The 144,179-nt window shown below is 47.9% G+C and overlaps 1 protein-coding gene across 4 annotated transcripts; it reads left to right on the top strand.

The window, feature by feature from the left end:
• The first annotated feature begins 26,824 nt into the window (after positions 1 to 26,824).
• Positions 26,825 to 136,736, top strand: MIGA2 (mitoguardin 2). 4 transcript variants are annotated; one of them, XM_085614018.1, is made up of 16 exons: positions 26,825 to 26,921; positions 29,844 to 30,088; positions 34,124 to 34,334; positions 39,718 to 39,824; positions 45,218 to 45,332; positions 49,475 to 49,608; positions 50,001 to 50,121; positions 51,379 to 51,476; positions 51,558 to 51,673; positions 63,018 to 63,090; positions 79,929 to 80,015; positions 80,805 to 80,903; positions 81,245 to 81,379; positions 102,300 to 102,353; positions 131,086 to 131,202; positions 131,939 to 136,736. In XM_085614018.1, the coding sequence occupies exons 2-16, from the start codon at positions 29,993 to 29,995 to the stop codon at positions 132,134 to 132,136; spliced, it is 1,761 nt and encodes a 586-aa protein (XP_085470144.1). In that variant the 5' UTR covers positions 26,825 to 26,921; positions 29,844 to 29,992; the 3' UTR covers positions 132,137 to 136,736. The 4 variants fall into 4 exon arrangements, with proteins under 4 accessions (XP_085470144.1, XP_085470142.1, XP_085470146.1 ...); XM_085614016.1 differs by having other exon boundaries at positions 51,376 to 51,476; XM_085614020.1 differs by having other exon boundaries at positions 26,835 to 26,906.
• Positions 136,737 to 144,179: the final 7,443 nt, after the last annotated feature.

Genomic DNA, 144,179 nt, shown 5'->3' with positions numbered 1-144,179 from the left:
ATCGTCAAGGGTGGCATTATCAGTCAGGATTTTTGATGTGTACAGTGTCTGGTAATATGAGTGAAAATGGACTGAGATTTCCTCAGTCGTGTGCAGAGAGTGCCTGTCATCGTCCGCCATGCCCTTCATTTTGTCCGAGTCCCTTTTTGGTCTCAGGATCCCCTCTAGCATGGCGCAGGTCTCTCCCATTCCCCGTGACAGCGTGCAGTGGCATACTTTCTCATATGTTTGATTTCTTCGTTAGCTGTGTCCTGAAATTCTGCCAATTTTTGCTTGAGTTCAGCAGTAGCCTGGGGCCTGAGAGTGCTCTTTCTATGCGACCAATTTCCCTTTCCAAGGTCGCTAGCCTGCTGCGGAGGGAGCGAAGGACTCCGGCGTGCAAGGAGATCACCACCCCTCTGATGTACACCTTAAGTTTCCCAAAGAAGCCAATGTTGGAACCGAGCCTAAATTATTCGTGGAAAACTCTTCTATTGCTGTCCTCAGGCCCACCTTGAAGACTTTGTCTAATAATGAATATGGCAAGAAACGCCAGGTGAATGCAGGGACCCTGGGTGACCTGTATTCCAATGTGAGTTGAACAGGAGAGTGGTCGCATTATGTCCTGGGGAGGTGGGTGCAGGCCGTTACCCTTGTGCTTAATCCCCCTGATATTAACCAATAATCTTTTTGAGTACGAGTGTCGTAGGCTGAGGAGTAATGCGTATAGCCCCTCTCCAAGGGTGATTTATGCCTCCAAATGTCTAATATGCCCCCTATACGCATTATGTCAATTATAGCTAATGCCGCTGGGCGCCTGGGCGGGCCCTGGGATTTGTCAACATCTGGGTTAAGGATGCAGTTAAAGTCCCCACCCCATACTTGTGAGATACCTTTCCATTGTACCAGCTTTGCTGCTGGCGAGTTATAACAAGCATTGGCATAGCCAATAGGTCTCGCCTTTGGGACCTTATAAGTGTTTAGCCATGCAACAGTTGCATAACTAAATACTTATAAGGTCCCAAAAGCGAGACCTATTGGCTATGCCAAGCGGCCGTGTGGCCGCAAAAGTGAAAGTGATCGCGATCAAACATCAAAGCGGCCCTGCCGCCGGAAAGTGAAAGTAATCGCGGTAAAGCGTGGCGCGCGTGCCCGTGCACATGCACTGTAGCTCTAGGCTGGCCTGGTAGCACTTTTTGGAGCCCTGTCAATAAGTCTCGCCAGACCAGCGCATGCGCTGGGTCAGGCGAGACCTAAAAATGGGAGTCGTCATGGTTCAGCCCATAAATACCGACCAAAATGAATTTAAGATCCCCTTTGCTACATATAGCTGCTGCGTACCTGCCCTGCGGGTCCCTAAAAAGACCGGCCATTTCCAACCCGGCCCTCTTATCTACCCATAAAAGCACCCCTCTAGCGTGTGAGGTGTAGTTGGCTGAGTAGCACTGGCCCTGCAGTTTACGCTGTACTTCCCCGCTATTTTCAGCCCTGAGGTATGTCTCCTGCAAAACTGCAATGGCTACGGAATGTCTTTTTAAGTACACCACCACCCTCCGCACTTTCCTATTATCATTCAGACCCCGAACGTTCCAGGTCATAAGATGCAGGGATTGTGTCTTCCCACCCTCAGGTGTCATTGAGTGTGTGTGTTAAATTTCAAACTCGGAACACTGTTCGTGTGAAATGCCTGACGCAATAATGTTGCATCTCGCCTTCCAATCTAACCACAACAATACACACAAATATAAACTTCCCACCCATGTCACGGGTACCCACAACTTCCATAGCTACAGACATCCCCTCCCCTCCTCCCTTCATCCCTTTATTACTAAAAAGTCCCCAGCAAACCATGCAACATAGTGTGATACACTTTGGGGCAGATGTTGCCATCTCTCCTTGGTCTCAATGCCACCAATACGTCATGATCACATGCTGTAGCGTATAATTATTACAGCTGCAGCTAGGTGCCAAGTTTTAGCCACTCTACTACCCCCAGTAAAATTCACTGAGCCAGTAACTTAACAGTCTAATGCGGAGAGATAGTTCATACTATAACATGTCCCCACACAGTAACAAAGTTCCCAACAATGCATTACATTTAACAGATATAAAGAGAATAGACTACTCATCCGAGCTGCGATATTGTTTAACAGTTCCGGCGGCCCTGAAGCCTCTTGTCGTGTGTGTTGCTCCCACCATCCCCAGCTCATGCGCCTTCCACAGAGCGGCATCACGATCCCTGTAGTTTAACAAACTCGCTATTACGGAAGCAGAGACGCACCAGGTATCGGGCCGGGGCTCCTGGGTGCATTGAGCTTGCTCCACAATAAAGATATCTGAGAAGGTATCTCTGCCCAGGAGAGTGATGAGCAACTTCTCCACTTGTTGTTCCATATTTCCTATGTTGGATGACTCTGCCACCTCCAAAATACGGATATTGTTTCGTCTTGACCTCGCTTCAAGGTCTTCTGCCTTGGATTGAAGTGCTCCCAGAATTTTGTCGCTCTCCTTGTCTGTCTCTGAGTCCGCCTTCACGATGTCCTCCACATCTGATATTCTTTGCTCCCCCGCGTTCAGTCTGTCACCATGTTTGGCGAGACGTTCGTACATCCTGTCCATACGAAACGACAGGGCATCGATTTTGCTATCGATTTTGGAAAGGCTTTATTGCATAGTATGCAATATTTGCTTCAAGTCAGTATCGGCTGACGCCTCCTGATCCTCAGATGTGGCTTTGTGATCAGTAGGGGTGGATTCTCATGATCTAGGGGTTTTGCAGAGTTCGAATTGCAATTTCGATTAGAGTTTGTTAGATTTGCCCATTTTGCCGTGGGTGAGTGCATTGCAATCAAGCTCTTTGGCCCTCTGCGTTCATGCGTTGCTGTGCTTCTACGGGCTGTGAGAGCTGGGGTGATGGGGCTTCAGTGTAACCCAGGGAGGCCACCACAGAGATAATACAGACTTGTGGTGCTCGACTCCGATGTATTTCACCTCTCAGGGACCGCAAGTCAGCCCACAGAGCCCACTGTGAGCGGTAATACTGTGCGCCTCTGGTCCAGACCAGTCCCAGCCTGCCGGGTTGCCACAGGGCAGGAGAGTCCTGGTACAGCCCAGGAAACCACCACTGTCGTGTGTAGGGCAGGTATTACTGTGTTGGCGATGTCGCACTAGGCCGTAGTCCGTGGGTGCCACCGGGACACCACAGACCAGTCTGTTCGCTGCGCTCGTGTGCTCCCGGCCTCGGCAATCTTGCGATTGGAGGCTCAGTCTCTTTCCATGGCAGACCGGCCGAGGCGAAGCAGCAGCGTCCCCCCCTCTCTCCTCACCTAGCTGGGTTAGTAACTTGTGGCAGCTCACTGTGTTGGATCCTAACGCCAGGTAAACCCAGTAGTTTCAATCACCCTTGGGCTCGACAGCATTCAGGCACGGTTTCGGGCCATCCACGGGTTGGCAGGGCACCTCCCCCAACCCATCTGTCGCCGGCCCACAGGGACGGCCTCACACCGCAGGATCCACTCGACACCACCCGCCGCTGGGGCAGGCCGCACCATGCCCCGCGCGTCTTGGTGTACGAGCAGGATTCCCACACGGCACTCTGCTGCCTTTATCTTGCCGGCGCGATTCCAGGCTTCGGACTGCACAGACGGAGCGCACGTTCCCAGCTAGCTTGGCCGACGCAGGGGCGTTCTTCTCTGCTTTGTGGTGGGTGTGGAGGACTCAGGCACATGCACGCAGCTTAGGCCGTCACTGGCGTATATCTCTGCCGGCAGGCTTCAATTTTGGAACCACCGGGCCCCCCAGGTAGCCCCCGCCAGCAGCGAGGTAGCGACCCCTCAGAAGAGGACAGCAGGTTGCATTTATGCCAGGATTACAATGGATATTTGGTGGCTAATGGCAGAGCTCCCTTAACTCGCTGCCATCTTGGAGTCAGGCAAGTTCCGCCCCCCGTGGGGATGAGAGTTAGTTGTGTGGAGGCAGACAAAGTCTGGGGATTGGTGAGCTCTAGGTGTGAGGTGACAATTCTGGGTGCGTGTTGTAAAAATGGATACAGGTTGCAGCATTTTTTGGCCTGTTGTTTCTTTTTCACTAATTCAGGGGTTTGTGTACCACCTTGTTGCCATTCTGGGGTCCCAAGCTATTGGCACAAATAACAGGTATGATGGGGGCGTGGCCAAGCACGATGGCTGACAGGAGCCGAACCTAGGGAGCTCCCGGCCGGCCGCAGCTGATCCTGCAGTATCCTGCTGACTTTATAAGTTATCTGGTGGCAAGCTGTTGTGCTCTACCCGTCTGGATGCCAGCACAGTGCAGCTGATGGCCGACATCACCGGAATTCTGACCCTGGAGGCTGCATATGTGAGGCAGATCTGGAGGGCCCTGTGCATGTACACCATAGCTGCCTGATCTCAGGGGCGGCTCTAGGCTCATGGTGGCCCTGTGCAGGGAGCGTAGGTAGGGGGCCCCGCCCGGAGGCCGCCAAATCCCTGCCAGGGGGCGCCACGAATATGTATTGTATCCGATTCCTCGTGGCGGCCCCTGGGGTTTGGCGGCCCTGTGCAGGTGCACAGCTTGCACATGCCTAAGGCCGCCCCTGCTGATCTGTATGCGGTGAGCCCGCAGGCCCGGATTGGGAGTGGGACTGCCTGTTGCTGCGGGGGCTGGGTAGTGAAGCTCCGATGCTGGCGAGCCTCTCTCCGCCCCGTTGGCGCAGACATGGTAGGGATAGACTGGCATGTGGAATCCTGCAGTCCCCTGCTGATCTGTGCGCAGGGGACCGATAGCGGCACGTCGTCTCTGCACTCCAGTCACGTGTGCAGGGGGGCCTTGGGGTGTGCGGCCTGGAAGAGGGACCGGGCTCTCAGCATGGGATCTGGCCTGAGTGTGCTGCATGAGGGGTGAGCTGCTGGGGCTGCTGGGCGCTGACAGGGGGCCCCTCGAAAGGCAAAGTCTTGCTGGACTTGGCTCAACTTCCATCCAGGGTTTCCTTATGAGCGCAGCTGGCTCCTCTGTTGGCTGGTGTGGCCGTAGGAGCACAAGAGACTAACGTTGGGTCTTCTGGGAGGGGGCTTCCGATGCGCGATGTACACCTAGCCTCCTGTTTGACATGGTGAGTCATGAGGAGAGTGCTATACGGCAGTGCTGGACCTCTAAACTTTGGTTTTTCTTCCCTATGGGCTGAGGGCAACCTCTTGGCCCCTAGTGTTCTTGGATGCGGGGACCTGGATGTGATACTCCTGGGATACAGGCAATAGAGTTCATCTGCCAGCGTATGGGCCCTCTCTGCATCTGGGGGTGACTGGATGGCCTTGGTCGGGGAGGGGTGAGTGTCCGGTCTGTTCCGATATTTGGAGGCAGCCTTGCATGCGGCCCTGGGTACTCTGTGCCTGTTCTTGACATTTATTGGATCTATTTCATATCTGCCCCCATGGATAGGAATAAGCAGGCTGGTGCCCCGCAGGCTAACACCACTCAACAATATGCAGCCCTGGGGTCGATGGTGCAGCGGAATTATTAAAAACTGAATTTTTAAAAATTTTTAGGCTCCTCGCCTTGCATTTTGATCCCGCTGCGCCGAAATATCTCTTCGGGGATGATTCATGCGCATTACAAAAAAAAAAAGAAGTAAATAAATAAAATAAAAAAATAAATAAAATATGCGCCATGCCTCTGGCTGGGCTGACAAGGCCCCTGATCGTCCTGCTGATTGGCCCTCGAAAGGGGAACTACTTGCAGACATTCCGGGCTCAAGTCAGGCATTGGAAAACAACATTAAGACAATGGCCCTGGAGATGAAACTGCTTCGTACAGACCTACGTAAGTACTCGAAGAAAGTCCGAGTTGCGGAGGGCTCGATTGAGGGCTTGCAGACAAAGGCTGCCACCCTGAGGAGACAACGTACAAAAGTCACCTCCCGGGCTGTGGTCCTGGTGGTGTGGGTGGAGGATGCAGAGGGGAGATCACGGCACAATAATGTCCGCTTACTAGGGTTCCTGGAGTACACTGAAGGTTCAGCGATGGAACATTTTGTGGAAATTTGGATTTGTTATACTCTCAAACCTTCTGGTCAGTCTTCCATGTTCATTATTGAGTGGGTGCACTGGAATTTAGTGCCTCCTTCCCGTCCGGGAGATCATTGCACAAATATTGAATTATAAGGAAAGGGATTGTATCCTCAGGGCATCCAGGGGCACCAACACTGCCAGGTTTGAAAACCACAGAATATCTGTCTTTCTGGACTACCCAAACAAGGTGCAGGGGGCTTGCAAAACCTTCCTGGGAGTAAACGCCAAGCTGCGCTTCATTGGTTTGCGCTACATGCTGTTGTATCCGACGAGGCTTGAAGTATTGGCAGGAGGTAAAGCACATTTCTTCAAAAGCCCTGACGATCTGTGTGATGCTGGTTGGAGGTCTGGGACAGGGTTCCCAGGGACCGCTCGGGCTACTGGTGGCTTGTGCCTCAGGGTGACCCCACCTGGGAGGGTCGCAGCTGGAGAGTTGGGGAGAGCTCGGCTCCCATAGGTGGGCGGTCCCCAGAGAGAAATGCTTCATCACGGGTGGAGATCCAGATGGATGGCACCATGGTGTTGGCCCAGCGCGAGCAGTGTCCAGATCCAGATGAGATTTCATCGCTGATTGAAGAGTTGTTGCTGCCAACTGAGACTGAAAAGTGATGTGGCATCCCATGATCTGTGAGCCTTTGTTTTTCTACTGTTTGAGATGCTTCACTGATTGCCCTTCGGGTGGAGACATGTAGGGGGGTGAGACTAATTCATGTTTATTGCTTTTTGGGAGGCTGCTATGAGGTCTATGCCAGTGTATCCCCGTCATCTCTTCATTCTGGTTCGTTACAGAGGTTGGAGGGGGGAAGCACGTTGGAGTGGCCTTCCTTCAGAGGTTGTGGTTCTGGATAGGCTGTTGTCGCTTAAAGCCTATGTGGATACTACATGTGAACCAGCGGGGCAGGTTATTCTTCGGATGAGAGCTCTAACCCCTCGAGGAGAGGCTCGTCATCAAATAGTGATTCCAGGAATGGAAGCTGGAATACCAAAAACTTGAGACACTACACACGTCCTATGTATCCACCTTACAATATGCCACCATACCAGGGACCCCACTTTGGCAGTATCCAATGTACCATCAGGGCCCCTTGCCTTTCTTCCAACATGGGAATGAACCCCCTTTTTTAGACAGAGGTTGGGGCAGAGGAAGGGGGCGCAGAAGAGGGCACCAAAAAAAAGTACAGTGGCAGAAACAACCGACACGCTCAGTAAAGACAAGGCGCCAGACAAGGGGGAAGAGAGATTGATTATCAACCTTTCCCAAAGGGCCCTTTCACCCATAGAAGAGAAAGTACTACAGAAGGGTTTGGGCTATGTTCCTACCCCTAAGGTTGAAAAATTTCGTGACATCTGTGAGATTCAAGGTTTGTTCCGTAAAATACGCCTTAAAGCCTTTTTCCACGATAGACCAATGCCACAAGAGGGTGACTCCAGGCTACATAAACCACCCACCTTTACACCTAACAGTGGTATGGTTCCGAACGAGGTCCTAAAATTTGAACAAGCAGTGTTGAAGGACCTCAATAGCATGACCACCTGTCAGGAATAGCCCGGATGGGAATCCAGTATCGCATGCCCGGGTGTTCGGCCCTTGCAAGTGGAGGCAAAAGGGTCTGGCATCCACAGGGTTAATAATTTCCTCACACCCTCTCCTCTACAGGATGACGCAGAGATTGCCTACAGGGAGGACCAATCAGAGCCGGTAGAGGCGTGGAAAAGGAACGTTTAGTGAGCGAGAATGAGCAAGGCGGAAGCAGACGAGGACGGAGACCATGCATCTGAAGACGCCAAAGAGGAAGAGCGGTAGGAACCCTGGAAGCCGAAAGAGTCAGGAGAGCTGTAAACGGGGTCCACGAGGATGGACGACGCCGCTGCCGAGGGAGAACCGGAGACGTGGGGCGAAGACTGGTGGATACCCCCGGGAGACGCTAGTTTGCCGCCGTAACTCAGAAGAGTTACAGCATTGGCGGTGAGTAGATAGAGATGGAGAGCTCGGGTGGGAGGAGTGGAACTGTTGTTGGAGCCGGGGCGGACGTCTGCTAGCTGCAGGACAGTTCCATTTCGTTCTTTTTGTTTATCTTTGCTTCCTTTTGAATTTTCTTGTTTTTATTTTCCTCTGTATTGGGCCTAGAATTCCCTCTTTACCTTAGAGTGACTGAGGCCGTAGGAGAGGGCAAATACGTTTACCCTGATGGTGACAAATAGAGCAGATCCTTCTCATATACTCCCTCGTATCATCTGAGAAAGCTAGAATTCTTTAACTTTCATTGCCTACAACCCCCCCTCTAAACACTTCACACCCCATCCCTCACGTACCACACCGTCGTTTTCTTCTGTAAAGCACTGTCTCCATTGGGGAAGGTGAAGGGTACCATAGAAGCAAGAGTGTCCGAGACTTAGAAACTTACCGCCACTTTATTTCTCTTCTTCCCTTTCGAGTATCCTGGGGAACCACCACCAAGAGGGAAGAATCAAAGATGCAGGAGGCGGAAGTTCCTTGCTTTCAGACAGTGAATCGACCTTCCCGTACTGTCGACAACTGTACATTGAACTTGAGACTCACACGGTGAATCAACCGTTTCACACTACCCGTCATCCTATACTGAGTTGAAAATATAACCTTCATCACCATTGATCAACCTATACGGTCTCCTAGCTTTCATTTCTGACCATCCCTCCGACATTTGGTGTCAGAAGTGGGATTACTGGAAATGGAGGCCGCTTTAAAGATAATGGCTGAAAATCAGGAAAAATTAGGTCAAGTCATGGAAAAGTTCCTCGCAGTGGCAGAAGAGGATCGTGAAAAACTCCACAGATCTCTCACAGAGCAGAGTCAGACCCAGGAGACTGTGATTACTAGACTGGCTGAAACCCTAACCCAACAGCGAGGACAGCCTGCCCTTCCCTCGGTCGTATTGCAGAAGTACGTTAGTGGGGAGGACCCAGATTTTTTCTTCGCTAACTTTGAGCGGATTGCCAGAGTGGCTGCATGGCCAGAGGATAAATGGGGCCAGTACTTGGGACCACTCCTCTCAGGGGACCTCCAAGCCGCCTATCAGGCCGCAAACCCCCTGGGAGTCACCCCATATGCTGATATCAAAAGAACTATCCTAGAATGTATGGGTCTAGATCAGGAGACCTATAGGATTCGTCTGCGCCAGATCCGAGAAGGGCTCCAAGAGACCCCTCGGGCGCTATATTACAGGGTACAGAACATGACGGACCGATGGTTGAAACCAGAACAGTCTACGAAAGAGGAAATCATGGAAAAAGTGTACCTCAAACAATATTTGACATCCCTCCACCCCCCTCTTCAACGGTGGGTTAGACAGCATACCGACCTAACCTTAGAGAAGGCTGTGGAGATAGTGAGTGCGCACAATCGAGCACAGGAAATTCAAAAAGAGAGGGAGGAAGTACATTGGCAATCCGGTGGTGGAACCCCCAACCCTTGTGCGCACAGACCGCCTCCTGTGAGGAAGCAAGAAACCGTGACTTTGTTGCCTGGGCTTCCACTACCTTCCTTTCGACAACCAGCTCCCCTAGGTCCTCAATGTTTCCACTGTGGTACACATGGACACATTGCACGTGTCTGTCCTCAAAAGAATGAACCTATGTTGGTCGGGCTGACTCGGTCTTTTGTTTGCAACCCGGTTTCCTTTGGGTCTCTAACCTACCATAAACCGGTAAAAGTGAACGGTGAACAAAGGGAAGCTCTCATAGACACGGGGTGCCTTCACAGCGTCATCCAGCCACAGATCATTCCAGGGGGGGGTTAGACCCGGAAAAGACACAGTGACCCTCCAGTGCGTGCATGGGGACCAGGAGCCTTACAACACCACCGAGGTATATATCCAACATGACCCTGAAATAAATCTCGTTCCTCTTAAGGTGGGGCTAATCCCTCAGTTGTCGTTACCTCTTGTATTAGGGACGGACTATCCCCACATGAATCAGCTGATTCTAGAAACAGTACCAGAGGTAAAAGAGTGGAGGCAAACCGCACCCTTTTCACGAGTGCCTGATCATGAACTATGCCCAGGGAAATCACGAAAAAGCAAGAAACAGAGAAGAACAGAGAAGCGACAATGGGCCCCAGTGTCTCTAACGCAAACCGCCTCAACCAAGGTGTGAGAACATGATCAAGGCTTTCGGGCGGCTCAAAGAGACGATCCCACATCGTGTGAAGCCTGGAATAGGTCATCAGAGCAAGAAGACCCAGATCTAGTAGGTCCACAATTTTTCCAAAACAAGGGTCTGTTGTATAGGAAGGGAGGGAAAGACTCGAATCCCCAGTTGTTGGTTCCGCAGACACACTGAGAGAAAGTTCTGTATCTGGCCCATAGCCACCTCTTAGGCGGCTATTTCAGGGGAGACAAAACTGAAAAATCAATCCTTGAAAACTTCTATTGGCCGGGGGTGTATCATCAGGTTCGTAAATATTGCAGAGAATGCACCATCTGTCAAAAAATAGCAGGGCTATGCCTATGAGAGTTCTTTTATGTCCCCTCTCGGAAATCATTGGTCCCCTCCTCCCCTCCCGTAGTGGGTGTAAATATGTCCTGGTTTTAGTTGACTATGCCACCCGATTCCCGGAAGCTGTAGCCTTAAGACAAGCAAACGCTACCAAGATAGCAAAAGCAATGATTAATATATTCTCCAGGGTCGGGTTCCCCAAAGAAATCATAACCGACCAAGGTACCCCCTTCGTGTCGAACCTAATGAAACAAGTCTGCCAGCAATTGAACATAAAACAGATTAGAACAGCCGCATATCATCCCCAGACAGACGGCCTTTGCAAAAGGTATATAATGCAACATTAAAAACCACCTTAAAAAAATTATTGGAGTTAGAGGCACGAAAATGGGAAGAAATGTTACCCCTAGCTCTTTTCGCTCTCTGTTGTAAACAGCAGAACACGGGATACTCTCCATTCGAATTATTGTACGGGAGACAGCCATGTACACTTCTAGATATGATGAAGGAGGACTGGGAGGAGGAACCCAAGGGGGCAAAACTCTACCTGACTAGGCACTGGGATTAAAAACCAGACTATATAAAATCAGAAACATAGTAAAAACTCATCTGGAACAAGCCCAAGAACAGCAGAAAAAGCAGTATGATAAAAAACACAAAGGAACGAAAGTTGAGTATAAATGATCTGGTTCTGTTATGAGACCAACATCAGAGCATAAAATGTTAGGACAGTGGCAGGGCCCATTCAGGGTTTTTGAACAAATAACCCCGGTGACATACTGATTGGAACTAGACCCCAAGGAGAAGAGAAACACCCAGATCTACCACATACATCTTTTCAAAAAATAAGAGGGCTCCAGACCAGACTTAATGGGTAAACCGGGAAATAATGATCCCCTGTTTGTACAGAGTATAGACCACAACCTACCCTTCCCCCAACAAAGAGAACTGAGAAACAGGTTGACTCACCTTCAAAAGGTGTTCTCCCTAACCCCAGGAAAAACAACCCTAATAAACCATGCCATCCACACCGAACCACGGAAGACGATACGATTGAGACCATACCGAATACCAGAGGCCAGAAGGGGGGCTATCGAGGCTGAGGTCCAACAAATGTTAAACATGGGCATTATTGAGCCTTCCAAAAGTGAATGGAATTCCCCAATAAGTCATCGTGCCTACACCCGATGGGTCCATTAGTTTTTGTATTGATTTTAGGGAAATTAATAAGATCTTTCGATTCGATGCTTATCCATTGCCACGAGTGGACGAGATGATCGAGAAGCTAAGAAAGGCAAAATATATCAGTACCCTAGACTTGTGTAAGGGGTACTGGCAGGTCCCCCTTTGAGAGTGTGATAAAGAAAAAACACCTTCTCCACCCCTGGAGGGTTGTTCCATTTTAAAATGTTGCCATTCGGCCTGCATGGGGCCCCTGCCACTTTTCAAAGCCTTATGAATTTAATCCTCAAACCCCATCAGGAATACGCCTCAGCGTATATAGATGACATCGTCATTTACAGTGATACCTGGGACCTTCACTTAACCCATCAAGAGAGAACCATACAGGCTCTAGAGAAAGGGGATCTCACCATAAACCCTGCCAAAAGTCATCTGGCCACCCGTTCAGTAAAGTACCTGGATTATCTGCTAGGGGAAGGGTTTATCCAGCCACAGGAAGAAAAAATAGCCGCAATATCCCAACTGCCATTCCCCACAACACAACGGGATCTCCAGGCCTTCTTGTGTATACTGGGATACTACAGGAGATTAATTCCTGACTTCTCCGAAGTAGCAGCCCCCTTGACCGATTTAAAAATAGATGTACATACAGAGAAAAACCTGAAGTATCCCTCCCCTAGTGTCCTTTGAGCTTTTGAATACCTAAAAAACCTCCTCATCACTAAGCCGGTCCTCTTAAGCCCCGATTACAACAGACCATTCATTTTACAAACTGACGCCTCGGAGAAAGGCCTCGGGCGGTTTTGTCACAGAAGGACTCAAAAGGCAAAGAGAAGCCCGTTATCTACATCAGCAGGAAGCTATTCCCCAGAGAAAGCAAATATGCGGTTATCGAAAAAGAAGCCCTTGCTATTAAATGGGCCATTGAATCACTGAAATACTATCTAGAGGGTAAAGAATTAATTCTATATACAGATCACGCTCCTCTGGAATGGCTTGCCAGAAACAAAGGACACAATGACCGCATCTTGCGATGGTTTCTGGCCCTCCAAACGTTTTACTTTACCACTCAACACAGAAAAGGCAAAGACCAAACTAATGCGGATTACCTCTCTAGGTATCCCCTTGAACGCTATCCTACCAGCAGGAAAGTTAGGGTAGGGGAATGTCAGGAAGAGCCCGGATGGGAACCCAGTATTGCATGCCCGGGTGCTCGGCCCTTGCCTGTGGAGGCAAAAAGGGTCCGGCATCCACAGGGTTAACAATTTCCTCACATCCTCTCTTCTACAGGATGACGCAGAGATCTCCTATGGGGAGGACCAATCAGAGCCGTAGAGGCGCGGAAAAGGAACTTCTTGCGAGAGAGAAAGAGGAAGGCGGAAGCAGACGAGGATGGAGACGGTGCATCCGAAGACACCAAAGAGGAAGAGCGGGAGGAACCCTGGATGCTGAAAGAGTCAGGAGAGCTGGAAAGGGGGTCCACGAGGACGGACGATGCCGCTGCCGAGGGAGAACCGGAGACGTGGAGCGAAGACTGGTGGATACTCCTGGGAGACGCAAGTTTGCCGCCATAGCTCAGGAGAGTTACGGCATTGGCGGTGAGTAGATCGAGACGGGGAGCTCGGGTGGGAGGAGTGGAACCATTGTTGGAGCCGAGACGGACGTCTGCCCGTTGTTGGAGCCGAGGCGGACGTCTGCTAGCTGCAGGACAGTCCTGTTTTGTTCTTTTTTTTTGTTATGTTTGCTTCCTTTTGAATTTTCTTGTTTATTATTTTCCTTTGTATTGGGCCTAGAATTCCCTCTTTACCTTAGAGTGAGCAAGGCCGTAGGAGAGAGCAAATACGTTTACCCTGATGGTGACAAATAAAGCAGATCCTTCTCATATCCTCCCTCGTATGATCTGAGAAAGCTAGATTTCTTTAACTTTCATTGCCTACAACCCCCCTAAACCCTTCACGCCCCATCCCTCACGTACCACACCGTTGTTTTCTTCTGTAAAGCACTGTCTCCACGTGGAAAGGTGAAGGGTACCATAGAAGCAAGAGTGTCCGAGACTTAGAAACTTACCACCACTTTATTTCTCTTCTTCCCTTTCGAGTATCCTGGGGAACCACCACCAAGAGGGAAGAACCAAAGACAAAGGAGGCGGAAGTTCCTTGCTTTCGGATAGCGAATCAACCTTCCCGTACTGTCGACAACTGTACATTGAACTTGAGACTCACACGGTGAATCAACCATTTCACACTACCCGTCATCCTATACTGAGTTGAAAATAAAACCTTCATCACCATTGATAAACCTATACAGCCTCTTAGCTTTCATTTCCGACCTTCCCTCCGACACCACCCCTGCTCCTTTCCACAACCTATCTTCAAGTAAAATATCAGCCATCAGGGCTCTAGCGGATGATGCCAGTATCACAATCAAACAGGCAGATAAGGGTGGGGCTGCTGTCATTATGTCCTCTGTGGACTACGATGTAGAATGCCGGCGGCAATTGAGCAACCGGAGACACTATACTCCCTTGAAAGAGGACCCTACTCCCCGACTCAGTACCATTATCTCCACCATGGTCATCTCAGCTGAGACTGAGGGCTGGATCACCAGAGAAGAGGCTGACTTTCTCATAACAAAAGACCCCAAGACCCCCTACTTTTACACCTTGCCTAAAATTCATAAGGGGGTCACCCCGATCCCTGGAAGGCCGATAGTCTCAGGGATCAGGTCGATCTTGGAACCATTATCCAGGTTATGTAAGCACTTCCTTCAACCTTTAGTGAGGGCCACTCCATCATTTTTCAAAAACACTACAGATGTCCTACGGTTACTTGAGGGGGTCCAACATCCAGAGGAGATTGACCTACTGGTAACACTGGATGTTGAGGCCCTCTACACTAACATCCCACAAAGAGCAATTCTGGAAGTGATAGAGGACGCACTAAGTCATGAGAACTGGGCTTCTCCTACTCAAATAACATTGATACTCGAGTGTGCCACTCTAGCGTTAACAGAAAAAGTTTTTGAATATAACACACAACTCTACCATCAGACGCAGGGCACCTCAATGGGCAGCACGTTTGTACCAAGCCTGGCATGTATGTACATGCCGGCATTTGAGGAAAGGGAGATTCACAATTCCAATAACCCATACCAGGCAAATATGCTTATGTGGAAGAGGTTTATTGACGATATATTGATCCTATGGAAAGGGGACGCACGAGATGCCATGAATTTTGTACATGGATCAATACATTGAACCCCTTTCTGAAATTCACAAGTAACATCTCAGAAACCGAGATACCCTTCCTTGATCTATTGATAACTCTAGAGAGAGGTCTCATCACTACCACACTCTATCGCAAACCAACTGATAAAAACAGCTTGTTGCTATTCAGTAGCCATCATCCCAGAGCCCTAAAACAAAATCTACTATTCGGACAGTTCCTCAGGATTAGAAGGAACTGTAGCTCGTTAGCAGACTACCTGAAGGAGTCCGACACATTAGCAAGAGACCTTCGACAGAGAGATGAAGCTAAACGCACTATCTCACCCTCGTGCAAAAGGTCTAAGAATAACAACCAGGCAAGTCTACTAGAAAGCAAACAAAAAGAACCTGACAATTCAATTACTTGTGTGACCTGCTTCATGTCTGGCACGCAGCGACACGACACCCTGGATGGGCCGATAAGCTTACGCGGCACACCCCACTGTGGGACACTGGTAGACTGGATACCCTGGGAAATAGTAAAGGGTTTCAGAAATGGGACTTGATAGGAATTTCCAGGCTAGGGGGCCTATGGAAGGGGGGCAAGGTAGTCACCCTTACTTACCTGCAGGAGCACTATGAAATGACCCCTGGGGAGTGGTTTCGATACTTGCAGGTGAAACACGCACTAGAAACATCACTTCCAGCGACAGATACACTCCCTGAATCATCCCCCTTAGAAGACCGACAGCTGACCGACTTTTTGCATAAAAAAGCAATTCCCCTCACATACCGGAAACCCATCAATAACCAGACAGACCCCCTGACACAACTACGAGTGACATGGCAGGCGGAGGTCGGAGACACGGATGACTCGGACTGGCAGGATGCCATAGCATCACCACGGGAGGTAGCGATCTCATACAACTAAAAATATTACATAGGGCCTACTATACAAGAGTGACTCTACCTAAGATTGGTAGGGCCTCGGACCAGTATTGCTTACGTAACTATGCAGAGGTGGGTACATTCTATCACACTTTCTGGGAGTGCCCGGGGATCACATCGTATTGGAAAGCAGTAATGGACATTATGACTGAAGTCAGTGGAATTATAGTTCCGCTCTCTCCCAAGTGCTGCCTTCTGAACATATGAGAGCCTACAGACCTCAACCATGTAGACAGACAATGGGCAATAACGGGGATGATGGTAGCAAAACAAAACATAGCTCGGTACTGGGGAGCAACGCAGGCCCCAACTGTGACAGGCTGGCGTAACGACATGGAAATTATCATGTTTGCTGAAAAAGCTACGTATGTCCATAGGGGGTGTCCCAGGAAATGGGGTAAAGTGTGGAGAAAATGGAATGTGTACAGAGGTTATATATGTACTCCTCCAATCATTGACCATGAATCAGATGATGAGATGTAGTAATTGCGAATGTGTAATCTGTCCATCACTGTACACTGTAATGCTCAATGAGAAGTTTTCAGCGTATCCTTATCTATATGTGGAATGTTTTGCAGACTTTGTGCTGAATACAATAAAATCTTATATAAAAAAAAATTACTTGTGTGACCACCTTTACCCCTGACTCTAACCAAATGAGAAGCATTATCAAGAAACATTGGGGGATTCTGAATGCAGGAACACTCTACCTCCCTGTACCAAGATTTGCCTTCAAACGCACAAGCAATTTGAAAGACACGCTCATACACACCAGACCGACAACGCAACAAACCAAGGTGCCAAGAACATTATGGGATTTACCACCCGTAGTGGGACACTACCCTTGTGGGTCATGTTCGGTTTGTCCTTTCACTAAAGTTACAAAAGAAATACCCTTTACCAATGGAGTTAAATGGAAACTCAATAAACATACCAATTGTAATACCGCCAACTGCATCTATGTACTGACTTGTCCGTGTGGACTCCTATACGTAGGGATGATCACGAGACCAGTGAAAGTCCGGATAACAGAACAAAGGAGAAATTTCAAATGTCTCAAAACAATACCAAAATGATTTCACATTTCAAGCACCAAAAACATTCACCTGACTCCTTTAGTTGGGTCGTGCTTGAAGCACACCCGGGTACGACCAAGAACACACTATTTCGCATTGAACAACGATGGGTACTGAGGTTATCCTCAGACAAAGAAGGATTGAATGAGGACATTCCATGGAGCCTATTGACGTTAACAACCTTTAACGATGCTACCCTCATTATCCCCCTCCTGTTAAGATCCATTGTTTTGGGTTAATGCAAGGTATGAATATGACATTGCTCACCAGACCTATCGGTGATATGTCGCCTACATTAACTCTCCGATATGAACAGCCTCAGTGGTGACAAGCTACTTTATGGAACCTCTTGCAATCGTTAATACAACGCCCTTCATACAGCGACTATACGCATTCAGTGGTGAGGCATACTACTAGATACAACCGGTTGCAATCATCATGACAATGTCCCAACACTGCCACTTTAGCATTCATGAAGTGTGCTACAAGGATTGATTAGAAGTACCAGTGTTTTGACCAGTGATGCCCGTATCCGTACACATATAAATAAAACTTCAGGCCAATACATAGCTATCTAGGTATTAGGCTTTACAAACACATCTTGGTTTACTTACAGGTACACCATCGATTACTCAGATCTACTCACATCATCGATTACTCAGATCTCGGATAGAATCGAGGTCCCATTTGGTTTACAAATCTTGTTTGGTATTCCCAGACTTGCGCAGTTAAGCTTGCACATAGAGTAACACATATGGCAGAGATTCTAACATGGCGCCCGTGGTAAATGCGGTTAGCGCTCCAACGTCTCTCCCTCACAGCCGAACCGGAAGTGCCCCCCTCACTCACTTCCGACCGGAGGTATAACAACTGAGGTCTGATGAGACCCGACACCACCCGGGCCGGCAGAGTGAGGGGTAGGACGACCGCCGAACAACGGAGTTTGTGACGTGAGTAATAGATAGTTGGTGGCACATCTGAGGTGTATAATCCTTGTTCGACACCTCCTGAATTAGGATTACTAAGCCAACGTATTTGTGGAGTACAGACCATTTGGCGGCTATATGATGAGCTCGTTTTACCTCCGACCCTGCCCGGGTTCACTAGATGGTTCTCAAGGGCTCACAACGATTGGTAAACACAGGGCAGCGGGATGAGAAGACTCGACCATTCAGTTCGGTTGATATGCACGTCTACAAGTTGTTACCTAGACTTGTAATTACCCAGAATAGTGAAAAGGTGGGATTCTCCCTGGGGGGGACCTGCGGTGTGTACCTCTGACCCACCTGACACCCAGGCATGGGTGCCCGGGGGGGGTCAGGTAGGCGCACTGCGGGGACACCTACCTGGTTTTTCCCGTTACAACACTCAGGGGACACACGGTTTCCAAATCCAGGCTGTGAGTTGTTGCGAGGGAATTTACGCCCACCTGGTCCCATGTTGTTATTTCAACCATTGAGTAATAACTGCCTACAGACGTCCTTGCCTGTATTCTTATGTTTTATTTTTCCATCCATTAGGACACTACACCTTATAGTGTCTGCACCTGCCGGTACACGTTGGTACACATTGTGGACCTAAATAGGGTGAGTTCAATAGCGTGCACGACGCACGATGATTTCTTGATTGCTACTGCTGCTATAGTTTTTTAACGCCTTGCGCATGGTCACAGGCACTTGAGTGTGAAGCATGCGTGTTACGCACCTTTGAATTGAAGTGTTGCACCATCAATGTTGTATTATAGACTATTGTAATATGACACACTCATTTTTATGAGTTTTTCTCCCTGCAGGCTATGTTGTAGATCTACAGGTACCACTTTTTAGGGTGCTGTATGGGTGGTCACTACTTCACTAATTCAGACCACCACCAAAAAGTGTAGATAGACCTTACTCCGGTTCTGAAGAATTGTCGTCTACTTGACTTAAGGCAAGAAACATGTTGGCCTAATTTCCAAGCACACAACTCTGTACCCTTAGAGCAGGCGTGCACGCTTCCTTATTTCTAATCAGGTTAGTGGCCCCATTTCATTAAAGTTGTTTTGAGTGGACCACTAATTCCTGTTTTAACCTTACACTTCTTGCACATTTATACATCTACACTCACTAAGTGCCCTCACACGCACTGCACCCAACAGCAAAAGGAAAAATTATCTCCGCCAAGAAGGACCCATCATGGGTGCCGATCGCGTATTGCAGCGCCGACCCAATAAGGAGCAGACCCAATGATGAAGCAAGACACCTAGCCGGCTGGGTGTGTCAGGGCCTTTTTCCGAAAGGAGGAAAGTTTTCTCCAGTCCCGAGTGAGCGCCCCTGTGTGTTCTCTCTACACATACAATTACCTGCTACACACTACAGGAACGGCATACCACTTTGTTTTGAACCAGCTGTGTGAGACATTGCTGTTTTCTGGTAACTATTGGGGTGGGCACAGTCATGGGGGTTGATTAAGACATTGCTTGTTTGTTGATGTTACCCTTCTTGTGCAAATAAGTCATTAGCATTTGGTTAGCATCTGGGGTTTGGTTGGGAGGTCTCTCAACTTTATTGGTAGGCACTGTTTGGGGAGGGTTGGGATAGGCTTCTCTTTACATAAACTGGGGGACTATGGCCACTAGAGCTGTAGAGTGGGAGGCACTCAAAGCCGTGATAAGGGGTGCATGCATGGATACGGTCTGCGGAGTCCAAGAAGCCTGATTGGGAAGCTCAAAGACCTGGAAGGGCGAATAGCTGGAAGGATCGCGGATGTTCTGCAGGAGCGTCTGGAGTCGTGAAGAAAGGCCCCAGTCGTCCCCCGCGTTCTTCCGACTCTATCAAACTCTAGAGTGCGGAGAACCCGCTGGGGAAAACAGGGAAACAAAACAAGGATAGTTGGGGGAACAGGTAGGTCTTGATGGATGATTCCGGCAGGAGGAACAGCAGGAGCGTGATGGATCTTGGCAGGAAGAATAAGAGGGCCTCCCAGCTGTAATACAAAGATGGTTATAGAAATATCTATGTATCGCTACCCTTGGTCTTTCTAATCTTCACTCCCCTGGCACCTACCAGGAGTATCGTCAGCTGCTTGCGTATTAGTCTGCGGGAATATGAAGGTATTACTCTAGGTAAGTAGTTCCTTTGCAGGCAGCTGCGGAGAACAGGTAGGCAGAGATCATGAACAAAGGAGGTATAATATGCCACTTAGTCATAGAAGAGGTTTCGGAAGAACATGTACCGTGCTTTTTGTGAAGGAGTATGGGAAACCTAACCCCCTGCTCAATGGTCCTCGCAGTAATCACCACCGGATCCCTGATATCTGTTCAGGAGGACGTAGGGGAGGGATATGAAGCCGAGGGATTTATACTTGGTGAAAGCAAAGGGAAGTAAACGATACTGAGGGCGTTGTAAGAACACAAAGGAGTGACTCCAATAATTCACAACCTCGGAGTCGCCTTAACAGCAGACAAAACACGACTACACACACGCCTGATAAGGCTTCAGTCTGAATTCACTAAGAAATGTAGCGCTGGTCCGAAGTCACCAAGACAGGTAGCGCTGGCGAGGGGGATTCACGAACCACCTATCAACTTCTAACTCCCAAGTAAGGAGCGACGAGAGACAGGAAACCCCCGCACAACTTATTACCCCGCAGACCTTACTTGAATGGTACAACAACCATAGGGAGCGAGCGCAACACTCGCAGTTGCTCCTGGATAGAGAACACCGCCAGCGCCACGCTACACCAGGACCAACAGCGTGACCAACACCGGAGCCGGGAATCGTCCGCGACTCGAAACAGGAAACCGGAAACACAACAACAGGAAGTCAGGCCAGAACTCTCGGGACAGAAATGGGGCTCAATGCAAGAACGCGAAGCGGCGTTTACACGCCCTTCGCCCTTTAAATACTCACTGCCGGTAGGGGCATGACCGCGGGGCATGACAACAGCAGACCTCCAACATAGGTATATACTCTCTGCTGAGGTGCGGGCGGTGACCCTGGAAGTACATAGGGCTCCACAATTGAGTTGGGGCTCATTGGCTAAGATCACCATGAGCTGCTACTGTCAGATGCTACATAGAGAGGGAGACAATTCAGGCCGGCTATTGCCCTGGATTATCAGGAGGGAAACTGCAATCTCGCCCATGTTGTGTATCTGTGATGCAAAGGAGTCCCTGCGGGCGAATCGTATGGATATTCTCTAGTCCCTGCAGGACCATTTTAAATTGGTGTATCAGGCCGGCCCGAGGGTCCCCAGTGGTGAAATGGAGGAGTTCTTGGCTTGGTTTAGGCTCCCACTCTTGCAAGATACCCAGAAAGAAGAATTGATGGGGGAGCTCACCGTGTAGGAACTGCGGGTAGCGTTGAAAGAGCTGAATACATCTAAGGCCCCCGGGATGATTAGTTCCTGTTTGAGTTTTATCAAATGTTCTCTAATCAATTGAAGGAGAAACTGCTTGAGGTTTTCAGGGAAGCAAAGACAATGAGTCTCCTCCCTCCAGCCATGCGTGAGGGGGTTGTGTTCCTGATGCTTAAGTCAGGGAGTGATGCTTTAGACCCCTCATCCCACAGGCCGCTCACCATACTTAACACAGATCTGAAAATCTTATGTAAGATACTAGCAAATAGGTTGAGGGGTGATAAGTGATCTGGTGCACGAGGACCAGTGTGGATTTATGCTGGCCCACAGTAGCACTTCAAATCTGCGATGCTTGACCCACGTGTTGCACAGCGCCTTGGATGAGGAGGGGGACACGGCCTTGGTGTCTCTCGACCTTGAAAAGGCGTTCAATACGGTGGAGTATCTGATGTTGGTCCTCCGTGGCATGGGGTTCGGCCCCAGCTTTTGTGCATGGATACACCTTTTGTACACGGTACCATCCAGGCACGTAAGGGTGGGCACTGAGCTCTCCGACCCGTGGGTGGTGGGTACAGGCACCCATCAGGGTTGGTCCCTTTCACCCCAGCTATTTCCGCCAGCAGTTGAGCCTCTTGCATTATTGTTGTGCGCTGAGATGGAGCCGTGGAGGATCAGGGTGAGAGGCCCGAACCATGTGGTTTCTTTGTATGCGGATGATGCCTTGGTGTATATTCATTCTCCAAATGAGTCGGTCCCACTCTATATCCGGTTGCTGGATTCCTTCAGTGCGGCTTCGGGCCTACGAGATAATGCCCGGAAGTCACTCTGCGCTGTTATTACTATGCCGCTCATCTGCAGCATGCAGCCCACTGGTTTACAATTACATATAATTGGGAAAGGTGAGTAGTGGACTCTGAATGGGGAGGTGACTCCTTACTGCAATTACTGATGCAGGGGGAGGCAGGATCAATCATTCGATCCTTTACCTTGTCAGCGTGATGGCTGAAATCTGGGAGAGGGCTGTACGCAAGATAATTTGCAGGGCCCCCTTCAGTAGGGAGCTAAGGCTGTGGGACTAGGCACTTGTTAAATCACAGCGCAAGAGATAGGAGATTGATTGAAGAACTTTATTAAGTACATCCAAATACAGAAAACCCATCCACAGAGCAGGCAGGGAACACTCCATCCGCCTACACAACCCGTCTTCAATGATCAACAATACTCAGCTTCAAGGAAAAGATAATTATTGTTCAATCATCTTGGTACTGCAGGACAACAACTCTTTGACAATTTACCTGTGGTTCCTGCACCCAGTGGTGATGAAACTTGGAATGTTTTTAAAGAAGCCTTAGCACGCATGGGGAAGCAATATCGTGATGAACCATCTGTTATGGTAGAAAGACATGTATTTTTCAAACGTAAACAATTACAAAATGAGTCAATTGAGGATTATTTAGCAATATTAATAGTTTTAGCTGCAAAATGCAAAGGGCACATTTGTGAGGGTTGTATAGGTCCTATTGAGGTTAATATAATGGCTGACTCAGGTTCACCCATTACTATTTTAGCAGAAAAAACTTTTGAAAAATTGTGGTCTAATACCAAATTATTTCCTACTGATGTCAATCTTAAAGCATTTGGTGAATATGACATAATTATGAAGGGTTATTTTTCTGACATCATAGATTTTAAGGGAAGAGAAATATTTACTAAGATATATGTTGCACTTAATGGACGTGATATACTAGGATGGCAAGATCAAGCTAGCTTAGGTATAATACTTAAACCTGGTCATGCTGAACCTGTAGTTCTAGGAGAATGACCTGTTCCATCGCTCAATGTGGTTGAATCACACGATTCCAAGCTACAAGAGTTACTCAGTAATTATGCTACTGTATTTAGTGATAAAGTAGGATCTGTTAAAGGGTTTGAACACACAATTAAACTCAAGAGCAACGCATGCCCTGTTGTTCAAAAAGTTATACCTGTACCTCTATCAGTTGGAGAAGATTTAAAGAAGTTATTGGATCAGATGTGTTGTCAAGACATAATCACTCCTGTTGAATCTTCAGAATGGGTTGCTGCTGCTGTAGTCGCACACAAAAGTTCTGGGGAGATCCGTCTATGTGCGGACTTAAGGGTTCTCAACTGTAATATTGTTGTAGATTGTCACCCACTTCCAAGAATTCATGATATGTTGACCAACTTAGGTGGAAGTGGATTTTTCACCACTATAGATCTACGCTCAGCATATCACCAGATCCCCTTATCGGCTGAGTCGCAGCCCTTGACCACTTTTGTTACTCCGTTTGGAGTTTACATGTATAAAAGGATGCCTTTTGGATTGGCGTCAGCAGCCAGTATCTTTCAAAGATTAATGGATCAAATGTTTGTCAATGAATTAGGAATCCAAGCATTTCAGGATCATATACTTATTCATTCAGAAACTATTGATCAACATTTTGTTCTACTTGAGAAAGTATTAAACAAAGTAACAGAAGCATGGCATGACAGTGAATGTTAAAAAATGTAAGTTTGTCACACAAGAAGTTGATTATCTTGGTCATAATATTTCTGGTTTTGGGATCAGACATAAATCCTCTTTACTTGACGCCATTAGAAATGCTCCTACTCCTCATGATAAAGATTCATTAAGGGCGTTCCTTGGATTAAGTGAGTACTACGCCAGATTTGTCCAAGGTTACTCGTTATTGGTACAACCGCTCAGAAATGTATTGAAAAAGAATGTTAAGTTTATCTGGTCTGAAGATTCTCAGACTGCTTTTAGTTCAATTAAAGATTTAGTCATAAATGCCCCTGCTATTAAACCTTTCACGTATGGAGTGGAAAGTATCATCACAGTTGATGCCAGTGCAAAAGGACTTGGTGCTGTGTTGAGCCAAATAGTTAAGGGACGAGAATCGACTATAGCTTTTGCGTCAAGAACTCTCACCGAAGCTGAGCAAAACTATTGCACAATCGAGAGAGAGGCTTTAGCATGCTCCTGGTCAGTGAACAATCTAAAATGTATATTTGGGGAACTAAATTCCAACTGTATACTGATCATAAGCCCCTTATTTACATGTTGGGTGATAGCTCTTCTAATAAGGCTTCATCTAGATTAATAAGACTTCTAGCAAGACTACAGGAATTTCACTTAGACATCAAATATTTATCAGGAGGAAAAAATGTACGGGCGGATTGCCTGTCACGTCATCCTTTGCAATGTAGTGATGATTTGATAAAAAAAAGAGGATGAGGAATGTGTATTTTCAGTTAAGGATGTTGTACAGGGTTCAAAAATTTCTAAAGAAGTTTGGTTTAGCTACAGTGAGAAGAATGAATGTTTGAAGAATGTGAGGGAGTTTTTAGTTAACGGTTGGCCCTCTGATAAGAATTTGTCTCTTGATGAAATAATTTTTGCTCAAGTAGCATCAGAATTGTCTATATCTAATGATATTTTACTTCAACAAGACAAGTTTGATCCTCCCAGTGATCTTAGGAGCACCATAATTTCCTTGGCTCATGAGGGACATTTAGGTATTACGGCTACAGTTAACAAAATTAAGCAAACGTACTGGTGGCCAGGAATTGATGGGCAGGTTAGGCTCCATGTAGAAGTATCCTCAGTGTCTTTGTTCTGATAAGCATTGGAAAACTTCAAATGCACCTTTATGTCCTGTACCATGGTCATGTGGTGCTTGGCAAAAAATTGGTTTGGATTTTGCAGGCCCATTTTCTGTTTTTGGAAAAGATAAGAAATTTCTTATTGTAGCGATTGACTATTTTTCGAAATGGGTTTACTTTGCATTTGTCAACAGTGCTGACAAATTCTGTTATTATGTTTTTACGACGTATATTTTGTATTAAAGGTACAACTAAGGACGTGGTCACCGATAACGGGTCACATTTCGTGTCACAGGTAGTAGAGACATTTTTTAAAAGTGTTGATGTGAAACACACTCTTGTTCCATTATATAGCCCAGTGTCTAATGGACTTGTTGAGCGTGCGAATCGTATGTTGAAAGAAAGTGTACAAACTGCTGTAGCTAGTGGTTTTAATGTGCCTATTTTTTTTAAATCAGAAGATTTGGAATTATAATACTTCTCCTCACAGCACCACTGGTGTTTCACATTATATTCTTCTGAGATGCAGAAAACCTATTTCAAAATTGAGGCCAGGTTGGTTGTTGGAAAAGGGCACACAATCTTCTATTAATTTGACTAAAGTGGGTGAAATGGTTAAAAAAAAACAAGACATTTACAAACATGATTATGACAAACGTATGCATGTTAAAACTAAAGTGTTTGTTCCTGGCGATTGGGTCCTTATCAAAAAACCTATTAAGGTTACGAAGGGACAGTCTAAGTTTTCTTCTCCTACTAAATTGTTGAAGGTTTCTCGCATGGCTGTTTTACTACAAGATAGAGGATGATGGAATAAAAATGCTCTTGTTAAAATCACAAAAAAACAAGCTGATATTATTTGTAAAGAAAGGAAATGTAATTCTACAGATAAAGTCAGCAATTCAGATAGAGATTGGTATGATGTTGGGGATTTAACAAAAGTTTCCACCAACTTTGATTTAGTACCGTGAGAAATTGCTGGTACTTTCCCTTTAGACCGAGGAGATAGTAATTCTGTTTCTTCCAGTTCAAATGTACAATTCACAAGTAGAGTAGAGTTGCCATGGGAGCGGATGGTGATGAGAAGTCCAGAAGCAGCAACAGGATTAGGACAACTCCAGTCCGATTGAGAGATTATGTCATTTGTTTAGAAGTTTATTGTTACCTGTAGAAATGTGTAATAAGTTTTCTTGTTTATTTTATAAAAAGGGGGATATGTGGTATGTAAGATACTTATAGTAAATTAAGCTTATGGCTTTAAGGAATCTTGTGTATGAAATCACTTGTATGTCTAGTAATGTATTCTAGAATGTGGAGTGTTTCTGGTATTACTTGTCAGGCTCCTGTTCTAGACAGTCGTGGGTCAATTTCCTAATCTTCTTGTGGATTTTACATACATTTTGGCTGTATCCTTTTTATTGCCACTCTACAAGTGCGCAGGACTGTTTGGCCGCCTGAGAGAAGGCTGTCCAAGCAGTCATGCACACGTCAGGAGTGTAAAGCACTCCTCTCCCTGCTCGGGCAGCCACTCACTTCAATCGGAAAAATAAAGCGATAGTGAGTGAGTGGTGTCCTCCATTAGGGCGCTGCCTACCTCCCTACCCTGCCTTTGCACACCCCAGGGTTCAGTGAGTGGTGTCATCCATCAGTGAGTGGAGTCCTCCATCAGGGCCCAGCCTACCTCCCTACCCTGCCTTGGGATGTTGAGACTTCTGCTGGACCGCGTCTGTCTCTTTAAAAGAAGGCCCGCCCTCTCTCCAACAACCCGTCAGTCAGGATGCCGTAACCATTCAGAGCTCCCCGTTACCCGGAAGCGCTCGCTGGACTTCGGCCCTGCGGTGCAACACCGGGTGCTGTCAGTATTATCATTGGTTGGAAAATGAATCTTGGAAATCACTATATTTTCCTATTGGCTGAAATCGGCGTCCGTCTTCTGCAGGTTCCTCCTCCTCCTACGGGCGGCGGAGGGTTTGGTTGCGCAGCGCGGAGGAGACGCTGCCCTTCGGGGGATGGAGGGTGAGGACAGCCAGGGTAGGTGAGGGGCGTGACGACGGGGAAGAGGGGCAGCCAGGGGAGCAGAGGGACAGCCTGGGGAGCAGGAGAGGTTATGAGGGGAGCAAGACAGCAGCCAGTAGGGCTGAGAGGCAGAGGAGGGGGTATGAGAGGGTATGAGGGGTTATGAGGGGAGCAAGACAGCAGCCACTAGGGCTGAGAGGCAGAGGAGGGGGTATGAGAGGGTATGAGGGGTTATGAGGGGAGCAAGACAGCAGCCACTAGGGCTGAGAGGCAGTGAAGAGGGGACAGGAGAGGGCATGAGATGAGCAGGAAGGCTGAGAGCCAGAAGAGGGGGCATGGAAGGGCATGAGGTGAGCAAGAGGGCTGAGAGGCAGAGAAGGAGGGGGCAGGAAAGGTTATGAGAGGGGAGCAGGAGGGTTGAGAGGGAGAAAAGAGGAGCCAGGGGAGGTTCATGAGGTGAGCAGGAAGGTTGAGGCAGAGAAGAGGGGGCAGGAGAGGGCATGAGGTGAGCAGGAGGGCTGAGAGGCAGAGGAGGGGGTATGAGAGGTTATGAGGGGAGCAGGAGGGCTGAGAGGCAGAAAAGAGGGCCAGGGGAGGTTCATGAGGTGAGCAGAAGGGATGAGGCAGAGAAGAGGGAGGATGGAGACGTTTTGGGGTGAGCAGGAGGGCTGAGAGGCAGTGAAGGAGGGGACAGGAGAGGGTATGAGGGGAGCAGGAGGGCTGAGAGGCAGAGAAGGAGGGGGCAGGAGATGGTATGAGGGGAGCAGGAGGGCTGAGTGGCAGAGAAGGAGGGGGCAGGAGATGGTATGAGGGGAGCAGGAGGGCTGAGAGGCAGAGAAGAGGGGGCAGGAGAGGTCATGAGAGGTGAGCAGAAGGGCTGAGGCACAGAAGAGGGGGCAGGAGAGGGCATGAGGTGAGCAGGAGGGCTGAGAGGCAGAGAAGAGGGGGCAGGATAGGTCATGAGGTGAGCAGGAGGGCTGAGAGGCAGAGAAGAGGGGGCAGGATAGGTCATGAGGTGAGCAGGAGGGCTTAGAGGCAGAGAAGAGGGGGCAGGAGAGGGCATGAGAGGTGAGCAGGAGGGCTGAGGCAGAGAAGAGGGGGCAGGAGAGGGTATGAGGTGAGCAGGAGGGCTGAGAGAAGGAGGGGCAGGAGAGGTTATGAGGTGAGCAGGAGGGCTGAGAGGCAGAGGAGGGGGGGCAGGAGAGGGTATGTGGTGAACAGGAGGGCTGAGAGGCAGTGAAGAAGGGAGGCAGAGAAGAGGAGGCAGGAGAGGTTATGAGGTGAGCAGGAGGGCTGAGAGGCAGAGAAGAGAGAGGGGGCAGGAGAGGTCATGAGGTGAGCAGGAGGGCTGAGGCAGAGAAGAGGGGACAGGAGAGGTTATGAGGTGAGCAGGAGGGCTGAGAGGCAGAGAAGAGGGGGCAGGAGAGGTCATGAGGTGAGCAGGAGGTTTGAGAGGCAGAGAAGAGGAGGCAGGAGAGGTTATGAGGTGAGCAGGAGGGCTAAGAGGCAGAGAAGAGAGAGGGGACAGGAGAGGTCATGAGGTGAGCAGGAGGGCTGAGGCAGAGAAGAGGGGACAGGAGAGGTTATAAGGTGGGCAGGAGGGCTGAGAGGCTCTGCTTTGTGGTAAATGTTGGGTTTGTAGGTAGGTGTGTGTTCGCTTGGCTTTTGGTATCCTGATGCTGTATTTATTTTTATGTGAGGTGCTTGCTGAATTTGTGGCCCTATGTAGTCAGAGCATGGTTTTGTGACTGCTGAGGGGAAGAAGGTTCTTTCTGTGTACTGTGACTGTAGGACGTTGTTGCTGCAGGTCTGGTGATTTGTGGATTTCGGCGTATAAGTTGCTACGTAGATGTCTTCCTGGGCTCGTGGCTGTGTGAATACACTTTGCTAGAGGTTGTGTCAGGGTTCTGACTTGGATTTGTATGCTTTTAAGCAGTGTGTGCCTGGACTTTTACTTGTGAGAGGATTGCAATGGTTTGTATCTATGTGCGAGATTACTGTATTGGGGTTTGTGAGTTTGTTGTTGTGTTTTGTAATTGTGTGTAGGATAGTTTCTATGATTTGTGCCTTTGTGTGAAGGGACGGTTTGTAGTTGTGAGCTCTATGGCTGTTTAAGAGCTGACTATTGGTTGTAGCAATCGAGGCTTTATGTCTGTTGGGTTTGTAACTTTGATTGATTGGTTTGCACTTGTCCATGATGAGACGTTGGGAGTCTGGGGGCTGTTTTGGATTTGGCTATGTACAAAGGGGCAGATTTATGACGGCTGGCGCATCCCTGCATATCAGCAGGGATGCGCCAGTTATTATGCGCCACAGCTGCGCCACCATGGATGCGCCGCATTTATAATGCGGCGCACCATGGGGCAAAAACGGCACAGATGCGTGACGCATCTGTGCCGAAAAGTGGCGCATTGCTGGAGTTGCGTCGCAAGCGCGACGCAGCTCCAGCAATGATCTGGGGGGCCCTATCTCTACAATGCTGCGTCAATCCTTACGCCTGCTTCAAGCAGGCGCAGGGTTTTGACGCAGCATGGGCCTAAAAGTGACTGAGTGAAATCTTGTAGATTTCACTCAGCCACTTTTAGGAGGCGTTCCTGCGCCGGAACGCCCCCACCTGCCCTGGAACGCCTACATGTGGCGCAGGGCTTTACAACGTGACGCATCTGGGAGATGCGTCACGTTTGTAAATATCCCGCACCATGGCGCAGGATTTGCGCCGCTGCTGCGTCACAAAAGTGACGCAACGGCGGCGTAAATGAGGCGCAAGTCAAACATAAATCTGCCCCAAAGTGTGTATGTAGAAGTCCTGCGGCTATATGCGACGTTACGTACTACTTTTACTGATGTCTTGTGGCTGTGCTATGGTCCTGTGTGGTGGTATTGAGTTTGCAGTAGACTGTTTTGAGACACTGTAAGAAGATAACTTTTCCCTTTCAGAGTCTGTGCTGGTGACTCTGTTTTCCTGAACCGTGCAATCTGGGATGAAGCTGTTCGTACCAGCAGTGTGCACAGGGCAGAGATATTGCAGTCTTTCACAGCCTTCTTGCTGACCAACCTGTGCACACCCAGTGTGCCCGACCCTCATCATGGCATTTAGGAGAACAGACGGTGTCTCTATAATCCAAGCACTTGCAATGACTGTGGCAGAAATCCCTGTCTTCCTGTACTCAACATTTGGACAGGTGAGAGAAATGTATAATGCTAATCTAAGCCTTCCTGCTCTCTCTGTTAAATTGCTTTTCTCTTTGCAGTGCTTAGGTAAGGCAACCTGGATTAACACATTACTGTTTGGGTGTTTGATGATGTCAGAGGCTTAAAGCTTGCTTCCTTTTCTAATTTCTCTGGTTCATGTTCAAGTAGATTGAATTTATCATGATTACCCTTAAACGTTAAGTTACTGATCTACTAGCCGCATGAATGACTCTAGAGTTTTCCCACATTTGGGCCATGTTTGAAGACATATGTCTGTGAAGCTTAGAACGTATTGATAACATGTTTTGTTGTGTTCTGCTTTCTTGGCCTATCTGTGTTGTCCTTCTTCGATTTGTAGCATGGATGCGATTTCAGATCCTTTATTTGACAGTGAGTTCACTCACAGTCTTGGCGAGGTTCTCATTCGTGTCATTCTTGCTACATGCTTTCTAATTATTTTCAACTTGTTTGATTATTCTCCTTGTGTTCTTAATTGTTTGCCTGTTCTTCATCGTTCTGCTCGCTCTGTCTGCCTGTTCTGTGTTTGACTGTTCTTTGGTCATGCACACTTTCTGAGTCTGCCTGCCCACCTGTGCCTTGTGTCTGCCTGCCCAAATTCACCTGCTGTGTCTGCCCGCACTCACTCTCTGTGCCTACATGGCTGTCTGCCTGCCCAGTCTCGCTCTGTGTCTGTATGGCCATGCTTGCTCTGTGTCTGTATGGCCATGCTCGCTCTGTGTCTGTATGGCCATGCTCGCTCTGTGTCTGTATGGCCATGCTCGCTCTGTGTCTGTATGGCCATGCTCGCTCTGTGTCTGTATGGCCATGCTCGCTCTGTATACCCATGCTCGCTCTGTGTCTGTATGGCCATGCTCGCTCTGTATACCCATGCTCGCTCTGTGTCTGTATGGCCATGCTCGCTCTGTGTCTGTATGGCCATGCTCGCTCTGTGTCTGTATGGCCATGCTCGCTCTGTGTCTATATGGCCATGCTCGCTCTGTGTCTGTATGGCCATGCTCGCTCTGTGTCTGTATGGCCATGCTCGCTTTGTATACCCATGCTCGCTCTGTATACCCATGCTCGCTCTGTATACCCATGCTCGCTCTGTATACCCATGCTCGCTCTGTATACCCATGCTCGCTCTGTATACCCATGCTCGCTCTGTATACCCATGCTCGCTCTGTATACCCATTCTCGCTCTGTCTGTATGTCCATGCTCGCTCTGTGTCTGTATGTCCATGCTCGCTCTGTGTCTGTATGTCCATGCTCGCTCTGTGTCTGTATGTCCATGCTCGCTCTGTGTCTGCCTGTCCATGCTCGCTCTGTGTCTGCCTGTCCATGCTCGCTCTGTGTCTGTATGCCCATGCTCGCTCTGTATACACATGCTCGCTCTGTGTCTGTATGTCCATGCTCGCTCTGTGTCTGCCTGCCCATGCTCGCTCTGTGTCTGCCTGTCCATGCTCGTTCTGTGTCTGTATGGCCATGCTCGTTCTGTGTCTGTATGGCCATGCTCGCTCTGTATGGCCATGCTCGCTCTGTCTGTATGGCCATGCTCGCTCTGTCTGTATGGCCATGCTCGCTCTGTCTGTATGGCCATGCTCGCTCTGTCTGTATGGCCATGCTCGCTCTGTGTCTGTATGGCCATGCTCGCTCTGTGTCTGTATGGCCATGCTCGCTCTGTGTCTGTATGGCCATGCTCGCTCTGTGTCTGTATGGCCATGCTCGCTCTGTGTCTGTATGGCCATGCTCGCTCTGTGTCTGTATGGCCATGCTCGCTCTGTGTCTGTATGGCCATGCTCGCTCTGTGTCTGTATGGCCATGCTCGCTCTGTGTCTGTATGGCCATGCTCGCTCTGTGTCTGTATGGCCATGCTCGCTCTGTGTCTGTATGGCCATGCTCGCTCTCTGTCTTGCTACTTGCACTTGCTGTATGTCTGCTTGTCTATGCTTGTTCTCTGTTTCTGCTTGCTAATGGACAGACAGAGCATGTTCTCTCACTGCTCATGTCCTCTCTGCGCCAGCCTCTGTCTTCATGTTCTTACTTTTGTACCCACTCCCTCCACTTCTCTGCCAACTCTCTCTACCTGTTCTAATGCTCTTCTGCTTTCACTCATTTGCTTGCTTATTTGATCACTTTCCTTGTCTGTCTCCGTACTTTCTATTTGTTTTCTCTGTCTTGTAGTTACTCACTCTTTATTTTCTCTTGTGTACTTCGTCCCCCAACCCGACATCACCCATGCTCCGTGCTGCTGTCTCCCTTGTGTTCTTGCCCCTGTGTTGCTGTCTTCCTTGAGTGATGCAGTATGTTGGGAACCCTTAAGAAGTGCCAGAAGGCTACCTAGCAGGGCTTTACCACCATCCAGATGCAAGAGTGTGAGGGCTTGAGCAGAAGTGCTGAAGAATAAACAGTTTCACTTTCTTTAAAATAGATACTTAACACCAGTCTGTCTGTTTTTTGGTACTGTGTTCCTTGTGGGTGAGGTTGGTGTCGAGAGTGGCCTTCAGTGAAAGTTTGAAGCAGTCCAGGTTCATATCATGAGCTAAGTTTGTCAAATAACAGAAATTATGGATTGGTTGGGCTTTGCTTTAGGTCTGTATGATGTGCAGGCAGGCTTGAGGCATTGAATGTCTGAAGCAGAGGAGACGTTTACGTTTAGTTGTGTACTGTAGAAAATGTTCCCTTCCTGCAGGATCACCCTGGATTTTTCTCCTTTTGCTGGACCCTATATTTTTGCTGGTTTCAGAATTTTATGCACTTTACACAGCTAACCAGTGATAAAGTGCTGGTGCTCCCCCATTCAACATGGCGAAATTGTTATCCCCCTGACTGTCATGTCTAACTTAACCTAGTTATGGTACAAAGGGTACACAGTTAAATGTCACAAGTGGACTGCAGCACCCATTGTGCAATCCATTACAGTGACAGTGCAAACATGTTTCTGGCCTACCATTGGTAGCCTAGATGTTGTCGTTTTTAAGCTGCAAATTCAACCTTTCCAAATAACCCCTTACACACACAAGTTGAAACCTTTATTTTAAATATTTATAAGTCACCCCTGCGTAGGCCCTATTGCCCATAAGGCAGAGAGCCTGGTATTTATAAGTAGGACATACAGGCATTTAATGCAGTGTCAAATCCTGCTTCATCAGGCTGCTAGTTTTAGATATAACACTTAGCGCACTCTCCCTTATTACAGGCAGATGTTAGCTGATACCTGGGCGGGGCCTTTCCTTTGTAAGGACCCATGCAGGCTCCAATCGTAATGTTTCATATTTTGACATTAGTGTCAAATTCTACTGGAGTGTCAAATCCTGTTTGATAGACCATCTGAGGTTTTGCATATAACACTTATGCACTTTGAAAGGTGAGAACAGAATGCCAAAACAATTCTTTTGTATGTACTGTCTGGTTGCTTGAAAACCTAGATTTTATTGCCAGACCTGTGCCTCTGGGTTTATTGAGGGTACAGTGGACACCTTGAAACTGTATTTTTGTTTTGAATGTGGGAGGAAACTAGGATTACCAAAGTACACCTCCCGCCCTCGGGTTAATTTAGTGACTTTGAGGGGTCACTCTGACAAGGATTGGGATTACTTCTTGAGGTGGGTAGTCGCCCACCCCAAAAATAATCCTATCAGTGAATCTTGATATTGTTATCTGTGAATAGAGCACTAAGCGACTCCATGTTAAGATTAAAATCGGAGGGGACGGCATGGTACCTTGGGATACTCTGTAGGAATAGGGATCATTTGGGACTTGGAGGTGCCCATGTTAACAAAGTGGTGTTGGTTGGAAAGATAGGATTCCTCTCTCTCAGACCTCTGCCTGTGCGTGCTCTCTCTTTGCTCATTTCATTAGGTCCCTGCCAACTTCCTTTTCCTGCTGTGCGTCTCACTCAGCCTGCTGAGGGTGTGGTTTGCTGCTGTTTTGGGCACCATACTTTTCTCTGTCTGTTTACTTTGCCCATCTCATAGCTTGTTTATGCTCTTCCCTTTTCTACTTGCTAATATGCCCTCTCTTTGCAGTCTGTCTTCTCCCAGCTGAGGATGTCGCCAGGCCTTCGGAAAGTGCTGTTTGCCACAGCTCTGGGCACTATGGCGCTTGCTCTGGCTGCACACCAGCTGAAGCGTAGACGGCGTAAGAGGAAGCAGATCACCCAGGAAACCGAGGGGGTGAAGCCACTGGCCATCCCAGCACCTGTGCTGCAGGCACAACGGGGCTCCTCAGTGAGAAAAGGTGAGGAGTCGTTCTTGAATGGAGGGATCAACACTTCGCCTCAGCAATTAGCCTTCAGGTGATGGGGGTGAGTGGGGCACTGGTGGATGGTCCTTATTATGAACACTATTGGGATGGATGAGCCCATGTGACGCCTGCCACAACCCCTTTCAGAGGGCCACTGGGCCAGCAGCAGTTACTGGGCTCAGCTGTAGGGGCTCCTGATGTCCGGGGGCCCGGCCAACTATGGATTCTGGCAACTGGGCCAAGTGCCCCTTCAGCCCTTGACTCTCAGGGTCAGCGCAGTCTGAGCACAGCAAGGCTCCTTCAGGGGAATGGGATGGACACAGGGAGGTGGCTCACAACTGAAAAGGCATGCAGTAGAAACAATAAATAATTGTCCAGCCAAATACTCACTTTTAGGATAAAAGGACTATTTTATTTCTGCCCCTAACACAAAGGGAAATTTGACATCCAGAAACAATTACACAGTCCCCCTGAGGTTGGGCCTCTAGTGTTTCATAGGCAGTTCCCTGTCTAACGCTCTCTCCTTGCTCTAGCGGTAGTGGGTATTCCCTATTGACTGTAGCCACCCACCAGGGTAAGCCCCACCAGTAGTCAGTCTCAAGAGTCCACTCCAACTGTCTTTTAAAGACAAAAGTGTTCCAGTGTGGAAGCATTATCTAGCAGGCAAGTTCGCCTGGGGCCAAATTGGCTTGAATTCAGTCTCACTTGCGCCTGCAGGATCGAAGTATCGGGAGTTCCTTTGGTTCAGGTGAGTTCACTGCATGCGCGACGATCCTTGAGGTTCTCACACATGATCACGCACCTGCGGTGACTGGAGGTTCCATGCAGCTCCTTCTTGCAGGCTAAGTCTTTAGTACATCCCACGGTCGGGGGAAGGTGGTGCAAAGTTCCTGATGCTGATTCCTCATCCAGGTGTAGGTGAGGAGAGGTTCCCATGACAGCCTCACTCCTCCGGCGACACTCCAGGTCAGATCATAATTCTTGCTAGTCCTGGTGACCCCTTCTGGCAAACAGGGTCACCATATCTGCACTGTGCAGGGGCACCAACCCGATCGGCACAGCAGATTCCTGCACGGCGGCCCCTCATGGCATATGAGGTCACTGATCCTTCACTGTACACTGGTGCCAGCCCAATCGGCACAGCATTAGTTACAGCTCACTTTCCGGTGGCCCCTCCTGGCATGTTGGATCACTGATGTCTTGCTGCACGCGGGCTCCAGCCCAGTCGGCACATTGATATCCACGGCTCACTTCATGGCCCTCTCGTGGCATACGGAGATTGTCCACTCTGTCCTGCACATGAGCAACAACCTGATTAGTGCAGCAGATGTTTTGTCGCACCTCACACAGGTAGTCCCCTTAACAGGATTCCCCACTGGACCTCGCTCCCTCCAATGCTCTCCTCTTCCTCACGGGGCACACTGGTCTTGGCAAACAGGCAGGCGTTGGTGCTCCAAGGCAGTTGGTCTTGGATTTCCTGGGCGATGTCCCCTTACGCAGCAGGAAGACTAGCAGGCCTTGGCCCCTAATCCTGGTCGAAGCCAGAAGTCTTGCTGAGCTTCTCCTCACACAGCCCGACTGGCTGCTTCTCAGTTGACAGTTTTTGGGCTCTAAAGCTCCCCTTCTTACTGTCCGTTTACAGACCCCAAATGTGATTTAGAGTCTGAGCCTTTGAAATTTATGTTCGGAGTTGGCTCCTTTTAAAGTGCCCACTCCTCTACCCTCTCTTCCTCTTGAAAGCAGTCTGTCACAGCAGGAGCGACTTCAAAACTGGCAGCCCCACAACACAGGTCTTTTTTTTATTATTTTCAAAGCAACCACACAATACAATTGCTCAACGCCCTCCATCCCCCATCGGAGAGTTTATACGAAACCGTGACATCAAGTGTACAAAAGAAAAGTCACCCATCCTGCGCAGAGCTCCTCCCCACCCCCTCCCTCCCCCACCCCCTGTCAGTGTTCCTCCCTCTGCCAGCCCTCGTCCTGATGCGCCCCACCCAGCTCCATGAATCGTGTATGAGTGCTCAAACCTTCCCTAGGCAACTAAGGCTTTCCCCCATGCCTAACCACACCTCATGCGACCTGTGCACCCCACTGCTCCCCCCCTACTCCCCGCTCACCGTTTCCTCCTGTCGATCAGACGTACTCCCGTCGCCCTCTGCTTCAGACATCAGACCCTGAAGTTCCACCACCAGCGCCTCCCATGCCCGGGCCGTCGCTAGTGCTTTGTCGTCGTCCCTCCTAAGAGCTAATTGCAACCGGAGGGTGCCCTCTGCGCCTGCCCATCGCGCGAACGCCGTCCTCCACCTCCTAAAGCTAGGCCCCACCCGTGACTTCCAATGCATGGTCAGTTCCCTCTTGGCCATGATCAACCCTAAGTCGTAGAACTTACTAGTAAGCTTCGTGCGGCGAGTGTGGGGAAACCAAAGCAACAGGCAGGCCCCCATCTCCGGAGCGATAGAGCGGTCCGTCACCCGATTCAGGCAGTCCATAACCTCTTCCCAGTAGTCACCCAATTGCGCGCAGGACCAAAACATATGGCGAAAATCAGCCCCATCCCCCCCCGCAAACCCCCACAACACAGGTCATGGGAGTGGCGAGAGTTCTCAAATGGATGTCAGCCACAGTGATGTGTGCATCAAAAGCCTAGCACAGGGACCCGTCTCCTTCCTGAGATGTGCCCAGGCCCTTCCTTGTGACCTTGGTCTGAATCAAAGATCACCCTTTGAGGTGTACAGGGGCAGCCCTGCTCTCCATTCTCCAGTGTGTCCTATCCAGCTTACAGAAATGCAGCAATAAACAAATCTGTCTGGAGGGGTTCTTCTACCCCCTCACAACTCATCGTTCAGGCCTGGGTTTCCCAAAATGGGACCCAATATAATACACAGTGTTGGTATTGCTCAAAAGGCTAATATATCCTATTCTCAGTTTGGCTTCAATGGCTCATGGTCTACTGTGTATAGTTGTGGGCACTAGGGTGAGTATATACCATGCTTAACCACAAAAACCCCAGATAAGACCTAGGGAAGGGAACTAGAGGCACGGGGCACTAGGACCAATCAATAATGTTTAATACAAAAAGAGCCGCTCCCAGTATGGTGACCTAAGTGCTACAATGTTATTTTGTGAGTAAAGGCATCTCTCAAAAAGTGAAAGACTGGTCTCACACACCACCTAGTGTCATTCTTTATCATTGACCTGTCCTCGCCCTCTAAAAACGTAGTTTGATAGAGGGCGGCATACACCTGAAGACAGGGATGCACTTCTAAAGCTAAGTGGGGGCCCTTACAAAAAAAGTGAAGTTAAAAGGCCATTACAGATGTCAAACTTATTTTAATGTAACTGGCATCTGTATGGTGTTTAAAATAAATGTTCGGTGTGTTGGAGATTCTATTGTCCACCCACTGTGATGTGAGTGGTCGACATGTTTCTGCCTGTTGGCCCAGAAGGATCCGTGACATTTATCAGGACCTATAATACACAATTGGGCTCCACCCTTACCTTACTATGATGGTAGGGGTCCACTAAGTGGGGTGATCAATATCCCACTCCACCGTTGTGCGGCTAAAAATATTCAAGCATGTATGGAAAGAAATCAAAATGAATAGTAGCAGCAAGGGCACAGGTATTGTCATCCAATCAGCCACATACACATGTAAAACATAGTGAGTGGCTATAAGTGCAACAAACTGTGTCATTCATCTGTGCACTTATTAAGTAGTGGGGAAGTAATCCCCAGTGCTTACCCTATCAAATGGGACCTACTAGCCCCATAGGAGGGTGAGGAAGGAAGACCCCTTTTGTCAAGCGCTGTATTTGAGGAGAAAAAAGAAGTGTCCAGGTAAGTACTCTGGGTAAAGCAGTGAGCCTTAAAATTAGTGTATAACATGGAAAATTCCAAGAATACACTGACATCATTGACATACATACTCATCCACTCCAATTCACACGTACTCTCCTGCCTCTGCACCTACATCCGAGTTCCTCGCCTCCTCGCTGGTAAATGAGGAGAGTAAATGCGTGCTATTTATAGTGTTCTGGGGACTTGTTTCTCTCTTGCAAGATCTTTGAGGAAAATTCTCCCCCTGCTACCAGTTCATGTGCGTCCCCTGATAGTCAGGAGTGTGATCCTGAGCAGATTGGACTACTGTAACTCATTGCTGTTGGAATCCCCTCGATTTTTGATCGGGGAAATTGCAGCGAGTTGAGAATATGGCAGCTAAGCTGGCTCTGATGCGCCCCCGTCATTCTTCCTCCACTCTGGCCCTTGCGGAGCTACATTGGCTCCCCATAACACAGAGGATTTATTTTAAGTCCCTCTGTGTTGTGTTCAAGGCACTGCATGGTATGGGTCCCCTACCTTTGCAGATTAAATTTCGCTGGTATATACCCTCTCGTTGCCTTCGATCCTCCACGGCCTGCCTGGTGGGAGTACCTCGAATTAGAAGAGCTAGGTTTGGGGGACAAGCTTTTAGTGTCGCAGCTGCGAGACTATGGAATGCTTTGCCCCTGGAGTTGCGCCAGATAAAAGACCTTCTGGTCTTTCGTAAACAACTTAAAACCTGGCTTTTTCCAAAAATTTAATATTTTTCCATCGGAGTCCTTTATTCTTTCCCCTGGGGCTGCGCCAGCTGAATGACCTTAGGGTCTCTCGTTTACTTTTAAAACTTGGCTCTCTCCTAAAATTTAATATCTCTATATTTGTCTCCAATTCCCTGCTTTTCCCTCATTTAGCGCCAGGATGCTCGTCGAGTTGCAGTGCGCTTTATAAGATTCTATTACATTACATTACATTCGCGCCTTAACACCGGTGCTAATCAGCCAGGTAATTGGGTCTGGTTAGCGGTGATCCGGTGTCAACACCAAACGCTATTAAAAGGCGCCATGCTTGCCTGATTGCTAAATGAGAGCGTGTCCAGGCCTTAAAAGGAGTTTCTGGTGTCAGAAGCGGTGTCTGCCTGACATCCGTGGCAGTGCGAAGAGCGGCGGCCGCCGCCGGTGCCCCAGGGGTAATGTGCGTAGCGCATGCGCACAAGTGCCGCCATGGCTCTGGATGCTAAGACTGGTTTATGTTGGGTATCTGTTTGGCTCCCAATGCTGGTAGTGTACTGCTTGTAGGTGAGGGGGCTAGGCCTGGTGTATACCGGGTGCTGTTTTTATTTCTCAAACCAGTTTTGCTCCAAAGGCTGGCATTGTACTCTGTATTCATCTGGGGACTGTGGCCGGATTCAAAATCTGGCATCTATCTAATGGTTGGTTTACTTGCAACGACTGCAATGTGCTGAATATTGGTTTGGGCACCAAGGGTTGTATATGCCAATCAGACAGATGAGGACTGTATCATCTGGATAATTAACTGTTTTTCAATTCCTTGAAGGTTATTCTAGCCGAAGGCAGCAGAGCCCGAGCAGCAATGACACACTGAGTGGCATTTCTTCCATCGATCCCAGCAAGCATTCCAGTTCTTCTCACAGTCTGGCTTCGGTAAGATAGGAAGTTGATTGACTTCAGAATTCCCCAACCACCTCTCCTGGATGAGAGGCAGGCATTGTTGGACAGCCTAGGATTGATGGGGGCAAGGGTTTGAGGGAGGTAAAAGTGAACAACCATGAGAGCCTCCAGAGGTATACTTTCCTATAATCCTAGAACTGACTATCAGGATTTAACTGTTTATCATGATTGCGTTTGAAACCCTGCAGGGCTGATCGTCCACAAACCAGCGCAGGACCAGAAGCTGCCTCATTTCCTGCAGTGTTATTAATGCATAGTCCAGGGTGAACATTTAGTTTATTTTTCTGCGCTACTGGCGCTGTGCCTTGTGAGTGAACACATGAACATGACATATAGCTATTAGTTCACTAATGGGCACAAGCTCATTCATGGGGTTGTGGGAGAACGGTGTGTGTGCCCTCGTCCAGGCGCTGGCAGCATGGATCAGGAAACCCTAACTTTAGGATCAGTCACTAACATGTCTGAGGCATGAGGCCCTCACCATCATTTTGTTAAACTTGTGGCACAAGTGCTGTTCCTGGTGTAATTCTCACCTACTATGGGCCGACTGCAGGTGTGGTCTGTTGTGGGAGTTTTCCCAGCATGCTTATTTAGGAAAATTAGCGTGCTGTTAAAATGTGATCATGTGATAGGCTACTCTAGGAGAATATTGATCATTTCCTGGCATTTGCATTTCCATTCATTTAAACCACCTACCAGCTGTGTACTAACAATTGTCTGTAGTGGCGAGTTGTCATACCTAGCCAGGTGGAACTCGAGGCAATGTAGGCCCATTTGATGCTGTGGCTGACTGTGGCCTTTAATTTAACATTACTTATGCCTGTCACCATGATATATTCTGTCAGATTTTATTAAACTTTTGCAAAAGTACCACACATCAAGAGTCTAGGTTCTGCTTGGATATATTTCTTTTTGTCAATGCCAGGGACCCTTCCTCATGTTCACCTCCATGCTTTACTCTCCAATTAAATCACTGTTACTCTACTGAACCCCCACTGCCTCTTCCCAGCTTCACATAAGAGATACTTAAATGTTTAATGTGTATATCTTTTATTCTAACCCTAAGGCCAGCCTCGAAGCCTCTCCTTCTCTGGAAACGCATGTAAACTCTCTTGATGCATTTTAGACTTTGAATCAATATTGTCAATTGCCTTTTCTCTCTGAATTCTGGGACTGTCTCATCTTTTCCCTGGTTTCTCGTATTCACCGATGGCAGTCTCGGACATGTTCTCTTCAGTGCTAGTACCCGTCTTTGTACTGTTTCCTTGCACAGTTTTCCACTGTCTCCTAGTGCATCTTTTTTAGCTTGTCTGTTCTAGATGATTTCATTTGTCCTGTTGGTTAGCAATTGTGTGATTTACTAATGTGGTGTTTCTTTTTAAAAGACATGTTCAATTGATTTATGAATGTCTTTTTGAATTATCAAAACTAAGCAGAATAAATGCTCAAAAACCTCAGAATTAGTGGTCTCAGGTTTATCGCAAATATTTAAAATAAACCTCCCTTGACAACTTTCTGTGATTTCAAAGTTTTTACTTTTCAAAGCAGCACAGATTGACCTCAAGTGCATTACTCCGATTTCTGGAGGTTAAAGACCATTATTTTTTGGAAAAATTTCTGGATGACATCCAGCCCTCGTTAGCAAAAAAACGATATCTCCAATTCAGACACGGATCTCTACCACTGCGGGCCCTGTCAAACAAATGGTTGGCCCCTTCCTCCAGGTGGAGTCTTTGTCCCGGTTGTGATTCTGTAGAAGAGACCGATATGCATGTTTTGCTCTTTTGTCCCTCTTACATCAGGGCACAAACTAAATGGTTTGTTCCCCTTTGTAAATCAAGAGGTCTCAGGGACTACAGGGAGGTCTACAGATTATTAAAATATGATACGACCCCTGTGTTTGCATTCGCCACTTCAAGATTCCTCCTTTCTATGTGGTATGCAAGAAATGCAATAATTAAGCTAAAAGATGTCCAGCCCTATGATGCTTTACACTGTGATTTATTGTATTCAAATTGATTTTTGATTATCTCATTGTTTTATCTTTTTAGTACATTTTATCTATTTTAATTAATGAATTGTGGTATAGTATGATTTATGAATCCCTACCAATGTGCAATAAGTATTGTATATATGTGCTTTTATGGTTTTTAACCGAAATAAAGCTTTATGAATTGAATTGAGATTGACCTCAAGTGCATTACTTAGAACACTTGTATTCATTTTGAAAACAGGTATTGTAAGAACTCTTGTATGTTGGTCTGGTAGAGAACCAATGGTTTGATAGGGAGGGTGCGGAAACCTAGAATTGGGAGAGCAATAGACAGCACACTGAAAGGTTTATGGGGTCTCGATACTGACCGCTTTTACTGTCTGTTTCAGCCAGCAGTGTGTCTCGTTCTTTCTCATTGTAGGAGAGTAGGATCTGCTTTCATAGTTACCCCCACTTTTTGCTGGTGTCATTATGTTTACTGACTAGTCTGACTGGGATCCTGCTGATCAGGACCCCAGTCTCTGGACATGGTGAGTACTTGGGTAAACCCCAGATTGGCTACTGGTGTACCCTTGTAAGTCCCTAGTAAATGGTACTTTGGTAGACCGGGCATAGGTACACCAGGGGTCTCCCATGGGCTAAAGCAGGTATTATGCCACCCATGAGAGATCACTCAAATTGTGTCAACAGGCCTGCCATTGCAGCCTGTGTGAGTTGGTGCTTGCACCTCTCACGACAGATATCTTTCCTTATACCTGAAGTTACTGAAGTTAAAAACCTATAAGTCACCCCTAATGAAGGCCTTCAATCCTGAAGGCAGGATGCTCCGTTCTAACTGCGAGGGTGCCCATGCATGAGCAGGACACCTCTACGACCCTCTGAGTCCATTCTCCAAGGTTGTAAGTACATCAGCCATTCTGATACATAGAGTGGCCATGCGTCATTACGCGATGGCTCTTTCTAAACTGCCTGTAACAAACACTGTTGTGCTTGCATACACTGTAAAGCTCCTCTGAGAGGCTCTCAGTGCTCCTGGTACCAGTCTTCTAGATCGGGGCAGCAAAACTACGGCTGCTACCGACCAGAGACACGATTCTGCCCTCCTGCTGCTGAGCCAAGTTCGAGCAGGGGAAGGCGGGACAAAAGGTTTCCTGTCACAGGGAGGTGTGACCACCTCCCAAATAGGAATTGGTGTATTGGGACAGGGTGGGGGCGCTTGCCCGCGCCACTAGACTGTTTTGAAGGGCATATTTGGATCTCTCCTTGCATACTCCAGATGAAACCAGTTCCGGGAACCGTTTGCACCCGCTATGGCCTGAAACTGGACAAAGGACAAGGGAGTATCCTCCCCACTGTCCAGCCCCTCCTCTCGGAGGGACCCCTGAATCGTCCCAACCATTTCCTTAGGGTACTCGAGGGCTTGCCTGTGGGTGGGTCCCTAGATTCGTCGTGGGACAAGATTTAGATCCGAAACCACTTCAACCGGCTGGGCACTTTGGACTTCGCTTTGGGAACCAAGACTGCAACTGGGAAGACTCCTGCTGCTCCTGGTCTTGTCGTCCTGCCAGCCTTCTGCAACGTCTGTGGCTATACAGGTTCTTCACAAGACCTTTGGACATTCAAGACACCCAAAGGAATCTTCCTTGGAGTGAAGGAGTCTCACCCCTGCATCTGTAGACACCACAAAGAAGCTGACCGGTCTGCTGTTCCTTAGCTCCTACGGACTCCAAAATGGTCAGCAACAAAGGTGGTGGTTCTGCAATTCCCTTGAGGCCTACACTGTTTTCATAGCAAGTTTTAAGCCAGTATCCCTCGTCTTAACTGCTGGAGCTGGACCCCTGTCCACTGCGTAGACTTGCCATTGCCAAGGCTTGTTGACTCTCTCCTCCAGATATCTTCTGGCTCCAAGAAGGTCCAGCCTTAAGCGTCTCCTGCAGCCAAGATCTTTGTCTGCACCTCATCCTCTACACCGTGGGCCTTCATCCTTTGGTGAGCTGCTCGAGGTCCTCTTGCGACTCCTGTACCTTTGGCCTGTTGGACCTCCTGAGGGTCTTCTTTGGCTCCAGTGTGCTCCCCTGCTTGCTCGGGGCCTGCTCTGAGTTACCTGCTCGTGGTGAGTCACTTGGACCTTGCTGGTCCCGACACTGCCTTTTTCTACAACTAAGTTGGTTGCCGTTGCCATGGCTTGTTGCTGCCCCTGCTGAAACACGGACCCCTTGGCTCGTGACATCTGGCATGCGACAGCTCATGTACGGCTCCTGGTCTTCTACAGCATGACCTGGTCCGCACAGCTGCAACTTCAAGGGCACTGTCATCTCTCCTGCATCTCCAACATCGGTGGGCATTTGTCTTCCGTGCCTCCTGGCCACTCCTGAGCGGCATAGACTCTGTCTCCTCTGCTTGCAGGTACCCCTCATCTTGAATCCAACTTTAGGTTCATCCGACTCTTTCACCTTCTTCGCCACCTACTAAGCCCGCCTCCTACACTCATGAACTTTAGGTGCTTTCATTGGATGACTGTTTTTGTCTATTTCAGTGTTCTGCTCTGGATTCTCTGCTTTCTTCCCCTTTCTCTGTTTGTCCCTCGTTTGGAGTGTAGTTCTCTCTCCATTATTTGTTATTTGATGTTTGATGTCAGGGGGCTGTTTTTTTCTTTGTGCAGTTGTGTGTAACATTTGTTTTTTTAACACTGTGGGAGCATGTTACCTTTTTTTCTACTGATTGCTCCAGATCCCATTTCATTCTTTATTCTCTATTCCTGTTGCTCTAGCTCCACCACTTCCTTCATCGTTTTTGAATATTTTTCTCCCCTTGCCTCAGTTCTCTTAAAGCCACTGGTAGTAGCTGCTCTTTGGCAATGCTGGGGGCTTTTAAAATCTACTGGTATCGTCCATGCCAGTAGTGGTGACCCACCATAATAAAATTATAGAAAACATTGCTTCATTACTTTACATCCTGCAAGGCAGTAGATGTCTAGAGCGCATAGAAAACATTGTATTCTACACTTGAAGAGGGGCACCACTTTATATAACCTGGCGATGCAACACAGCAGTGATCTTGAAAGAGAAAACGATGCTCTGTACTCTTAACATAGCTGGTCGGTCATTGGTAAAGCCAGTCATATCTCCAGCTGAGCATTGACAAAGTGAGACCAACTATTGACACTAATCATGTTTTAACTTTGAAGTCCACAGAGTGAGTGATTTGCTCAGAATTATACGTTTTTGGTTGCATGCCGTAACCAGGCCAGGTCCTCAGCTTCCAAATTTAAGCTCCTTATCCACATGACTGATTCTCCTCCCCTTTCAAGCCTTGTTCTTCACCTACAGCCTATCCTAATCCTAAAGTACTCTCTTCATTGTGTGTTGGACAGATCGTAGCTGTAAACACATCTGGCTTGATGACCACCTCTGCTGCCTCCTGGGAGACCCAAGTGTTGGATGATGGAGCTGCGGGGGATTGCAGCGCCGAGAGCCTGTATGTGCAAGGTATGAACTGCTTTTCCAATACAATACTCCTTGATAATGGCAATAAAGCTGCTGAATTGTATGCCGCTGTCTGAGAGTGAATTTGTGTCCTTGGCATATTCTCTTCACCACAGAAGAACTTGTGTTGGAGCATTGCACGCTGAATGACCTTTCATTGCTGGAGCTGAGCTAGAACCTAGGGAACCAACAACCTTGCTTTGTCGCATGTTTTGTCATCCTTCAGTGCGAGACGAGCACTCATATTTGTTACCCACAATGATAACTGGGTCGTGGATGTGGGTTCTACCAGACAACTTATGTTTCCCATCAAAAATCAAGTTATGGGTTCAGAATTGGGGCTGTGTCACTCAGATCTGGTAGGTGCCTTCCTTTGAACGCAGGACAGACGTATAGATTTGTTGTTCTGGGACCCCCAAGATGATGTGCGTAGACCCCACCGTAAAATGATACTTGAGCACCACCTGCAGTGTGGCTGGGTGCATAGTGAGGTTTGACTTTACACTGGGTGATAGGGCGGTGACTCCTCTTAAGACGAAACCTGATGACCCCACTGAGCATTCCTCTTGCAAACCGTTTCTTTATCCGTTTTTTTTCCGGTAATGTTTTGTCCTTGAACTGTCGATCTGTCCATCACTAATGCATCCCAGTTTATTTAGTTAGCAGCCATTGCTTATGTATTGGACCGCCCAGCTCATTCAGCCTCTCCGGCATTCAGATATAGAAATTTCTTTCCCTGTCTGTTTTATGTTAGTCTTCTACATACTACCTTAGTCCGTACACCTGCTCTGACTTTGTAGCATAACACATAGTGCTCTGCAGTCTTTAACCACAAGGACTCGTATTTTTACCGCTCATCTTTGTTTTTCAGTTCTGGGTGGGAATTGAATATTGATATAACTAAGATTAAATGCTTGTTTACATAGCTTTAATAACCATTCCATCATCGCTCGAGCATCGGGTTGTGTCTTTCTTTCGCAGATTGTTTCCTAAAGCAGTAAAGGTCACAAGCTATCCTGCGAGGTCTAGGGCCCATTGCAGCAGTGTGGTGGTGGAGTCTACCCTAAGCTGCTGCTTAGCCACCTAGGCTGATTCACTGTGCTTTTGTATTTACCATCGCTGTAGGAAGGTGGATATCTGACTATGGTTACCCCCAAATTTTTGCCTAGTGTCTAGCTGGTTTTTCGACTTAGTTGGCCTGAGATCCTGCTATTCAGGATCTCAGCCTGGCTGTTCTCTCTTTAAAATGGACTCCATGTACCCTAGGTACATACCCAATTGGTTGGATCACCCTGTCAGCCCCTGTACCAGTGTACACTAGGTACCCAGGGCATTGGTGTACCCAAGGCCTGCCAGGGGCTGAAGCATGTATTATGCCACCCCAGGCTTGGCCTAACAATTTGACACAACTGGCTGATCACTCAGCTGGGGTAAGTTGGTGTAATCACCTCTTACTTAGGTGTAGTATACCTATACCTAACCTTAAATGGGACACCTGGTAACCTATAAGTCACTCCTATGGCAGGCCTTAACAATCCTGAAGGCAGAGTGCTTGGTTCCATGTGAGATGGTGCTCTGGCATGAGCTGAGCCTGTCTGCAGTGGTCGGAACAACTTCCTTCTACTGTTTCCAGATATCGTCATACCATATACTCTTAAGTGCATTATGAACCTCGCGGTTAAATGCTATCTTTGGTTTGGCTTTATCAAAACATGTCGAGTAAGGTGTCATACGAATTGGAATACTAACCCCTCGCCAATTCTGGCGACGGGGTTAGCATTCCACCCTTCTAGAGGGACACGACATGTACAGTACCTGAAACCCGGGTAAAATCAGACATAGCCTCAGCTCCACAAAATGGATGCTGCCACCACAGACACAAGTCTGCCCTCCTGCTGCTGGGAGTCCTTCCAGCTTGGGAGGTGTGGACAAAGGGTTTCCTGCCAGGGGAGGTGCATGCACCACCCCAGACAGGATTTTGTGTATTGGTCAGGTAGGGCTTGAAAGAAACCAGACATGCCTGTGGCTCACAAGGAGCCTCGGTGCATATGCCAGTTCAAACCGGTCCTGGGGCACACCAGTCCCGGGCCTGGGGCGAGCTGGACAAAGGATTGGGGGTGTAACCACCCCCCTTCCTGGTCCCACCCATAGGGAGGGACCTAGCAGGTAGTCCGGCCCCTAGAATCCGCTTAAAGGTAGGAGCTGTGTCCTAAGACTTCAGACATCCTGGAATCAACTTGAAACTAAGAAGAAGACGGGAACTTCGACATTCTGCTGCACAGAAGACTGAAGGAAATCTCCCCTGTGGTCAGGGAGTGACCACCTTGCTAACGCAAGCACCATCCAGCGAATCAACGTCTGCTTTGCCGCCGCCTCCCGCCGGAGCCCGAGCCCAGAGACTGACAAGACCTGGACCTCCAGACCTCTCACCGCCCGATCCACAGTCCCTGAAAAGAGGAGACCCGTGGAGGCACCGAGACACGTGGAGCCAGCCATCTTGAAACGACCACGACAAGCTGACAAGTGCAACAACCGAGGCTCCCTCCAAGTTGTGCTTTGGGATCTGAGAAGCCCAACCCTCGAGCAGCATCTGCATCAAAGGTGAGCCCTCCAGCATCTCCACGATCTGCGTGGGGCCCTTCTGCATTTTGCCACTCGACGCGCCTAACCGGTTGCTGGCCCGCTGGCTAGTAGCCATCTTGGCGACGAACTTTACAAAATACACCGCTGGTCTGGTTGCTCCAGACTGGCCCTTGCTCCCCTCCAAAGGAGCAGTTCTTCTGACCTTGCTGGTCAGAACCATCAGCTTATTTCATCTCCTACAACAATTGCTTTTGCCAAGGCTTGTTTGCTTCGATCAAGTCGCCGACACCGCCGACAGCGAGAGCCTGCGTGGGACAGCTCGTGAACCGACTCCTGGACGTCGTCGACCTCCAGGGACCACGTGGCTGCAGAGACAAGCTACACCTTTCTTCCTGTTTGCACCCGACATTGCCTGGTACCCACCTGGTGCCACGCTGGTCACTGGCTAGTGACTGTGAACACTGTCCCCTCTGCTTACAGGTCTTCAACATCTCCGATCCACTCTTGGATCCACTGCATCTCTCCCGGACCGACCGCCTGCAGCATCTTTGTCTTCAAGCTCCACGGAACCGATAGAAGAAACCCGACGCACTTCGAGGCCTACGCACCCGCTTCCTGTGGGTGAGGTAAAGCTGGCACACCTGTGCCCAAGTGTAGTATTACATCTCTAGTGCCTGTGTTCCAAATCTTGAGTTCCTAGTCCATCCGGAAGATCCTTTTTGCAGTAACTTTGTACTTTTTACGCACCCATTGAAACCTACGGGAGCACGCGTGTGACTATTTGCTCTGCACACGCCACCCGTGGACCTCCTGGTCACTAACTGAAGTTAGCTCCTTGTAGGCCCAGCGATTCTAGAGGCCCTAGGCCTTTTCCCTTTTCTGTTCGTGGTACTTATACCACTATTTTAGTATATGGTTTGAGCGGCCACCAGGGCCTATCCATATAAAGTGCAACTTCTGTGTATTCTACTGTAATCTTGTTTGACGATTTGTGCTCCTGTGCTCATAAAGAGACTAGGGGTTACTTTGAGAAATAAATACATATATATTTTGAATATATATCTGTGTGGTGTCCTTTCATTGGTATAAAAGGGGGTTGCATTTGGTAAAACAGCTGGCTTAACACGCTTCACGAGTTTAGCCTCAAAGACTGCTTAGCCTACGCTACCACTAGGGCAGCTAGTCCGAAAAGGTTGACTTACAACCACACCATAAGGGTTGCTTGGCATGGTACAAGGTGATCACTTTAACTAGTGAGCATCATATACCAGGCCAACTTCTCACAATCGCCCTAAGGGATAGCATTGTATTTTCTGTGTGTTTGAGTTCCTCTCCTAGAGTCCAGTTTCATTTCATCAGAGCACCTCTCCCTTTAAATAAGTTTACCCTTTGCTAACATTGCCTTTGGAACACAGCAGCACCTGTATTGATAAACTTGGCAGAATGCAGGAATTGGCTTCTCGGTCTCGCTTGTTGATTTGCAGTATTGCATCCTGATGCCATTTTAGAGGCCGTGTATATGCTGATGTTTGACCATGTGTGTGCTGTTTGCCTTCCACCAGGGATGGAGCTGTTTGAGGAAGCATTGCATAAGTGGGAGCGGGCCTTGACCATTGGTCAGAGGTGTTCTTCCAGCACCCCCACACCTCAAGAGAGAGAGCAGCAAAACGAAGCCATCTCTGTGGATCTCCCGGAGGTGGGTACCGCAAAAAGATACAGGAAGGAAATGCTGTTGTTTTGGATACAAAATGCAAAGGACCGACCTGGAGAGTCAGGTTTTTGTGCACCTGTCATATTGGTCTCTCTGTGAATGAGAGTAAGGGGTTGTGGTGAAGAACAGGAGATGTGCTGTGAGGGGAAGGGCAAAAGAGCTCTATGGAACAATCCGAGCCGCAATTGAGCGGTTGGATTTTTAAGTTGTAAAAATATCTTCTTCAGACTGATGTGAGGGGCTATGACTATGGGTCGGCTATGTGGAACTTATAGTGGCAGTTCAGTAGTTTAAGGTTGTTTGGGGAAGGTGCATCAAAGACTGATGGGCAGTGATGCGCAGATCACACATCTTTACACTTTACTTTTGTTTCCCAGGATCAGGAATCACAGAGCAAGCGCTTTGCAGAGAGGTTGGAAGCACTTCTTCACCGAGCCTATAACATGCAGGAGGAGTTTGGCACGTCCATCCCGTCCGACATCATGTTGATGGAGTTTGGTAGGTCAATTCTGTTCTAGTCCATTGGTGAAAGAGGTACCAGTAAATACCTAGTCTTTATCCCTTTCTTGTTTGATTTTGTCCTACCCGAATGTCAGATGCTGCAGAGTGTTGAAGACACTTCTGTAATGCTTTGTGTCTCTGGGAGAAGGTTCACTGGCTTGGAGTCGGCAGCAGTAAGAAGCTTCACTAATGAGACCTAGCCTTTTGTGAAGATCTCTCTTACTGAAGGCAAGAGACCTATTGTAGTGCCTTTTTTGGGGGGAGGGGAAACTCAGGGTCTTTGCAGATCTCATATTTCAGATGAGTTTTCAGTATTTGTTCAAAAACAATCCTATAAAACCCACATCTTTTGCCTTCCTAATCCGGGGTATCTCCTGTGCTTCAGAGAATAAGAGGATCAGCACCATTGGTTCTGCTGGATGTCATCTTTGGTCTACATGATTATTTTTGTCCATTGAGTATGTGAGAAGCACCTTATACATGTTTCATTTAATATGAGTGTAACCGGATTCCCTTTTTCAGTGCATCTAGGATTCCTGTTGGAGGACTGACATTCGCTTTTTTGAATGTTTTTCAGTTTACACTGCTCTTCTCAGGACCAAGCCAGCCTTGATTTCAAGGAGCAGGCTCTGTGGTTGGGTTCCTAAGGAGTACTCAAACCTTTACCATTCATTGACCTTCAGCACCTCCGCTTTGAATACCTTATTGATATCCTAATGCCTTCTAGTTCTTTGGCAGCCCATATTTGGATGAGTAGCTGAAAAGCAGCTGTTTTCCCCGGTTGAAGCAGAGAGGTCTTAGTTCTTAAGCATAGTTTCCTGAGCTAAGGCTCACCACCTAAAGCCCACATCCAGATCCTCCATCCATTTTCATGCTGAGCTGCCCTTTGAGCCCAGCTTCTCCATAGATCTAAATGCACTTAGATGTAGCTATGAAAATTCAGCAAAGATCAAATCAAAGTAGCACTCATTTTCGTCTCAGCCTTCCTTATTGCATTGTTCACATTTCAGACTAATTAAAAATACCCAAAGAAAACTCCAGCCTGTTCAGAATATGCACGGCGCCACGAACCAGAAGATGATCTGTTTGGAGTTCAGTAGTCTGGAGCAGCAGCACTGTAGCCGTGGGGTCCTTTGAAGGATATGCTGACAGATGGGGCCTCACTGATCTGTGGTTTTTCCTTTTTCCTTTGTGGGGGGAGTATTGAGTTAAACCTGGAAATCTTGGTTTTAATCTGACAATTTCTTCCAGAAGGAGCCTTGATGTTCCCTGTAGCAGATGCAGAAGCGAGTCTCAGAATGGATGACGAGGACAGCTCCACATCAGAGGACTCTTTCTTCTCAGCTGCTGAGGTGTGTGGAATTAATTGAAGAAGCAAAGTATTTTACGATGTTTGGCCTCTGTCCTGACCCTTCTCTGAATTGCCTCCACAGCTGTTCGATTCCCTCCAGCTGAATGACATCCCCTTTCAGCCCTCCAAGCCAGCTGCTGCATACCAGGAAGCCTTGCAACTGGTGAAGGACGGAGCAGTTGCTTGCCGGACATTAAGGTGAGAGCCGCTGGCTCAGTGCAGAAGTATTGTCTTGTTTAGGTCACTAGCTCTAGGAATCATACTGGTGTATGGTGACTGCCTTACAGACTTCCAGCCACACTTAGTTGCGCACACGCATGTGCACACAATTGCAGAAACACCTGTTCCAGTCTCTAGAGATTGACACACCCATTCTGTTCTGATTGTGGCTGTGTGGCACCTAAAGATTTTTCACTGGCTTGCTGTTCTTGGAGTGGTATTTATTAATCCTTTTCCACTTGCATCAGTATTGGCATTCCATTCATCTGCTAAAGAGTATTGCATCAAGCGCATTCACATATTCACGAGTGTCTTAGTTTACAGGCTCCTCTCAGTATAAACATTCATGTCATCTGGTAAGTGCGTTAGGAACACCATCTTGTTTTGTTGTCACAGTTTCAAAACATTTGTGGTCATTACAGCAGTCTGTTCATCTCAATAGACACTTGAAAGCGAAGAATGTAGCTAAATTCATGAAAGTGAGATAATATTCCATATCAGCTCCTAACCAAACCTTCGCTTTCCCCAACGTCTTAAACAGGTAAGCGATAGCATCCTCAAAAAACAGTTACAAGCATAATGTGGATCCTCTGAGCCACTCGTGGGGACACACCAGGGTTGTACACATAGTCATGGGTTTCTTTTGCATAAGGGAAGCAAGTGTCCAAATTGGGGGGAAGAGAAGGAGGTTCCAATAGTGATGTAGAGCACCATCTTGGTTTAGAGGCGGTATGTCGCCATGCTGTGGGCGGAAATCAGTAAGTGTATCAAGGGGGTCTTGCACCGTCTTTCTCGGCCCTGGACACTTCCGTGTGAAGTTTGTCCCACTCTCCATCAATATGGTATTTATGTAATCCTCTTAGCATGGTGCTGTGCTTTCGCTGACAACAACTTTATGGACCGCTGTTAGCCATTGCCCAATAAGGGGATCCAAAATGAATTTCCAAGTCATTGTTATGGCCCGTTTCGTCAACATCAGTAGGAGGTCAGCAAACTTTGTAGCTACCCTACTATGTTTAGGACGGGAGGCTTAAACCTATGAGACTCCCATCAGGGGTTGAAAGTGTCCTGCGTTCCGTCACTCGTCTTAGCAGAGCCTGGATCTCATGCCAGAACTGGACGATTACTGGGCACTTCCACATCATATGAAAGAGCTAATAATCCCAAACACTTGCACATCTGTGTCAGAAGAGTTTTATCAGCCAAAAAAGAGCCAGGGGGAGGCCAGTGATAGTCAATAAAGAATCTAAAGGGATTAAAACCCCATTCTCAAAGAGATCCTCCAGTACCCCAGTGTGGTAATCCCGGCCCATTTCCAGCAGGTCACTGTTCTGTTACCACAAGCCAACACATTTGCCGACAACAAGCTGAGTGTTAAATTGGGGGTATACGAGGGTGTGTCTTTTGCCTGCTGCAGTGCCCTCTTATGGCAGTACTGTTCTGCTCTGCTGGAGCCACATAGTTGTTTTCTGTGGTCACTTTGGGCTGTAAGATCCAACTTACCAAGTGTGAGACCTTGGACTGTTGCTGCTGGATTCGAAGCTCACTTAGGTTCCTCTGTGCCAACCATTGTTAAAGTCATTGTTGCTGTGCTGCTAGATAATACAACTCGAAATCCAGGGGCCCTCGGCTTCCCTGAATTACCTGTCTCTTGAGGGTGACTAAGGTCACCCTGGGGAGGGTCATTATACATGAAATCTTATAAGAATCTGTCACGTCTTTGAAATGTTGCCTAGGGAAAATACATGGTAAATTAGCATATACTAAAGTGGGCATGGCAGCATTATCACAATAGAGAGGGCTGTCCGCCCAGCCACCATAAGGGGAAGAGAGCACCCTGGAGGTCACTTGAGTGTCATGAAGGTCACTTGAGAGCGGAGAGACCTCATGGCGTGTCCTGCATAGCCCTCATTGATGTCTACCATCTCGTGGTAGAACTGTATTCACCATTATTTGAAGGTGGATGTGTCCCATTTAAGGAGTCTAGCCAATGGATCAGCCTCAGTCGGAATTAATTGGTTTCCCCCAATTCACCCTCAGCCCAGATGGGCTGCCAAAAACTTTCAGTAATCTAATAACCTCAGTTATATTATGTTCGAGGCATATGAGCTTCAGATTGTACACTGTGCATAGATCGCCATCTGGTGTTGGGCTCGGATGCTTGCACCTTGTTGTTGTCTTGGAAGAGTCTTTTGTAGTCACTAGATAGGTGACTCCTCCCTTAGACGATAGTGCGCATGGGCATCGACTCCATCCTTAGATTGTTTTTTTCGCTATCGGGTTCGAATGGAACTTCTGCGCTCCGGTTCGGCACCGTATTCTCCAAACATGTTCGACGTGCAAACTAAAACTCGATGGTTAGGTTTTCGATCGCGTGGTCTTCGACACGCACCTCAACTACTCGATTCCAGACGTCGACGCGGGCCGCTGGGCCTATCCACGCCGATCGGGCCTACAGCTCATGGAAAGAACTCCATTCAAAAATGCCCCCAGTGTGGAGCTAAATTTCCACACAGTGACCACCACAAGTTCTGTAACCTGTCTCTCACCCGAGCACGACGAGAACAATTGCCAGGCCTGTTCCTCTTTTCGATCCAAAAAGACCACCCGTGATCGCCGGGCTCGACGACACATCATGGTGCAGCAAGCAGCTCCGGTACCGGTGGACATCTTCGATGAAGGCCCCGATATCACGGAGCGGAGGAGTATTCTGAGGACCTGGAAATCATGTCTAAAGCAGACAACCACATCACTTTTGGTCAACGAGTGAGTACAATTGCCCCTACCCCAACCCCACCCGAAAAAAAGAAGGCCCTGGTCAAGACTTTGCCTGCTGGCCCCAGTCGCGACTGAAAACAAGCTTCAGAAGCCCTGCCCCAGGGCCTGGCTCCGAAGATAAGTGACAAGCCTTCCGGTAGCTCGGGATCGAGCAAACCGCATCTCAGTGTTCTACAGGCACCATCCGCACCGAAGCCAGGCGTGCAGCCTACTCCCAAAAAGACATTAGCACCGAACACCTCGACGCCGAAAGAAAAAACATCGGATCCAAAACCAAAACATTCAGAACCGAAAAAGATTTCCGCCTCCACATCCAAGCCGAAGGACTCCAAAATTCCTCCCAAGGCCTTGGAGCAGAAATCCAAACCTCGCTCGGACCCGAAGAAATTGGCGCTGAAAGCGGTTACCGAAGAGGAAGAACTTTTTCGGCCGGATCCTATTGATCCAAAACAAAAAACTCTCCACATAGACCCCAAAACAGGACATGTGGCTGCTGTTCCACACAAGAAGAGGAAACTGGACACACCAGGCATTCCTGTAGTGCCTGTGAAGAGAAAAGACTGTGCCACTTCACCTATACAACCCTCTTCTCCTGTTCTTCCTCCTAAGCCTGTCTCTCCTCCACATTCTCCTATACTTCCACCAAACTCACCACCACCACAGGATGATGATGATTTAGGGGTTGGGGGAGGCAACAATGACCCTTTCACTGACCCTGATGACAACACAGACGTACCACAGGACGATTGGGACGATTATGATGACCCAATAAATCCTCCAGACCTCCCGGATCCCCAGGCATATCACACAAAGCCAGCTCCCCAGATGACAATATTGGCTTTGGTCAGCTTGTAAATAGAGATGCTCTCTGCCATGGTGTTCAGATGCATTCTGATCCTGCAGACAAGGATTTTCTTCTAGACACCTTTGAACAGTCACAAAAGACTGTACAAACCCTGCCAATGCTAAAGGGGGTCATCAAACATGCCCCTGACATATTCAAAGACCCTGTGAGAGCGAGGATACTCAATCCCAGGATTGGCTAAACATATAAACCCGCTCCCGATGATCCTACTTACATCAAGGGTCAACTACCTTTAGACTCACTAGTGGTAACTAATGCTAGAAAATGTGCCAACTCTCAGACCTCCGGTGATGTACCACCTCTGGATAAAGAGTCGGAGTTGTTAAATGCTTCCGGCAAGAGAGTTGCTGCCCAAGCAGCTAATCACTGGCAGATAGCCAACACACAGACATTACTTGCTAGGTATGATAGGGCTCACTATGACCAACTAGAAACCCTATTGCAACATTTACCTGATCAATACAAGACCAAGGCCAATGATTTAATTCAGGAGGGCAAATTAATAACCAGTGCATCAATCAAGTGTGCCCTTGACGCAACTGACACCGCCTCTAGATCCATTAACACTAGTCTATTACTCAGACGACATGCCTGGCTACGCATCTCTGGCTTCAAACAGGAGGTACAAACAACTATCCTCAATCAGCTGTTCAATCAAGAACAACTTTTTGGTCCGGCTGTAGACACCACTCTAGGAAAAAATGAAAAAGGCACAGAGACTGCTAAATCCATGGGGGCATTACAGTCTCCATCCACACGTGCTTCCTTTCGTCTCTCCTTCTATACAGGAGCATCCAAAAACATTGGAGCAGACACCGCCTCTTCTTCCTACAGGAACACCACGCAAACATCCCCCAAAAGGGGATATTTTAGAGGCGGATATAGGGGAAATAACAACAAAGGAAGAGGCCGAGGTAACAACAGCACTCGCACCTCCCCCACTAATAAGCAGTGACTACCCTCCAGACCATTCCACCCCGGTCGGAGGGAGACTATCACAGTTCCTACCTGTCTGGACTTCCATCACCAAAGACAAGTGGGTAAGACAAATTATCCAGTATGGTTATTGCCTGGAACTTGCAGCAACCCCACCCACCATACCTCCCAAACAGCGTCCAATGTCCACAGAGCATCTCACACTCTTAAAACAAGAGGTTCTCTCACTGCTTCAAAAGCAAGCAAGTAATAGAGCCAGTTCCCTTACAGCATCAACGAACAGGGGTTTTCTCGCTGTATTTCCTAATCCCCAAAAGGACGGCACCCTCAGGCCAATACTCGACCTCAGACCTCTCAATCTTTACATACAGTCAAATCATTTCCACATGATCTCTCTTCAACAAGTCCTTCCACTACTCCAACAAGGCGACTTACTTGCAACACTAGAATTCAAGGATGCCTACTTCCACATTCCCATACACACTGCTCACAGGAAATATCTAAGATTCATAGTGGACGGACAACACTATCAGTTCAAAGTCATTTCATTCGGGGTGACCACCGTACCCAGGGCGTTCACAAAGTGCCTTGCAGTAGTAGCAGCACATTTAAGAAGACAACAAATCCATGTCTTCCCATACCTCGACGACTGGCTGATAAAAGCCAAGTCATTCAACCAGTTTGTTCATCACACTCCTCAAACTATCCAGCTACTACACAACTTGGGATTCACAGTAAACTACACCAAGTCACATCTTCAGCCCTCCCACATACATCCGTATCTAGGGGCCACAATAGACACCTCAAGAGCTCTGGCCTATCCCAATCCAGCCAGGATAGCCAGTATGCAAGCCCTAATCACCAAATTTCAGCCACAGCACTCCCTCCCAGCAAGGGTATTCATGCAACTCATAGGAATGATAGCCTCTTGCATTTTTATCGTACCTCACGCAAGACTTCAGATGCGCCCCTAACAAGAATGCCTAGCACGTCAGTGGAACCAGGCTCAAGGACAACTTACAGATCTGGTGTTGGTGGACAGCCGCACACATCGCTGTCTGCAGTGGTGGAACACACAAAACCTTTCCAAAGGGCGGCCGTTCCTAGAGCCAGTTCCACAGATAGTGCTAACAGCAGAGGCATCGCTCACAGGATGGGGAGCCCATCTCCAAAACCACACAATTCAAGGCAAGTGGACCACTCAACAGAAAGTGCTCCATATCAATCACCTAGAATTACTGGCAATATTTGTAGCATTAAAATCATTCCAAGTACATCTTCACCACAAGACTGTCCTAGTCCGGACGGACAATATGACAGCCATGTATTACATACAAAAACAAAGAGGCACACGTTCTTTGCAGCTCTCTCAACTGGCGCAAAGCATATGGAGATGGGCCCTTCCACAAAACATATACCTTCTAGCAGAACACCTTCCAGAAGTTCACAATCAGATTACGGATCTGCTAAGTCGACAGACACCGCAGATACACGAATGGGAACTTCATCGCCAAGTTCTTCAACCATTTTTCCAAATGTGGGGTCAACCAGACATAGAGCTGTTTGCCACACACGCAAATGCAAAAGGCCCAACCTTTGCGGCCAGGTTTCCACACCCGTTGTCCAAGGGCAATGCGATATGGATGAACTGGTCAGGCAGATTTGTGTACGCTTTTCTGCCACTCCCGCTCATTCGCTAGTAGTACGCAAGCTCAGACAACAGTCTCTCAAGATGATCCTGATGGCTCCCACATGGGCACGGCAACCGTGGCTCACAACACTCCTGGAACTTTCAGTAGTTCCACACCAAAAACGACATCTCTCTCCCCAACGTTGCTAACGCAGAACCATGCAGAAATAAGACACCCCGATCCAGGACAACTGAATCTAGCAATCTGGCTCCTGAAGTCCTAGAGTTCGGTTACCTTAACCTCCCACCGGACTGTATGAACATCATTAAAGAAGCCAGACACCCCCCAACTAGAGCTTGCTATGCAGCAAAATGGAAAAGATTTGTCATCTACTGCAATAACAAAAAAATCGATCCGCTGGATGCTTCAATCCAGGACATCATTTGCTCTCTGCTACACTTACAAAGGTGTAATCTGGCATATTCATCCATACGATTACATCTCGCAGCACTTGCCGCTTATTTACAAAACAGACAACACTCGTCACTATTAAGAGTACCTGAAATTAAAGCCTTTATGCAGGGCCTTAAAAGGATAATTCCCCCCAGACTACCACCCTCTCCACAGTGGAATGTAAACATTGTTCTTACTAGGCGCGTGGGTCTCCCATTTGAACCTCTACACAAATGTGAACTGCAGTTCCTCACATGGAAAGTAGCTTTCCTTGTCGCAATTACCTCTCTCAGGAGGGTGAGTGAGATCCAGGCTTTAACCATACAAGAACCATTCTTACAAATACATAGTAACAAGGGGGTTCTTAGAACAAATCCAAAATTGCTTCCCAAAGTAATCTCTGCTTTTCATTTTAACCAATCAGTTGAGTTACCAGTGTTTTTCCAAAACCCGGACTCTGTAGCAGAGAGAGCTCTTTACACATTGGACGTCAAAAGAGCCCTACTTTATTACATTGACCGGACTAAGCCCGTTAGAAACACAAGACAACTGTTTGTAGCCTTCTCACCACCTCATAAAGGTAACCCCATCTCCAAATCTGGGATCGCTAGGTGGATAGTCAAATGCATTCAAATATGCTACCAAAAGGCTAAACGCACATTAACATTTCCCCCTAGAGCTCATTCAACACGCAAACTAGGGGCTTCCATGGCATTCTTAGGGAACATTCCCATAGATGACATCTGTAAAGCAGCAATATGGGCTACACCACACACCTTCACCAAACACCATTGTGTTGATGTGCATGCCAAGCAACAGGCTTCTGTAGGCCAAGCTGTTCTTAAGACACTTTTTCAAACCACAGCAACAGATACAGGTGACCACCGCTAGGGGAGACACTGCTGTACAGTCTATGCACAGTGTCCAATCTGCAGCTCATATGCCACGAACGGAAAATGCTACTTACCAGTATGCATCTGATCTTGGCATGTAGAGCTGCAGGGATGTACACGCCCACCCGCCTCCCCGGAACCTGTATCTGTTCCAGTATTATCTTAATTAGATACATTCACATGGACCTCTCTTTATTTCTTACTAACTCCATCATTTCCCATCATGGCGAAAAACAAACTGAGGATGGAGTCGATGCCCATGCGCACTATTGTCCATGGGAGGAGTCACCTATCTCGTGACTACAAAAGACTCTTCCAAGACAACAACAAGGTGCAAGCATCTGAGCCCAACACCAGATGGTGATCTATGCACAGTGTATAACTCTGCAGCTCTACATGCCAAGAACAGATGCATACTGGTAAGTAGCATTTTCCTTTCTACCTCCTTCAGGTATAACAACAGGTCATCTGCATAGAGGGAAAGAAACTATGTTGTGCATACCAACATTTGGGATCCCCCAATTTCCACAAATCCTTTGAAGGTGCACCATGACTGGCTCACTTGCCAGTGCGAACAGGAGTGGAGAAATGGGGTACCCTTGCCTACCTGATATTTCTCTGATAATACACGGCCTCTTACAAACTCGCGCTGTTGTGAGGGTGTAGAGGACCTTAACCCATCCATGGGTGGTGTTCCAAGTACCATAACGGTCTAACACCTTATGTAGGTCTCCAACTAAGGTAATTATAGTCCTTCTTCATGTACAGTGATAAAACCGCTGCGTCCGGCTACCGCTTGGGGGGGCGTTCTCTGATATTTAAAAAAAATACTGTATATTTTCTGCCATCCTACAGCCCAGGATGACGCTGTTTTAGTAAAAATGGATAAGGCACCGTATATAAGTCAACAACTTGACAACTTGTTGGCTAATAGTTTTCCAAGTTTTCTATAGTCAACAATTAATAAGGAGAGGTGGTGATTTGTAAAAAGCTCATCGGGGAGTTACCCAAGTTCTAAAAGGGAGATGTCCAGTGCCTTGGAGGTAGTTGGGGAGATTCGGGATTTCCAACGCTCCACTGTAAAGGTCTGCAAAGGAGGTGTAAAATTCTACAGGGAGGCCGTCTGTGCCAGGAACCTCACCCCACGTCAAAACTGAAATGGTTCATTTAACTTCCTGTAAGGAAATCAGTTGCTCCAGTTCCTCTTTGTGCTGGTGTGTCAGCCTAGGTAATGGGATTACCTGTAAAAACTACTGTTGCTGAATCGGACGCATCATCGTTATTGCTATATAACTGCTTACAGCAGTCTATAAATGCCTTATTTATGTCTCCCCATGGTAACTGTAGATTCCCCGTCAGCTTCGTAACCCATGTCCGGGAGACCCCATGCTTATCCTCTTTCGCCATCTTGGCCAGCACCATGCCAGATTGTCCCCCTCAGCATGCTGATGGGCCATGTGTGCCACATAATCCAAATAGCGCTGCTCTTCAACCAAGGCTGCATGCTCATCTTTGGCCTTGTGCAAAACAGCCACTTGTGAAGGGAAAGAGAAAATCTTTCTCTCAGAGTGCTGTAAGTTGCCTGTCAAGCTGTGGTTTGTATACAGTGACCAGGGAGTACCACTTTAAAGTCCCCCAAATTTTAGTGCTGGAACTAAGCAAGCCTTCATTCTCCTCAAAGAATCTCTGTATAAATTCCCTAATGACTCTCGGAATATCGGGTCCTCCAGGGAACTACACTGAAGTCTCCATGTAGGTATGGGCGCAATACACCCCCCTCAAGAAATGTAGCCAATAAGAGGTATGGGCTGAGATGATGCGGCCCAAATATTCTACCGCACCCACCTCCGGGAGTAAGTTATACTGAAAGATAGTCTGATCAAGACGAACATGAACCACTAAGTAGTTCGAGTGCTCATGCAATGTTGGGTGTTGCTTATACCACTCATCTTCAAGGAACCAGCGTGTCTGCCAGGACTCTGGCTGTCAAGCACACAAGGGACTTGGGCATGAGAGGCTGTGAGCGATCTAACTGCACATCAAGGACACCATTAAAGTCTCCCCCATGAAGGCGAGGTGGACAAGACAACCCGGAATCGGGGAAAGGGAGTTATAGAATCACTCCTGTACTGTATTTCGAGCATACACACTTCCCAGAAAAATGGGTCTACCATTCAACTTGCCTTCCACAAAAACGTACCTACCGTTGGGATCCATACTCTTGTTACACATTTCAGAGGGAACCCCAGGACTTATCCAGATAAGTGCTCCCCAGGCACATGATGGGTATCCTGTAGAAACCACCTTTCCACTTTATCTGGAGTAGAACTGAATGCTCTTTATCATGCAGGTAGGTCTCCTGGACCATACAACACCGATCTCTATACGACATCAATATGAGGGCACCCTATATTGTTTGGATATTGTAGACATCTCTCCTAAGTTCCAGGTTGAAAACCTCTATATGTTTAAACCCCATCCTGTGTCGTGGTAGGAGGGTGCTACGACTGGCATGAAACAACTGTGAAAGCATAGGGATGGCTCTGGGTCGGCCCAGCCAGCCAGCTCGTTCTAGCTCATTGATAGGTTTGGGCACTCAAGGAGATGCCATGTTTCCCTTGAGAGACAGCAGGTGGCTGTCCTCGTCTGATTTCGCATCTTTAGTCTTGTGGTAGCCTGCCCAGTCCAGGCCTCCACTGGTTCAGTGAAGAAGAATGTTTGCTGATTAGCCATGATCTTTAGTCTGGCTGGGAGCAAGAGGGTGTACTTGAGACCCACTGTGCGAAGTTTCTGTTTAACTTCCGTTAAGCTGTCTCGTCGTTCTGCTGCCAGAGTCTAATCTGTTAAGAGCATGACTTTCCCGGGACTGATCTCGAAAATGTCTCATGTCATGTATGCTAAAGCACAGTGTCATGGTCAATTAAGGAACTTCACAACGATAACTTGGGGTGAAGTCCTAGGCAGAGGCTTCTTTGCTGGGACTCTATGGGCCCTCTCAACTGTGAACCAGGCGAGAGACTTCTAGGGGCCACCTTTTTGGAGAGTCCGGACTCCTTGTAATGAGTGAGGTTGGAGCTCTGTTTCCTCCTCCATCCCAATCATGCTGATGGTATTCTGCCTGGCCTTCCAAGAAGCGCACCCAATCTGCGAGTGCTTGTACCTTTGCCCGGAGGTCAGAAGTGTTTGGCTGTAGTTTCTGCATTGCAGACCGCTGTGCGCACCCTGTCCAATAGTTTCCTCTGATTGTCCCGCAGGAGACTAAATTTGAGGGCAGTGGCCAATCTCAATCTGCTAACCACTCCCCAAATCATGTTCACTCATCTGAATGCAGGCACACTCTTCCTGGGTGTGCCATCATAGGCTTCCTGTGCAAGACAGCATCTTGCAGATTTGATGATGTTACACTGCTGTCAGCTTGGACACGAGACTGACTAGACCTCTCCCTAATCAGACCTAAAACATTTTTTTTAAAATTGCAAGCTGTAGTTCCACTACTTCTGGGAGGACACACGTCATTGTTTTGGGATTTGGATTTTGAGTGTTCCCATCCAGCTTTGGTTCAATCTGTGTAAGTCACACTGTGTTCTAGGTAGTAGGCTGTTTGTTAGCCTTGCGAGCTCAGGGATCAGCATGTTTTTTTCTTGCTGGGAACTCTCGGACCAGTGGCTTCTGTCTAGGAGTCCTGAAAGACCACGTAAAAATGTTCATGTGCAGCTATTGTGTATCTGCTCCCATTCCTCTTTCACATTTTCCTCTTATTGTTTCAGGACTGAGCTCTTGGACTGCTGCAACAATCAGGATTTCCTGGCGAAGCTGCACTGTGTCCGTCAGGCCTTTGAGGTACTGGGTCCACTATTACTGCCCTACAATGTCTTTCTACCAGGTCTCCACCCCTCTGCAGCCCATTGGGGGAAGAGAGAGCGGGTGGGACAGGGATGTGGAATTCCTATAGCCCGACGCCCGGGACATATTGTTTGGGGTCAAGGGCAACACGTTTTCATGTGTATTTTGTCCATGGGACAAGTAGGCCCAACCCCCTACAGCACAAACCCTTTGGCTGCCAGTTTACAGTAACACATTACAGATCAGGAAAGGGCAATGTCTGCAGTTAAGGTAATATGTGTGTCCATGTGTTAAAAGCTGTTCAAGCTTGTATTTATGGTTCATTAATGCAAAGCCTTTATTATTAGGGTGAGCACTAAAAGTAAATGTTGTAAGCTCGGCCTGCACTACTGACCGTGGTTCCAGTATAAATGTGTAAACACGTTTTCAAAGTTTAGTAATATGAGGCTATGTATAATGCTCCCAGAATGCTCTCTGATTATATGCAAATATTTGCCGAAACTTGAAAGCAAGAGTGATGACTCTTTGCTTTCAAAATAAAATGTTCACAAAAAAATGCAAGTAGGAAAAAAAAGCATTTTGCTTAACTACTGTAAGATTTTAGGTACCATATCTTTGCAGCATCATTTAGTAACATGTTGATGTATGCTTGTATTTCCCAAAAATATTCATAATGGAAAAGCAGTGTAACCAGTTTAAATGCGATTATGGGAAACAAAAATGAACAAGCATTGGCAAAGCCAGTAGGTCTGAAATTGGTGGTCAGCCTTTTGGTTTTGTCAATGCGTGACTTGTTTAGGCATAGTTTTTGTAAAACCTTATCGGTGTGGAAGCTGCTGGGCCCATACCTTTCTAACAAGCATTGGCAAAAGCAAAAAATAGTTTTTGGTATCAAAAAGCACACATTGCCACAGCAGTTCAGGGCACTGATTCAAATTACTTTGTGTGCCAATATGCTCCTTGTGAAAGAGCAGAATACTGTCACTTACAGTGAAGCTAGCTGATAGACCGAGAAAGAGAGACAGAATTTTATTAAGCACAAAAGGTCCTGGTTAACGCCAGGCCTAATTAGAGGTCAAATTATTAAAGAAAGTCTCAAAAGTGCATCCATGGTATATATCCTTGCATTAAGAGCATATATACAGTTTCCGTGAATTCGCAAGAATTTACAGAAGTAGGCCAAGAAATATTACTCCTAGAAAATATTTGTGAACTGCATTTTAGCATGAGCAAATGTGCATGTGTAAAAATCTGAATGTTTTAAGTTCACTTTTCCTTCAACCACTTTTTTTCCCAACTCTGGAAGATGTTTTACGTCTGACCCTGTCGGGAGTAAATTTCCAACCTTTTTCAGTACGGGAAAAGATTAGAAAAGAGTTGGTGCAAACCCTTAAAACATTCAAGTTAGTAGGGTTGCACAGACTCAAAAGGGCATTCCAACCCTTGAACTATTGCTTACCACTACCTTCAGCCTCAGTATGTAGACCTGCAGAAACGTAGCAACATAAGGAGATTGCTAGTATTCAACCCTACTATGGTACGAGCCCTGGCATAATTAGAGAGGCTATATCAGAACTCTTATATAATGAAATTGCTGCCGTAATTTGTCGCCGCATTACATGGCACAAAAGGGACAAGTGGATTTTGTTACAGGGCAAGTAGATTCATGAAGCAACCTGCCCCATGGACAAGTAGATATTTTATTAAATTCCACACCCCTGGTGGGAGAGGGTTAACGTGTGGGGACAGGGCCTCCAGTTGTACATTTGTTGCAATAAGGATCACGAGCCAAGGATTGGGATACTGTGTCCGCTACTTCAAGAGGGTCCTTGTTAGAGGCCCATTGGTTCAAACGCATCTGCATTGGTTTAAAAATGAAGTCTTTGTGAAAGCCTTCTCATCTCCTCTTGAGTGGTGATAGCGTTCTTCAGTCATTCATATAGTCTGATTTAAAATAAATGCTGAATGCACAGCTTTGTTTCTAGACAGTTGAAGAAACCTGTGCAGTGTGTTCTGTGCATAATGGAATATGCTAAAACACCGACGCCTGCTCTAAATCCACTACTATCCCTCATCAAATCTTTTCTGAGAAAGTCACTCCTGTTGTGGAGACTTCTTTAAAACAACAGCAGAACAGAAGTGACACCAGTTGCAGGTTTTCTTTCCTTTCATCTAAAAATTTAAAATACATCTTTTCATTTTAGTTTTGTGTAGCAAAAGTTTAAATGCTTTGGCCTCTTTGAAGTCTGAAGAACTACTTGCATGGAAAGTCCCTCCGAAACTGCAGGTAGCTTTTGTTAATAAGCCCTGTGTGAGAAAGTGGGTTTCTGTTGCAGTAAACCCCTCCCTTTTTTTTTTTTTTGCCAGACTACTGAGGCTCTTTGACTTGATGTGCTCTGGGGCCCTGCAAATCAGGACCCCAGGGCCTGTGTTCTTTCCCCAAAACAAAACCCAATTGACACCTCTGGCCACCGGTAGGTCCCTGGTAAATGTTACCTCATGTACCCAGGGCACTGTGACCAGAGAAGGTTCCTAAGGGCTGCAGCACCAATTGTGCCACCCTTCGAGGCCCTGTACCCTGGCACACACACACTGCCTTTGCAGGCTAAGTGTCTGGGTGCAGAACAAAACAAAGAGACGGCATGGCACACATCCCTGTGTGCCATGCCCACAAACCACTGCCCTGGCATACATCAGTCACCCCTATAGCTGGGTGCCCTATGCCAGTGGTGAGGATATAGATGCATGAGCCCTGTACCCCTACAGTGCCCAGGTCTATTCCTGGGCCCTGTAAGTGCAGTGCTGCCATTAAGAGTATACGGTGCTGGGAGGTTGTCATTACGAACTCCACAGCACCATAATGGCTACACTGAAGACTGGGAAGTTTGGTATCAAACTTCTCAGCACATTAAACCCACACTAATGCCAGTTTGGGATTTAATGTAAAATGCACTACAGAGGCCATCTTAGAGATGCCCCCTGAAACTCGACCAACTCCCAGTGACCTGACTGAGTGGCTGCGCAGGCTGCCACCACCAGACATGTTTCTGGACCCCTGGGTCGAGAGCTTGCTGCTCTCTGTGGCCTGAAACAATGCACATCGTGGGGCGAGGTGCTTTCCCATTGAAATCCATAGGGCGCCCGACGGGCCAGAAGCCCACTGCACCCGGCTGCCCCAGTGCTGCTGAGGGTGCATCAACTACCCTGTTCGACTTCCCCACTTGCCCTGAGTAAGTGATCAGGAGCTTTACTCCCACAGCCGTGTGGCCTGCCTGCTAGCATAAATGAATGTGTGGCTGAAAGAAGAGGTGAAATAAGTCGGAGTTTGGGCAGCTTAAGAAAGCTTAAGAAAGCAACCGCTTACCACACATCCTACCAAAGATCTTGAAATGTTGTTGAAACACGGCAGAGGTAGAAAGGTATAACAAAGACCAACTCTATTTTAGTGCTGTTTTGTTAGAGGAGGTTTGGGCCTTATTCAGAGTCCTCAGCTGAGCAATCAAATGAGAATTGTTTGCATCGTCCGTGTATGCCTGTACCCCTACTAGAGTGTCACTGAACATTTGGCAAAGAGGTGCCAAACAGAGGTTAAAGAGAGCAGGTGATACTGGAAAACACGATGCGGGGTCGAGACCTCTTGGGTAACAATGGGCCCAAAGAAATCCTTTGGGTGCGCTGCAAGGGAAAGGAGCAGAAGCCTTTTGGTGGCAGTCTCATCCACAATGTGAATAACCTAACGGGATAAGCTAGTTCACTGTATCAAATTCTGCCGACTAGACCAACATAAGCAGCTGGTAAGCCAGCTCTGTCCCTAACAGCCAAGAGGACACTATCTGTGTCATGATTGGGCTGAAAATCTGATTACCAGGGATAAAAAGTTTATTACAGTCCAGGTTGAACTTCAGTTACTTGAAATCAAACTTCTCCAAGATCTTAGCTACCACAGCGAGCTTGAATTTGGAGCAAGAGGAGAGAAAATGGAGGGAGAAGGAAGTGGTTAATGAAACAGTGATGGAGACATTAATAAAAATGAGATAAAAATGTAAGAAGTACAAGGTAGTGTAAAATGAGGCATGAGACTCCATCAAGAATAGGCAGGCTTAGTATTGGGTAACCCAGCACTCTGCTCCAAAGATCAACTTTGGCCCCTTAACCTATTTTTTCTTGTTTTACAAATTATAGACTGGTCCTCTACAGAGATAGTCATCTGTGGCCCTCAAAAGAGAAAATGCAAGGTACTGCCGCAAAAACTATCCTCGATTTGAGAATATGTCCAGAAGGGTGTAAGAAACTGGCTCTATATATACTGCACCAAAGTGAGGTACAGTGTGTATAGAGTCCAAGAGTCTCCAGAGGTTTGGCAGAGGTTAAAGTTAGATAGAACCTTACTCTCTTAATGGTAGCTTGGTCGAGCAGTAAGGCAGTATCAGAGGAAAGTGTAAAGCATTTAATGTGCATACACAGTCAGCAAATGGTCTCACACACTCAAGAACTGAACTCTAGGCCAATTGTTTTGTGTAAAAAAAATATACTGTTTTATTTCTAGAACCAAGCAATCCTGGTACAGGTAAGCATATCAATACTTTGCAGTAGTAATTTACTTGTATGAACACAGTTCAGAATTGCAGTATAACTTGTACTGGTTTTGGTTACAGTTTTAAGAAAGCAGTTTGCAACACTTTGCAGGTATAGTACATTCAATTGAATGGGCTTTTTAAGTAAAATGCAGTTAATTACTTTTCTAACCACAGGACTGGATCCTAGATTCAGCCCTGGGACATTTCCTGAAAACAGGTGAATAAATGCGTTTTGGTTAAAGGTATGATTATATGGAATATTATTGTATTTCAAAAGTTGACACTTGGAAAAATTTTCACACAGAATCACCAATGTTATCCTATGGGAGGAAATTCACTTAGCAGGTAAGTAAGGTTAGCGTTACTTTTTCTTCCTCAGTGCTGGATCCTGGATTCAGCACTGGGACATTTCCTGAAAACAGTTGACAGAAATCGTTTTGTTAAACGGGCGATTTTAAAAATTATTATTTTTTTTTTAAATAGTTTATTATTTTCCTTTGAACAAGACATATTGTTATTTGATACAGTTTTTCCATACCATATAGCAGTATAGCACATGACACTACATCTAGCCCTTTGAAAACACTTCTATACAGTTTTACATTTCTGATATCAACGCCCCATACGCCCGCCTCAGAGTCTCTCTCTTCAGTCTGTGTCAGAGGTATCATCTTCCTACATTGGTGGTGGATCGCATATGCCTCCTCTGAATTTATTCCATGCCCCCCATACTTTACCCCATTTACGGGGGCAACCACGCCTGACGAACGCTGATCGTTCAGCCAGCATGGCTGCATCCATGTCCCTTCCCCATGCGGAAAGCGATGGTGCTTCCCCCCGCCCCCCATTTTTGGGCTATGTTCCGTTTAGCTATCACGATCCCCAACGTAGCCCAGCTCTGAGCTTGGCGGTTGAGGTCATTAGATTCCCACACATTTAACAGACAGCGCCTAGGTTCCGGCACCAATGACACTCTTTCCCCCCCCCCCCCGACTGTGATAGCGTCCGCATCACCCGCTTCCAATATTCTTGGATTATAGGGCACTCCCATATGGTATAAAAAAAGGTACCCTCCTCCCCGCAGCCGCGTAGACAGAACGGGTGTGGTGCTCTACCTATTCCATGTAGAGTGTGTCTGGTGTAATATGAGCGGTGCAGAATCCGGAGCTGTACCAGTCTTAGCCTTGAGGGTATACCTGCCTCTCGTGGCGAAGCTAGCGCCTCCCGCCATTCCGGGTCGTCAAACTCGCCTACATCGCGAGCCCATTTCTCTCGCAGGGGTCCCATTGGGTCCGGCAGATTGTTTACTAGTTTACGGTACGTGAGTGATGTGGCCTTCTTTGGCATATAATCTGTCAGCAACCTGTCCTCCATGGGAGATGCCGCCGGAACCTCAGCGCCGGGTGCTAGTTTTGATACTAAGGCGTGCTTAATCTGCGTATATCGGAACCATTCCGAGGGCGCCAGTTCGTATTGTTGTTGCAGGCGTGCGAATGGGACTACTGCACCTTTATACCAAACAGGCAATTTTTAAGGAATATTTGTTTGTTGCAAAAATCGAAACTTAGGAGATTTTCTGGTAAAAACCAAGCAATGTTATCCTATGGGGGAAACTCAGGTTATCGGAAAATCACAGTTGTAATTACCTTTTCTGGTCAGTGCTGGACACCTAAGGCCAGCAATGGGATCCCTCCTGAGAACAGGTGAGTAATTTCGTTTTCGTTAATCGGATGATTTTTTGTGAATATTTCAAAGTTTCAAAACGTGACACTTAGAAGAATTTCCAAGTGAAAACCAGTCAATGTTACCCTAGGGATAAAATGTAAGTTATCGGCTTTCAGGTAAGTACTCGACTGGCAGAGTTAAGGTTCTGGGGCCAGACTCAGGGGTCTCCCAGGTTCAGGATTGTACTGTTGTTGCACCCTCAGCGACACAGGGGCAGCCGAGTGCAGAGGGAGTAGGCCCAATGTTAGCCTATGGCGGGCAGGGGGCCTTTGGTTGGTGGCATAAATGACCAAACCAGGAGCAGATGTTGGTGGCTGCTCGGCCCTGGTCTGTCTGACTCAACCGCCCTCCAGGGCCCCCTCATAACTCTGGCATTCCACAACATCAATTATGATTACCACCAAACTACACCATTAAGTACCACAACAAACACTGACACAACCATTCATACAGCTAAAGAAACAAAAACAAAAAACAGGAATCTTTCCATATTCATACTCTGTTAACTTGCAACAGATATATTGTAACCCACACACTCATCCCACGAAAGGGCATAATTTTTTTGAGAATCTTTCAACCCATACACTTATCCTCTGTAAGCGCATTTAGTGTTTTTGTATCCAGTATCTTTCAACCTACGCACCCATCCCACGTACGGGCATCTAGTGTTTTAACAATGGGTAACTTTCACCCCACTTACTTATCCTCTGTAATGGCATTTACAATGTCAATAGCTCAAAATAATGTAATTGCGAGACCTATTGCATTGTAAATGCTTGTTTACCTCTCTCACTGCATTGTTTTTTTTCTCCCTCCTCCCTTCCCATTTCTTTTTCTCTGCAGAATTAACGGTAAGTGTGTTGCCAGAGAGGTGTATGCAAAGAAAGCCCCTGGGAGGATTAGGGCAGGAAGAGAATTAAGGAGAACTTTATTAGGTTACCCAATAGAATGTTGAAAATCTTTGGAGCAGTGTTTTGATTTTAACTTCCGCGCCAGAATGCCAGTCCTGAAGTGAGATTTATTTATGAATGACTATCCGGCAATTAAAACTACAATTTTAAGTGTGATGTACATATCTTATTTTAATATTGTACTCTAGTACCACTAAACACACAGCAGAACCCTAGATCCAGGTGTAAAAAGAAAGGAGTTCATCAATGCTTGTTGAAGTATTCACTGGGTACTGTTTGGCTGGTGGGCCCCTTCATCTGAAAGTTTAACTTGCAATTCTGTACTGTTTAGCATCATGGGAGGTGGAAAGAGCTGAAAATGGGTAATAAATTCAAAGTTGTCCTGAACATGGGTCCTCGAAAGATGTCTTGCTTGGGGCCCCATAAGGAGTATGTTATTTACCCTGTAAGTATCTTTTCTAAGCATTTAGTTCTGCAGATTCACATACTGTGCATACTCCTGTCATCTAGTGTTCAGCCTGGACTCAGCAAGTTGTTTTTCTTCGAATACATTTTAGGATTTTCCTTGTGCATAGTTTCTCCTCCCCCTCAAGGTATTGCACATGTTCAACTGCTCCTTTGTTAGAAAATGTTTTTCCCCTGCCATATACGGCGTGATGATTTAGTCTGCTAGGTTAGCTTTGCTGTTAAACATGCTGTATTTGTATGTATTCTTCTCACCATCTAATACCTGCTGGTGTAACGGTGAATCTGCAGCACTGCACACTACAAATAGATGCTTACAGGCTAAGTAGCATTTATAGCAGGTGTTGTCTGCAGATACACATGCTATGCATAGATTGTAAAACAGTACCCCTTATGCGGTGGCTTTGGCATGAGGTGGTGTGCTTGTTTGAAATAATGTTTGAAGGACGGTTTGTTTAACCAGAGCTTGTTGGCTTGCATGAACATCCACGCAAAATTGTTTTGTAAATTTATGTGGATTCACCCATGTCACTGCTATGCAAATGTCACTGAGGGGGATATGTCCTCGCAGCTAGCCAAAATTCTTTCAAGCACCGTACAAGTGTCAAACATGCAAATCGTCCGCATCATTTCCTCCGCACTGTTTACATTCGAGGTCGCCACTTCACCCTTTTCAGGGTCCAGTTAACTCTGTGAAGGTTATAAAAGTGGTTCTTCCTTAATGCAGTAGGTTTAACTACCATGCAGAGTGTAGATAAAGATACTTGCCATAACTCTTCCATCTCTAAGTCTTGCAAGTATCCAACCCGTGCGGAAGACGGCGCTCTCATCTTTCCGTTGGTCGCTGTGAGGAAGTATTGGTACCATAATGCGACTTCCTTCTTCTTGGCCTGTGGGTCTTGAGGTTAATTTCCATTTGACTGGAATGCATGTTGGTCTAGTCCGGATTCTTTAACCATGAGTTCACTTGAAATATCTTAAATCTGGAGATTTTCCCTTCTGTCTTATGATTCCAGTATTCCCATGTCAGGTTCTGCCCCTATCTAGCAGCTGTCCCCCATCTGCTTATCCCACGCTGTCTAAGGGGGGCCGTAAGAGTATAAGCATGAATTCCGGGGTCCCAGGGGAATCCCATATAGGTGACCGCTTACTAATATATCCTATACCCGAGAGGGATCTGACCTCAAATCAAGTTCTGGACACTGCCTGTAGCATTTTAATCTGACCTTCTTGAAGTATTTGGGGCCCAAAATGTGTATAAGAAGCCTTCCTTAGATAATGCACTAAGCATTACTCTAAACATTCCGCCCACTAAAGTCTCATCGGGGTCTATGGTAGCGTTCTGTTATTTTTAAGCTGGAAGGCTCAGCAGTTTAGCTGCAGGTCTGGAAGCCCCAGCCCACCTGCCCCCACCTTACTCCTCATATTCTTCCAGGAAAGACGCACACCCTTATTGGCCCATATAAAAGTAGTTATTTTCCCCTGTAAAGCGAAGATACGTTTTTTATCGAATTATAAAGGGATATTGTCGAACAAGAAGGTAACTTGAGGTAGGGTGTACATTTTTACCATGGTAACCCGCCCGTAAATAGACATTGGAAGATTCTGCCATCTTTTTGACAGTTTTCCAACTTCCTGACTAGTTTTCTCAAGGTTCAATGCGGCAAGTTTTTCTAGGTCCCTAAGTATGCTTAATCCAAGTATCTAATTTCTGAAGCACTGTCTATTTCCCCATCATTTTGATTCCAGGTCATTAATTCTGTTTTCTCCTCATTTAGTTTATACCCGGTAAAAGCTCCGAACATTCTTGCTTCCGCCATTATTTGTGCCAAATCAGAGTGGACATCTGATGAAGAGCATAAGATCGTCCACATATAACGCAGTCTTCCTAGAGAATGGGTCTGCCTTAAAGTTCTTTATACCCTCATTCATTCTTAAGCTTTGGGGCGAGTGGCTCGCTGTAAAGATCAAAAAGGATAGGTGGGAGAGGGCACACTTGCCTTGTCCCCCTTTCTATCTTCACCAGGTAAGATAGGCTCTCACTCACCAGAATGCGAGCAGTTGGATTCCTATAAATCTTCTCTAAGGTGGTTATCAGTGGTTTACCCATACCAAAATGTTCTAATAGTGCCACGAGAGAGCCCCCAATTTACACTATCAGATGCCTTGGGGACAGTTACTACCATGAGGGGGCACCCTTCGTTGTAGCTAAATCTACAATACCAATTCAGGCATGGTTCAACTCACTCGAGTTCCTCCCGGGTATGAACTCTCTTTATTCTTCATGGATCGAGTGCTACCTTATTAATGCGACCTGCCAAAATACTGAAAGATTTTATAATCGCTATTAAGTAAGGAAAGGGAAAGGAATGACTGGCACTGAAGTGGGTCCTTGTCAGGCTTCGTAATTAAGGTTTTTACCGCTTCGTTTCATGAATCTGGTACGGCTCACCCTCTACTAGAATAGAGTTAAATTATTTAATCCAGATTGGGATGATTTTATCTACCATGGTGGAGTAGAGTTCGGTAGGGATAGAATCAGGGTCAACTGCCTTACCTTTTTTTTATTTTCTTTACTGTGGCCAATATCTCACTACCGGTTATTTCCTGGTCAATGTAGCCTTGCTGTTCCTGAGACAGTTTAGGGAGGTGCTTTTCTTTAAGCCAGGCATCTATATTCGCTCTATTTGTTAAGATGTCCTCTGAATATGATTCTTGAAAGAATCTCTTAAAGACCTCTCCTATAGTGCTACTCTCTTTAGTGATCTGTCCCGCATTATCCCCTGCAGCCTTCCTAATTTGTTTTGACTTCTCTCTAGCCGGCTTTCCATGCCAACAATTTCACACAGCACTCCCCCTGCACTATATCTCTGGCTCTGCTAGCGTCCCACACCAGCCAAACTTTCTCTTTCATCTTAGCTTTAAATTCCATTTGTAGTTCTTAAAATGTTCCAACTGTCTATTTTCTTCTTCTATGCCCAATACGTCTTCTTTCAACATGTTTCTATTCTCCCTATCCCTTCCTCTAATCTGAAGAATTACATTTTTTCTCTCCTTGCCCAGTTTACCGTTAGGCCTATGCTAGTTTTGCAACTATCTCCTCTGAGAGTAGGATCCTTCTATTTACTGTCCACCTCCTGGGTCCCGATGAAACACTTAATTCAAGTTTTAAGAGCAGGGCTATCTCTGACGTATTAGGTACCGAGGTGGATGTAAGCATTCTTTTGATCATGTTTGGGATAAGGTAGCAAGACTTGAAAGGCCCGGGTTTGCATGCAAAACAAATTTGATGTTCTACCTAATTCTGATTGCAAGAAGGGAAATCTGCAAATTATGGCCTTAAGCTTCTGTTCCCTCTTGGCAGGCATGGAAACACTCAGTGGCCTTCTTTGAAAAGATGGACAAGTGGGAAACTGCGGGATAGTTGTTGGGATTTGCTGAGCTTTTTGGTAAACCGATCTGTCCAATGGTAACATCTTCTCATAGCAGTGGGTTTAGGAAGCGAGCCGCACCTGAGGTAGCCCAGTCATTCTTTATTGCTAGAAGACGAATGTCCAATCTGCCAGGCACGTGGGTCACTGCAATTCCAAGGGGCGCTTATCATTAAAGATTGGAGATAGTATGAAGACTGGAAAAAAAAAAAGAGGGATATTTCCCCAAAAAGGCCATGGCTGCTCCTTTTTTCTTTGTCAAATGAGCCCTTGACATAGTTGTTAATGTTTGTTTTGTTTTAGCATAACAAATTTAGATACATTTGACAATCCCTCTTGCTATTCTTGATTTTGAAATAACCTTTCCTTTACATGGATTTGAAAATGAACAAATAGTTGTGTTTCCTGAAGGGTTTTGTTCGTTCCAAGTAGTACAGAAGTGCCGATTTAACATAAAGTGTATGTAAAGCACACTCTGCGATTGTCTCCGGTTTTGGAAAGAAAACTGGTAACTCGAAAGTTAGATTTAAATGGAAAGGAGATATAACTTTAGGTAAGAACTTTGGGTTTGTGTGTAAACATGCTTTGTCTGGGAACACTTGAAAATCTGGTTCTTCAATAGTGAGCCCTTCATAGATATGTTATTGCTAAGGAAGTCACCTTCCATGTTAAGAATTGTATTTGACAGTTATGTACTGGTTCAAACTGTGGTCCCATAAGTCATGTTAGGACAATGTTCAGGTTCCACGTGGGTACTGGAGGTGTACGTGGTGGAGTTACTCTCTTTAATCCTTCCAAGAAGGCTTTGATAGCAGGAACGCGGAAAAGCGATGGGTGCTTCCTGTTATGTAGGAATGAAGCAATGGCTGCTAAATGTAGGCGTTATCACAAACCAGAGGGACAGAGGCTTGGTAGGTCCAGCATACTGGCCCCTAATAGATTTGGCTTGAACAAAAGTGTGCAGTTCCTGAGGAGGGCGTGGAGGGGGCGGGAGGAGCAGAAAAGAAGAGAAGATGGCATATTGAGGTATATACCAAATGTGCCTTTTTTAAGTGTAACGGGTAACAGACAAGTCGTCGTTCTGTTGGGAAAGAAGGGTTGATGTTTACGATGCAAAGGAGTGGACAAAATGCTTCCATTGTTCTGCATAGCAAGCTCTTGTGGTCGGCCATCTGGCCTCCTTGGAATAGTCATGCATCCTGGAGGTAGATTCAGGTATCCAAACACTATGACCTCAGGAGCCAGATTGCAAGATTCAGCTGTTGCGTATTGGGATGTCTCACTCTGCCCCAGCTGTGGGTGAGAAGGTTTGGATAGTTTGGGCAATTCTCATGATGTACTAGAGATAGCTCTAGCAGCGTTGTGTACCATGGCTCTTGAGCCCATGTGGGAGCAATCCGTATTATGGTCACTAAAGTCTGTCTAAATTTCCTGACCATGTATGGAATGAGTGGGAGAGGAGGAAAAGCGTAAGCAAATATCCCTGAACAGTTCATCCATAGAGTGTTCCCCTTGGATACTGGGTGTGGGTATCGGGATGTGAAGCTTTAGCATTTTGAGTTTTCAGCAGAGGCAAACAGGTCTAGTGTGGGGGTTCCCCACTGGTGGAAGTACTGTTGTAGTTATTGAGTGTGAATTTCACACTAATGAACTTGTTGCTGGGGCAGATCTGCAGTGGAGTTGTCCTGCCCTGGCATGTATTGTGCCTGGAGGAGGAGCTTGTGATTGTTTGCCCATTTCCATATGGTCTGCGCTAGTTGTGACAGTTGTATGGAATGGATCCCCCCATTTCAGAATGCAATACATTGCAGTCATAATGTCTGTTCGGAGAAGGCCAGTTCTCCCTGTAATATTTGTAAGGAATGGTTTGAGTGACAGATGTCCAGAGACTCCATCAGGTTTATGTGCATTGTCAGTTGAGGTCCACTGGATTCAAGCTAGCCTGGCTGATGAAGGGTGATGCCCTGAAACCAGTCCCAGCATGCTTGTTTCTGGTCCAGGGAGGACCTGACTTGGCAGTTCGGGCTGGACTGTTCCCACAATGAACAGGGTCGAGACAGATTTGCATATGGCTGGGTCTAAACTGGGGTGGTGTGGTGAGCAAAAGAATGATGGATTTAACCCAAATCCTTGTGACTGGGGGTGAATGTTTACATTGTCCAGCATTCCATCCATCAATTGTTTCATTTGCATATTTCGCCCTAAGTGGGAAGGGTATGCCCAGACGTGGATCCCGTGCTCACTACACCACTGGAGTCAAGCTATCCTGGCTGATGAAGGGTGATGCCCTGAAACCTGTCCCAGAATGCTGGTTTCCGGTCCAGGGAGGACCAGACTTGGCATGTCGGGCTGGACTGTTCCCACAAGGAACAGGGTCAAGACTGATTTGCATATGACTGGGTCCAAACTGGGGTGGTGTGGTGAGCAAAAGAATGATGGATTTAACCCAGATCCTTGTGAAGGGGGGGTACATGTTGGCATTGTCCAGCATTCCGTCCATCAGTTGTTTCTTTTGCATAGGTTTCTTGCACGAGCAGGTCCTCATGTTCTTGGAAAAATGTTATAAAGTCATCGTCACCTGCCTTGCTGCTTAGGCCATTTTCATTCCAAGAACATAATTGAATTGATAATGACGTCCACTTAGCACAAACCGTAGTTATTTGCGGTACGCCGGGTGGATTGGAATGTGGTTGTAAGCGTCCTTCAGGTCTAATTCAGTCATGAAGTCGCCCTTTTGTGGTAGTGTTATTACATCTTGCAGTGTGGCCATATAGTAGTGTTCAGATGGTATGTAGGGATTGAGTGGGCGCTGGTCCAGGAAGGGTCGTTGTGAGCCGTCTTTCTTTGGTATGAGGAAATAAAGGGAGTCTTTATGTTTGAGTGGGACTAGTTCTATGGCCCCTTTTAGTAATAACGCCTTTACTTCTTCCATTAGCAGATGTAGATGTTGTGGATTAAACACCTGCCGTTTTGGTGGGGTATTTGGTGGCTGTTGTTAGTTCTAGGCAGTTCCATGGTGTGTGCCAGGTGTCGATCTCTACGGGTCTGAAGTGTCTTTTTGTTTTTGAACAATGCGTAAGCCTCGCACTAGTTTTCCTTGTGCTCCGAAGATGGGCACAAATTATGTACTTCGTGTTTATCAGAGTGTGCATATTTGGCCCTGCACTGAGGGCACTCGGAAGAGGTCCTTCTTTGCATCCATCACCTGGAGACAGTAATTCTTGACGCACGTGTGTGTATTGGGTGCCTGGTAATCTGTCTCGGGTGCCTAGGATCCATGAGTGTCGTCTACTGGATCTCCGGCCGTGTCTTTTCTTGACCGAAGGCCGCATGGGCGTCTAATGCTGCAGAGCTCTGATGCAGTCTATTTGAGCCCAATGGCGGAAAAAAGCTTTTTAACAAAGGAACCGTTGAACATGTGCTCTACCTCGAGGTGAAGGAGAAACGACTCACAACGCCGATCATAAACTTCCTTGAGGAGAAAACAACTTGCAGAGTCCAAGCCCAACACTAGATCAATCAATCAATCATAGCATTTGTAAAGCGCACTACATACCCGTGAGGGTCTCAAGGCGCTGGGGGGGTGGGGAGGGGAGGGAAACGCTGCTACTGTTCGTAAAGCCAGGTCTTGAGGAGTCTCCTGAAGGTTAGGAGGTCTTCGGTCTGCCATAGGCAGATGGGGAGGATGTTCCACGTCTTGGCGGCGAGGTGGGAGAATGATCTGCCGCCGGTGGTCACTCTTCAGATGTGGGGGACGGTGGCGAGGGCGCGGTCTGTGGAGCGGAGCTGGAGGGTGGGGGTGTAGAGGCTGAGTCGGCTGTTGAGGTACGCTGGTCCGGCGTCGTGGAGTGCCTTGTGTGCGTGGGTGAGGAGCTTGAAGGTTATCCTCTTGTTGATGGGGAGCCAGGGCAGATCTCTCAGGTGGGGTGTGATGTGGCTGCGGTGAGGGATGTCGAGGATCAGGCGTGCGGAGGCGTTCTGGATGCGTTGGAGCCGTTTCAGGAGTTTGGCCGGGGCTCCTGCATAGAGTGCGTTGCTGTAGTCCAGTCTACTGCTGACGAGGGCCTGGGTGACCATCCTTCTAGTTTCGGTGGGGATCCACTTGAAGATCCTGCGAAGCATGCGGAGGGTGTTGATGCAGGAGGAGGAGAGGGCGTTGACCTGCTTCGTCATGGAGAGGGTGGAGTCTAGGATGACCCCTAGGTTGCGTGCATGGTCGGTGGGTGTAGGGGGTGCTCCTTGTGCAGGCTGCCACCAGGAGTCGTCCCAGGCCGAGGGGGTGAATCCGAGGATGAGGACCTCCGTCTTGTCCGATTTCAGCTTCAGTCGGCTGTTTCTCATCCAGTCGGCGACGGCCTTCATTCCTTCGTGGAGGTTGGTTTTGGCAGTGTGGGGGTCATTGGTGAGGGAGAGGATCAGCTGGGTGTCGGCGTAGGAGATGGTATTGAGGTTGTGCCGTCTGGCGACCTTGGCGTGCGGTGCCATGTGAACGTTGAACAACGTTGGGCTGAGGGATGAGCCTTGGGGTACGCCGCAGATGATCTCGGTGGCTTCGGAGCGGAAAGGGGGAGGCGGACGCTCTGAGTTCTGCCGGAGAGGAAGGAGGTGGTCCAGTCCAGGGCCTTCTCTTGGATTCTGGCGTCGTGGAGGAGTGCTCTTATTGTGCGGTGGCAGACCGTGTCAAATGCGGCTGACAGGGCCGCGGTTTCTCCGTTATCGAGCAGGGTCCTGATGTCAACTGTGGCGGCGATGAGGGCAGTTTTGGTGCTGTGGTTGCTGCGGAACCCGGACTGGGACAGGTCCAGGAGGATGTTCTCTTCGAGGAAGCTGGCCAGCGAGTCGCACAGGTCTTGTGATGGTGGGATGTCGTCGGTGTTGGAGCTGGGGTTGGAGAGTTCCTGTGGACTGTGTAGCTTTCCGGTATTCGTTCGCGGGTCCAGTTTTTTTCTAGTTTTCGGCAAACTCGCTTGGAGGCCTGGAGGTCTTCGGTGAACCAGCTGGCTCTCTTGCTGGTGTGGGTGTTGGGGGGGCTTCTTGAGTGGGGCGAGGGTGTTGGTGCAGTCGTCGATCCATTTTCTGAGGCTGCGGGCACGGCGTCGGGTCGGTCGGGTCTGCAGGTGGGTTTTGGGCGAGGGTGGTGGTTAGCTGGTCCTCTGTGACCTTGTCCAGCTGCGGCGAGGCATCTGTAAGCTTAGCATGTGTATTTGCAGCCAACATATGCTACGAATTTATAAATACTTGAAATGCCACTGTGTTGGGGTGTGCTAGATTCACTTTGTTCTCTTAGGAGTTAATTTCCCAGTTCTTAGGCATATAAGAAGGTTCTCCATGCTGCCTGTACTGTCTGGCTGGTCTCTCGGGGTAATTCACCACTTTGTTTGGCCAAGTTACTAGAAATTGCTTGCCCAAGTAGAAATGTGCTCTCTGCAGCCTGGTGTCTTCTTAGTGATCCTAGTATTCAGTTGTGAAATAATGCTCTCAATTTCCCAAGCTCATTTGGAAATACCACTACAGAAGTGTTCTACCTGTATTGGTGGTCTCAGTGCTACCCGCTCCCTTGAGGAGAATGCTCACAGATTATCTTGTTGGAGCGCTGTCGACTGCATCCTCGGAGGGTTCCCTCATAGTCTCGAAATAATGTCCCTTTGTATTTACTGCTCCCCATATTTTGTGCAGTGTAACTGTTCCTCTGAATTCTAATTGTCTGTGGTATCCTGCATTCCCAGAGGCTCTTACAGGAAGAAACCAACCGCTTATTTTTCGGCGACGTCGGGAAGCAGATGGTTTTGGGACTCATGCTCAAGGCTGAGAAGGTACAAGGTTTGTGGCTGGATTACATGACTGTTTTCTGTGTGGGTATTTGTATATTTGTGCTGTGTGTACATACGTCAATGCCTCTGTGTACCATTGTGTCTACAGGTTAGTTTTATCCAGCCCTGTTCATAAATTGTTGTGCATTTCTGTTCTTATGCCTGTGTGTGCATGCAAGGTTGCTTGAAAGGAGTCCTGTGAACATGACCTAGTGTGTGCATCGTCATGTGGACAATCCTGTGTGGCAGGTGTCACGTGTGTCCTTATGCTATTCTGATGGTGACTTGAAATGGTTTTCTTTTTTTCTCTCATCCAAAGTGACTGGAATGGACTGAGCATCCTTTAGAGCCTGGGTCCCTAGCATGGTGCCTATGCTTCTGTCAATGCACAGCTTTAACTAAATATTTTTGTATGGTCTTATGTTTGTAAATGGATGTATATGGAAATGTGTATAGTACCGTTAATGCAGATCTCTACCTCCGTGGTCATGGTCATTCCTAAAGGGTCTTGTTTGCGCTATATAAAACTCTTTTGAATAAATAAAATAAATTCCTGTCCAAAAATGTTGTCATTGTCGTCTTGTGTGCATGTTTGTGAAATGTTGTGTTGACATCAGCTTGTATGTAGGGTGATGTATGTGTATTAATCTGTGGGTGCATTGTAGCGGGCTCTTCTGGCCCAGTGAGTGAGTTTGGGAATGGACAGAAGTTATGCCTGGCATGGGTGGGTATGGTCCTTTGCTTCATATCGTGCCCAGCAGCTGGTGTGATCATCCTTCATTTTCTTTCAAGAACCCTAAGGGATTCCTGGAGAGTTACGATGAGCTGCTGCGATATGCTTTGAAGGAAGAGACTTGGTCGACTACGGAGCAGGAGCTGCATGGACGTGGGGTGTGTACAAGTTGGCAATGACGTTTGTCGGCATCGTCTCATAAACAATAATTTGATGATTGCAGTTGTTTAATTACACATTTCTAGCACATTGGCTTGCTCCCTAAGTCACCCCTGTTGATATGTATTACTTTCCTAACATGCATCAGAACTTGAATGGATGTGATCCCTTTCTATTAATAGTGCTTTTTCCATTTGTGGAAAGAGCGGACACTTACCTTGCACAGACCACCCCACCTTCGTATGGATCTGTGTACAGAATGCCTTATGTATATCTTGTTAGGGATTTAGACCTGTGCCCAGACACACCTCTTTTCTGATGGAAGGTCTTTCTCCTTTAGGTGGTCTGCATGAACTTCTTTGACATCGCCCTTGATTTCATCCTCATGGACGCCTTTGAAGATCTGGAGAGCCCACCCTCCTCTGTGCTGGCTGTCTTGCGCAACCGTTGGCTGTCAGACAGCTTCAAGGAGACGGTGAGTGAGGGGCGGGGTACGCCTGCATGCAAGAGCTTTCTTCTGCTGCCCTCATTCTCCAGTAGTATTATTAGGGCACCTTGTCGAGCCGGGCCCTCGTGATGTAGACCAAACTTAAGCCTGATTTGAGGCAGGAGACAAAGGAAAGAAGAAGAGGCCGAAGTGTGGTTATTTGGAGAGTGTATATTTAATATTCCCTAACCTCGGTGGCCATAATGACACTGGACGATAAAGAAATAAAACTAAAATATTACCTTGGAGCAAAGGGCTCTTGGAACACTCCCAGTGAGTGATATTAAAGATCGCATGGTAGAGTAACACGGTTTCTGATGCAGTATTTTAGAAATGTATATCATTGGTAAGGATCTATATGCAATCAGCATTCCGTCTGTTCTTTAATTTTTTATTTTTTATCTTTGCCAGTTACAGTAATACTTCAAGACTTCTCTAAAATAGTGACTGGGCAGAGTCCTGTCCGACACACACCCGCCTGCCTCCAAAGACCTGGCTGTTGCTATGAGGCTTTCAACAACTGGATCTCACAGGCTGTGGAACATCTTTCCCCAACTCTGGTCAACAAGAGAGTAAGAAACACTCCGTCAAAACCATGGTTCTCGGATGAGCTTAAAAAGCTAAAGCAATCCTCTAAAAAGCTGGAGCGCAGCTGGAGACAAGCCTACTGCCCACTGGCAAAATCAGTACTAAGGAAATCCCAGAAAGATTATTATGCTGCCATCAAGAAGGCCAAAGGCAACTTTTATGCTGAGCGCATCGCTCAGTCTAAAAACAACTCAAAAGAAATCTTCTCTATCGTCCAGAGTTTCCTGAAGCCTTGCGCGTAACGTATTGCCATCCCCGCCTCAATCTCTTGGTGCGAGGAGCTATCCAGGTTCTTTATAGACCAGAATCAGTCGATCCAGGACAGCTTTGGGCCTTCCACCCAAGTGCAGGTGGTTCACCCCCTAAAGAGTGCCCTGGAACCTGATCCATCCCGCACCTTCCTGGCAGCTTTTTCACCTATTTCTCTGCTGGATACTTTGGCTATCCTTAAATCAGGTTCCCCAGCTGATCCTTGTTTAGCTAGGCATTTAGCAGCAGTGGCGGAGGTAGTTAACCCTGTCAACAATATTATTAATTTATCGCTTCAAACAGCCACGGTTCCACCTGAGTGGAAACAGGCCAAACTACTCCCCTTGCTAAAAAAAACCTCTTTAAATCCAGCCACATTAGCTAGCTACTGACCTATCTCACTACTCCCGGCTGTGGCAAAGATGTGCGAAAAGGCAGTACACAAACAACTCTCCATGTTTGTTGAGGCTTCGGGTGCCCTACACCCAGCCCAGTCGGGATTTAGGGCCACCTATAGTACTGAGACTGCCCTAATTGAGATGACGGAGGCTATTAGGGAGTGCTTAGATTCAGGCGGCAGAGCAGCCCTGATTCTATTAGACCTCTCTGCCGCCTTCGATACAGTGCAGCATCGTCATCTTCTGGCCCGTCTCTCCGAGATTGGAATCTCCGGCTTGGTATGGGATTGGATTGAATCCTTCCTAGAGAATAGGACACAGCAGGTTTGGCTTCCTCCGTTCTCTTCAGCATCAAGAAAGGTGAGCACGAGAGTCCCCCAGGGCTCAACGCTCAGCCCCCTTCTCTTTACTATATACATTACGCCACTGATCTATCTGGCTGGAGGAGCTGGGCGCAAAGATTATAGCTTATGCAGACGATACCCAGCTCCTCTTCACGTGGAAGGAAAACAACCCGTCCCCGGCATTAGCCAATAACTGTCTGGCAGCAGTTTTTAAATGGCTGGCAGGAGCTCAGCTTAAATGCAATGAGGAAAAGTCCGAGGTCCTCCTCTGTGGGTCTTTCCCTCCACACTTCAGGGATAACCTCTGGCCCACGGGCTTCCCCATGCCTAAATCAACAGGGAGCCCAGTGAAGAATCTGGGGGTCTGGTTCAGCGAGGATCTCCGATTCTCTCTACAGATAAACAAACTGGCTGGAGTGTGCTTCGGCACATTGAAATTACTATTGAAATTCCTGCCACTGTTGCCTAGACCAGCAAAAGAAATGGTGACTCGTGCCCTCATCCTGTCGCGTTTAGATTACGCCAACGCTTTATACATTGGCCTCCCTGGCTATCGGCTAAAAAAGCTGCAGACTATCCAGAATGCAGCAGCAAGAGTGCTGCTGGGCGTCCCGGGAAGAGCCAGTACTAGACAACATCTCCGGGATTTGTATTGGCTCCCAGTGGGACAGCGTGTCCTATTCAAGGCACTCACCCTTGCCCATGGTGCCTTATACAAATCTGGGCCCCCCTATCTCAGGAGACGCTTTGAGTTCCATGTGCCTCACAGACATCTTCGCTCCGCAGGACAATGCCTCGCCTCTATTCCTCGCTACTGCCTTGCCAGAACTGGGGATAGCTCCCTCTCTTTTAGGGTGGCTAAAGCCTGGAATGCTCTTCCCTATGAATGGTGCAGCACTCAAGACTTCAGGCTGTTTAAAAAGCAGCTAAAAACCTTGCTTTTTAATTAACTTTCAGCCGCGCTACACATCCTTCTGTCTCCCTATTATTGGCTCACGCGCCGGGTCACTCCCGAGTATCCGTGCTCGCTATAAATACTTAATAACATAACTCAAGTTGCACATATGTCTCTTGTTATCTTGACATCTCTATGGTTATAAAAGACCACAGAACCTCATCGTAGTCCGGTGTGCTTCAGGCCCTGTGTCTGTCCCCTAAGATCCAGTGTCCCAGATTGAATGGCTCTCTAAGGACTGCATTATTTTCAGCCAAGGTGTGATTGTTCATTCATTAGAGGAAAAATGAAACGTGGTGCGTGGACCCTGACTCTACCGTTCCCCTGATGGCTGTCAGTCGCACCAAAGCAGCACACATGTACGGCATCGAGCAGAGCGTACTCTCATTTGTCAGCATTGTCATTAATACATATATGTGCTTTACAAGATTCCATTGGCTATTTGGGAACCTGTAGTACATTTATCACAACAGTTTTAAAGACTTAAAAAAAATTCTAACTTTTTTATTGTGTTATCAATAATACAATCAGAACTGGAAAAGTACATTGGCCTATAACAAATCACAGTGACCAGGTACCCTTCACGGACACACTAACATTGTCGTTACTCTGATGCCCACCCCATCCAACATAGTGTCATTTACGGCGTTTAGTGCATCTTCCTGTAGTCAGTCAACATTACATTACTAGAAAACTGCAACAACTCAATCTGATGTTTTCTTTGTATGTTCACAACAGTTTTCCAACTGCCCTCCCAATCCCCATCCTTCCAGCTGTCTCGTCAATGTGTTCGCTCTGTGCTCGATTTCCCCCCTCCAACTGTACCATATCCCTTCTGCTCCCCCCGGCACACTCTTGTTCCCCCTCACAGTCTGCGGGCATCTTTGGGTATGGCTTATGCTAGTGCATCTCTTGGGAGTCTAGTACTGGTCACGTGGGTCTAGTCCCTGGTGGGTGAGAGATTGCCTTTATCATCGCACCCCAAGTTTCCAGATCGTCAATTAGTTTGTTGTCACGTCCTGCTACTCGCATATGCGCCTCTTCCGCCATCGCCCCCGCTATCATGTCCACCCTCCAGGTGTTTGTCATGGGTGCCCTAGGGATGGCCCATTGTATAGCTATACGTCTCTTGGCCAGTAGCGCGCCCAGTTTAAAGAATTTGATCTTCATATGTTTTTGATTTTTGCTCTGCAGAAGAATATTGAGACTGTAGCTCTTTATTGTAAACATTGTCCCCCCTTTTATGTACTTATCAATCGCAAGTGCCACCAACTGCCAAACTGTGTAGCACCGCTGCTATATCATGTGCAGGAAGCTTGCATCTGATTGCCCGCATCGGCTACATGTGGCAGTGGCAGATGGGTACATCCTGTGTAGTTTCAACATGGTAAAGTAAGTCATTTGGATATAGTTGTATTGTACAGGTTTACCTTGAAAGTTACTAGTAATGTCTGGGCATTCTGGCAAACCTCCCACCACTCTTTAAGAGCCCCTCCTAGTACTGCATTCCAAGCCTCTTGGATGGGCAATGACTAAACCTGTATATCTGCATGCAGCGCCCGGTATAAGTGTATAATCAAGAGTCTGTACCCTAGGGGGGTCAAGCAGCATTGTCATGGTGGGACAAAACCCATGGCCAGATATGCTATTTTTGCATAGTGATGGCACTGTCCCAGCTGAGCCCAAATGTTTTGTCTGCGTCCTCAAATGTGATGAATCTAATGCCTGGGTATAAGTCAGCAAGCGTTGTATATCCCCCTCTTTTCCATTTTTCCACTGCCCTGGTCTTGGCCATGTCTGAGAAGGAAGCTATGTCACACAAAGGCAGGGCCTTTGCATATGGGGATCGTTTAAGCACCTTTGCGATGACTTGCCGCATCACGTACCGCAGTGTTTGGGCCATTTCCTGACCCCTCAGCAGTGCCGCAGCAGCATCTCCCCCTCATAGATATCCTGTAATACTCTGTTCTCCCATTTGTCTTCCTTTTCTCGCCAGTCTAGTGCGTGTTGCGGTTGGGCTGCTATATAGTATAACTCCAGGTCTGGCGCCTCCAATCCCCCCCTTTCCGACTCTCCCTTCAGGGTATTCAACTTCACTCTGCTTCTCTTTACTCCCCATATCAGTTCAGGCAGCACTTGACTTAAAAGCCTGTACATATGGTTTGGGGTATTGGGTATGTGGTCCATTGTAAGACATATAAACACCTGGGCAGAACCACCATTTTGGCAACCACTATCCTGCCCATGACTGACAGTGGGGGCGTTTTCCAGAATCTGATTGACCTGTGCAGCCCCTGTACTACTCGTCCCATATTCAATCTGTGGCTGTTCTCTTCATCTAGTGTGAGTCTAATTCCTAGGTATCTAAAGTCTGAGGTTTCCCAGGGGACATCCAGCTGGGGTAGCTGTGATATCTCTAGGACCCATAGTCTGCCCATTGTGAAGAATTTGTATTTAGCGTGGTTTAGTTGCTGGCCGAAAATCTCACAGTACTCCGTTAACACACACAGCAATATCTGCACCGAGTAGACTGGGTGCTGAAGGTAGACCAGCATATCATTTGCTTATATGGATACTTCTTGCACAAGGTGACCAATCTTAATACCCCAGGGGTGCAGTGTCATCCATAGTCCCCGGGCCAGCAATTCTATTGCCAAAGCAAAAAGAGGCAACAGCGGGCATCCCTGTCTCGTCCCTCGGCTCATATTCAATTGCTCTGAGAGTATACTTCTTGTTTGGGCCCTTGCTAGAGGTTTGGTTATAATAATTTAACCTACTTTGTCTGCCTGGCTCAGGTCCACGGCCCGGAGAACTTCCCATAAATATTTCAACAAGACCGAGTCCGTGCTTGTTCAACACCGAGGCGTGCCAGGGATAGTGCTGGTCAGATCTCCCCACTGTGTGGAGCATATGTCAGTCTTTGGATATTGTGTATGGTGCTTCTGTGCGGCATGAAACAGCATTGCTCTTCATGCACTAGGGAGGGGATCACTGCTAGAAGCCGATTCACCAGAACCTTGCTTAGTATTCCCTTGCTTATTTTTTTTAATATCCACATTGAGCATGGACAGTGGGCGGTAGGATGAGACGTTCTGTGGGTCTCTATCCGGCCTGAGTATCCATACTATCTGTGCCTCCCTCTAGGAATCCGATAATATACCCATCGCATAGGCCTCATTATTTACTGCCAACAATTTATCCACCAATAAGCCTCTAATTTTGTTGATAAACCTCCACCGGTGGAGTTCTCGCTTTTCTCATGTCCTTGATTTCCGTTAAAAGTTCGTCTGTGCTTAGTGGGAGCTCTCCCCTCCCCTCTGTTCTGTGGTCCGTCTGCCTAGCTGGAGACCCGCGATATAGTCAGTAATGTGCTGCATATTTTCTTTTTTGTGCTTGTGAGCAGGGCTCTTGCATATGGTGCTAGAGCATGTTATTGATCCCCTCTTACGTTGGTCTTAGTCTGGCTTGCGTGTCTTGAAGCTGCAGTATAGCGGTCTGCTCCGTGTCCGACAGAACTGTGCTAATAAGCTGCTGGATTTGTCCCCTTCTCTATACAACCACTGGTGGTGTGTTTTCCTCGTGGATTTATCCGGCCTATCCTATGTCTCTAGCAGCAAGGCCTTTTGGGCTTCCACCGTGTCATGCCCTGTGGGTGGGAAGGCAATGAAATCTCAAGATCCCTCAGGCACCTTTCCTGCGTTTTCAGTAGTTGTATTAGTTCTTTTTTGACTCGCCAATCCAAGTCATGCTCTCCCCATGCATCACCACTTTCATGGCTTCCTAATCTATTGCCCTACTACTCACAGGTTGTCATTTGTGTCAAAATAGTTCTGTAGGGTCTCTGCAAACCAGCGGAAGAGCTCTGCATCTGACAACGCATCTACGCGCAACCGCCACAGTGGGGCCCTGGTCTCGCCCAACCCTGCCACATAGCTCATGAACAACGGGGATGGTGTAACAGATACCTTACCATGTAGTCACCCCTTCAAATTTGTATGCACAATGTTTTTGCACCAGTAAATAATCCAGTCTACTATATGTACCCGTTGTTGGTGTGTAGCATGAGTATGTTTGGGTCTGTGTGTGTTGTGCCCTTTATATATATCCATCAATCCCATCATGGTCTCTTATATACCTGTCGTCCTGTTGGTTTTGGTGCCTTCTTGTGGGGGGTGCTTGTCCAAGTCCCTATCAGACACGCAGTTGAAGTCACCTACCCGTATAATTTACACTTATACGTAGGGTGCCCGGTACCTCACTATGTCCAGGAAAAAAGCACCTTCGTCTGCGTTGAGGGCGCATTAATTAAGCATAACTCTTGGAAATTCAGGGCTCCCGCTAGAATGACGTACCTCCCGTCCGTGTCTATCATGGTATCCTTCAGGGAAAAAGGGACATTAGGCGCCACCCAAGCCCAGGATTCCCTGGCATACCTGGAGTAGGATGTGGCATACAGCTGACCTCTCCATTTTTTTCATATCTTGGAGATGTCTTCTCCCTGTAAGTGGGTCTCTTGGAGGAGGGCAATACTGATACCATAACATTTTAAATATGATTGTATTCTGTTTCTCTTTAAAAAATGATTCAGGCCACGTATGTTCCAGGTGATTTATTTTGTGAGGGCTACTCGTGATAGCGGGCGCACCGGCCCGAGAGGCAGCTCCCCCAGGCTAACCCTGTTTGCAGGGTAAGATGGGAATGAATAACTTGCTAGTCTGATCTATGTCCAACACTTAACACAGCCGTGTAACTCCCCTCTCCCTCCTACCGGTTAGCTAATTTGGACTTCACTGTTCCCCAGCAATTTGATGGTCATCACTAGAGTGACCATGTCCTTGCCAACCCCCCACCCTAAACACTAATAAACGAACCCCTGTTATGGGTGCAAAACAATAACTCTTTCAAACGGCAGAGGAACACTTCCCGGCGTGTTCTACTCCCTTCACTGCACAAGCAGCAGGCAGACTGGTACTTGCCTAAGCAGTGATCTCTTGGCTCTCTCTGCACATAATATTGTGCCGGGTCCCCAGTGTGTTCCGCATGTCTGCTACCTGCACATTTCCAGGCGGCAGGCACCCCACACCAGAGTCACCTGCAGCCATGTCACCGCCGGCCATCATGCCTCTTGTTGTCTAGCTCTCCCTTTCCAGTCATACTCTCCATGATGGTTACACTGAAGTGCAGGCCCGGGCCCCTCTGGCGCTGTGTGCTCTCTCTATGGAGAAGAATTTGGAAAGCCGTGGTGGGCACAGCATCTCTGTTAGCCAGTCCTCCAGGAATAATTATGCTGACAGACCTTCCACTTTCTCTAGGAACCGGACAAAGCAGAGGTTGTTTGATCTCTAGCGTCCCTCCATGTCTCCTAGTCTGTCTATGAGGTTAGTAGTCTGAGCGGTCATCTCCGCAACTGTAGCTTTCAAGGTCACTCAGTCAGACGTTTTTCTAATGTCTCAATCAATCAAGCAGGACTTCTAAAGCGCGGCTAATCACCTGTAAGGGTATCCAGGCACTGAGAACTGTGCTGCATAGGGAGGGTTCAGTTGAACAGCCAGGTCTTGAGTCCCTTCCTGAATTCCAGGAGAGAGGATGAGGTCCAGAGGTGAAGGGGGAGTTCGTTCAAGGACTTCACAGTGAGGTAAGAGAAGGGGCGTCCTCCAGTGTTGCTTTGGCATATGCTGGGATGTGAGAGGGAGGTGGAGCATAGGTGTCTGGAGGACTGGTGGACGTCTAAGCGGTGGTTGATGTATGCTGGTCCTTGGTTGTGCAGGGCTTTGACAGTGTGGATCAGCATCTTTATTTGACATCTCTTCTGAACAGGGAGTCAGTGGTGCTCCTTGAGGCGAGGGGTGATGTGGATCTGCCTTGGGGGGTCGAGGATGATTCTGGCCACTGCGTTCTGCATGGTTTGCAGTCTCCTCAGGAGATGCGAGGTGATAACTACGTACAGTGCGTTGCTGTAGTCCAGCTGGCTGGTGACTAGAGCTTGAGTGACGGTTCATCTGGTGTTGACGGGGGCCATTTGAAGATTTTGCAGAGCATGCGGAGAGTGAGGAAGCAGGCGGAGGAAGGAAGCCCTGTGGAAGCTGGTGAATAAGAAGCAAGCAAAACTCAATGACAATAAAACCAACATATACTTAGGAATGGCCAGTCACTAAGCCCACTGTAAGCTAGCAATATGTCTCGAAACAGAGAGTGCATGCCCAGTTTTAGGCAAGACCTGAAAAGGGTCTCTAACTTGTGTAGCTGAGCCAATTACTGGAGAAAAGAATGGACCTTAACAAGGGACCAGCAAATACAGCATTGACTTTATATGGAAGATCCAATGGTGGAGAAGAAATTAATCATTTATCTGTAATTCTAGTTTTCTAGCGTTGGTATCCTTCATATATTCTCTTGGAACCCTTCTTCCTCCCCTGTCAGAGGCTCAGTTCTAATAAGTCCTGTCACACGTGTGCTACGAAGACTGAGCTATGGTGGTCTCCAGGGGGCTTCGATCCTCCACCTCATTGGCTCAAAGTCCAGTTGTTTCAAATGAGATGTATGTGCTGCTAAACCAACAATATTGTTGAGGCGTGTGGTGTCACCGTTTGCAGCAGTTCCTGTTGTGAGCAGTGGGCCCACTCACACAAGTGGGGTACTGTTTCTTTATCGGGAGAAGTGTGGGAAAGCTGGGGATAGGAATTGTGTGGGTCCTTGCAGTTTTCGGAACATTCTCTCACAGAAATGTGATGACTGCGTGATTTTAGTAAGATCGTGAGATTTGCTGGGCATTCTTGGTAAGCTAACATGGTTGAATCCACCCAAGGCTCACCCCCGGTCTCCCTCAGGTGTCTAGTATTCAGAAATGCCTTAACTTAGTAGGTTTCTCTGGGTCATGGCCGAGCCCATGCACAAATAACGCAGCTACCCAAATCGCCAAAATGGGTCAATTATCAAAACAAAACATAATGTCCCCACATTGCGTTTTGGGCCTTTTTGTTGTTGTGGGCAATAGGCCCAGCCCCACAAGTGTGGCAACACACAATAGTAAAACATTTGTAATTATGAATTGCACTTCTCTCAATTTTGGCTTCTAAATGCAAGACCGTGTGCACGAAAGAACACGTTTTGCAACAAGTCAGCCGTATTCTACAAATACCCAGTTTTCCTAAATCAGTATCTAAAGCACATTTGAAAACAATGCCTAGGTTTCATTCGTACCTATTTCCAGTTCATTGTATTTTACCGTATGAATTGATGCATGATTGGTACACAATGAAATATCATTATGAAACGATGCCACCCATTTCTGTCTTTTGCATCTTTTTTCATTTACATTATTTTTTATTTCCGTGATTAGTTTCTTTGCACCTCCCATGGGCATTCTACACAAAGGACCTGTTGCTGAATTCAGAATTGTCTTTTTTTCAGAAATGTGTTGTATGTCTGGCAGAGGAGACTCTATGGTAGAGTTTTGTACTATCAACATGTTGGTGAATCGTGATGCTGTTATCTTTGAACAAGCCCCAGGTCGCTGCTTTGGAGGTTGAAGATGACCGGAGACATGAAACCCTTAGGGAGTCTGCAGATGATAGGAATCTTTTGAGACCTGGAGGTGCTCATGCTAAAATAAATCTAGCGTTGAGTGGAACGGTAGCAAGGAAACCAGTGAAAGAGTCCATGCTGTAGATGAGGGTTGGATGTTTGACTGCGTTGAAGGCAGCTGAGAGGTCCCTAATTATCAGGAGGCAGGTGTCCTCTTCATCTGTGGTCAAGTAGGGTGTTGTCTGCAATGTGTAAAGTTGCGGACTCCATGCTGCAGCGGGATCTCAAACCAGATTGGTAGTCGCGCAGGAGATGCTTTGCATTGATGTGATTTTGGAGTTGGGTGTAGACTGCTCTTTCAGTGATCTTGCCGATAAAGGGTAGGTGAGCGATTGGACTGTAATTGGTGACGTCATTAGCGTATAATCTAGGTCTCTTTAGCAGTGGGAAGATCTGGCCTATCTTGAGAGCTTCAGGGAAGGTGCCTTGGATGACGGAGGCCTTGACAATTTCGTGTTAAGGTCATAGATCATCCCCAGAGAGAGCATTGATGAAGGACGAGGGAAGTCATTATCTTCGCTGGAAGTGGCTTTGAAAGAGTTGTTTGTCAGCAAGATCTGTGAGAGACAGGGCTTTGAAGGATGACTCTTGTGGGATTCTATGAGAAGGGATGGGCCTAAGACGAAAAGCAGGCTTTGTGTTGTCTGTGTGCAGTGGATCATCTTTATTTTGTTCGAAGTGGTTGATGGCATTGTGCGATAGCTGGGTCAGGCCGGGAGCTGATGCAGTGCTTGATTGTCTTAAAGTGTCCTGCTTCTGTTTGTGGCATTATTGATGGTGGTGGCGTGGCACAGTGCTTTACTTTATGTAATGTGTTCTTTAGGGTGTTAATCATTCATGTTATTTCTTGTCTGTGAATGGAGCATTTACTTTCACTGACCGCTTTAAAGCATCAGGGTGCTGAAGGGTCTTGTGTGTTTTTGTTGGAGAAAACATGTTCACATAGTTTTCCCAAAACGTTTTGAAGTCGTTTAGAAGGGTGGCGGCATCAGACAAGAGTTTGCGCGGTGAGTGATGACTTCATTCATTTAGTTGGTGGAGACAACTCCACCTACAGGTCTTCTCCTGTGAGTGGACCTCAGTTTGATGGTAGGGTGCTCATCCGGGAGATGGGGATGGGGAGGTGATTGGGCCCAGTCCAAGAGAATGGGTGTTTTGCACTGAATTGTTCTTGATGATGAAACGAGTAAGTAGAGGAGCGAACCTTTGGAGTGTGTTGGCTGGTTATTCTTTTTTTATCTTCTGTTGTCTGGGAGGTTGAAGTCACCCAAAAGGGTGGTACAGATGAGTTGGATGAATAAGATGGCGAGGAGATCGGAGAATTCAATAATGAAGTCCTTTTTCTGGCTGCAAGGCTTGTAAACTAGATGAAAGGTGGTGATCTGAGTTGTAGAGAGTGGACGTGGCTGTCAGTATCTCCATGGAGTTTTCCGTGGCTTGCCTAGTGTGCAGGACCAGGAGGACTATGGATAACGGGAGGTCTCCTCCCTAAGCCAGTGCGTGGTCCACATGGTGGATGCTCTAGTCTGTGGGAAGAAGGGTATATAGGATGTGTGTGGATGTGGGGCGAATCATATGTTTGTAGCATGTTTGGCTGTAGCTGCATATGCTGTACATACTCCTACCATCTAGTGTTGTGCTCAGACATTTGCAAGTTGATTTTTCTTTGAAGAAGGCTTTCAAGTCGTGTAGTCTCAGTGACTCCTCTAGATCGTAGCTGCGCATGGGCACCGACTCCAGTGTTAGATTGTTTTTCTCTGCCATTTGGTTTAGACGTGGTCGAGCGTGCTCCCGGTCTTGATGAGTTTGTCAGTTCCCATCGCAGCCTGCCTTTATTCCCGTGCGAGAAGACTTTTCCATGCGTTTCTTTTGATGATGCTGAATCCATTCCTCAAGTCCATCCTCCTCATGCGACTGAGCCTCTCAGCCCTCTGGGTCCTTTGGACACAGCATGCTCCAGACTACCTTTCGGAGAATGAAGACTCACCCAAGATAATAGAGTAGATACCCTTCAAAATATGCCCGCTGTGCCTTTTCTAAATGCCCTTGGGTCGACCTTCACACACACACTGCAATATTTGCCTTTCGCTGTAGTACGACGAAAGCCACTGTGACTGTTGCTTGGCATTTCACAGAAAAAAGACTGTCGGCATTGAGGGTGATGGTGGGCACACAGCAGGGTGGACAAATCTTCTACAGAGCTCTGGATATCTTCAGCAAGGCTAATCCGCTCGGGCCAAGAAAAAGTAGGAAACACTGGGATAGGCTCCCTATCTCCCAGCACTCCAAACCCAGTCCTCAGTTGATTAACTCGAATGTCTGAGTGAGGCAGAGGAATTCGTGGAGGAAAAAGAGGCATCAGAAGGCTGTTCATCTTCCCTGGTCCGCTCTGTTCCACAAATGAACATCTCATGTGAATACTGTCAATGCCCAAACCCTTCTGATGGCTCAGAAACACGTTGGAGTCGAGCACCGATCCTCCGGTGGACGAATGTCGAGCCCTGTGACAAAGCTGCCGCCATCTTCAGCTGCGTCACCACTTACACTCTCTGGTCAAGACCAAAGCAAGGCCTTCGAGTCGAGAGCCCCTTCCAAGGACCACAGACAGCCCTGTTGGCGCAAAACCCTCACAGCTGGCTCCATCATCAAAGCGTCACTGGCACCTAAGCATCTGCCATAAGTGGGAAAACCACCTTTGGATTGAAGACCCTACACTCTCAACATCGACATACACCCCTTCGTGGAGAGGCTGCAGCTGGAGCTGGACAAAAGGCAGAGAAGGATTATCATACACCCTTGCGCAGGCAAGATCTCTGCCTCGGAGAAGACCCTGCCAAAGAAACGTAGACTTGCCTTCGAAGAAGCTCTGCCATAGGACATTATTGTGCCCCTCTTGCCTGCCAAGAGGCCTAAATTACAACGTTTCTGCTTCTCCTCCTCCACCTCAACCTTCTATGTCGTCACCTCAGGGGTCGCCAGAGTCACACTACGATACTGGCAGTCCTAGTCCTTATTCCCTGGCTGAGGACTTTGCCTCCGTCTACCCTGGTACTTCAGGAGATCCATGGGTGGATTATGACACAGACCTATAGACAGACTCTGATATAGAACACGTCCAAGTTAGGGCCTCCCCTTCATATGACACCATGGCATAGCACAGTGTTATGCAATGCGCACGTGCCTACCAAAAGGTAGAGCTGTATGCCACCCCCAAGGCGGAAGACTTTTTGTTGGTGAGACTGTCAAAGACAGCTCGCTTCAGCCAGTACCTCCTCATGCTCAAGGACATGATTAAATCTACCTCCGACATATTTAAAGAACTTTGACGTCTTGCGTGTTGACACCACATATTGAAAAGAAATATAAACCAGCATCCGTTGTATATCAGGGGTCCTGTCCCACCAGATTCATTAATGATTGGCAGTGCTAGGAAGAGAGCAGCAGTCCAGACCACTGGGCACGCTTCGCCTCCTGAGAAGGAGAGCAAGTGGATTGATGCTGCAGGGAGGAAAGTAACGGTTTGTGGAGCCACGCCCTGGCGCCTCGACAATTTCGTAGGCCTCCTCTCTCGCTATGACAGAGCCTAGAAGGAGGAGATGGAGCGCTCCTTCAGCACCTCCCTGACCAGTGTCATAAAGGGAGGAAGGACTTGTTGAGAGAGGCGAGGCTATTTCCAGTGCAGCCATCAAATGTGCACTGGATGCAGCAGATACAACAGATAGGGGAGTGAACACCCAAGTCCTTCTCCGGCACAGCTCCTGACTCCGCATGTCTGGCTTCAAGCCGGAGGTGCAACTGCACCTAGTCAGCCTGCAATGCGATGAGGAGCACCTGTTCTGACTGCAGGTCGACACCATGCTTGAAAGGATCTAGATGGATATAGAAACCACCGAGGCGATGGATGCTGTACATGTTGCTTCTGGCAGGGGCTCCTTTCGAAGGCTGCAGACAAGAGGAGGCTCCAAAGCCGTTTCCCCAGAACCAGCCTGGTCTTGCCACCAGCAGCAATAGGGCTATCACCCACAGGGTGGCAGTTTTACACGTGACTCCTTTAGAGGGATCAGCTTCAAGGGTCGAGGCAGAGGCACACCTAGTAAGGGAGCTGAGGCACCCCTAGTATGGGAGCCTCTACCTCCTGAAAAATGACTTGCCTCAACAACCCTCCCTCCCTGCCTCATTCACGCAACATCTGTCAGGGTACTCTTCAAGGAATTCTTCTCCACTGGGAGGAGATCACCACAGACCAATGGGTTTCAGCTATTATTGAGCACAGCCACTGCCTGGAGCTCAGTCAACCCCACCAAACATTCCCCCTTGTACCCACATCCTCAGACGAGAACATCTCATGCTCCTACTGGAGGAGGTGCAGGCGTTCTTATTTAAAGGAGCCATAGAGCCTGTACTCCAGCAGCGCCAAGGCAAAGGCGTCTACTCTCTATACTTTCTCATTCCAGGAAAGGATAGATCTCTCAGACCAATCCTCGATCTCTGTCCTTTCAACAGTTACATTCTGTCAAAACATTTCTACATGGTCACCCTGCAGGATATTATCCGCCTACTGCAACAAGGTGAATTTATGGCCACCTTGGACCTCAAACAGGCTTACTTTTACATCCAAATTCATCCAGCTCATTGGTGCTGCTTCCGCTTCACGGTAAGTGACCAGCACTATAAGAACAAGGTGCTGCCCTTCAGTGTCACCATGGCGCCAAAGGTCTGCACCAAGTGTTTAGCTGTAGTAGCCGCTCACCTCAGGAGGGGAGGAATTCATGTCTTCCCCTACCTAGACGACAAGCTGATCAAGTGTGCAAGCAGACAAGAATGCCTATCTCATACCAAGGCTGTGATTGCCCTCCTACACAGCCTAGGGCTCACAGTCCATGCCACAAAGTCTCACTTGGAGTCACTCCAAATTCAATAATTTCTAAGGGCATTCCTCATCTCAGTCATGGACAAGCCTTTCCCCAGTCCTCAGAGGGTGCAAGCATTCCAACAGCGTTTGCCTCTTTTTCAGCCACTCAGTCCACTTGCAGTTCGTGCAGTTATGTGCCTTCTAGGAATGATGGCTTCACGCATTGCCATAGTAACAGACTTCATATGTGCCCGCTTCAGGAGTATCTCGCAAGCCAGTGGTCACAAGCAGGGGTTCAGAGGGAGGATCTAGTGTTGGTAAGAGCCAGCACCCATCACTCTCCAATGGTGGAACAACAACAATCTATTGCAGGGCAGGCAATTTGCAGACCCAGCTCTGCAGATGACCATCATCGCGGACACATCTCTAGATAGCTGGGGAGTACATTTCAATAACAGGACAGTCCAGGGTTTGTGACCACCTCATCTAAAGGGTTTCCACATCAGCCGCTTAGTATTTTTAGCCATTCAACTCTCAAAGCCTTTCTTCTGTACATTCAAGGCAAGGTAGTCCTTGTGCATACAGACAACTTGACCACCATGTTTTAGCTACAGAAACAAGGCACACACTTCCAGTATCTGTTGGCCTAAGCACAACAGATTTGGCATTGGGCCATACATCAAGTTCATCGCCGGGCAGTGTATCTTCCAGGAGTGGACAACAACTTTACTGACCTGCTCAGCAGGATGCAGCAAAAAGTCTGCAAATGGGAACTCCACCTACAAGTCCTAGTGCCTTACTTCCGCAGGTGGGGCACCCAAGACAGAACTTTTTTCTGCGTTCAGAAAAGCAAAATGCCCAAACTTTGCCTCCAGATTTCCACACCCCCAGTCTATGGGCAATACTCTGTGGTGAACTGGTCAGCGATATTTGGCAACGCTTTTCCTCCTCTCCCACTGGTAACATACGTGGTCTGGAAGCTGAGGCAACCATCCATCACTGTCATCCTCGTGGCCCCAATGTGGACCAGACAACTAGGGTTCCCAACCCTTCTTGAAATATTGATTGCCTTCACGAGAAGCTCCCCAAGAGGCCGGAGCCTCTCACTCAAACCCACTGCAAGGTAAGACACCCAAACTTCAGACCGCTCAACCTGGCGAAGTGGCACCTGAGGTCCGAGAGCTTGGTTACCTTGGTTTACCTCGAGTGCTTGGATGTACTCGGATGCCTGTAGGCCCCCTACGCATACCTGCAATGCTGCGAAGTGGAAGCATTGTGTCCACTACTGTACGCTACAACACTTTTATCGGTGTACAACAGTAGATGGCAGGAGTGTGCAGACCAGGTGAATCTCCAACACTCTATGCATCAAACAGATGCGTACAGGGTAAGTAACATCATTCTTCTGTGATGAACAGGCCGTCAAGCTTGTGGTAGGTGATGAGATATGCAATATTTAGTGCGTATTGTATAGCACAGTGAGCGTTAATGTGCATGAGATGTAATGCTTTTTCTGTAGTTTGAGGGTGTGTGGTATTTGTACAAGTTTGGGTCTATGTGTTGCGAGCATGCTGTGTGAGTGTTTGTGCTATCTTGGTCTGCGTCTGATTGTGGAGATTGGCAGTATGGGGTGCCCGTTGATGCAAATGATTATCTCCTAACTTGTAGATTTCAGTGGAACTGGGGTTCTCAGTCTAGGCACTTCCTAGCAGTAACTGGACACCTAAGCTGCCGCCTGCTAGTTGACCACTTTAACTGCCCCCTGCTAGTTTACCGCCTTATCTGCCGCCTGCTCGTTGACCACCTTATCTGCTGCCTACTCGTTGACCACCTTATCTGCCGCCTGCTGGTTGATCGCCTTAGCTGCTGCCTGCTGGTTGACCACCTTATCTGCCGCCTGCTGGTTGACCACCTTATATGCTGCCTGCTTGTTTCCACCATATCTGCCCCCTGCTTGTTTCCACCATATCTGCCACCTGCTTGTTTCCACCTTGTCTGCCACCTGCTTGTTTCCACCTTGTCTGCCACCTGCTTGTTTCCACCTTGTCTGCCACCTGCTTGTTTCCACCTTGTCTGCCACCTGCTTGTTTCCACCTTGTCTGCCACCTGCTTGTTTCCACCTTGTCTGCCACCTGCTTGTTTCCACCTTGTCTGCCTCCTGCTTGTTTCCACCTTGTCTGCCTCCTGCTTGTTTCTACCTTGTCTGCCTCCTGCTTGTTTCCACCTTGCCTGGCCCCTGCTTGTTTCCACCTTGCCTGGCCCCTGCTTGTTTCCACCTTGCCTGGCCCCTGCTTGTTTCCACCTTGCCTGGCCCCTGCTTGTTTCCACCTTGCCTGGCCCCTGCTTGTTTCCACCTTGCCTGGCCCCTGCTTGTTTCCACCTTGCCTGGCCCCTGCTTGTTTCCACCTTGCCTGGCCCCTGCTTGTTTCCACCTTGCCTGGCCCCTGCTTGTTTCCACCTTGCCTGGCCCCTGCTTGTTTCCACCTTGCCTGGCCCCTGGTTGTTTCCACCTTGCCTGGCCCCTGGTTGTTTCCACCTGACCTGGCCCCTGCTTGTGTCCACCTTATCTGCCGCCGGCTGGTTGACCACCTTATCTGCCGCCGGCTGGTTGACCACCTTATCTGCCGCCTGCTGGTTGACCACCTTATCTGCCGCCTGCTGGTTGACCACCTTATCGGCCGCCTGCTGGTTGACCACCTTATCGGCCGCCAGCTGGTTGACCAGGTTATCTGCCGCCTGCTGGTTGACCAGGTTATCTGCCGCCTGCTTGTTGATCACCCTTTTGTTAACCCTCTTGTTGTCAGCAGCCACCTCACCAACCACTTTTTCATTGATGACAGGCAATTGTAGTCTTATTGATGCTAGATGACACTTTAAAGGACTGCCCTCTGAGTATGCTCATACTGGCAACACCAGGATTGGCCATTTAAATGTGCTCCTCCGAACTCCAAACTCTGTATTGATCATTAGCCTTTTCAAGTTCAGAATAGATCTACCTTGCTGTCAAGTAAGAGGTGTCAAAGGCCACACATGCAAACTCCTTTGTGAAACCTGCCAACACAGCTCTAAAGCCGCTAGAACTTGGTGGCCTACATGTACCTCATAACTGCAGCAAAAATCCTTTGTGAGGCTACAGCAGCCTTCACAAGAAAGCCTGCTGAGCACAAGTGGGATGAATGGTATGTTGTCTGCTTTAGGAATAAGGATTGCATCCAAACTCGTCCAAAGTTTACCTGTCAGCTACTTTAAGAGGGCTAGGAACACTGTCTCTCTTTTGTAAGAGTTTACGGTTGGCTTATTTGTTTCTTTTCTGAGTGACAGAAACGTTTCCCTCAAGGACTATGTTAATTGGCCACCGGTAAAAAGAGAATACATTTAAGATTAAATATTTAACATGGAAAACTGTGCCTTGTTGGGAATAACTTCCTCAGGCGAGTTGGAGAGTTCAAGGATACTGAGTGAAAGAACTTTTTGGTGTACATGGAAGATCACAGAATGCCCAAAAGACACTGCAAACATTAGAATAAGGTGGAAAACAAGCCAGGGGAAAGTGGAAAAGGATGCAGTCAAATCATCCTTGAGATGGTGCCACCAGCAAATCCAGGAAACCAAAAGGAAGGCTCTAGTCAAACACATTGCTGCCAGCTCCAACAGCAGCAATGAAACCTTTGCTGTTGTCAAGGATTTCACCGCACCCACAGCCGCAGCTAGCAACTTCAGCTCAACTCATGAACGGTTCGATTACCTCACAGACTTTTTCTGCAGCAAAATCACAACCATATACTGCAACTTTGCCCTACAACGGGTCCCCTTGAACCTTGCCAGAAGCCGCCCGGTAAGGGACCAAAACAACAAAATAACCTTGTGGGACACTTACCAGCGCTGAGGAAACCACAGTACCCATGAAGACCATGCACTCAGGGCCCTGTCGGACCCTTGCCCCCATCATGCCTTCGACAAATCCTCACCAAGGCCCTCGCACCCATCCTCAACACTTCCGTCAGCATAACCACCTTTCCGAAATCCTGGAAGCAGAAATCAGTCAATGCCTTGCTGAAGAAGTTCTCAGCCGACCCAACAAAACTCTCCAACTATTGAGTAATCTCTCCTTCCATACCCAGCCAAGGTTCTGAAGAAAGCCATTAACAGATGCCTCTCCAACCACCCCGCCAACAACCAGCTTCTCGATGCCACACCATCAGGCTTCAGTCCAAACTACAACACCGAGACCGCAGTCTTTGCAGCAACAGACAATTTCAGGATTATACTTGACAGAGGGGAAACTAGCGCTCATCCTTCTAGACCTTTCCGTAGTCTGATTGTCTCCCATCCCTTTCTGATCAGATGACTCCATGACTTGGGCATACAAGGACGCTCTCTCCAGTGGATCTGCACGTTTCTCACTGGAAGAACCCAAACCATCAGTATGCCACCAAACTCCTCAGAAGCACAGGAACTCATTTGCGGAGTCCCACAGAGCTCCTGGCTCAATCCAACCCTCTTCAGCATATACATCACCCCACTGGCAGGCCTCACTGGGTCTCACAACATCAACATCCAGCTGATAATGTCTATCTTGGAAAAAAACACCCAGCATCAGGACCAAGTTCACTGCATGCATGACTGAAGTAGTCACCTGTAAGATCAACTGCCACAAGCTGAACATGGACTCCAACAAAGTGGGCGTTTTCTTGAACGACGCCTCGCCCTGGGACTCCACCAGGTGGCGGACAGATGTTGAACCGGCTCCAACGTCCAGCACAATAGCTAGAAACTCAGAATTATCATAGATAGCAAATGACGTCTGCTCAAGTTAACGCAGTTACAGTGTCCTGTTTTACACTCTGAAGATCTTTAAGAAGATCTTCAAGTGGCTACTGAAAAACCCCAAGAACATGGTCACCCAAACCCTCATCACCAGCAGACTGGACTACTGGAAAACTGTACACACAGGAATAACCAGCTAACTCACAAAAAGACTCCAGACTGTCCAGAACGCAGCAGCCAGATTACTCTTCAACCTCATATTCTTGGCCGACATCACACCTCACTTAAAAGAACTCTGCTGGCTCCCTATACGCAAGCAGGTACGCTCCAAACTCCTCATGCACACGTACAAAACACTTCACAACACAGACGCTGCCTATTTGAACAGCCGCGTACAATTTCACCAACCCTCCCGGCAGCTCCTCTCTGTCGGACTCTCACTAGCTCATACCCCACACAAAAGCAGATCAGCCTTCTCATACAATGCTCTTGAAGCCTGGAATGACCTCTGGCAACACATCAGAGCCTCAGCCTCACATCTTGAATTCCACACAAAGCTGATGACCTGGCTCTTTAGGTAAGCCCTCTACTCCAGCCTTACACACCTGCTACAGTGCCAGGCTACCCTCTCGGGTGACCACGCACTATAAAAATACAGGTAATGTAACAGGTTTTGATGGTAGATAAGGTTTTTTTCAATTAGTGCTTTTTGCATAATAGAGTAGATTGAAACGTATCCTCTTCTGTACAGGGAGCCTGGAAAGACATTTCCAGGTGGGCGACATGGGCGCACTGTGACGTTACGGGATGTTCTTGCTGCTTGCTTTTGTATTCATTGGTTTACGGATTTGGAGTGTTTGGAGACCAGCCTTGACAACATTGTAGTAGGAGATGGATGTTTCTGAGCAAAGATAGCTGAAGGTTAGGGGTTTTGATGTCTAGGTTAATGCTGTTTGCATGAAATTGAAGAGGGCACCCAGAGTCCAGCAGTCTTCTCAAACATGGGTTTTGCATCTGGATAGCGTGTCTTATCACTGAATGAGCAAAGCCTGGCTGTGGCCATAAACAACAGTGTGAGGAATAATGAATTGACAGTTGATGGTGCAAATGAGAATGCCCAAGTGAGCCTTTTCAGAGCAGCCCTAAACGATTTCTTTCTGGTTTGTTCCAGGCCCTGGCCACAGCCTGCTGGTCGGTTCTGAAAGCAAAAAGACGACTTCTCATGGTAAGTTCAACAGACATAGAAACCTCCTGGGCTAAAGCCTTGATTTTGCTAAAGAGCATCAAGACCTGCTTTGCAGTCGTGGTGGGAGGGGGGCAGTGGTGCTTTCTGCCAGGCCTGTGACTCTTCTTGACAAGCGAACCTTGTATTTGCTCATCTAATGGCAGGATGCAGGGGTGACTCATTCATCAAAAGACAACTATCCAAGCCACATGAACCTGGCGTTTCCCTGCAAGAACAGCTACGGGGTGACTTTCCTGACCCACAGCCCTACCAACTTGGTCATCCACTGAGAGGGAAAAAGTGTGTTTACTTCCCATCCAGAGACCTACCCAAGGCCAGTGAACCTGGTGTCTGATCTGCTAAAGACAAGTTGCACAGATCTGCTCTTCAGGAGACAACCATTGCTCCGAGGGCCTTCATCTGCGGAGACCAGCGGCAGGCTTTGCCGGGGTGCCAAATATGTACCGCTTGCCAATTTACAATAGCACACATTGACTGAACTTTGAACACAGCCTGAATATCCAATTAACCGGCAACTTGCTACCATCTGCTAACTAGGTCACATATGAATTTGCCGCGCTGTGTGTACCTGTATCAATGGTGGAAATGCATAGGGGATAATTCTAACAGGTTGATTCCTCACCTGTAGAGTTACTCCTCAGGTGCCAGACTGGATCTGGAAAATGTTCATAGCAGTGCTGCCATATGCTGCTAGGTGGTGCCGTGCGGCTCCACGTTGGCTATGTTCCACCCTGGAAGTGATGGAGCGGAGCCACATATAAGCACCACCACAGTGTGCCAACATTAGTTTCTTTGTTTCTCCGCCTTCAATCATGGATTCGGAGGTCCACTCCCACATCCCTAAGTCTTTTGACAACTTGCTAAATGAAATCCAGTGTGCAAGGAAACAATGTTGTCTCCTAAAACTAAAGGCTTGAAACCATGCTGTGACTGCGCTAGGTGCATCTTTGGTACTTTCATTATGGTGCAAGACTCCAAGTCGTGTGATGAGTGTACCCTTATGCACCCAAAGTTCATCTGGGGCTGGGAAGCTGTACACTGCCGACAGCTAGAAGCAGTCATGGACCTTGCATAAGTCCTACCTCCTTTCCAAGTCGAAGGCTCGAGCACGATCCTGCTCCTGAAGGCTGCTGCCACAAGAAGTCATCTTTGCAGTTGAAGCCCTCTGGTAAGTTAAAGTCTAAGTGGAAGCACAAGAAAGAGATTCAGTACCAAACCCCATCCCGCAGCTTTCTATGCACATACAAATAAATGTCACAAGGGCATAAACTTGCCAACTGACATTGTTCCTCATCATCAATTGAGGAGCTGATCCTGCAGTTGATCTCAATGTGTCCCAAGTTCCCTTGGCTATCGGGGATTTTGCAGGACGTTTATGCCTTCAAGGAGGACGTGCTGCTCGTCTTAGGCACACTTCTGGCTGCCTTTGTTATGTTTTTGATCCGCAGAGGCTCCCAGTCTGATCACTGCCAACCGATCCATCCTCCTTGCCATAGGCTCCCAGTCTGATTACTGCCAACCGATCCATCCTCCTTGCCATAGGCTCCCAGTCTGATCACTGCCAACTGATCCATCCTCCTTGCCATAGGCTCCCAGTCTGATTACTGCCAACCGATCCATCCTCCTTGCCAAATGAACCCAGTCTGATTACTGCCAACCGATCCATCCTCCTTGCCATAGGCTCCCAGTCTGATTACTGCCAACCGATCCATCCTCCTTGCCATAGGCTCCCAGTCTGATCACTGCCAACTGATCCATCCTCCTTGCCATAGGCTCCCAGTCTGATTACTGCCAACCGATCCATCCTCCTTGCCAAATGAACCCAGTCTGATTACTGCCAACCGATCCATCCTCCTTGCCATAGGCTCCCAGTCTGATTACTGCCAACCGATCCATCCTCCTTGCCATAGGCTCCCAGTCTGATTACTGCCAACCGATCCATCCTCCTTGCCAAATGAACCCAGTCTGATTACTGCCAACCGATCTATCCTCCTTGCCATAGGCTCCCAGTCTGATTACTGCCAACCGATCCATCCTCCTTGCCATAGGCTCCCAGTCTGATTACTGCCAACCGATCCATCCTCCTTGCCATAGGCTCCCAGTCTGATTACTGCCAACCGATCCATCCTCCTTGCCATAGGCTCCCAGTCTGATTACTGCCAACCGATCCATCCTCCTTGCCATAGGCTCCCAGTCTGATCACTGCCAACTGATCCATCCTCCTTGCCATAGGCTCCCAGTCTGATCACTGCCAACCGATCCATCCTCCTTGCCATAGGCTCCCAGTCTGATTACTGCCAACCGATCCATCCTCCTTGCCATAGGCTCCCAGTCTGATCACTGCCAACCGATCCATCCTCCTTGCCATATGAACCCCCTGAACATGTCACTGGTTCAGCACGGACTCTGGTGCAGACTTCCACCTTTGCTCACAGGCCCGAGTTGATCCCTACTTCGTTGATGCCTTATGAGAATTCTATACTGACCCCGATGTCTGACCCTAAACCAGAATGGGCTGGACCCCGACGTAGATTTTGATTCGGATCCTGTGCTTCCATTCCCACTGAAATGCTCTCAGAGGCTCCACTCTTTTTGGCTCAAACTCTGACCAGTGCACGCCACCACTACAAGAGGAGGATGCTGGGTATGGGGATGATGTGCCTTCCCGCTCCTTCCCGTTGTCATGATAGTCTTTACAAGGACTTAAGGGAGGTCAGCAGGCGTGATACTTCCTGATACAAGGTTGAATTCTCCTCTTAAGCCCACAATGGAAGAGAGTGCTTCCTTTGCTGATGTAATTTGAAGAGCAGCTGAGATCCTTACACTTACAATTGCCTTCAATTGAAGTCAAGACAAATGTCCCCATGGGCAGGGAGTTGAGGAGCATTGAGGCATTCGAAAAACAAACATGCCGCCAAATTCAAAGAGGAGAGATTGGGGTATACCATCTGCCCGCCGAACCTAATTAGCAGGTCTGGTCTGCATGGCAGCTTGAGACGTGGATAGACGGACCGATGAAGGAGGTCCGCGAGCCGCCATTGACGAGCCACTCTGGAACTATGAGGATCATCTTGGTTCTCTATTGGGACAACGTGATGAGGATTGATTGGATCAGGGGAATCGGCAGAAAAGCAGCATCTAGAAATTTGCCGGACCAGTTTATCCATAGGGCATTCCCCAGTGTCCCTGGCTGGAAGTACCTCGAGACGAAGCTTCGGCATTTCTTTCGGTGGTTGCAAACAAGTCGATGTCCGGAGTTCCCCATCGTTGAAAGATGTTTTGGACAACATCATTGTTTAAGACCCACTCGTGGTTTTCTTGCAGGAGTCTGCTGAGGGAGTCTGCTTGAGCATTTTGGACACCAGGAAGGTAAGTTGCCATGATCGTAAGGTCCCTGGCTAGAAGCCATTTCCAGATCGTCTGGGCCTTGTGTGACAGGGGCCTGGACCTTCTTCCTCCCTGCTTGTTGAGGTAGTACATGGTTGTTGTATTGTCTGCCTGAACAAGCAGGGAGTGGGATCTGAATAATGGATGAAACGCCTTTAGCATCAGAGATACTGCGCGCAGCTCGGAGGTTGATATTGTATGTTAATTCTCTCTGCATCCACTTGCCCTTGATTTTGAGGTGATCTATGTCTGCTCCACATCCCAGTAGTGAGGTATCTGTGACTATGATTTGAGGAGGAATTTCCTGATGAAATGGCATACCTCGAAGTAGATTGGTTGGCGAGCACACCATTTCAGGGACAAATTTGCATGAAGGGGTAGTTGTATCCTGTCTTCCCAAACTGCCTGTCGGTTGGTTCCACTGGTCCTCGAGTCATTCCTGTAGAGGTCGCATGTGGAGACGGGCATGCAGTGTGAGAAAGATGCAGGAGGCCATCGAGTCAAGGAGGGAGGATACTGATCTCACCGATGGATGAGAGGCTTTCATGAGAGCATGACACTTCCCAAGGATCAATAAGCGTCTCACTTTTGCTTGTATTGTGTTGATTGAACCTCCTATATAATGTAAGGTTTGGATAAGGACAGAGGTCGACTTGTGGCTGACCTGAAGGCCTAACCTTTGTAGGAAATTGCACCTCCAATGGTAATGAAGCTGAGCTTCCTGTTGATGTTGTAACCTTGATTAGGCAATCGTCTAGGTATGGTTAGACAGATATTTTGTTTCCTGAGATGGGCAGCCACTACTGCCATACACTTGGAGAATGTCCTGGGTGCTGACTTCAGGCCAAAAGGAAGTACTTGGTATTGAAAAGGGCCCTGCCCCATTACGAACCTCAAGAACTTTGGATGCTTTCTGGAGATCGGTATATGAAAGTATGCGTCTTGAAGGTCGATGGAACAGAGCCAGTCCCCCTGGTGTAATTGGGGATACATTTGGTGTAATGCCAGGGTCCAGAGCTTTTCTTGCTGATTCCACTTCTTGGCTGTTTTGAGGTTGAGAATGGGTTGGAATTAGTTCTTGTCTTTCTTCTTGACAAGAAAGTACCTGGAATAAATGCCTTGACATCGTTGTTGGTGAGGAACAGGTTCCACTGCCTGCTTTTGTAAGAGGATGTTGACCTCCGACCTAAACAGTGGGAGATGGAAACTGGATGGTTTTGGAGGCATGGGCGGTGGAGGACTGGTGAACCTCCGACACTATCCATTGCAAACAATATTCAGAACTCAGGCGCCTTGTGCTATGTTTTGCCACTCTGTAGATAACATTGGATGCTTCCCCCTACTGGAGTGGGTAACAGAAGTGGCGGAAGTAATGATTCAGGGTTTTGACCTGGATGGTTGCTTGCCCACTTGAGCAGGCTGCTGGGTAGATCTCCCTCTAGACTGCTTTCTTTGATATGATAATAGGGAGGTTGGTACTGTTGTTGTGTGCTGCTTTGCTGGCGCCCTTGATACCGGTGAGGGTTTGAACCCTCTGGGATTACAAGCGGCGTTGGTAGGGTTGGAAAGATTTTTTTCTGTTCCCTGGGTCTCTCTAAGCCGACTGCCTTTAGTGTTTCCATTTCCACCTTCATCCATGCCAACTCCTCGTCGGTATGGCTTCCAAATAGAGTGGTACCAGAGAATGGAAGATTGATTCAAGAGTGCCTTCTAAGAGGGATGCCGTGGCAGTACTTATTAGCTGCTAATAGGGAAGAGTCTGCTGCAGCACTAATAACTTAATTAGAAACTGTTGATCCTTCATTTAGGATTTCCATGAAGTCTTCCCAAACTGGTTTATGGATTCCCACAGTGCCCTGTCGTATCTGCCTAGAGGAGCAGTGGCGCTGGCTGCGTTAATGGTGGTTGCTGCTGTACTGCACAGTTTATGACCTACAGAGTCTGACTTCGAACTCTCCTTATCGGGAGGCACTGTAGAGGTGGGAGTAGTGGCATGTTGCTTCTTTGCTGCTACTACAATCACAGAGTCTGATGTCGGATCTGTTCGGAGGAATCGTATAGTGTAGGTTAACAAAAATGAACCGCACTGTGTAGTTATAAAAATATGTCTATTTATTACACAACACTCACTAACAAATTGGTATATATCCTACCCGGAGATATCAACACAAATACACAACAATACTTCAATTGCAAGAAGTAAGTAAGCACAATATACAGTGGTCTCCAGAAAGTCAATCAATCGGGGGTTTATAGAGCGCGCTACTCACCCGTGAGGGTCTCAAGGCGCTGGGAGGGGGGGGGGGGGGAGGAGCAGCTCCGGGTCAGTCGAAGAGCCAGGTCTTGAGGTCCTTCCTGAACGTGTGCAGGGTCGGGGAGCGTCTGATGTTCCCAGGGAGCTCGTTCCAGGTCTTGGCTGCGATATAGGAGAAGGCTTTCTCACCTGTTCTGTTTCTGCGGATGCGGGGGACCTCTGCAGGGCGAGGTCAGCGGAGCGGAGTTTCCTATTCGGTACGTGTAAGGATACTCTCTCGTTGAGGCATTTGGGTCCGATGTTGAGGGTTTGTAGGCGTGGGTGAGGAGTTTGAAGGTGACCCTCTTCTCGACGGGGAGCCAGTGGAGGTCTCATAGGTGTCGGGTAATGTGTTCGTGAAGCGGTGTCCCGAGGACGAGTCTGGCTGCGGCGTTCTGGATGGTTTGGAGTTTGTGTAGAAGGGTTCTGTTGATTCCGGCATAGAGGGCGTTGTCATAGCCCAGTCTGCTGGTTATGAGTGCATGGGTGACAGTTCTTCTGCAGTCGGTGGGGGATCCATTTGAAGGACTTGCAGAGGATACGTAGGCAGTTGAAACTGGTGGAGGCGATGGAGTTGATCTGGCGGTTCATGGAGAGGGAGGAGTCGAGGATGATTCTGAGGTTTCGTGCGTGGCCTGTAGGGGTGGGTGGGTTCCCAAGGACGGAGGGCAACCAGGTGTTGTCCCAGGCGGAGGTGCAGGGTCCGAGGATGAGGACCACGGTCTTCTCTGAGTTGAGCTTCAAACAGCTGTCTTTCATCCAGGCTGAGACGTTCTTCATTCCTTCCTGGAAACAGGGTCTGGTGTCTTTGGGCTTCTTTGTGAGTGAGAGGATGAGCTGGGTGTCATCTGTGTAGGATACAATGCTGAGCCCATGCTGTCTGACGATGGTGGCAATGTAGATATTGAAGAGCGTGGGGCTGAGCGATGATCCTTGTGGTACTCTGCAGTTGATATCGGTGGGTTCGGAGAGGAAGTGAGGGAGTCTGATCCTCTGGGTTCAGCCAGAGAGAGAGGATTGGATCCAGTCGAGGGCGGTTCCTTGTATCCCTGCGTCATGAAGTCTAGTTGAGAGTTTGCGGTGTAAAATGGTGTCAAAAGCTGCGGAGAGGTCCAGAAGGATGAGGGCCGCAGTGTGTCCCTGGTCGAGTAGCATGCGGATGTCGTCAGTGGCAGCGAGGAGGGCGGTCTCGGTGCTGTGGTTGCTGCGGAATCCAGACAGGGAGGCGTCCAGGATGGAGTTCTCTTCGATGAAGGCGGTCTGTTGGGCGTTTACGAGTCCAAGTGGAATGCGAACTGCGACTGAAGTCGGGACTTGGACCTGGAGACTCAGAGGAGCTGGGGACATAAGGAACCACCCACGGTAAGTACCCAGGAACACCACGGTGGCTGTATGCTGAGTGGAAACACAGCTGCGTACTCAATAGAAGTCAACGCGAAAGTCGCGGTAGCAGTTTTGACAAATAAGGACCCTTCCAAGTGGACCCTGAAGAAACCCAGTGGAAGACAGAAGGTCGGAGGGTCACCCCACCCGTGGATACCCCAGGAACCAGGAAAGCTACACCAGGGAAGCTGGGTGCATAGGTGCGAAGTGATGTCGGAAACCGCTGTAGACCACAATGGAGGACTTCAGATAAATTGCTGCTGGCAAGGACTGTGCAAGAGTTCTGTGGAATCCAAAGGTGGATTCTTGAAGAGTAGAACCTGCAAGCAGAGGGGACAGAGTCTATGCCACTCAGAGGTGACCAGGAGGCACGGAACAGCAATGCCCACCGACGTCTGGAGGTGCAGGAGGGTTGATGGCGACCTTGTCGCTACAGCTGTGAGGACCAGGCAATGCTGACAAAGACCAGGAGCTGTCACACGTCAGAAGTCGAGAACCAGGGAGTCTGTGTCCGGTGGGAGCACCAACAAGCTGTGGCAGCTGCAACATGCGTGGAAAGTGAAAAAGGAGCAACGTTGGGACCAGCAAGGTCCAAGGGACTTGCCACAAGCAGGAGAGTCAGGGCAGGCCTCGAGCAAGCAGGGGAGCCCACTGGAGTAGTTGAAGACCCTCAAGAGGACCCACAGACTGAATTCACAGTAATCACAAGAGAACTTCGAGCAGCTCACCAAAGATGAAGGCCCACGGTGCAGAGGATGCAGTTAGGGCGTTGATCTTGGCAGGAAGAGAAGCTGGAGGCTAGAGCTTTTTGTAGCCCGAAGATCTCGGGAGTGCAGAGCCAACAAGCCTTGGCAATAGCAAGTTGACTCGGTGCATAGGGGTTCGGTCCCAGCGGTTCCGACTAGGGATACTGATATCAAACTTGTCGAGAGGACAGGTCAGGCCTCGAGGGTGTTGCAGAACCACCACCTGTGTTGCTGAGCCTTTAGAAATCCTTGGGATGTCATGAGTAGCAGACCGGTCAGCTTCGTTGCGGTGCCTGCAGATGCAGGGGAGTGACTCCTTCACTCCTAGGGAGATTACTTTGGGTGTCCTTGATGCCCGCAGGACTGTTGAAGTGACTGGAAGAAGCACAAACCCAGACGACTTGCACAACAGTGTGAACTGGAGCAGCAGGGGTCTTCTGATTGATTTGATTTGAAAATGTATAGAGCGCAAATCTTGCCGCTAGGGTCGATGTAAGAAGGATTGCCGAAGATGTGGTGATCTGACTAGGAGGTGAAAAGCCAAGTTTTTACGGCTTTTCTAAACGACAAAAGCGAGGGTCTGTTTTTTTTTATCGTAATTGGGAGAAGGTTCCGGGTCTTGGCTGTCTGCAACAAGAACCAAGAAGCTTCTACCCCTTATCTCCCCCCCCCACGTGACTTGCTTGAATTTAGGTACCTGTAAAAGGTTTGCTTGGACAGAGCTCAGGCTCCTGACTGGCTCGTACCGTTTCAGATGTGTTTTTAAAAAGTGCGGTCCTGAAGCATGAAGGGCCTTGTAGGCTAGGCAGACTGTTTTAAAAATTATCCTCTTCTCCATCGGTAGCAAGTGAAGGGCTCTCAGTCTCTGGGCGACCGGCTCTGATCTGGAAATATCCAGCACCTGCCTTGCTGCTGAGCTCTGTAGACGCTGGAGTTTAGTTAGATGTTGGGTTTGTGTCCCAGCATACAAGGCGTTGCCGTAATCCGATCTGGACAAGGCCAATGCCGTAACTAGTGTTTTACATGAATCTTGGGGGCTAAAAGGCAGTAGTCTTCTTATCATTTTTAGAATGAACCACACAGCGGAGGACAATTCATTTATCTGGGCATTGAAGGTCAATTTATTATCAAATATAACTCCCAGATTTCTGACTTTGTCCACTGGGGTTGGGCACTCGCCCAAGCTGTCAGGCCACCATTTCGGCGACCAAAAGTTTGTATCTGCCCCCAGCAGCATAACTTTGGTTTTGTCACCGTTTAATTTTAAGCAGTTGAGCTGCATCCAATTATTAACCTGCCTCATGCAGTCATTGAATCGATCGGCTGTTTCCTCCATATTGTTGGAAACTGACACCACTATTTGGGTGTCATCTGCGTATGAAACTGACAGGAACCCACACTTTCTTATTATGGATGCCAATGGAGCAATGTAAATATTAAAAAGAGTAGGACTCAGGGAGGACCCCTGAGGTACTCCACACGGTGATCTGAAGGGTTTGGATGTGGAGTCTCCTAATTTAACTGAAAAAGTTCTATCCGTCAAATATGATGAAACCAGCTTGAATGCAACGTCTTTAATCCCCAGTTCTGCTAGACGTGCCAGGAGTATACCATGGTTCAATGTCGAATGCCGCCGATAAATCCAAAAGAATCAGGGCGGCCTTCCCCCCTGCATCCAGTATACTCCTGAGTTCCTCTACTGCCATCACCAAAGCAGTCTTGGTTCCATGTTCCTCCCTGAATCCATACTGTGATTGGTCCAGAAAGTTTGCAGAGGCTAGGAAATTTGACGGCTGTTTATTCATCAATTTTTCCAACACTTTGGCTGGGAATGGGATTCTTGAAATTGGTCTGTAGCTACTGGGTTCGTTAGGGTTCAATTAGGTTTTTTAGGAGAGGGAGGACTGAGGCTGTTTTCTTTGCATCTGGGAAATAGCCGGACTGTATTATCTTTGTGAAAACCAAAAGCAGTTCTGGGAAAGATATGCATAACCTTAGGTGGGCAGGGGTCCGTTGAGTCCCCAGACCTATTGTCATCACCTGGCTGATGTGTTCCGCTGATTGGGGGTGAAAGGCAGAACCCAGAATCGGTGTCCATGCCTCGAGTAGGGTGTAGATAAAGGACATCAGAGTTGTTAATGGTCTTAAAAGAATCATATACTGACTTGACTTAATTTTTACCGTGGCGAAGAGCTCCTTACTGGAATTCTTGGTCTCATTTATTTTTCTTGTAAAATCGTTACTTTCTTCTCCTATAATTAGTTTTTTGTAGATAGCCAAAGTTCTGGCATATTAGTCTTTCCTCTGTTGCTCATAATTAGCTCTCCATTTTCTCTGTGCCCTTCTACACACTTGCTTTTGCACCCTCACATTTTCAGTGAACCAAGGCTCTGAGGGGTTTTTCCTCCTGGGGATAACACTTTTCAAGGGAGCTACAATCTTGACTGCTGATTTGATCCTGCAGGATACCTTATCAGCGGCTGAGTTGCTATCTGGCCCGATTTCTGGAGTGGTCCTGAGTAACTGCTCCTGTAGTCTAGGAACGTCGATCTTGGCCCAGTACTGATAGGTGAGAAGCCTGTGATCGATTTTATTAACTGTTTGTGCCTGATCCACCTTTGCAGTGAATACTATCGCTTTGTGGTCTGACCAGGGAACGGGCATTATTTCCTGAATTTCGATGTTTGGTTTGGAAGTGAAGATCCCATCAAGCGTATGCCCGGCCACATGGAGTATGCAAGGAGGGCACCAGTGGACCCTTCAAAGCAGTCTGGTGGCGCTTGCAAGCGCCCCCAACCCAGCCCAATACACCAAGTCCTGTCTGGGAGGTGGTCACACCTCCCTGTGACAGAAAACCTATTATTCTACCTTCCCTTGCTCAAGCTCAGCTCGACAGCAGGAGGGCAGAATTGTGCTTGGGGTCGTAATCAGCACTAGCTTGCTTGCAGACCCTTGAAGGCTGTTACTGAAGTACTGGGGGCCTCCCGGAGGAGCCCTCCAGTGCATGGAATTATACCTCCAACACCGGTAACGGTGTTGGGGTATGATTCCAACATGTTTGATACCAAAGCCACTATATAGTTAGCCATCACTGTGAGAAAGTGCCCTCTTTCTGCATGGTTGCCCCCACTTTTTGCTGAATTGCTGATGTGCTTTGACTGAGTGTGCCCTGGGGTCCTGCCAACCAGGTACCCAGGGCCTATGTTCTTTCCCTAAAACTGCATTGAAGCCTAAACCCAATTGGCATCTCTGGCCACAGGTCAGCCCCTGGTAAATGGTACCACAGGTACCCAGGGCACTGTGACCAGAGAAGGCCTCTAAGGGCTGCAGCACTTATTGTGCCACCCTTGGAGGTCCTGTACCTTCACACACACACCGCCTTTGCAGGCTGCTTGCTTTGGTGCAGAACAAAGTGAAGAGTCGACATAGCACACATCCCTGTATGCCATGCCTACAACCCACTGGTATCAAACTTCTCAGCACTGTAAACCCACACTGATGCCTGTGCGGGATTTAATGAAAAATGCACAAAGAGGGCATCTTAAAGATGCCCCCTGAAAACGAACCTACCACTAGTGTCCAGGCTGAGTGGCTGCTTTCAGCTGCCACCACCATACATATTTCTGGACCCCTGGGTCGAGAGCCTGCGGCTCTCGGTGGCCTGAAACAATACACATCCAGGGAGTAGGTGCCAAGCCTCCTCCCCCAGGATGGGCAGGGTCCACGAAGGGGAAGCTTCAAAGGCATACCGCCCTTGTGAGCTTCCTCAGGCCACTTGCTGCTTTCAGCAGCTGGTCCCCACTGGTTCTGACCCCCACTTTGGGTGGGAGAACCGGCGGGAAAAACAAGTGAGTGTGCCCACCTCTGCCAACCCTACCCCTCAGGTGAGGGAGGCGAGGTGAAGCACAACTCTCAGTCCCTGCCATTTTGCAGATGGGGGGACTCAGCCAACCAAGGAAAGGCTTATCCCACTCCCACTGGAGGGTGGCATAATAGGGGGTGTACCCACCCCAGGGAAGGGACCCATTGGTTGCACCCTTTTTACCTATCTGTAATGCCCCTAAATCTAGTATTTAGGGGCACCCCTGAACCTTGCTTCCTCAGACAAGAACCTGCAAGAAGAAAAGAAGGATGGAACAGCTGTGCCAAAGCTAACAAGAAGACGCCCACTGACTTGGCCCCAGCCCTACCGGCCTATCTCCACCTCGAACCTGCTCCTGCAAAATCCCAGTGTGTCCTGTGGCCAGCAACCTCAAAAACCCCGGAGGACCTGCCTGCCTTCAACCACAAAGACTGTGTCTCCCGTGAACACAGGACTACAACCCCTGGCCCCGGCCGGTAACCGTGAATCAGTCCCACTCTGCACCCGCCGTCCAAAGCCCGAGCTCGAGTGGGCAACCACCACAAGGGGGTCTCCCCAGCAATCCAGACCTGAGATCCAGTGATCCCTGACCTGCCTCAAGCCTCCAGCTGACGCCTGCAGCCTAAATCCAGAAGGTTGCCCCAACTCCGACCAGGAGCTGGTAAGAAGATCCGACCCTAAAAGGCACCCCTGCACCCGACGCCCCACGGCCTTGGGGGACCCAACCTACGGTGCCTAGCACACCCCCAACATCCCAACTTACCTCTCGAAGTGGTGGTTGCACCCAGAAGACCTTTATCCCTGAGCCTGCAGTGCCTTTGCAAACCTTAGGTTCCCCATTGCGAACAGGGCGCCCAACGTCGAAACAGCACCCTGCACCCAGGCACCCTAGTGCCGCTAAGGGTGCACCTTTGGTGCTACTTTGTTTCCCCATCTGTGGCTGACCTGAAGGCCTAACCTTTGTAGGAAATTGCACCTCCAATGGTAATGAAGCTGAGCTTCCTGTTGATGTTGTAACCTTGATTAGGCAATCGTCTAGGTATGGTTAGACAGATATTTTGTTTCCTGAGATGGGCAGCCACTACTGCCATACACTTGGAGAATGTCCTGGGTGCTGACTTCAGGCCAAAAGGAAGTACTTGGTATTGAAAAGGGCCCTGCCCCATTACGAACCTCAAGAACTTTGGATGCTTTCTGGAGATCGGTATATGAAAGTATGCGTCTTGAAGGTCGATGGAACAGAGCCAGTCCCCCTGGTGTAATTGGGGATACATTTGGTGTAATGCCAGGGTCCAGAGCTTTTCTTGCTGATTCCACTTCTTGGCTGTTTTGAGGTTGAGAATGGGTTGGAATTAGTTCTTGTCTTTCTTCTTGACAAGAAAGTACCTGGAATAAATGCCTTGACATCGTTGTTGGTGAGGAACAGGTTCCACTGCCTGCTTTTGTAAGAGGATGTTGACCTCCGACCTAAACAGTGGGAGATGGAAACTGGATGGTTTTGGAGGCATGGGCGGTGGAGGACTGGTGAACCTCCGACACTATCCATTGCAAACAATATTCAGAACTCAGGCGCCTTGTGCTATGTTTTGCCACTCTGTAGATAACATTGGATGCTTCCCCCTACTGGAGTGGGTAACAGAAGTGGCGGAAGTAATGATTCAGGGTTTTGACCTGGATGGTTGCTTGCCCACTTGAGCAGGCTGCTGGGTAGATCTCCCTCTAGACTGCTTTCTTTGATATGATAATAGGGAGGTTGGTACTGTTGTTGTGTGCTGCTTTGCTGGCGCCCTTGATACCGGTGAGGGTTTGAACCCTCTGGGATTACAAGCGGCGTTGGTAGGGTTGGAAAGATTTTTTTCTGTTCCCTGGGTCTCTCTAAGCCGACTGCCTTTAGTGTTTCCATTTCCACCTTCATCCATGCCAACTCATCGTCGGTATGGCTTCCAAATAGAGTGGTACCAGAGAATGGAAGATTGATTCAAGAGTGCCTTCTAAGAGGGATGCCGTGGCAGTACTTATTAGCTGCTAATAGGGAAGAGTCTGCTGCAGCACTAATAACTTAATTAGAAACTGTTGATCCTTCATTTAGGATTTCCATGAAGTCTTCCCAAACTGGTTTATGGATTCCCACAGTGCCCTGTCGTATCTGCCTAGAGGAGCAGTGGCGCTGGCTGCGTTAATGGTGGTTGCTGCTGTACTGCACAGTTTATGACCTACAGAGTCTGACTTCGAACTCTCCTTATCGGGAGGCACTGTAGAGGTGGGAGTAGTGGCATGTTGCTTCTTTGCTGCTACTACAATCACAGAGTCTGATGTCGGATCTGTTCGGAGGAATCGTATAGTGTAGGTTAACAAAAATGAACCGCACTGTGTAGTTATAAAAATATGTCTATTTATTACACAACACTCACTAACAAATTGGTATATATCCTACCCGGAGATATCAACACAAATACACAACAATACTTCAATTGCAAGAAGTAAGTAAGCACAATATACAGTGGTCTCCAGAAAGTCAATCAATCGGGGGTTTATAGAGCGCGCTACTCACCCGTGAGGGTCTCAAGGCGCTGGGAGGGGGGGGGGGGGGGGAGGAGCAGCTCCGGGTCAGTCGAAGAGCCAGGTCTTGAGGTCCTTCCTGAACGTGTGCAGGGTCGGGGAGCGTCTGATGTTCCCAGGGAGCTCGTTCCAGGTCTTGGCTGCGATATAGGAGAAGGCTTTCTCACCTGTTCTGTTTCTGCGGATGCGGGGGACCTCTGCAGGGCGAGGTCAGCGGAGCGGAGTTTCCTATTCGGTACGTGTAAGGATACTCTCTCGTTGAGGCATTTGGGTCCGATGTTGAGGGTTTGTAGGCGTGGGTGAGGAGTTTGAAGGTGACCCTCTTCTCGACGGGGAGCCAGTGGAGGTCTCATAGGTGTCGGGTAATGTGTTCGTGAAGCGGTGTCCCGAGGACGAGTCTGGCTGCGGCGTTCTGGATGGTTTGGAGTTTGTGTAGAAGGGTTCTGTTGATTCCGGCATAGAGGGCGTTGTCATAGCCCAGTCTGCTGGTTATGAGTGCATGGGTGACAGTTCTTCTGCAGTCGGTGGGGGATCCATTTGAAGGACTTGCAGAGGATACGTAGGCAGTTGAAACTGGTGGAGGCGATGGAGTTGATCTGGCGGTTCATGGAGAGGGAGGAGTCGAGGATGATTCTGAGGTTTCGTGCGTGGCCTGTAGGGGTGGGTGGGTTCCCAAGGACGGAGGGCAACCAGGTGTTGTCCCAGGCGGAGGTGCAGGGTCCGAGGATGAGGACCACGGTCTTCTCTGAGTTGAGCTTCAAACAGCTGTCTTTCATCCAGGCTGAGACGTTCTTCATTCCTTCCTGGAAACAGGGTCTGGTGTCTTTGGGCTTCTTTGTGAGTGAGAGGATGAGCTGGGTGTCATCTGTGTAGGATACAATGCTGAGCCCATGCTGTCTGACGATGGTGGCAATGTAGATATTGAAGAGCGTGGGGCTGAGCGATGATCCTTGTGGTACTCTGCAGTTGATATCGGTGGGTTCGGAGAGGAAGTGAGGGAGTCTGATCCTCTGGGTTCAGCCAGAGAGAGAGGATTGGATCCAGTCGAGGGCGGTTCCTTGTATCCCTGCGTCATGAAGTCTAGTTGAGAGTTTGCGGTGTAAAATGGTGTCAAAAGCTGCGGAGAGGTCCAGAAGGATGAGGGCCGCAGTGTGTCCCTGGTCGAGTAGCATGCGGATGTCGTCAGTGGCAGCGAGGAGGGCGGTCTCGGTGCTGTGGTTGCTGCGGAATCCAGACAGGGAGGCGTCCAGGATGGAGTTCTCTTCGATGAAGGCGGTCTGTTGGGCGTTTACGAGTCCAAGTGGAATGCGAACTGCGACTGAAGTCGGGACTTGGACCTGGAGACTCAGAGGAGCTGGGGACATAAGGAACCACCCACGGTAAGTACCCAGGAACACCACGGTGGCTGTATGCTGAGTGGAAACACAGCTGCGTACTCAATAGAAGTCAACGCGAAAGTCGCGGTAGCAGTTTTGACAAATAAGGACCCTTCCAAGTGGACCCTGAAGAAACCCAGTGGAAGACAGAAGGTCGGAGGGTCACCCCACCCGTGGATACCCCAGGAACCAGGAAAGCTACACCAGGGAAGCTGGGTGCATAGGTGCGAAGTGATGTCGGAAACCGCTGTAGACCACAATGGAGGACTTCAGATAAATTGCTGCTGGCAAGGACTGTGCAAGAGTTCTGTGGAATCCAAAGGTGGATTCTTGAAGAGTAGAACCTGCAAGCAGAGGGGACAGAGTCTATGCCACTCAGAGGTGACCAGGAGGCACGGAACAGCAATGCCCACCGACGTCTGGAGGTGCAGGAGGGTTGATGGCGACCTTGTCGCTACAGCTGTGAGGACCAGGCAATGCTGACAAAGACCAGGAGCTGTCACACGTCAGAAGTCGAGAACCAGGGAGTCTGTGTCCGGTGGGAGCACCAACAAGCTGTGGCAGCTGCAACATGCGTGGAAAGTGAAAAAGGAGCAACGTTGGGACCAGCAAGGTCCAAGGGACTTGCCACAAGCAGGAGAGTCAGGGCAGGCCTCGAGCAAGCAGGGGAGCCCACTGGAGTAGTTGAAGACCCTCAAGAGGACCCACAGACTGAATTCACAGTAATCACAAGAGAACTTCGAGCAGCTCACCAAAGATGAAGGCCCACGGTGCAGAGGATGCAGTTAGGGCGTTGATCTTGGCAGGAAGAGAAGCTGGAGGCTAGAGCTTTTTGTAGCCCGAAGATCTCGGGAGTGCAGAGCCAACAAGCCTTGGCAATAGCAAGTTGACTCGGTGCATAGGGGTTCGGTCCCAGCGGTTCCGACTAGGGATACTGATATCAAACTTGTCGAGAGGACAGGTCAGGCCTCGAGGGTGTTGCAGAACCACCACCTGTGTTGCTGAGCCTTTAGAAATCCTTGGGATGTCATGAGTAGCAGACCGGTCAGCTTCGTTGCGGTGCCTGCAGATGCAGGGGAGTGACTCCTTCACTCCTAGGGAGATTACTTTGGGTGTCCTTGATGCCCGCAGGACTGTTGAAGTGACTGGAAGAAGCACAAACCCAGACGACTTGCACAACAGTGTGAACTGGAGCAGCAGGGGTCTTCTGATTGATTTGATTTGAAAATGTATAGAGCGCAAATCTTGCCGCTAGGGTCGATGTAAGAAGGATTGCCGAAGATGTGGTGATCTGACTAGGAGGTGAAAAGCCAAGTTTTTACGGCTTTTCTAAACGACAAAAGCGAGGGTCTGTTTTTTTTTATCGTAATTGGGAGAAGGTTCCGGGTCTTGGCTGTCTGCAACAAGAACCAAGAAGCTTCTACCCCTTATCTCCCCCCCCCACGTGACTTGCTTGAATTTAGGTACCTGTAAAAGGTTTGCTTGGACAGAGCTCAGGCTCCTGACTGGCTCGTACCGTTTCAGATGTGTTTTTAAAAAGTGCGGTCCTGAAGCATGAAGGGCCTTGTAGGCTAGGCAGACTGTTTTAAAAATTATCCTCTTCTCCATCGGTAGCAAGTGAAGGGCTCTCAGTCTCTGGGCGACCGGCTCTGATCTGGAAATATCCAGCACCTGCCTTGCTGCTGAGCTCTGTAGACGCTGGAGTTTAGTTAGATGTTGGGTTTGTGTCCCAGCATACAAGGCGTTGCCGTAATCCGATCTGGACAAGGCCAATGCCGTAACTAGTGTTTTACATGAATCTTGGGGGCTAAAAGGCAGTAGTCTTCTTATCATTTTTAGAATGAACCACACAGCGGAGGACAATTCATTTATCTGGGCATTGAAGGTCAATTTATTATCAAATATAACTCCCAGATTTCTGACTTTGTCCACTGGGGTTGGGCACTCGCCCAAGCTGTCAGGCCACCATTTCGGCGACCAAAAGTTTGTATCTGCCCCCAGCAGCATAACTTTGGTTTTGTCACCGTTTAATTTTAAGCAGTTGAGCTGCATCCAATTATTAACCTGCCTCATGCAGTCATTGAATCGATCGGCTGTTTCCTCCATATTGTTGGAAACTGACACCACTATTTGGGTGTCATCTGCGTATGAAACTGACAGGAACCCACACTTTCTTATTATGGATGCCAATGGAGCAATGTAAATATTAAAAAGAGTAGGACTCAGGGAGGACCCCTGAGGTACTCCACACGGTGATCTGAAGGGTTTGGATGTGGAGTCTCCTAATTTAACTGAAAAAGTTCTATCCGTCAAATATGATGAAACCAGCTTGAATGCAACGTCTTTAATCCCCAGTTCTGCTAGACGTGCCAGGAGTATACCATGGTTCAATGTCGAATGCCGCCGATAAATCCAAAAGAATCAGGGCGGCCTTCCCCCCTGCATCCAGTATACTCCTGAGTTCCTCTACTGCCATCACCAAAGCAGTCTTGGTTCCATGTTCCTCCCTGAATCCATACTGTGATTGGTCCAGAAAGTTTGCAGAGGCTAGGAAATTTGACGGCTGTTTATTCATCAATTTTTCCAACACTTTGGCTGGGAATGGGATTCTTGAAATTGGTCTGTAGCTACTGGGTTCGTTAGGGTTCAATTAGGTTTTTTAGGAGAGGGAGGACTGAGGCTGTTTTCTTTGCATCTGGGAAATAGCCGGACTGTATTATCTTTGTGAAAACCAAAAGCAGTTCTGGGAAAGATATGCATAACCTTAGGTGGGCAGGGGTCCGTTGAGTCCCCAGACCTATTGTCATCACCTGGCTGATGTGTTCCGCTGATTGGGGGTGAAAGGCAGAACCCAGAATCGGTGTCCATGCCTCGAGTAGGGTGTAGATAAAGGACATCAGAGTTGTTAATGGTCTTAAAAGAATCATATACTGACTTGACTTAATTTTTACCGTGGCGAAGAGCTCCTTACTGGAATTCTTGGTCTCATTTATTTTTCTTGTAAAATCGTTACTTTCTTCTCCTATAATTAGTTTTTTGTAGATAGCCAAAGTTCTGGCATATTAGTCTTTCCTCTGTTGCTCATAATTAGCTCTCCATTTTCTCTGTGCCCTTCTACACACTTGCTTTTGCACCCTCACATTTTCAGTGAACCAAGGCTCTGAGGGGTTTTTCCTCCTGGGGATAACACTTTTCAAGGGAGCTACAATCTTGACTGCTGATTTGATCCTGCAGGATACCTTATCAGCGGCTGAGTTGCTATCTGGCCCGATTTCTGGAGTGGTCCTGAGTAACTGCTCCTGTAGTCTAGGAACGTCGATCTTGGCCCAGTACTGATAGGTGAGAAGCCTGTGATCGATTTTATTAACTGTTTGTGCCTGATCCACCTTTGCAGTGAATACTATCGCTTTGTGGTCTGACCAGGGAACGGGCATTATTTCCTGAATTTCGATGTTTGGTTTGGAAGTGAAGATCCCATCAAGCGTATGCCCGGCCACATGGAGTATGCAAGGAGGGCACCAGTGGACCCTTCAAAGCAGTCTGGTGGCGCTTGCAAGCGCCCCCAACCCAGCCCAATACACCAAGTCCTGTCTGGGAGGTGGTCACACCTCCCTGTGACAGAAAACCTATTATTCTACCTTCCCTTGCTCAAGCTCAGCTCGACAGCAGGAGGGCAGAATTGTGCTTGGGGTCGTAATCAGCACTAGCTTGCTTGCAGACCCTTGAAGGCTGTTACTGAAGTACTGGGGGCCTCCCGGAGGAGCCCTCCAGTGCATGGAATTATACCTCCAACACCGGTAACGGTGTTGGGGTATGATTCCAACATGTTTGATACCAAAGCCACTATATAGTTAGCCATCACTGTGAGAAAGTGCCCTCTTTCTGCATGGTTGCCCCCACTTTTTGCTGAATTGCTGATGTGCTTTGACTGAGTGTGCCCTGGGGTCCTGCCAACCAGGTACCCAGGGCCTATGTTCTTTCCCTAAAACTGCATTGAAGCCTAAACCCAATTGGCATCTCTGGCCACAGGTCAGCCCCTGGTAAATGGTACCACAGGTACCCAGGGCACTGTGACCAGAGAAGGCCTCTAAGGGCTGCAGCACTTATTGTGCCACCCTTGGAGGTCCTGTACCTTCACACACACACCGCCTTTGCAGGCTGCTTGCTTTGGTGCAGAACAAAGTGAAGAGTCGACATAGCACACATCCCTGTATGCCATGCCTACAACCCACTGGTATCAAACTTCTCAGCACTGTAAACCCACACTGATGCCTGTGCGGGATTTAATGAAAAATGCACAAAGAGGGCATCTTAAAGATGCCCCCTGAAAACGAACCTACCACTAGTGTCCAGGCTGAGTGGCTGCTTTCAGCTGCCACCACCATACATATTTCTGGACCCCTGGGTCGAGAGCCTGCGGCTCTCGGTGGCCTGAAACAATACACATCCAGGGAGTAGGTGCCAAGCCTCCTCCCCCAGGATGGGCAGGGTCCACGAAGGGGAAGCTTCAAAGGCATACCGCCCTTGTGAGCTTCCTCAGGCCACTTGCTGCTTTCAGCAGCTGGTCCCCACTGGTTCTGACCCCCACTTTGGGTGGGAGAACCGGCGGGAAAAACAAGTGAGTGTGCCCACCTCTGCCAACCCTACCCCTCAGGTGAGGGAGGCGAGGTGAAGCACAACTCTCAGTCCCTGCCATTTTGCAGATGGGGGGACTCAGCCAACCAAGGAAAGGCTTATCCCACTCCCACTGGAGGGTGGCATAATAGGGGGTGTACCCACCCCAGGGAAGGGACCCATTGGTTGCACCCTTTTTACCTATCTGTAATGCCCCTAAATCTAGTATTTAGGGGCACCCCTGAACCTTGCTTCCTCAGACAAGAACCTGCAAGAAGAAAAGAAGGACGGAACAGCCGTGCCAAAGCTAACAAGAAGACGCCCACTGACTTGGCCCCAGCCCTACCGGCCTATCTCCACCTCGAACCTGCTCCTGCAAAATCCCAGTGTGTCCTGTGGCCAGCAACCTCAAAAACCCCGGAGGACCTGCCTGCCTTCAACCACAAAGACTGTGTCTCCCGTGAACACAGGACTACAACCCCTGGCCCCGGCCGGTAACCGTGAATCAGTCCCACTCTGCACCCGCCGTCCAAAGCCCGAGCTCGAGTGGGCAACCACCACAAGGGGGTCTCCCCAGCAATCCAGACCTGAGATCCAGTGATCCCTGACCTGCCTCAAGCCTCCAGCTGACGCCTGCAGCCTAAATCCAGAAGGTTGCCCCAACTCCGACCAGGAGCTGGTAAGAAGATCCGACCCTAAAAGGCACCCCTGCACCCGACGCCCCACGGCCTTGGGGGACCCAACCTACGGTGCCTAGCACACCCCCAACATCCCAACTTACCTCTCGAAGTGGTGGTTGCACCCAGAAGACCTTTATCCCTGAGCCTGCAGTGCCTTTGCAAACCTTAGGTTCCCCATTGCGAACAGGGCGCCCAACGTCGAAACAGCACCCTGCACCCAGGCACCCTAGTGCCGCTAAGGGTGCACCTTTGGTGCTACTTTGTTTCCCCATCTGCCCTGAGCTAAAGTCCAGGAGCTTTTGCTCCCACATCCAAGTGGCCTGCTCATCCGCAGCCACCAACTGGAGGCCCCCTATCCCCCATTGGATAACATTGGGCTTCAGATCTTTGCACGTGGCCACCCTAGTACAGCTGAGGGTGTAACAAGAGTGCATCCCTGACCCTGGGGGCCCCCCTGAGTCTACCCCCAGAACCTCAACTCTCACTACAGAATACTTACCCTAAAACCGATAGCACTATGTTTGAGGCATATGAGCTGCAGATCACACACTGTGCATAGGTCGCCATCTGGTGTTGGGCCCGGATATTTGCACTTTGTTGTTGTCTTGGAAGAAGTCTTTGGAAATCACGAGATAGGTGATCCCTCCTTTGGACAATAGTGCGCATGGGCATTGACTCCATCGTCAGATTGTTTTTTTCCGCCATCGGGCTCGGATGTGTTCATCGCGCTCCCAGTTCGGTGTCGTTACCGATCTACTTTTCGCTGCGAAATCCTTCACCCATTCTTCGGTATTGTTTCGATTGCGTTCCCATTCGACGTGCATCTCTTCAAACTACAATTCTTCGATTCCGGTCGTCGACGCAGGCCTTCGGGCTTACCTGCGCCATTAGGCCTTTGGCTCATGGAAAGGACTCCCTTCAAAAAGTGTCCTAAATGTGGACCCAAGTTTCCCCATGCCGATCTTCACGAGGTGTGTAACCTCTGAATTTCACCCGAGCACGAGGCCAAAGACTGTCTAGCTTGTGCCTCTTTCCGATCCAAGAAGACCATTCGGGATCGTCGAGCTCGAAGAACCATGGCTCGATCATACACATCAATTCCGGACGACATTTTCCAGGAAGGCATCAACGTACTGGAGCAGGAGCAGATCCATGAGGGCTACATCAGCACCTCCGAAGCCGATGACTCCGACGTCGAAGACATCACTCCGGGGCAGTGGGTCGTAAGTACTGACGTCGACCCCTCCCCACCACCCATTCCCAAAAAGGCTTCAGTCACACCTTCACCTTCGGGCCTAGGTGCACACCAGGACAAAACTTCTCACGCCCCGCCTTCGGGCTCGGTAATGAAGTCGATACACAAACCTTCAGGCCACTCTGGATCGAGCCAGCCTGCCGTTGGTGCCGAAACTCCATCCCCGGCACCAAAAAAGAAACCACTGCCTTCCTGCGCACCAACGCCTAGCTCCACATCAACGACTTCGGCAGCGAAATCCATTGGCACTGACGTCCCAGCTCCGAAAAAATCGTCGGAACCAAGTAAACACCCGGTTCCAAAGACCTCGGGCGTTCAGCCTACAGAGCCCAAAAAACCCTCGGAACAGACCAAAAAAACGGTTCCGAAGAACACTGGCGCTCAACCTACAGATCCGAAAAAACCATCGGAACCGAACAATCAACCGGTGCCGAAGACCCTACTGGAACCCAAGAAAACTCCCGATTCCAGACCTAAGGAGCACAAAACGACTCCAAAACCTCTACCACACAAACCATCTGACCCCAAAAAATCGGCACCGAAACAACATACTCCAGAGGAGGAGCTTTTTCGACCTGATCCAACCCAAAAAACTCTTCAAAAAGACCCCAAGACAGGTCAACTTATACTTAGTCCTTCCAAGAAAAGAAAAATGGACAAACCTGTACCAGCTCCACTTCCTTTAAAAACGAGAGACATTGCAACTTCTCCTTTAAGGATTCCTTCTCCCACCTCCTCCACACCACTCTCCTATCCCATATTCACTGCCCTCACCATCTCCTCCACCTCAGGATGATGATGACATCTCTGAAGACGAAGTGGATGATCAACCTTTATGGGAAACAAGTCCTCCTGGTACCCCAAAAGACCCATGGGAGGATTATGACACACCAGATGTCCCAGACACCCACAGGATGACATCTACCCATCTAGACGATCCCCTCCAGAGGACACTATAGGATTCACTCAGCTCATACACAGAGCAGCAGAATACCACGGTGTGAACTTGCACACAGACCCTGTAGAGGAAGATTTCCTCATGGACACTTTTGCACCATCCCAAACGTCCACTTCCATTCTCCCAATGTTAAAAGGGGTTATCAAACACGCTGCTGAAGTGTTTTAGGATCTTGTAAGGGCCAGAGTCATTAACCCCAGGGTAGAAAAGAAGTACAAGTCTGCCCCAGCTGACCCTGTTTATATTAAAGGGCAGGTACCATTGGATTCCTTAGTGGTCTCCAACGCCAGGAAAAGGGCTAATTCCTAAACCACAGGAGATGCTCCACCTCCTGATAAGGAGTCAAAACTGCTGGACGCATCTGGTAAAAGAACGGCGTCCCAAGCAGCCAATATATGGAGGATTGCCAACACACAGGCTTTGCTCGCTAGACATGATAGGGCACACTACGACGAGCTAGAGACCCTACTACAACACCTTCCAGACAAATATAAAACACGAGCCACTGATCTCATCCAGGAAGGCAAGCTGATAACAAATACATCCATTTGTTGCGCCCTGGACGCTGCAGACACAGCATTCCGGGCTATTAATACCAGTGTCCTTTTACGCAGACATGCCTGACTACGCATTTCGGGCTTCAAACCCGAGGTTCAAACTACCATATTAAATCTCAATCGCAAGGTCCCAGAAGTACCTTTCATCGCTCCACTTATAGGGGCGCCTCTAGAGGCTTTACCACTGATAACCCCTCCACTTCCTACAAGAGTCCCACCCAGACCTCATCTAACAGAGGCTATTACAGAGGAGGCTACAGGGGCAATAACAACAAGGGTAGAGGCAAAACTACCAATACTCGCACCGCCTCCACCCCTAAACAGTGACTTCCCTCCACTCACTCGGACCACTCTACTCCGGTCGGGGGAAGGTTGCTACAGTTCCTACCTGTCTGGAACAACATTACCACGGACAGGTGGGTGAGACAAATTATCCAATCAGGTTATTGCCTAGAGCTCACTTCAACTCCCCCAAACATACCACCCAAACAGCATCCAATGTCAACAGAGCACTTAACGCTTCTAAAACAAGAGGTGCTTTCCCTCCTAGAAAAACATGCAATAGAACCAGTCCCCCTACATCACCAAGACACAGGGGTTTACTCCCTGTACTTCCTCATTCCAAAGAAGGACGGAACCCTGAGACCCATCTTGGACCTCAGACCTTTAAACCTCTACATACAATCGGACCATTTCCATATGATCACTTTGCAACAGGTCCTCCCTATACTCAAACAGGGCGACTTCCTTGCCACATTAGATCTCAAGGACGCCTACTTCCACATTCCTTTCACCCTGCTCACAGGAAATATCTTCGGTTTGTGGTGGACGGTCAGCATTACCAGTTCAAGGTTCTCCCATTCGTAGTCACCACAGCACCCAGAGTCTTCACAAAATGTCTGGTAGTGGTAGCAGCCCACTTAAGAAGAAGACAAATTCACGTTTTCCCATATTAGGACGATTGGCTCATAAAAGCCAAGTCTCATACCCAGTGTGTAAATCACACACACACACACCACAATCCACTACTTCACGACTTTGGGTTTACCATAAACCTCACAAAGTCTCACCTCCAACCATCCTACATCCAACAATATCTGGGTGCCACAATAAACACCTCAAAAAGCCTTGCATATCCCAGTCCAGCCAGGATAGCAAGCTTGCAAGCCCTTATAACACAATTCCAGCTGCAACACTCACTTCCAGCTCGAGTGTTCATGCAACTCATAGGGATGATGGCCTCTTGCATATTCATAGTACCTCATGCAAGACTCCAGACGCGCCCCTTACAGGAATGCTTGGCACGTCAGTGGAACCAAGCTCAAGGTCAGCGAACAGATCTGGTGTTGGTGGACGGCCGCACACATCGCTCTCTGCAGTGGTGGAACACCCAAAATCTTTCCAAAGGGAGACCGTTCCTAGAGCCGGTTCCACAGATTGTGTTAACAGCAGACGCACCGCTCACCGGCTGGAGAGCTCATCTACTTCATCACACCATACAGGGCACATGGACACCTCAGCAAAGGCTACTCCACATCAATCACCTGGAGTTACAAGCAATCTTTCTGGCATTAAAATCATTCCAGAAACCGATATCAGGCAAAGCTGTCTTAGTCAGCACTGACAACATGACAGCAGTGTACTATTTACAAAAAAAGGGGGGGCGCACTCTCTGCAGCTCTCTCAACTAGCACAGAGCATATGCAGATGGGCCATTCCTCAAAACATATTCCTGTTAGCCCAACATCTCCCAGGAATTCAAAATTACATGGCAGATCTGTTAAGTCGACAGACACAACAGATTCACGAGTGGGAACTTCATCCACAAGTTCTTCAACTGTTTTTCCAAATGTGGGGGCAGCCAGACATAGATTTCCGTGCCACACATTGCAACAGTAAATGCCCAAGCTTCGCCGCCAGATATCCACACCCATCGTCCAAAGGCAATGCGATATGGATGAATTGGTCAGGCAGATTTGCGTACGCTTTTCCACCTCTCCCACTCATTCCATTAGTGGTGCGCAAGCTGCAACAACAGTCACTAACACTGATCCTAGTTGCTCCAACATCGGCCAGACAACCGTGGTACACAACACTGCTGGAACTATCAGTAGTCCCGCTCCAAAAACTACACCTCTCCACACAGCTCTTAACACAGAACCATGGAGAGATCAGGCACCCGGACCCAGCACAGCTCAACCTTGCGATCTGGCTCCTGAAGTCCTAGAGTTTGGTTATCTCAATCTTCCCCCTGATTGCATGAATGTTATCAAGGAGGCTAGACGCCCCACCACTAGAGCCTGCTATGCAGCCAAGTGGAAAAGATTGGTTATATACTGTAACAACAACAACATCAATCCTCTAGATGCCTCCACTCAGCACATCACGTTACCTGCTGCATCTTCAAAGATATAATCTAGCATACACATCAATTAGATTGCATCTCGCTGCCATTGCAGCTTATCTACAAAATACACAACATCTGTCATAGTTCAAGGTGCCTGCCATTAAAGCATTTATGGAAGGCCTCAAAAGAATAATTCCTCCCAGGGTACCTCCCTCCCCAGTGTGGAATTTAAATATCATCCTCACAAGATTAATGGGTCCTCCGTTCGAACCTCTGTATAAATACGAGCTACAATTTCTTACATGGAAAGTCGCTTTCCTTGTGGCCATTACATCTCTTAGAAGAGTCAGTGAGCTACAGGCACTAACTATTCAAGAACCATTTTTACAACTCCATCATAACAAAGTGGTTCTCAGGACAAATTCCTAATTCTAAAGTTATTTCTCCCTTCCATCTCAACCAATCTGTTGAGTTGCCAGTATTCTTCTCGCAACCACAAACAGTAGCAGAAAGAGCTCTTCATGCACTAGACATGAAAAGAGCACTCCTTTACTATATTGACAGAACAAAACCTTTTCGCAAAACAAAACAACTTTTTGTATCCTTCTCACCACCACATAAAGGCAATCCCATATCAAAGTCTGGGATTGCAAGGTGGATTGTCAAATGTATACAAATTTGCTATCGCAAAGCAAAACTTACACGGTCTATTCCCTCTAAAGCCCACTCTACCCGAAAGATAGGGGCTTCAATGGCATTTTTAGGGAACATTCCCTTAGATGACATCTGCAAAGCAGCTACATGGTCTACACCGTACACATTCACAAAACACTATTGTGTAGATGTGCAGGCAAAGCAACAAGCTAGTGTGGGCCAAGCTGTACTCAAAACGCTATTTCAAACTACTGCAACAGATACTGGTGGTCGCCGCTAAGGAGGAGTACTGCTATGTAATCTATGCACAGTGTGTGATCTGCAGCTCATATGCCTCGAACGGAAAATGCTGCTTACCAGTATGCATCAGTTCTTGGCATGTAGAGCTGCAGATTCACACACGCCCACCCACCTCCCCAGCTACCTTTATCTGTTCCAGTATTATCTTAATTAGATACAACATACATGGACATCTGTTTCTGTTTCTCACAAAACTCTATCATTTCCGCACTATTGTCCAAAGGAGGAGTCACCTATCTCGTGACTTCCAAAGACTTCTTCCAAGGCAACTACAAAGTGCAAACATCCGGCCCCAACACCAGATGGCGATCTATGCACAGTGTGTGAATCTGCAGCTCTACATGCCAAGAACAGATGCATACTGGTAAGTAGCATTTTCCTTTCCTCCATAGGATAAGATTGACTGTTTTTCTTGGAAAGGTATTTTAGTGTTGATTTTGAAAACTTAAAGAAATTCTGTAAAATTGTACTAACTAACCAAAACAATTTTACTTACCTGTTTTCAGGACATGTCCCAGTGTAGTATCCAGGTATACTACACTGTGTAAGAAAAGTAATCTGAAAAGTAACTTACCTGTAATTTTATTAAAACTCCCATGCAAAGTATGTGTACTGTATTCTGAAAAGCATTGCATTATCAGTAACTCTACTGTAATCAAATCAAAGTACATTTACAATGCAAACTACTTACAAACTGCATTACTACTGTAAAGTATTTATTGCTTACCTGTTCCAGGCTTGCTTGCTTGTAGAAAATAAAATAACAAAGAATATTTTTATACAAAAACCATTGGTCTGATGTTCAGTCTTTGAGTGTGTGAAATCATTTGCTGATTGAGTATGTACAACAAATGCTTAAAAACTACCCTCTGATAAAGCCTTGCTGCTCGGCCACACTACCACAAATGGAGAGTAAGGTGCTTTCTAACTTTACATCTGCCTACCTTTAGTGTTCCACTGGACTCTGTGCACACTACACCTCACTTTGGTATTGTATATACAGAGCCAGCTTCCTACAATCACTTAATGACATCTTGCCACTATGTGTATCAAAATGGCTGACCACACTTACAAAGCATAGAGAATCTGCTCCAGGTTTCATATAGGTGCCCTGCTCATGAAGGGGCACCGCACACTTATAACCCAGCACCCTGCCTTCAGGATTGAAAGGCCTACTTTAGGGGTGACTTGCAGGTTTTAAGTGTAGTGACCTCAGATATAAGAAATCTTATATCTCTTGTAAGTGGTGCTAGCACCAACTCACACAGGTTGCTACTGCAGGCCTGTAGTCACAGTTTGAGTGGTCTCAATACATGCTGCAGCCCATGGGAGACCTCTGGTGTATCTGTGCCCTGGGTATCTTAGTTTCATATACTAGGGACTTCTAAGCGTACACCAGTAGCCAATTGTGGAGGTACAGAAGTACTTACCATAGTCCATTTAGGGAGGAAGCACAGAGACTGGGGTCCTGATTAGCAGGATCCCAGCCAGACTAGTCAAAAAGACATACTGACACCAGCAAAAAGCGGGGATAACCATGAACGCAGATCCTACTTTCCTACATCCATGGTTCCTCCTGCAGGAATGACTGGGTGTAGAACTTGTCACGTTCCAGTTTGGGAAAGGTGTAAAATGTCACGGTCCTAGTTCTCCTGCATGGGGTAGGAATAGACCAGCTCACACGGTCTGTTTTCCTGTGACGATCCTCCATAATAAGCTAACTTCTTTACTCTTTTGCAGGTTCCAGATGGTTTTATTTCTCATTTTTACTCCGTATCGGAGCATGTCAGCCCTGTCCTGGCCTTTGGATTTTTGGGACCAAAACAGCACCTACTGGAGATTTGCTCCTTCTTCAAAGTAAGATTTGACTTCCCTGAGTAGGAGGGTATACACGGGGTGTAGCTGTCTTTAGTGTAGAAGGGGCAGTGGCTGTGCAGCCCATGGGTGTTGGAGACTCCTGGCCCCCTCGTTGAGACTGTCTTTTACTGCCCGTGAGAAGGAGGAGGGCCTACATGGGGTGTAGCTGTCATTGGTGCGGAAGGGGCAGTGGCTGTGCGACTCAGGGGTGTTGGAGACTCCTGGCCCCCCAGTTGTGACTATCTTTTACTGCCCAGTGAGAAGGGCATTCCTCGTTTGCATTAGCGCACAAGTACTCTTACTCCATAGTGGGAATTTTAACAACTTTGATAATAATGCATCATGTGATAGATAGACTTCTTTCCCCTAATTTATTCAGTACCAGCATTGCGCAGGGCTGTATAACGGGGTGGTGCTGGGCAGCAGGGTGCAGCTGGGCACAAGGGGGTGGTGCCAAGCAATAGGAGGCAGCACTTTGGATGTTCATTTAAACATTCCAGGTGCGTTCATTTCTGTTGGACACACACACCTGACTCTGAGAGCCTAGAAAGAGCAAGCCCTGACTTGGGGTAAGCGCAGACTTCATTACGCGCACTTAGAGCCTTTCCCGTTATAGTTCCCTGTGCATCTCTTGTGTCTGGCTGCTCCAGCATGCCTTTCTTTATTTGTAATCTAAAAGTTCTGTGGAACCCAGGCAGAGCGTGTGTTTGACCTGTTGTCCTCTCTTCTCTTGCAGCACCAGATCATCCAGTACTTGAAAGATATGTTTGACCTCGATAAGGTGAGGTACACCACGGTGCAGTCGCTGGCTTCAGACATCCTGCAGCTCTCTCGTAGACGCAGCGAGATACTTCTTGGGTACCTGGGTATAGAACACCCAGCTGCAATGAATGGCTCTTTGCCCGCCCAACAGGAGGTGCCCAGCCTGAACTGATCCAAGGCGGGCGCAGACACCAGTGTGCACTTAGTGCCCGACAGAGTCTGCTGAGATCGTCTCAGACTGGAATTAAGACCAGTTCGATCCCAGCGGTGGGAGCAGGCCCGGCTGCTCCTGCACTCACTTTGTTTTAATCTTTTTTTTTTTTTTTATCATCCATCATGCTGTTGGTGCTGGGTGGCACTTGCACCTGGGAGGAGCACTGTGCCCTTGGACTCGTCGGGGGTGTACTGTAGGTGCCACTGGTTCCACGTCGCAGGTTGTAACTTCGTTTGTGTCATGTTCGATCCAACAATGTCCATCCATTGGTGTCCTTTGTTTTGTGACCAGTTTGCTCTCTGGAGCACAGCTTCACAGTGTGGAAGACCGAACGAATGAATTGACCCTGAAATGTGAAGACTGCACTCCTTCATCATGGCCTGGGACAGGAGTGAGCGCTGCTTCTGGAGTGAGCGCTGCTTCTGGAGTGGCACTTGCTGAATCCACAGGACAAGTGGTGTTAGCAGTTGTGCCACCTTAAGCTCTCTCACCACTGGTGCAACCATCGCTGCATGCAACAGGTCTTTCGCAAGGACTGTGCCGTGCCAAAGGGATCACCCTGCTCTCACATGCCTTCTCTGAAAGTGGGTCACTCACAGTGTGACCCGACATTGCACATTGCTATCTTTTCCTCAAGAGAACTTAAAATGAGTACTATTTTCCCACTAAACCGTTTGTTCCCCCAAAGGTGAAAGAAAACAATCAAATTCAGTGATTTTGTCCATTGAAGTTGAAGGCAAACAAACACCTCCCGAAGAGATGTGCTTATTTTGGGCTGTTATTCCTGGTTTGTCATCATTGGAATCCTATTTGTCTTTTTGGTATGCCTTAGTGTGTGCACTCCATGTACCCACCCCTTAGTGGAAAGAAAAAAAAGGTCCGGCTAAGACTCTGCCCCCCACCCCCCATACTGAGCCACGAGTATGGGGTGAGTGGCACACAATCATAGACAGGACATGCCTCTCCAAAGAATTACCCTTTAATTCTGTAATTATGTTTATGGGTATATCGTTGCTTTAAAATGGAGCATGCGAAGAAAATAAATAGTGAGTTCTTGGTGCACACGAACAACAGAAAGACTGGACACGTCTAAGGGTTGAAGACCAGGAAATCCACCAGACAAAGTTCTTCTCTTCAAGCTATTTGTGTCCAGTAGCCCTGCCCAGTCATGGGGTGTGTGACCACGTGGGAACAACCATTCGTCAAGCTGCTCTTGACTCACAGCTTTGCTTGTTGTTTGGTTCTGGTCTCTTATAGTCCTCTCGGCGGCGAGCATCAGCCAGGCACCATAGGGACGAGAACGTGTACAGTGGACCAATCTCAGGGCGTGGGGGCACAGTATCCGAGACAAAGCTTGCACTGCATGCTGGGACAGCCTGTGCCATAGTGTTTGGATCCTGAGCTGAGCTGCAGTACCACGCACCAGGCTGGGCTACAGTTTCTGGGGTTAGGCCTGTGTCATATCATTGACCCGGTCCTGCACGTCAATAAAGGTTAGCGAAACGTGTGACATAATATCCACACCAAGGTCTTTGGCACCATACCAGGGCCAGGGCGGAGCTTGTGCCAAGGCATCAGTGGTGAGGAACCACCCAATTGAGTTGTATTTGTTGCCACACAGCAGTCTTTTAGCCCAGCGATGTCTCAGCGTTGTGATTCTGAATCATTGAGAAATTAAAAATTACCAATACCAACGCATTCAACCTCCGAATGTAAACATTACCAGCCCTCTCGCAGTATATCAAGGTAGTGGCTGTCTGTACAAGAGATGTTTTTGAACTGGCCCTGCTATGTATGATGGTTTCTTGTTAAAGTCACATATTGTCGGCTGGTTCCTGGATGGGAAAGGGTAAAAGCGCCCTCCTCCCCCCCCATAAACATCGACGTTTGGCAAGACATCTGCGCCCCACCTCCAGATGGCCATGCCTGCTCTTCTGAAAGTGCTGCAAAAGCTCAGCTAGGTCTTGGGTTCAGTGAATGCTCAAGGGATGCAATGCAGCGGTCATTAGTAAACATAGCTGAAATACATCTGGTCGATAAGGTCATGTCTACACCACTTTTATATTATGGCATTACATTCACCTTAACCTTTGAAAAACTCTTGAAGGGGAGAAACTAGAGTAGTGGTTCGCCAGCCACTCCGAGTATGAACCTGTTGTGTCTGAGCGTCTCTTTATACAGGGCAGTAAGTGGCCTGATAACTATCTTTTCTACTGCGCTTCACAGTGGATGTATTTATTTTGCATTCATTATTTGCTCACTGTAACAATTTGTTTCCTAGGGAGATATTTAATGTGAAATGCTGAGTACTAACCAGCCAAGTACAAGTGACAATGGTTGAATGTTTGAATTCTGGGACTGTTTTTCGGGAATGTTTTTACATCCTTTATTTTTATATATTTATTTACCATGTTATGTGATTTTTCTCTGTGGCATGATGTGAAAGATAAGAATGTCGTTGACACTTGGCCCTCCTTGCTTGACATCATGAGGTGCCCCTAGTAAAAAGAGGTAGCCAGTTGGTGTGCTACTCTTGTGACACACTGAATAATAGATTGATCCCAAGAGGATGGTTGGAGAAACCTTTCCTGGTGGGGGCTTGGATAGACTTCGGCTTGGAGGAGGGAGAATGCTGGACGGACCTGAGCCAGAAGGGCTTGGATGAGCCTTGCCAAAGGTGCCTGGAAAGACCTGTGCCGAAGGAGCTTGGAAGCACCTTTCCTGGAGGGGCATAGATAAACTGTTTCCGGGGGTGGGGACTGGATAGACTGTTCCTGGAGGGGTTTGGAATTACCTCTCTCGAGAGGCCAGGATGTACTTGATCCAGTGGGGTTGTGTATATACCTGCTCCGGTGGAGTTGTGTGTACAAACCTAACCCAGTGGGGCTGTGTGTACAAACCTAACCCAGTAGGGTTGTGTGTACAAACCTGTCCTGGTAGGGTTGTGTGTACAAACCTGTCCCGGTGGGGGAAGTGTGCAAATCTTGCACAGTGGATTAGTGTTTACAGGTGGGCTTGTGTGTACACATTTATTCCAGTAGGGTAGTGTGTAGTGACCTGCCCTAGGTGGGGTGTGTTTACAAACCTGCCCTGGTGGGGTTTTGCATAGACCTGTCCCAGTGGGGTAGTGTGTATAGACCTATCCTGGTGGGGTTGTGTGTATAGACCTGCCCTGGTTGGGTTGTGAGTACAAATCTACCCCAGTAGGGTATTGTGTACAAATCTGCTAACGTGGGATATTGTATCTAGACCTGCCCTGGTGGGGTTTTGAATAGACCTGCCCCAGTGGGGTAGTGTGTATAGACCTTTCCTGGTGGGTGCTGCATACACCACATCTGGTGGGCCTGCACCTTCTTGCAGCATGGGTAGATAGACTTCCCTGGTGGGAAACCTGGATAGATGTGTCCTGGTGAGGCTGAGCAGAAAATGCTTCAAGGAAAGGGAGCTAGTTTTATGTGTCTTGGTGAAGCACTAGCTAGATCAGTTGTATTAACGTTCCTTAAAAGACACCTGTTGGTAATAGCCCTGGATTGGTCAGTCACAGTTGGTGGAGCCCCTGTGTGGGCCCCAGAGAGGCTGGTTTGGGTGGGTACTTTGCAACTACATACTATGGTGTGGTCCCATTGATACACTAGTTTGACCCTGAGCTGATCCGTCTAGATAGAGAACTAGGATAGATACTAACTATGCAGAAATCTAAGGTAGCCACACTGTGCAAGGCTTATTCGAGTCTGTTCCCTGCCCTGTCTGGATGTTCATCTGGTGGAGCTTGCCCCAAATACATTTCGTTTTTTTGTTTTCTGTCGCACTTTTTTCAGTTTATGGAATATAAACACAACTGAGGCTAATAGGTACCACCTTAGTGTTGTGGGATATGCTTCAATCAAATATTCAGGAGAGTGCTATTACAAGGGTTGACTTCAGCAGACAGTGGCTTTTAATTCACTGTGCAAGACATGGGAAGGGAATGAGATCAAACTAATCCCAGCCCTTCTTGAGCCTGCAATAGAAATTAATATCTTGGATCTAATACAACTGTTATTTCTGCTGCAAGAAATTCAAATGCCACTCTGCAATAAATTCTTGATGGGCACTGCTTGCAAGACAACCTTCTCTGTCTCACACTGACCCTCGTCAGCTGACTCATTGAACCTCCCCACCCTCCATGATTTCAAGGAGCAGCAGAACTGTGTCGCCCCACATAAACGCGAGCGGACCACTTTCCTGTAAGGTGAAAGATGGATCTGAAAGTTGATGGCACATAGGAGATGGTGCTTCTGTAGATGGATAGCGATGCTGTCCGGCTATATAAATAAATGGGGCAGTCGCAATACTGAACTTGCTTCACTCAGGCGTCCCGATATCTCGTCCTGACTGAAAAGTGTTCTCTGAATGTTCTGGTGCACCCTGGAGGGCTAACTCCTTAGTCCTCAACTCAGGAACCGGGTGTTCCATTTTAAATGTCTATTCCATTGCTAGCTGGTCTCCAGGTTTGCACCACCGCACATTTCTGTTTCTTGTAACTTGCATTAAATTCCTATTAAAATCACTGAATGAGTCTGCTTTTCAACTGTGTCCTTGTTTCTGATGGTTCTTGCGTGTTTGACCAAAATGCAGTTGTAGATTTTTCTCTAGTACATTTCCACCTTTCAGAGGCCAGAACGGGTCATGCAGTTAGTCTCCCAGGGATGTAAGCCCGAAGTGGTTTTGTGATGGGCCGCTTACAAAGAAGGTGATTGTAACCGATAGTAATATACTCTACTAGACTAACACAAGTAAAAAACATCTTATTTAGTAGTGGTTTGATAGTTAGAATATTCGACCTACTGTAACTTCTTTTGGGAGTTCTAAAATCATGTTTCACATTAAAAATATTCTTCAGTAGAAGAATATTGCACATAAGCTCTTTGGCGAACACTGGTCAAGATTTTAAATGTGCTTTTGGAAGTTGCTTTGATGCACGTCTTTTAAATAACCTGAGCTCTTCCGTAAAACACACAAAGGGAAATGGCTCAAAACTGTCTGCATTAAACGGCACCAAACGTGACACAATCTATTGTGACCACAGGTTTGATTAAGAATGATAATTAAATGAGGTCCAGGTTTGAAGCTATGTTGAAAGTTTGAATTTCTTTCAAACATATTTACTTTGTAAAAAATTGTGAGAACCTTAAGTTTAATATTCCAGAGGATAAAGGGAAAAACACATTTTTTTTTTTTTTAGACAATCGGAAATTAAATAAGGCGTCTGAAAGCAGACAATAAGGGAGCCAATACAAATAATGCAATATAATACTGTACACAAGAGTGTTTCTTCAACCCTATAACTGCTGAAGATTTTTCTCAAGTCCTGGACATGCCCTTCGACTGAAGAATCTGTTCGGGAAAGCATGTGGATGATGTTTTACATGGGATTAAAGCAGATGAGGAGATGGCATGTTCCCTAGGTACTCACCAACAGCGACGTTACCAGACCTTTCGTGGAAGAAAGGGGAGAGGTCAGTTCCAGCAGAGGCCTTTCTTTCAGTCCTACCGATACCAGCCCTATTCTCAACAGGGCTATAGACCATTGTACATCGGTCAGCAACAACCTTGGTTTCGAGCTTCCAACATTCCATACACCCAGCAATTTGCTCGACGTCGGCCTTCAGCACGAGGAAAGTCTCAAGACACCTCTAGACAAGAGTGACATTTTTCACACACCAGCCTCAGGGGATCCGTCATCTGTCCACTTTTTTCCATCAATGGAACACTATCACGAAGGACAAATGGGTGTTGGACATTATTCATTGATATCACACCCTGGACTTTGTCCAAGAGCCTCCTGGTCATCCACCTTACAAGAGGGTGCATCAACATCTTACTCTCTTAAAACAGGAGATTTCGACTCTTCTGTTTAATGGGCAATAGAGGGAGTTCCTTTCCAGCAATACTGAAAAGGTTTCTACTCCAATTTCGTCCTCATGAAGAAGAAATGCGGAAAATAGAGACAAATCATGAATCTCAGAAGACTAAAAATATATCAAGAAACAGCCTTTCAGAATACGATAGTTGGAAGAGATTTGCTTGTTGATAAACAAAGGGACTTTGACGTCTCTCGATCTCTCAGGTGCATATTTTCACATTCCAATTCACGTCAAACATTGTTAGTTCCAAAGGTTCGAGGTGGCAGTGTGCCATTATCGATTCACGGTCCTCCCTTTCGGCCTTTGTTCAGCCCCTGGGTATTCACAAAGTGCATGGCGCCAGTAGTGGCTTATCTGAGAAGCAAGGCCGCCAGGTCTTTCCCTACCTGAACGACTGGTTTGTAAAATGGTCCACGTTTACTCTGCAATGAAAATCTACTTTGGCTTGTCATCGGCTCTTTAAATCTCTGGGGCTGCAACTCAACATAGAAAAGTCATTTCTCATCCCAAGTCAAACAGTGATATTCCTTGGAGCAGTCTTGGACACCAAGGTAGCAAAGGCATATCCCACCTCAGATCGAAGGCACAAGATAATACAGATGCTGGCTCAACTTCGATCAAAAAAGTCTGCTTCAGTAAAAATATACAAGTCTATGCTGGTAATGCTTTCCTCGTGCATACCATTGATTCCAAATTGTTGATTGCATTTGAGGCTGCTTCAGGAAGAGCTGGATGTCCAGTGGTTTCAGGTTCACTGCTCTTTCAACACTTTCATTCTAATCACACGGGCAATGAAGAAGGCTCTGTCATGGTGGGGAAAAGAGCTCAATATTTCTCAAGGCCTATCCTTTGAGGCAACACGCCCCAGCTATATTATGACAACTGATGCCTCCCTGGACGGTTGGGGAGAGCATTTCCAAGACATGGAAATTCATGGAAAATGGTCTGTCCAAGAAGCACAGATGCATATAAATCTCCTAGAGTTGAGGGCAGTGTTTCTAGGGCTGCAAGTATTCCTTCCCAGAATTCAAGGTTCTCCTGTTCTGGTAAGAATGGACAACACCACAACAATGTTCTACCTGGCCAAGCAGTGGGATACCACATCTCGCATGCTATTGGTTCAAGCACAAGAAATTTGGAAGTAGTTGCAGAAGCACAAAATATCTCTGCAAGCAGAGCATGTCCCGGGCATAGACAACGAATGGGCAGATTCTCTCAGCAGAACAGACAGCAAATGCCACAAATGGGAACTGAATCAGGTGCAGCTGGAACAAGTATTCAAGGTGTGGGACACTCCAGAGTTAAATCTTTTTGCGACTCTGACCAACAAAAAATGTGTATGGTTTGCCAGCAGTTTTCCTCAGAAAAAATCTTGGGGGAATTCTCTCCACTTGCAGTGCTTATATGTTTCCACCGTTTCCTTTGATCCCAAGAGTAATATGCAAAAGGAAGAAGGATCCATGCCAGCTCATTTACGTAGCCCCTGCATGGCCAAGACAGTTTTAGTATTCGGAGCTCCTAATACAATTAATGTCACCACGCATTCGCTTTTGGTCATTAAACAATCTAGTCTCCATGAACAACAGAAAGATACTACACCCGCAAATAAGGTCTGAGTTTATCGGCATTGCGTCTCGACTATGAGTTTGCAGCTTTACATATTTCAGCAGAATGTAAATCCATCCTGCAACATTAAAGCGCTTTTCCCACAAATAAGGCTTATGCAGCAAAATGCAAGACATTCTGCCACTGGTGCAATAAGAAGGGCCTGCATCCTTTCCATTCTCCACCGGAACAGTTGTTGCCGTATCTCCTTCTTTTGGCAAATTCTGGATTGGGTGAACAAGCGTCACCTGAACAAGGGACGTCACCCTGAGCACAGCAAAGGCCCACGGAGATGTGGGTTAAAAGTAATGAACACCAGCCCTTGTCAAAAATGATTTGAATCAAAAATGGTGAAAAATTGGAATTTTAATATGCGTGGATCATTGATATTCAATAGTTCATATCAATCCATGATGCATCGATGTAGTGTAAATCACAAGGAAATCAAAACATGCATTTTGGAGTCCCCATGCATTTCGGGCTATCCAGCCCTTCGTCAGGGGCCAATTGTCTGCAAATAATCAGCGAGGATATAATGAGGAAACGGATACAGTCTGACAGCAAAACGGTGTGGAAAGTGGAAACTATACAAAGAGCATGCATCTTGCGAGGTTTCAAAATAATCTGAACCAAGCCTGTGGTGTCACAGAAGGTATAACCAATTCCTTATATCCCCGTGGTACAGCGCCGTGTCATAGGGTGAAAGATACATGAAGCTCAAATATATACGCCTTGGTGCAGAAAACCGATCGCCGAGCAGAGTGCACATAAACATCAAGACGTGTGTTTATGGTAGTGCAAGTGCTAAAGTTATAGTGAACGTGTGACTACATAAAGTGATGCCTGGTGACATAAAAAACAGTGAATGAAACGCTTACGTCCGGATGCAGGAAACCGGTCGCCGAGCCGAGTGCACATAAACGTAACAAACATTGGCATAGCCAATAGGTCTCGCCTTTGGGACCTTATAAGTGTTTAGCCATGCAACAGTTGCATAACTAAATACTTATAAGGTCCCAAAAGCGAGACCTATCGGCTATGCCGTGCGGCCGTGAAAGTGAAAGTAATCGCGGTCAAGTGCAGCGCGCGCACCCGCGCACATGCACTGTAGCTCTAGGCTGGCCTGGTAGCACTTTTTGGAGCCCTCTCAATAAGTCTCGCCAGACCAGCGCATGCGCTGGGTCAGGCGAGACCTAAAAACGTGCGCATACTGTAATGAATAAACGGCAGGTAATCTGCGGCCATTGTTAAAATTATGGTGTGCGTGTAACCACGTAAATTGCGGTGCCTGATAACAGAAAAAACGGTAAGCGAAACACTTACATAGGTCAAAGAACTTCCGCGTCTGCGGGAAGTCTGCAATATGTTCCCGCGGTGTGTGAGCCACTGTACTTGTGTGGGAGAGTCAAACAGTAAAAACGGACTGAGGTGAAGCCAAACGGGGCCGCCATCTTAGAATGTACGGTGAACATAACTGAGTGAACTAACTGAAGCTGGGCTCACGTTCCCGAGGAGTGAACTTCCACGGACACTGGGAAGGTCTCACACTTTCTTCTCCATTAGTACGGCACAGCTCCTGTCCGGTTCAGGGGCAGATATTGCCACAATAACCTGAAACTTTTCCTGTGCGGTTTAACTCCAGTAAATCTTCAATAATAATAACAACAACTTTATGGCCATCAATCATGTTTCAACTCTGTACCGAGAGATGAGTAACAGCTGGGATCTTCATCAGTAAAACAAGCTTACCTGATTCCAGACCTGGCCAGCGTTGCTCCCGTCTTCGCTCCAACGTCCTCCGACATAGTTCTGGATCTCGCCCGACTTCCCTTGACATCCGGTGAAGGTATTCCGGTTCCGGATATTCTGTCTTCCGCCATCCTGCAACAAAGGAGAAAATAAAAACAAGATTAACAAAGGGTTGCTTGGCACGCCTCAACTCGCACGGTAACACATTCAAAAGCTAGAAAAGACCGTTTTAATACTATTATTTTTGGAACCGAGTGGGATGCCCAGTCAAGAGGTGTGCGCAGGTTGGGATCCTATACTGTACTGCTATCATATTACACAAGTTGGTTAACTGCACCGGACTTCATTACATTAACATTTGTGTTTAACTCTCCGTGCTGGTCCTTTTCACTTGGTGCTACTACCTGCGCATTCCTGCCAGCCACCGCTAGGAGAGTCATCTGGGCAGTCCACAGTCCCGGTTCCGGCCGTGAGCAGAGGTCGCCGACTGGGACTATAAGCCCCAGCATTCTTAGCGGCGCGAACGCCGCCAACGCCGCCCACGCACGCTGCAAAGCACCAGGAGGCGCTTAAAGACAACGCAGGGCTCACGCGGCACGGGACGCGCGTGGGCGTGCCTGGGCCAAGGGCGGGTCTATCTGCGCCCGTCGGGGCCCGGAGGAGGCCGGGCTGGGCCATCCCTCGTTTAAGTGCACCCCCCAAATACATCAAGGTGAGTCAAAATCTATTGTACTTGTCACTATTACAAGCACTGATAAGCCTATAAGCATGGGGAAACGCAATGGAGGACCAAGTCTAAACCCACGGACTACGACAAGCATTGATAGTATGTTGGAGAGAGCAGTCAACATAGTCGTAAACGAAATAGAACTAACTGAGAGGCGCATGTCATTGGGTCTGGCAGCGCCACCATGCAGTCTCACTGTTGGGGAAGCCCTAGGCGACAATGATGATAATCCAAAGGCACTTAACATACAGACCGCAATGCCTAGTACTCAGCCGCTAATAAGATCTAATGACTGCAATAATGAGGAGGTATTGGCGGCACCCTGTAATTGCGCTTCGGATGGTGTTGCCCTTCCTATAATTACATCAACAGGTGCAATACGGAAAAGGAAGCCAACCAAACCAATTGTCTCTAAGAGGAAGCAACCGCCCCGTGTAACCCATCCCCGCACTGCTATTAGCGCATGGATTCAGGGCTCTGTAAACGCTCCCGACAGTGCCGTGGCTGATTTAGTAGCAGAGCCAACACAAACTAATGTAATAACTTGCTCCATCAGTACACAAACTGATGCTGTCGTGCCCTTCTCTACCAGCTGCGGACCGGGTGAGGTCTCAATCAATTTCATTATGGACACTGTATGCGAACGCTTTAAAGACATTGTGGACAAGAACTTTTCCACTCTTTGCCGACGATTAGATTATTTGGAGACACTGTCAGACAAGTTAAACTCCCAAATAATTGCCCTTAAAACTACTACACTACACAGACTGAATTCTAATCCTGTTAGTGTATCTACCAGTGGTCAGCAATCACAGGCACCAGTCATAACAGCCACGGCCCCTTTAGAAACCTGTGTCACTTGCCATAAAGTTAAAGAATGTTTTTTATCTAAATCTTTTGTAACTTATGATAAACAACCTAGCATAGGGCTAATGAGTCGCCCACCCGCCATTCCACCATGTGGGCCATTAGCGACACAAAATGCCCTAGTGAGCACTGCAGTGCGAATAAATTCGGGGAGTTTGAGGGTCAGCCCACATAGCATGCAGAACACAAAGTGGTGAAGTCCCTAGTTGCCCGAGCAGGGAATTGACAGAAGGAAGCAGGGAAGTCCTCAGTCTCCCCCCGGCAGCCTGCCCATATGTACTGGTTTTAGCTGGAGTACCTCCACTCAGAAATGAGCAAAAAGAATCTTGGGTCCAGTTGCGCAATAAATGTGCTGACTGGCTCGGAAAACATAAAGGACTGCGGGCAGCAAACATTAATGATATTATCATGGTACGAAGGGTAGGATGGGTTGGTATCGCCCCAAAGAACATCAGGGGTGATTGCATAGTAATTAACTTTAGAAAACCACCGTTGGTAAAAAAATTATTATTAACTATGGAGGAGCCTAACACAATGAACCCCACTCTTATTTGGTCATTTCCGCTGGGTTATTTTTATAAACCAGTGTTAGGGACTGTAACTTATGAGGCCCCTCCATTGACCACGCATAATAGGTTTTCTAGCCTGTCCGGCCTTGACAACCAGGACTGACTGGCCCTTTTACCATTATCTAACCCGACCATTCTCCTACCAGCTATGCCCGTAAGTCCAGGCCAAGATCTCCAACCTGCTGTTGAAAACAAATTTAACTTAAATATCTTGAGTTGGAATATTGCCGGCTTGACCTCAAAAATTGAATTGGATGAATGGGTAAAAACAGTTCAAGCCTATGACATCCGTATGCCGCAAGAAACCTGGGCAACACGAGAATTACATCAAGAAGGATTTGAATGTTATAATATGACTGCCCTCATTCCTAAGATCGGCCGCCCATCAGGCGGTCTTTCTATCTGAATTAAAATCTCCGCAGGTGGCAGTGTTAGGTTCCTAACAACTGACAATGACAAGTTTCAGGCGTTAATTTATATTCGAGGTGTTTCCATCTGTTTGATCAATTTTTATAATAATGATTTCTATACCATTCCAAATGGGAATTTTATAAACTTGTTTAATTTTATTTCAAATT

Source organism: Triturus cristatus, chromosome 1_2 (assembly GCF_964204655.1).
Source record: "Triturus cristatus chromosome 1_2, aTriCri1.1, whole genome shotgun sequence".
NCBI lineage: Eukaryota > Metazoa > Chordata > Amphibia > Caudata > Salamandridae > Triturus > Triturus cristatus.
This window is presented reverse-complemented; position numbering and strand designations above follow the sequence as displayed.

Excerpts from the sequence above, each read along its gene's own strand:
- MIGA2 (XM_085614016.1), top strand. The coding sequence starts at position 29,993 with ATGGCATTTAGGAGAACAGACGGTGTCTCTATAATCCAAGCACTTGCA. Across the intron at positions 49,609-50,000 it reads TCTCTGTGGATCTCCCGGAG|GATCAGGAATCACAGAGCAA; the intron begins GTGGGTACCGCA and ends TTTGTTTCCCAG. Across the intron at positions 51,674-63,017 it reads GTTGCTTGCCGGACATTAAG|GACTGAGCTCTTGGACTGCT; the intron begins GTGAGAGCCGCT and ends TTATTGTTTCAG.